General features: G+C 47.1%; 3 protein-coding genes across 5 annotated transcripts; 2 read left to right on the plus strand and 1 right to left on the minus strand.

The window, feature by feature from the left end:
- Positions 1 to 17,706: 17,706 nt before the first annotated feature.
- Kcnip3 (potassium voltage-gated channel interacting protein 3) lies at positions 17,707 to 55,314 on the plus strand. Its single transcript, XM_042695413.1, has 8 exons — positions 17,707 to 17,873; positions 47,088 to 47,212; positions 47,657 to 47,726; positions 47,962 to 48,032; positions 51,095 to 51,202; positions 51,831 to 51,935; positions 52,723 to 52,785; positions 53,424 to 55,314. Exons 1-8 carry the CDS (start codon positions 17,771 to 17,773, stop codon positions 53,469 to 53,471), a joined length of 693 nt encoding a protein of 230 aa, XP_042551347.1. The 5' UTR covers positions 17,707 to 17,770; the 3' UTR covers positions 53,472 to 55,314.
- Positions 55,315 to 70,645: 15,331 nt separating this feature from the next.
- Fahd2a (fumarylacetoacetate hydrolase domain containing 2A) lies at positions 70,646 to 78,968 on the plus strand. Of its 3 annotated transcripts, XM_042695479.1 has the most exons (9): positions 70,646 to 70,791; positions 71,031 to 71,155; positions 72,576 to 72,851; positions 73,882 to 74,098; positions 77,228 to 77,287; positions 77,572 to 77,734; positions 78,342 to 78,450; positions 78,534 to 78,621; positions 78,757 to 78,968. In XM_042695479.1, exons 3-9 carry the CDS (start codon positions 72,607 to 72,609, stop codon positions 78,817 to 78,819), a joined length of 945 nt encoding a protein of 314 aa, XP_042551413.1. In that variant the 5' UTR covers positions 70,646 to 70,791; positions 71,031 to 71,155; positions 72,576 to 72,606; the 3' UTR covers positions 78,820 to 78,968. The 3 variants fall into 3 exon arrangements, with proteins under 3 accessions (XP_042551413.1, XP_042551412.1, XP_042551411.1); XM_042695478.1 differs by lacking the exon at positions 71,031 to 71,155; XM_042695477.1 differs by lacking the exon at positions 71,031 to 71,155 and having other exon boundaries at positions 72,601 to 72,851.
- Positions 78,969 to 79,066: 98 nt separating this feature from the next.
- Positions 79,067 to 88,419, minus strand: Gpat2 (glycerol-3-phosphate acyltransferase 2, mitochondrial). The gene is made up of 21 exons (XM_042695471.1): positions 88,322 to 88,419; positions 88,071 to 88,184; positions 87,360 to 87,433; positions 86,865 to 86,969; positions 86,516 to 86,644; positions 84,487 to 84,586; positions 83,987 to 84,117; positions 83,601 to 83,700; positions 83,295 to 83,507; positions 82,778 to 82,900; positions 82,531 to 82,613; positions 82,128 to 82,246; positions 81,540 to 81,610; positions 81,182 to 81,440; positions 80,945 to 81,093; positions 80,746 to 80,823; positions 80,233 to 80,364; positions 80,029 to 80,149; positions 79,883 to 79,948; positions 79,612 to 79,667; positions 79,067 to 79,267 (listed from the first exon to the last, which is right to left on the minus strand). The coding sequence occupies exons 1-21, from the start codon at positions 88,382 to 88,384 to the stop codon at positions 79,151 to 79,153; spliced, it is 2,403 nt and encodes an 800-aa protein (XP_042551405.1). The 5' UTR covers positions 88,385 to 88,419; the 3' UTR covers positions 79,067 to 79,150.
- Positions 88,420 to 131,093: the final 42,674 nt, after the last annotated feature.

The following is a 131,093-nucleotide window of genomic DNA, read 5'->3' on the forward strand; positions in this document are numbered from 1 at the left end:
TGGTTCTATTCCAATACACTTGTTAGAATATTTATATTAGGCCTATCCTGATTCCTTTGGGTTCTCAAAGAAGGTTCTATTAGTATTTGTTTTCTTGTTTGTTCTCTCTCCCTGACAAGAATCTCAGATTGAATCTGTAATGTAGGGAAGCATGAAATCTATAGGCTGAGTTTATGTAATAGCTACTGGGTATGATTTGGGGGTTCATGAGGGTTTATTTGCTCCCATTTTGTCCTGAGTGTAGACATCCACAAGGCCCCTCATCTGGTATCATCTCTGTTAATAAGCAAACTAGACTGAAGACAACTTGGCACGCATGTCCAAATGGGCATCCCTGTTCAGCTCAGGTCAGCTCCCTGAGTATTTATCACACACCTACAGAGGCAGGGCAAGATGGAGGCTGAGCTCTTGTTCTTGACATGCATTGGGTAAAGGAGATGGCTCAAAGTGGGTTATGGTATTAGGATAGATCTGCTTCCTGCTCTCATGGGAAAGATGGAAAAGAAAACTAGAGAGAGATGAGGAATCAGACCAGAAGGCTAGTCAAAAGGCAAAATGCTGATGGGTCACACTGAAAGAGGAAATGGGAGAGCAACCCCTGCAGCACAAAGGTATGCAGAGAGGGCCACAGCCTTCAGACTTGAGTGGAGCAACAACAGAGGGAAATACAGAGATACAAAAGGGACCCACCTCTGTGGGTCCCCGATGGTAAGTTGTAGGCACCCCAAGGACTACCTACCTATGCCATCTCACACCCTCTGCAAGGACAGATCTACCTACATGGGGACACATGCCCCATAAGCCACCAACACCTCAGGAAAAGCCATATCAGGGAGCAGCTCAATGAAATGAAGAAATGACAAACAAATCAGCAGATACCAAGACAACGTATAAAATAGGGCAAGAATAATTAATACTTGCAGAGATACAAAAGGATGTGACATGCATACAGAAGTCAACAATCTTGAGATGAAATTTATTAATTGCTAAAATATAAAAAATATCATTGATGGATTAAATCACAGAATGGTTGCCCTGAAAGGTAAATTAATAAATTTGGTTGTTAGTTTGGAAATTCCATCAGAATCTGTACTAAAAGACAGAGGTGAGGGGCTGGGAAGGTGGCTTAGTGGTAAAGTGCTTGCTTTGCATGCATGAGGCCCTGGGTTCGATTCCTCAGCACCACATAAGCAGGAAAAGCTGGAAGTGGCTCTGTGGCTCAAGTGGTAGAGTGCTAACCTTGAGCTGAAGAGCTGAGGGACAGCACCCAGGCCCAGAGTTCAGGCCCCATGACCAACCAAAAAAAAAAAAAAGGTAGAGGTGAAAGCTGGGTGCTGGTGGCTCATGACTGTAAATGTAGCTACTCCTGAAGCTAAGATTTGAAGATCACAGTTGGAAGCCAGCCAGCTAGGAAAATCCATGAGAGTTTTATCTCCAATTAACCACTAAAAAAGGCCAGAAGTAAAATTGTGGCTCAGGTAGTAGAGCACTAGCCTTGAACTAAAAACCTCAGGGACCACACCCAGGCCCTGAGTTCAAGCCTGGGACTGGCATGTGTGCGCACGCGTGCGCGCATGCACACACACACATACACACACACACACACACACACACACACACACACACACGAGGTGGAAATATGAAAGGGAATTTGTGAGTCCCAGAGGAGGGAGATAAGAGAGGGAACTTTCAGAGAAAGCATGGGGGAGTGTTTCATTACTGTTCCCATAAGGGCACAAGTAAGAAAACCAAGTACAGATAGAAGCAGGATCTGCAGGGCCCACAGCTGAAGAAGCATCTGCTGAGGGCTGCCTAACTCTAGAGCCAGGGTTTTTCCATGAAGTCCTGAGATGTACTGTAAATCCCCTAAAAATGCACATAGTGGAAAGAGCTTTTCTACCTGTGGTCCTGGGTTATTATTGTATCATATGTATGAATAAGTTCTGTAGTCAAAAAAGCCGGAAGTGGCGCTGTGGCTCAAGTGGTAGAGCGCTAGCCTTGAGCTGAAGAGCTGAGGGACAGCGCCCAGGCCCAGAGTTCAGGCCCCACGACTAGACCCCCCCAAAAAAATTCTTCAAGTTCTGTAGTCAAACACATCTGCACAGTGCCAGGTAAATTCTCTTATTATGGGTCTTCTCAGAGCCTTTAATAGGCACTTGACAACATTGGTATGAAAAGCACTGGCTTTGGAATCAAGTATATTTGGGTTCTTGAGCATTCTTTGCTTCTTTTTGTCTTTGTGCCATTTGGGAAGATTTTTGGCCCTTGGGGATTCAATTTTCTCATCTGTGAAATGGAAATCATAACTATTTCTGGTTTTAAGGGTAAAGGAAGAAGACAGACTTGAGAATGGCTCATTCTCAAGCAAGAAAGTATATATATGAACTATTCTGGCTTGCATGCATTTGTCACTGAATCATCTGCTCATGGCTGCTTTGTGTTATGGTGGGCAGCTGTGGAGGCATGGACCTGCAGTGGGTAGCTTTTGGTGCATGATGTATAGTCTTTGGTGAATGCATGAGGCTGAGAAGAGATGGGGGGGGGGGGAGGTTGCCTCAGGAAAAACATGTCATTTAGATGTCAGAGTGGGGTGAGGTTGGAAGAAGGGGCTGGCCAAGCAGTGGAGAGCCCTAGGATCTCATCCCCGTAGTGCCACTGTGTGACTTCACAGCCCACATCATCTGCATACAGGAGGAAGGAGGAAGTCACTCAGCCTCTCGCACATTCCAGTGATTTCTACATGGCATCGATGGCTCACATTTGTATCCTATCATCTACACAGGAGGTTGAGATTTGAGGATCATGAGTTGAGGCCAGCCTGGGCAGAAAAGTCTGTGCGACTCTTGTGTCCAATTAACCTCCAGAAAGCAGAAGTGGAGGTGTGGTGCAAAAGCACCAACCTTGAGCAAAAAAGTTAGCAACAGGTTCTGAGTTCAAGTCTCAGTACTGGGACACACCCAACAACTAAAACAGAACATATGCTGTCCTACCCTAGAAAGAAAGCCTCCCCCACCCCAGACCTCTGAGTCCTGTCCTTCTCACTTCCTCCTCCTGTGACCAGCTGCACTGGCTTCCTACTGTCCTCAGCTCAACCTGCTCACACCATGCTCCCCCTGCTGTCCCATCCACCTGGACTCTTCACAGCCTTCCTGAACTCAGCCCTCAACATGCAAACCTCCCCTTGGGCCCCAGTGTGGGCGCATATGACTTTCTCCTGTTGCAATCTGGCTAGGCCCAGTTATGCCTGGTTAATCGCCTGTCTCCTCCTTGAGAACAGAAGCACAGTGAGGCCAGGGCTAGGTCTGCCACTGTCAATGTACGTGACATGCATGTGGCAGATACAGAGCAGGCACACAGTAAGCCCACAACGAGTATTTGTTGGTTGAATAGATGCATATGCATAGGCTGCTTCTGCCTCTGAAATCTTACAGCTCTCTAGATTGAGAAGTCTCTAAAACCACATCCCTTCTGTCTAGGTCTAGCTAACAGTCTCCTCTGAGCCTGACCCCTCCTCCATGATGAGACTAGGCCCTGTCCACAGCCAACTGTTGCTGAAGGAAGGTGGATGCTAAGTATTTCCAGAACACTCCCAGGCACTCAGAGCTAAGCCTCCATGCTTCTGCAGCCTGTTGGGACAAGTCTTACAGCCTCCATTAGACATGGTTGCAAACAGGACTGTGGTTTTCTTTTTAGAGGAGTCATGGGGATGAAATGATATTTTGTGTGTAAGGCCCAAGGACAGTGGCTTGGATATAGGCAGAACTGGGACAAATGAAGCTTCTGTTGCCCTCAATACCACCACCATCATAATAATATCACCACCACCACCACCACCACCACCACTCAATTCCTTCACTAAGCTCAGAGGGAATGGAAAGGTGGCTGAGGCATCTCAGCTTACTGGAGGAAGGATGAGACTCAGACCCAAGACTTGCCAACACCCAGAGCCCAGCTCTGGCCTTTCCCCTGCCTCATGGGGCATCAAGATACTCACCCATGTCCAGCTGACGCAGAGAAACTGTAATAAACACACCTCCCGAGCTGTCAGAGGATAGCCAAGACGAGCTGCTTGGCACCAAGCATCCCAGATGGAAATTCCCCAAGACACCCTTGGGCCCTGGGCTCAAATTCCAACAAAGAAATGCTTATGCCCACACATCTCCCCAGCTCAGCAGCAAGAATGTGACTTGAGAGCACTTTGCGTCAGTGTCATAAAGCAGGAGGATTGATGACCCCGTGTGACTGGGGTGCACGCCAGGGGGAAGGCGCAGACTCAGAGTTGGCCAGAGATGTTTCCTGTGTTCCTTCACAATTTCAGAGTGGGAGGCAAAACATCACTGCACCAGTCAGCAGGTGCCTGCAGCCCCTCAGGTCTACTGGGCACTGAGACAGATGAGGCTTTCATAACTCGCTCCCTGGCAATGTAAGGGGGTATGTGGGAGATAAGGGATGCTTCCCCAACTTTGGGCATGAGGAAACTGAGGCCCAAGGACATGAGGAGCAATATAGCTTGGGTTGTGTCACCTTGGGCCTCCCAATTGATCATTACTCTGTCCTCTTGCCCACAGAGGAGTAGAAAACCCAAATTCACCCAAGAAATAGAAACTCACAAACCAACAGGGTATATACTGTGCAAACTAAAGGGCAAAGTGAAATTGTTGAGAACTGCTATAACTGGCCCTATCTAGTTCTAAAGTGTTAGGGCTGTGTAGTTCCCTTGGGCTAGACCTGGGTAGAGATAAGAAAAGACACAAGAAGAGATTTGAAGTCCTCCAAGTAAAAGGTTCATGGAATTTCCATCCCATAGACCTGGGAGAAGATTAAGGGACTAGAGGACAAAGCTGCCCTCAAGTGTTCCTCCTCCCATCTCCTGTTCATCATTATTGGACTTCTGTTACACCTTGGGAGAATAGATATGGGGGATTGGATATGCTTTGTTGTGGAGTAGAGGCATAAGGAGAGATCTCCGACTGCCCAGAGACAAATAGGCCACTGGGCAATTATTGGATTTCCCTTAAGTCTTCAGAGAAAGACCCAGGACCACATTTTGGGATGTGCCTACATGGCCAAGTAGCTCAGTCCCTCTCCTGCCATCCAAGTCTTCCCTGATCATGAGAATCATGGGAAACAGAACCACTTATACCATTCATTTCAGAGACTACTGGCCCTGATTGTGGCTCAAGGTTCTCACACACTGTCATGATGGGCAAAGACATGACATTTGCAGTATGTAGTTCCCATGTAGAAAATTTCATCTCTTCTTGTAAAACACTGTCTACTGAGGATACATTCTCTCAGACTTGTTTAGCTCAGAATGGCTCAGTTTACCTTTCTTTTTTGCTTGTTTGAGACAGAGACTTGCTATATAACCCAGTGGGGAGTCAGCCTCAACTTCATGACCTTCCTGCTTCAGCTCGCTGGATGCGGGGATTACAGGTGCGCATCACCTGTCAGCCTCCTGGCTTGCCTTTCATTTTTTAGAAAAACATTTTGCTGAATATAAAATTCTGGTTTGACAATGCCTTTTTCTTTGAACACTTTGAAAAATATGAATCCATTATAGTCTGGCATCTGAGGTTTTTGTGGCAAAGTCTAACCTCATTTGTGTTATTATTCCTTGAATGTGTCTTTTTCTCCTCTAGGCAATATGGAAGTTATCTTATCCCTGATTTCAGCAATCTGATGGTGATATTTGTAGCTACGTTTTCTCTGTATAGTTCCTGACTGGAATCTGTGAAGCTTAATTGGATCTGTTTTGGAAAAAGATGTTAAATTCTATTATTATTTTTTCAAGTAATTTAAAGTAAGATCATAATTTCTTCAATTTCTAGTTCTGTCCTTTTCTTTTTATTCTTTTCTTCCAGGACTCAATTATACATTTGTTAGACTGTTTTATATTCTTCTCTGTTTAATTTCTTCCATGTGATTTTAGTCCATTAACATTTAATATAATTACTGATACTATATGTCTGCAATGTTGTTACTTGTACTGTATTTGTCTTGTGTTTTTAGTTCTCTTCTTCCTTTGTTTTTCTCTCTACTGTCATGTTTCCTGGCATGTCTTGTAATTGCTGAGTGCTAGATCAGGTACATATGTATCTCCTTACACAGGTGACATGTTTTCAGGGTCAGATTTGATGAAAAACTGTTAGTCTCAGGTTGGAGGCATAGCTCACTTGGTAGAGTGCTGGCCAATGAGCAAAAGCTTCAGGTACAGAGTTTGATAGGCTGTCTCAGACCTGAAAAAAAAAACCCTCTTAGTCAACTTCCATTACTGTAACAAAATACCTAAGATAAATTAATAAAGGAAACATTTTATTGATGTTACAGTTATAGAGATTTCAATCCATGGTCACTTCGTTTTGATATTTTGGGCCTTTGATAGCACCATCCATCAAGGCCAGAGCACTAGGCAGAAGAGGCATCATGGTAACCAGGAAGCAAAGAGAAATGAAGAAGAGGGGCCAGGATCCAAATATCCCCTTCGAAGAAATGCTCACAATGACCTAAAGTCCTTCCTCTAGGCCTGTACCTTCTAAAGCTTCCACCTCCTGATAGCACCATGGGCTATTGAACACATAAGCCTTTGAGAGACAGTTAGAATCCAAACCACACCAGAGACAGATATATGGATTTCAGTTTCTCTTTTTGAGCTCCAATTTCTTGTCATTTTCCCTCATTTCATTCCAGGCTTCTTCCCATCTTCCATTTCTTTTGACCTACAATATCTTCAAGCACAGATAGAGGCAATAATCTTTTCAGTAGACCTCTTTTCCCATGTCATAATTGTGTGGCAGTCTTATTATCATAATAAAACCTACATATCATATCATTCAGAGTGGTTCCATTCCCTCCATAAAGATCCCAGTTCTCTGTTAAAATGTAAGCTGCTTCTACCTCCCCCCACACACTCATATATTAATCATAATTACTGTGAGGTCCTTATCTGGATCATCTCTGGATTCTGTTGACATTACTAAAAGCAAATATTCATATCTAGCAATTTTCTCTTCAAGCTGGAAATTATGTTATAGAAGCTCAACTTGAATTTTTGAGCTTCTTCTTAAGCTTATTTACCATCTACAAAAAGAGTTGATTTTGACACTTAAATCATACTAATTTTTTTTTTTTTTGGTCCGGTTGTGGGGCCTGAACTCTGGGCCTGGGTGCTATCCCTCAGCTCTTCAGCTCAAGGCTAGCGCTCTACCACTTGAGCCACAGCGTCACTTCCGGCTTTTTTCTTTTTGCTTATGAGGAATCTAACCCAGGGCCTCAGGCATGCAAGGAAAGCACTCTACCACTGAGCCACCTTCCCAGCCCCTCATAATCTTGTAAAGGTTTTCTTTTGGCTTTTGGTGGGAAAGATCTATTTCCACTTTTTCCTTATTCATAGAGTTAAGGTATAGTGTTAAACCTGAAGCATAGCCTTTATGGGGGTCTCAGACCAGGGTGTCCACAATTTGGCTCCATTTGTTCTCTAGTCTGAGCCTGAACCTCAATCTTTTCTCATATCTATATAACCTTTGAAATATTTACAGCTGGAAACAGGCTCTTTCCTGTCCTCATCATGGGCTTTTCTGCCTCCAGATTTCTTGACTAGGCAGCAGCCAGAGAACGGGCAAGCAGTGTAGCTGGGCAGCATGAAGAGAACTGGAGCCAAGGAAGCAGGCCATTAGATACGCGATGACAGTCTGGAAGTCCCTCTGGAGAGGGACAGCTGATGGAGGACCTCTGAGGGGACTGACAGAAACTCCCAGCTCTGAAACTGACACCTGCAGTTATCAGACAAGGGCAGGAGATTACTGGGAGACAGGAATCCTGGTACACTCTCTCTCTAGGGTATAGCCCACAGAATGTATGCAGACCCCTTAATCTGTCCTGCTGTGCTCAGCTACTAGCACGCAGAGGACATATATGCCCATCTATTAGGCCTCAACTTCTTCTACCTTAGAATTCATTTAAGCTTTGTGAAAGAGAATACCTAAGTCATGGTGACTTAAAGCAGATGGGCTTTATTTAGTAAGAAATCCAGAAGTGAGTAGTTGTTGGATTTAGCATGGCAGAGCCGGGAATCCTGTGTCTTTCACCAGGGGTCCACTTTAGCAATCTGAACCCCATCCAGGAAAGGAGGAAGGAGAAAGGGTGAGAAGAGAGTGTGCTCCCTTGCTCTTTTGCATGTTTCTATCTCATTGTCCATCTCCATCCACGAAGGATGATGGGAAATGTAGTTTTATAGCAGAGCTCATGGTTATACTCTGGTCTCTCACCCATTCTGTTAGAGAGAAAAGAGGAAGAGGGAAGGAAAGGTAGCAAGGACTACAAGATGGGGATCTCTGTCAAAGGTGTGAAAGATGTTGCTTTCTGCATTGTTCAGCTAATAGCAGCAGGTAGTCATGAATTTGGGGAATCTTCCTAACGGCTCATCTATGTAATGTCTTTCACCCTTCACCATTTATTGGGTAAGGACTCCAATAATACTTGCTTTGCTGACTTGTCTAAGCCCCACCCAGGGAGAGACCCATGAAGGGAGGCTCAGAAGACATAGTTGTACCTCCTTGAGGAAGTTGAGTTTTAACTTACACAGTGGGTGGAGGAAATGGAACTTTGGGCCTTGTGTGCAGATACTATAAAGAGCAGGTGTTAGTGTAGACATGGCTGCTTGTCAACTTTTCTACCTCTTTCCTTCTTTCTCTTTAGAGAGCTTTGCCCATTTCAGGGGATCCATTTCCTCTTTCAGCCATGAGAGGAGCCAAGCGTGGTTGATTTGACCATTGTGCTGGGCCAAGTGCAAGAGCAATGAGACCTTAACTACCCAGTGCCCTAGGGACAAGATTTCATCCTCCTTTGTCCACCCTGAGGTGTGTGACCAGGCTGGTGACACAGGCTGGGTAACTATGCTCCACACAAGCATTCAGGGCCCAGGTGCTTTCTGCCTGTGGCTCTGCCAATTCCTACATCTGTATCACTGCTGTGCAAAGATGCTAAATGTGAGAGTGGGGAGAAGTCATGACCAATTCATCTAGAAGTAGCACATGTTGCCTCTACTACCTCTGCTGGAGAGAACTTAGTCACATTCTCAGTCCAGAACTCGAAATACGGTCCCAAGTTACATATATTTAGGATTGATTCTCTCTCATCAAAGAAGAAGGTGAAAAGAATTTGCATGATGACTGATGGTCCCTCCCATATTTCCTCCTCTGAGTTTTATGCAGATTGCTTCAAGGCTTTTATATGCACTGCCCCAGCTTTTTATTGGTTAAACAGGAACCCAGGGCATTATGGGAAGAGGAAGCAGCATTTGAGTAGGAACCCAGAGCATTATGGGAAGAAGCAGATCTATGACAGGCCACATGTTATCCATCACATTATGTCTGCCATTTTTTTTAATCCTTATCTACCTAACCTAGGAGGCCTAATTCTTTCTCATTTCCTGCATCCTGAGGTAGATAAGGTTAGAAATTCTTGTCAGGCAGTATTCAGTGTTGACTAACTGGGCAGAAATTGTGAAGACTAAATGCTTTTGCTATTAGAATTCTCCCTATACAAACCTAGGAACTGAAAGCAGATGCAGAGCAGTTCTTGAAACACCTGACCTTTGTGAACTCTCACAGCTTGGTAACGCAATTGCAGGAGTCCAGTAGCTTTGGATCATCCACTGTACTACTCCTGATTCAGACTCACTAAGCTAACCCTTGCCATCTGAAATCAGGAGACACCTGGATTAAATACTGAAGCTCTCAGCGTCCTTGGCCGTGGATCACGAAGACACAGTTGGCTGTCTCTGTTTTGCACTTTGGGAAACCCCATCTTTTATTTGCCCAACCCAGCCTTGCGTCTGAGATCCATCCTTGTTACCTGCTCCACCAATTGAAGTAGGTGTTAGGAAATGCATCCTAGTTTTACTAGCTAGTGTAGTAAGTTGGAAGGTCAAGAGTTATTTTAAGTTTTGATTGGCCACACACTATTTTATGCCAGGCTTCTGGTTTGTGCTGTAATAAAACTCCCTCAAATACTTTGGTCAGTTTCTGGTCTATTTGCTTCCAGTTTCCCTGTTCTGTAATCATTACTTTTCCTGGCTATGAAAGTTCTGCCCTATTTTTGTCCTCCTTGTCCTGTCCATCACTCTTTCACTCTAGTCTGCCTTTGTTTGCCTTAATGCTTGGCTGAAAAATCTTAAAAGCTGGCCTCAAATTCACTGTGTAGCCCAAGTTGGTCTCAAACTGGTGATCTTCCAACCTCTGATTCTCAAGTTCTGGGATTACAGCTGTGCATCATCATGCCCAGTGAATTTTTTTTTTTTTTTTTTTTTTTGCAGAAGCAGCAGCTTTATTTCTTCTAGTTCAAAAGCAACTTGCTTTTCCAACAGTAAGAATCTTTTTTTTTTTTAATTTAATTTTATTTTATTTGAGAACATACTGTACAGAGGGGTTACAATTACATGGGCAGGATAATGCATACATTTCTTACCAAGCATTGCAGCCTCCTCCTTTGTTTACCCTTCACCTCCCTTCCCACCCTCCCCCCTCCCCTCCACCCAATCAAACCCCCCCTCCCCCCCCACTCCGACATTGTAAAGCTGGTTTTGACATGACATTTTGTGCTTCTCATTGTTACAACAGGTCCACCTGAATCCTTAAACGACTTGTTTGTCCCCGTCTCCTCCACATGTTATACTGACATCAAATATAGTGAAAGCGGGGGTTACACTGTGGAGGAGGGACATACAAAGCAACAAAGAAATAATCTTATAAATTCGTTAGAAACACATGCATGAAAGAAACAAAAACATTAAAATACATATTTGAGGGTTCGTTTTCCTAACATCACATTATCTGACTTTTTCCGCTTGACTCATACCTATACTAGATATTGCAAATAAGGGAAACCATGGGACCAATGTTTCTTTGGGCCTGGCTTACTTCACTTAATATAATTTTTTCCAAGCCTTTCCATTTCCTAACAAATGGGGCAATGTCATTCTTTCTGATGGAGGCATAGAATTCCATTGTGTATATATACCACATTTTCTTGATCCATTCATCTACTGAGGGGCATCTGGACTGGTTCCATATCTTAGCTATGGTAAATAATGCTGCAATAAACATAGTTGTGCTGGTAGCTTTAGTGTGGTCTTTTTTGTAAACATTAGGGTAAATGCCCAAAAGTGGGATTGCTGGGTCATAGGGGAGTTCTATGTGAAGTCTTTTGAGGAACCTCCATACTGCTTTCCAAAGTGGTTGAACAAGTTAACAGTAAGAATCTTTACAGATCTAGTATTTCCAAATGTGTGCATGCATGTGCACATATTACCTCGCCCCCTCCCCACACACACTCCACATCAATTTTTAAAGTTTATTGCTTTCACTTGGCCTCATCTCTTAAAGCATTAAAAAGTTTGTCTTTCTCCCTTAATAGCTTAAATGAATGTCCCAGGTGGGTGGGAGGCTCTACTCTGTATAGCCATTTGGGACACAAGCCCCATTCTTCTGTGGCTTCATCTCACCCCACGCTGGGCTGGGTCACGATTGTCCTTCTGGAGGTTGTTCCTCAACCAGTCTAGAGTCCAGACAGCAAAAAAGAACAACAGGGAAAACTGGCCTGCACTCATTAGAAGAGAGTCTGGGAAATGTAATTCCCATCAGGCAGCCACAGTCCTAGCTAAGATGTTTTCACTGTAGAAGAATTGTAGGTTTAATGGAAAGCCATAGTGACAGCCTCATTGCCCTCTTGCTAGTGATAGATTTAGATGCAACACTTGAACCATTCTAGCCAGTCAAACAGGAGAAGCTTAATGGGAAGGTTCTCACAGAAGAGACACAGGAAGAGTTCATCTTTTGTGTCATATTAGGATGTAATATCTGGAACTGGGCATCCACATTGTGATCATGAGGGAAGATGCTGTGGACAAGGTGCTCTGAGGCTACGTGAAACTAGAACTCAGGTCCTTGGTGATACCACTGTCTCTGAGCTGAATACCTCTGAAGCCACATTCCTGGGGACTGCCAGTGCGTGGGTGGGTAGTCTATTTCCTTATGGAGTGTGTGTATGTGTGTGTGTGTGTGTGTGAGTACTGGGGCTTGAACTTAGAACCTGGGCACTGCCCTTTAGTTTTTTCACTCAAGGTTGATGCCCTACCACTTGAGCCATCCATCTACTTATGATTTTTTTGCTGGTTTATTAGAGATAAGGCTCTCATATATTTTCTTGCGCAGGCTGGTTTTGAACCATAATCCTCAGACCTCAGCTTCCTGAGTAGCTAGGATTACAGGTGTGAGCCACCAGTGCCCAGCTCTATTTGCTCATGGTGTAAGTCAAAGGAATGGAAGTTTCCTATTGTTGGTGATCACAAAACACAGCATTTCACTTGAAGTTGGGCCAGAACAGAGGTTGTGTGGCCCCCACGGGTCTGTTTCACTGAAAAGTTTGGGCAGCACTTTGTAACTAAGAAATGAAGACTTCCAACATGGTCCTGGCTCAGGGGACTCTCCAAGAACCAGGTTCCTTGAGAGGCAAAGCCCACTGGACAACAACAAGTAGATGTCATCCATTTTATAAGATGGGAAAGGAAGGCTGGGAGAGGTGTGTGGGTGGGACTGAGTCCTCAGGCAGGTTAAAGATGAGGGCTCAGCCCTAGACTCCCAGTCCTGTGCTCTTGCTGCAGAGCCAGGAGGAATAACAGAGGAAGACATTCTTTGGCATCCCATTCATTATAATATTTACAGAAGGCAGGCGATACCCATCATTCTGGAAGATTCTAGGAGCTTCCACAAGAAAATATCAGTGTCTGTGTTGTAGTAACTGGCAAGGGTAGGGTCATGGTAGAGATGAATAACAAATGGAAAAGTGGGGTCTGGGAAGGAACCTAACAGAAGGGGCAATGAAGCAGAGACCCAAAGGATGGGCAGGTGTGAAGGAAGAAAGAAGAGGAGGGGAGGGAAGAAGGAAGGAAGAAGGTAGAAGAAGGATAAAGACTAAGCTCAGGGCTAGGAATGTAGCTTAGTGGTAGACTGCTTGCCTAACATGCATGAAGCCCTTGGTTCGATTCCTCTGTACCACATAAACAGAAAAAGCCAGAAATGGCACTGTGGCTTAAGTGGTAGAGTGCTAGCCCTGAGCAAAAGAAGCTTAGGGACAGTGCCCAGGCCCTGAGTTCAAGCCTCAGGACTGACAAAAAAAAAAAAAAGACCCAGCTCCGGGAATACATGTGAGGGGGTCAGAGTTGTGCTCACTTGGGCTGCTGCAAAGGTATCTGGTGCACATGAGCAAGGCAGTGGAAGAGAGGGTGGAGTTCACAGGTCTAAAGGCACAGGGCCATGATGCCATGAAATCTCAGGCTCTGGAACTGGCTTGATTTGAGTTTCTATCAGCCACGTATACTTAAGCAAAGTGTAGATCACTGTGTGCTTCAACTTCATTCTCTTATACAGTCACATGAGTAGGAGCTTTGAGGAAGGAAGAAATGAGCTATGTTAAAATGCCTAGGATATATTAAAGTGTTCACATTTGAAGTCTTTGTTTTTGTTTTTCATTTTGACTTTCTTTTATGTGTAATGGGATAGGTATTCAGACCTTGGTCATGAGAGACAGAAACCCTCATTTGCACTGGCTTAAACAACAATGTGAGGATATGTTGGCTCATATAACAGACAGATGGAGGTTTAGATCTACCATCAGGCACAGCTGGATTCAGGCACGTAGCTTTGCCAACTGGACTTAACCTGAGATGATTATATTCTCAGGCTTGTTGCTCTCACCTAGGGGAAGGGTAATGACTTACTCCCTCGCATTCCTACTGGAGCCCTCCTAGAGGGCTCTCATTGGCCTGTCCCAACTGGTGCCCACCAATCTGATCATCTCTCGGGACTGCAGTGGAGGGAGGGATGGGATCTGATGCTTATCTGGCTGAACCCAGAAGATAGGAGGAGGCATTGGTGGCAGGCACCTAGGAGAGAGGGAAGGTGATGTAGCTGGGCTGGTGGTGATAGAGTGGAGGTAGACAGGGAGCACAGTGCCAGAGCATGGCAGTAGAAGGGACAGTAGTGTAACAGATGGATTCAAGAGGAAGAGCCAGAGACTGGGTGTAGCAGTCAAGCTCGGGACACTGGAGGCAGTTCAGGTTTGGGGGAAGGTGGTGAGACTGGCTTTGGGTGGTCTAGGTCTGAGGCACCTGGGAACACAAATGAGGAAGTCCTGTGGGTAACTCTGTGAGGTATGGGATTCCACTTCTGAGAATTCTTGTCTGGTTTCTTGAAATATGAGAAGGATAAATAATTTGAGCAATGCTTGTTTGCCTAATAGAACACACTGGAACTAAGGGAAGGCTTTCCCCCTGCCTGCTTCCAGGAAAGCTGCCACGTTCTGGCACTGGACTGGGCCAGCTGACCCTGTGTAAGGGTCCCTTACACAGCATGGGTCCAGGCCTGTCTTCCAGCAACTCAAATAGCACGGGACATCCAATCAGTGTCAGTCACACCCACAGAGTTCTGGCAATTAACAGCAAAGTTAGGGAGAAAGAGAAAAGATGAAAAGGATGATATGACGCCAGAGGAGATGGAGAGACAGTCAAACTGTTGGAGGATTAGCAGGGCCTGTGGTGTGGCTCACGCCACCTGAGGTGGCTCACACCACAGAATACTGGAGGCCAGGAAGCAGGCTGGTATAATCTGGGTTGGCTTCCTGGAAGTAGCACTAAGAGGCAGCTTCGATATTTCAGGCAAAAGGCACTAACAACCTGAAGTGTGAGCTGAAGGCCTAAGTCTGGGGTAACCCATACACACTTTCCCCCCCCCCCTCCCCCCACCTTTCTCTCTGACAACTTCCTAAACTAGACCAGGAGTCAGGGCACCTCTGAGCCACCAGACTTCCTGAGGTCTTCAAATGAGGGCTCAAGGCCACCCCCCCATCCAAGGCTCCTCCCTCATAATGTCCCCTGGTCTTGCTGCTGCTGAAGAAGCCCCAATACCTTGCCCTGTAGAGATTTGTTTGTGCCCCCAGCCCATCCCTTGCCCCAAGGCAATGAGTACCAACCAACTCCCAATACACATGTGGATTTGGGGGACACTGGGGAGGGGTGAATGAAGCCAGGGCAGGCAGTCCTCATGGGGACAAAGGCTACAGTGGAGGGCTTTGCCTGGTACCCCTGGGGCAGTGAGAAGAAGCTTGGGACAAGGGAGCATTTCTGCCAGCTTCCTTCGAGGTGGGACAACATCATCAGGCCGCCCAGCCACAGCCAGCCTGGGTTGGCCCCACAGCTGACAAGCTCCACACTAGGAGTGAGCAGGGGAGTCAGCTTCCATCCATTAGGCCCACAGCCCAGGCTGCTAATACCAAGCGGACACTCTGCTCTCAAGCCTGGTACCCACTTAGGCATCGTTAATATTTTACATCGCACAGCTAGGGGATCGATGGCTCGTTTATAGCTCAGTGTTTATGGATAGTCATTGAAGCTTTCACTGGGAACTGGGAAGATGCTCAGGAGCATAAGGGAAACTGAGCCAGGCTCAGGAAGACCCCTGAGACAGCTCCTTCCCCATTCTCTATGGACATCTAGCCCTAAGGGTATATCACCTACAGACATTAGAGGCCCTGCCAGCACTATCTGTTGGGAATGCCTGGGCAGGTTCACTATCACCCTATTTTTTAGATGAAGAAACTGAGGCTTCGAATAGTTATGTACTCATGGGCTCTCTAGGCCATAGATTTAGCGTTGGTGGTAACTAGCTAGAGCATCGACTAGGTTAGATTTTGTTCTGCACTTAACTGTGTGTAAAATAGATGACAAGACACCTTGACTTCTAAAATTATATCTCTGGTGTAAGTACTCCAACAGCTGTCTTTGGTGAGATCTTACCTTCCCTGCTTAGAATATTTGTCTTGGTCAGTGGAAACTCACTGCATCTCAACTGGAAATTAAAGCTATGCAGTCATAGTTCTTCAAAAATCTCACCCAAATTAGGCATTCGAAATAGTGAGATTGTATGTACTGCTGGGCCTTCTCTGGGGGTCAGTTTCCAGGCAAACAGCTTGGTGTCTGGAAAGCAACCATTCCAGAATTCCAGCAGGCCTGGGTTGTACCGTGAATCCTTGGGTAACTCGCCATCAAGTTTTGAGTTTTTCCATCTGAAAAATGAGAGGAAGAGGGTAGGGTTACAAGTAAATCCCAACCCTGGACCCAGATATGCGAGACATAGGAGGGAGTTCGGCAGGGAGCTCTGAGCCTGGGACCGCGTGCACGTTCAGTGTTTGCTGAATGGACGGGTGAGTGGGTAGCAGAGACCCGATCAACGGGAGCTGCAAATGTTCAGGCCTTGGATCCGAACAGGGTCCACACGCCTGCTGGAACCGCGCTAAATTTCTCCCTCCCTCTGCTAAGACAGCTGGAAGGATCTGGTGGTGACGGCAGCCCCTACAGAATCCTCCTGTGGACACCCGCGTTGCCACAGTAGCGCCCGCTGGAGGGCAGCAGAGTCCCCGCTCCTCGCCCCCTCCCGCCGGACCCCTCGGAGCCCCGCGGGCTCCGCCCTGCCACGCCCCGTCCCCTCCTCCGCCCGTGCTCTTTCACGGGCCCTGGGTGCTCGACGCACTGTCCCGAGCGCCACCCACTCACGAGTTAGCCCGGCCTTGGCGTTGCACTTCCTGACCGTCGGAAAGGCCACTAGACCCCTTAGGAAGGAAACGCAGGCTGCAAACCCGTGGCTGGCCCGAGGTCGCGCGGCGAGGCCGGACCTCGAACTCGGCCTCCCCCCGGGGCCTCATGCCGAAGCCCGCGCTCCGCCCAAAGCTCTGACATGCACGCGGCTTTCCAGAACTGGAGAACTCTCACTAACTTCTCCATATTCCAAGGGGCCAAGTCAGGGCCAAGTTCAGTCTCCGGCGGGGGGCTGAGGTTGGCGGGGATCATCCCAGCAGAGAGCGCTTCCCGGACCTTCCGCAGGCCGACTGACTCCCGGGGGGACGGGGAATCCGGGCCACGCACCCCTCCCGCCGGTTCTCCGCGGGGACCATCGCCTCGCGGGCAGCCGGCTCTCTCCTCCGCCCCCCCCCTCCCCGTCCCTCCCCTCCGCCCGCCGGTGGGCGAAGCCACAGACCGCGTGGCCTCCCGGGGGCCGGCAGGAGAGCGGGGGCAACCTGCCAGAGGCGTTCGGCGCGGGGCCGGGAGGGGCGGAGCCATCTCCTCCCCGCCCCCCTCCCCGATCCGTCCTCCTCCACCTCCCATCCCTCTCCGCCCCCTCCTCCCTCGGTGCCCTCTCGGCCCCCGCCCCCCTCCGCCCTCCCCGCCTCCCTCCGCCCTTGCCCTGCGGGGGAGGGGGGGCGCCGGGGCCGCCTCCCCAGTGGTCGCCGCGCCTAGGCCAATGAGCGCGCGGAGAGCCGCGATGGAACCTGGGGCGGCGGGGAACGCCGGGGACCCCCGCCGCGGTGGTGGCCCCGCGCCCTCGGGGCAGGACCGGGGCCGGCAGAGGCTTAGTGCCCGCGCAGGGCATGGAGGCGCCGCCGGCCCTCCTGGGTCCCCCGAGCGGCGCTCTGCGGCTCCGCACTTCGAAGTTTGCAGGTTGATTTGGAAAGTTGCGCCCGGGCCCGGCGGCCGGGCCGCCTGCAGCCTCCCGGCGGGTCCGACTCCCCGCTACAGCCGCCCTCCGCGGGGTCCCAGCTCCGCCAGCGTCTGTGGCCCCGCCTGCCGGGGGCATGTGAGCCGCCGCCGCCCCGAGAGGCCGGGCGGGCTCAGGCAGCGCGGGCGAGGGGTGCACCCCGGCCCCCGGCAGTCCCGGTCGCCATGGGCATCCAGGGCATGGAGCTCTGCGCCATGGCCGTGGTGGTGCTGCTGTTCATCGCTGTCCTCAAGCAGTTCGGCATCCTGGAACCCATGTCCATGGAAGGTAAAGCGTGTCCACCCACCCCACCAAGGCTCTCCACCGAGGGTCCGGGGTCCTTGGGGAGGGAGCTGCACCCATTCTCTCCGGTACGAGGGGCTGGCGAGGAGACTGCGCGCTGAGCTCTGCCACCCGGGCCGCCCGGGACCACCGCCCCCCTCCCTGCTCCGTGGGACTAGGCCAAGGATTAAGGGGACCGAGAAGGGCCCAGGCTCTCTGAAGCCCCAAAGGGACCAGAGCTGCGACACCTGAGTGGCTGTGAACGAGGTTCCCAGTGACACCTTGAGGGAGCATATCTGGCCATCCCAGGCCTGCCCCTGGCTGAGGCCCGCGGGGCCAGTGCCCAGAGATGACCGAAAGGACCCTCAGTGGCAGCACCTGTCATTGAGTGACTGGAGATCTAGGATCGTGATGAGGTTGCCTCCTTCTCCCCCCAGTCAGAGTTCAGTCCCCCTCCTCAGGCAAAGCTCAGGCCCTTGGGATGGTAAACAGATCTTCAGGCGCCACGTTTCTATCCCAATAAAATATTAACGGAGGAGACAGACCTTAAATTAGCGGCAGACCGCCTCCTTGGGACCCTCCTCCCTCCCTCCCCACACACACAGCTGCCCTTGGAACTGCTTTCCAATCCAGTGGCAAACTTCTACCACTTCCGGGCTGGTTAGGAGGAGGGGCCCTCCTGCACACACGTGGTTCTCAGAAGGGAGTTAAGGATGTAACTTCCCTTCCCCCTTTCCAAAGAGGCAGATGCAGCCCTCCACTTCTGCACTTCTGTAGAGAAGGGGTAGCCCTGTGTCATTCCTGGCACCTGTGCCCCTCTATTACCCTCCCATAGAGGATGAGTGTCTTGTCTACCTCAGCATTCTACTGACCTTCCTGAGTTCCAGCTCTTGGGATTGGAACCCAGAGGCCTCTGGTTGGGGATGCAGGGAATCTACAGTGCCTCTGAGCTTCCCAGCAGCCTCTTAGCCGCAAGGACTCATCACAACCCCTTGGGAAGTTTTGTTGAGAGCAGAAAAGGGCAAAGGGCCAGGAAGCAGGGCCCTTCTTCCATTCTGCTCCAGAGATCAGGGTGGCTGGCAGTTTGCCTCAAGTCAGTGGCCACAAGGAAAGCCATTTGGGCTCCCTCACACCTCTTCTCTAGGTGAGTTCATGGGGTCCAAGTTGGTTCACTTTGAGCTTCAGATTTTAGCTGGCTAGAAGTTGCCCAGGCCATGCCTTCACTGGCTGGAGGCTGACCTGGCAGGGATCTGGCTGTGAACTTGGTGGCAGTTGTGTGAGGTTAGGGCAGGGGTGGGGATTTATGAGCATTCCCCACTGCTGTGCCTGAGGATACAGGCCTTCTGCAGGGCTTCTCTGCTCCTCTCCCCACCTGAGATGTCTCCATCGGGATCCTGGGATGGGTTTGGGGGTGGCGTGTCAGCACCCTGGGAAGCCTCTCCATTACCAGCCTTGCCTTGCTCACTGCTTCAAAGCCTGACTCTGGAGCAGGGACTGTCTGGAACAGTATTAAGTTTGCCTGCTGATTTCTTTAGGAGGTGGATGCCAAAGAAAGCAGGCTCAAGCTGCCTCAAAGCCCACTTCAAGCTCAGAAGGGTTTCCTTGTTTTCAATACATGTGCCCAGTTGTGCCCCCAAGGAGTTCTGTAGTCTTGACACGGAGCAGAGCCTGAGTTAATGGAACCTGAGGTGTGATCCTAACATCTCCATTGGCTGGCTGTAAAATCCCTCAATGATGCTGAGCCTCAGTTGTGCATCTGTAAAGTGGGGCTAAGGATAACTACTGCCCACTGGTGAGGCTTTAAGCAGTAGGTGAGGCTTCAAGGCTCCCCCCCACCCCACACACCATCCTTGGTGGGTAACAAATGTATAAGCTGTGGACCAGCACTCCATACTTACTAATAACCCGTAAGGAGTGATTGCTAGGAAGAGTTGGTTCAGGATTGTAAACATTCTCTCACACAGCAGTCAGTCCTCTGCTTGGGTCAGAGCAAGGGAGTTGTAAGTTCTAGATGTTCTGTGATGAAAGGGAATGGAGCCAGCTTAGGACCTGAAGTGCCCAGGTGGTCAGCAGTGCCCGAGGGGCTGTCAGATGATCTGTGAGGAGGCCAGGACAGCCCATTCAGCTGGATGTGAGAACTAGGAGCTGTTGTCAGTGCTGATGAAGATGGAAAAGGGGGCTGGTGCTCCAGGTCCCTTCTAAGCATGCACAGGCGCAGTGAGCTGTGTCTTGTGCTCCCTGAGCCTCTGTGGTTTTTATCTATAAGAAGTTCTGACGCTCTGGGGATTGTTAGGAACAGAGGAACCTGGAGCTGATAGGACCACCCAGAGAGCCATCAAGGAAGGTCCCATCTGGGCTTTGAGACTTACTCTTTAGGGACAAGACTAAGAGCTGAGGCATGCCAACATGTATTGTCATATGTACTCACATGGGCCCAAGAGGCCTAGAAAGCCTCAAAGATTAAGACACCATTCCAAATTTGTGCCCCTTCCCCAGAGCTGTACTACAATTCCCCAGGAGTTCAATTTCCCAAGAGGAAGTCCCAAGCCTGCCTCTGAGTCTCTGGTCTGAAGGCTGCAGCCCTGTATCTGCCACTCTAAGATGCCAAAGGGTGCGTCTGCCTTACCCACACTTTCCCTGAAGGAGCCTTGACTCTTTTCATAAATTCCAGGTCCTCCATAGGGTACTGGCTGCTTTAAGGTCTAGCTCCATCAGAGACAAAATCATAAGGGGCAGAGATTTGTTCTGTCCACTATAATAACTGGAGCCTGGAACTGTGCCTAGCACCAGGCAGTAGCTCAATGAGGATTTGTTAAAATTGTGAGGGAATTGTGCCTCCTAGAACTAGAGCATTCTCCCAGCCACTGACAATGGGCCCAGGACTGGTCCTATGAGAGCTGCTTGCTGGTCAAATGGGCACTGAGGAGCCTCTGAGTGCCAGGAGTGTGAGGGAGGAAATGGGAGGGGGGTATCTGCTGTCATAAGTACACTAGCTGGGATAAGTGTGGCTGGAAAGGACTGAGCAAGGAGCTGCAGCAAGGTGGTGGGTAGTGGAGCTAGCTAGGTTGTATAGGGATATTGCTTGTGTATGTGCATAAGCACATGTGCGTGCGTGGATGCATGGTGCATGCATGCCAATAATGGAGCTTGAATTCAGGGCTTGTGCTCTTGTTTGGCTTTTTCACACAAAACTGGTATTCTTCCACTTGAACCACACCTCCATTTCTGGCTTTTGTTGGTTAATTGGAGATGAGAGTTTCACAAACTTTTCTGCCTGGGCTAGCTTTGAACTCAGCCTCCTGAGTAGCTATGATTAGAGATGTAAGCTACCAGTGCCTGGTGGGGGGTAGAGAGGGCACTCTGTTGGAGACTCTATGTCCCTGCCTGAAGATGTCTGAAGAGCTGTGTGCCTGTCAGATCTCACTTTTCAATTCCTGGGCATTTGTTCCCCAAACCTGATACTCTGTCCTAAAGGCACAGCCTCTTCAGGTGACTTGGAGCCTCAGATGTTTGGAGCCCAAAGCCACCTGCTCAGCAGGGGTCTGGCTGTGGTTAGAGTGATATGTCTTTCCTCCTCTGTCCATATTTCCTCCCCTGGTTTCTAGAATGTGGCTCTTCTATTTGACCTCCAGGGCTATTGTTTCTCCCTAACCTGTTAATGCCACCATGAATCCCTCCATCAGTCACCTAGGGCAGAGGACCATATATCCCAGATATGTGTTGGGAGTGGATAAGAACTTTCTAGCAGGCAGCATTGGTTTCTCTGCTAGGGCAGAGGATGTGTTCTGTGGGAAGCAGGCCCCATGCATATAATAAGTGCACTCTGGTCAAGATTTTGAGGGCCAAAGCTATATGCCTTGGGGAGGGGAACGGAGGGGAGGCATCCCTCATGCAAGAGTGGGGATGGAGGATTCTCCCAAAGACATAGCAGGGCCTTCCAGTGGGTGAAACCATGGGGCCTGGCTTGCCTCCCCACTGTGACAGTGGGGTCAGATATCAATTCAGAGGCCCAGAGATAAAGTGAGGATGGTGGAGTTGAAGTGCCACGAGCCAAGTATACTGCTGGCTATCACACCAGGCACCCTGCGCTTCTGGCCTAGTTTGGTTAAGTTTATTGTATGACTGGTTTAGTTAAACTCCTCAGGCTTAACTTTTCTCATCTGTAAAGTGGGGATCACGCATGCATTCTCCCTATCCAGCCCACAGGTAGCTGAGATGACAGTGGGTTTTTTTTTGTTTCTTACTGTTGTTTTTATTGTTGTTGTTTTTGTTGGTGTGGGGCTTGAACTTGGGGCCTGGGCACAGTCCCTGAGCTCTTTTACTGAAGGCTAGGCTGTAGCACTTTAAGCCACAGTACCACTTCTGGTTTGGGGTCATTAATTGGAGATAAGAGTCACATGGACTTTCCTGCGGGGGGCTGGCTTTGAACCTCGATCCTCAGATCTCAGCCTCTTGAATAGCTAGGATTACAGGCGTGAGCCACCAGCACCTGGCTGACAATGGTCTGAAAAAACAAGGGCTCAGATCTAGGGCACTGTGGTAGGCAGAGTAGAGTGATCTCTCTGGTAAGTATGAGCACTCATTGTGATGTTGACTCACAGTCCCAGACTGTGGATCATATGAGGCCCTTGGGTTGGCTTTGGTAGCTATGTCTCTTATCTAACCTTCCCAAGTTCTGAACTAGTGACTCTCAACTGACTTGAGGGACATGTGGCAATGTCCTTTGGTTGTGACAGTAGGGGAGTTGCACCTGGCATCCAGTGGACAGAGGCCAGGGATGCAGACAGATGTCTTGCTACTCTTAGGAAGTTAGTTCCAAAGGAGTGTTAGCTGAGCCCAGGAAGCCAGTGGCAGGTCATAATTCCCTGTCCCATCTGTGGTCATGAGGCATATTTCTGGAAATTTCCCTGACCCTTCCCCTGCTGGTCCCAGATTGTTTTAGATGACATTGCCCTCAGATTCTGTATGTTCCTGTCCCCATCCAACTATGGGCTCTCTCAGACCTGTGTCTTACCTACTGATGGCCTTTTGGGTGCATTCTCTGACACAGCAAACAGCAAGTGTTGGGTGGATTAGTTGTTGTTTGTTGACAATAGCCTGTTACCACAGACTGGAAGAATTACAAAGAAAGGCAGTTTAATGCCATGCACTGGTGTCTAATGCCTGTAATCCTAGCTATTTGGGAGACTGAGATCAAGTTCATAATTTCAGGCTAATGTGGGCAGAAGAAAATTCATGAGACTCCATCTCAGTGGAAGAAGTTGGGTGTGGTGCCATACACCTGTCATCCCAGCTATTGGAAAGATCACAATCCATGAATATGCCTGGGCAGGAACTGAGTCTGTATCTGAAAAATAACCAGTGGGTGACCCCTGTAATCCCAGCTACTCAGGAGGCTGAGATCAGGAGGGGTCAATATTCAAAGCCAGCTCAGGCAGGAAAGTCCACATGAATCTTATTTTCAATTAACCATCAAACAGCCAGAAGTAGAGCAGTGACTCAAATTAGTAGAGTTCTAGCCTGGAACAAAAAAGTTCAAGGACAGTTCCCAGGCCCTGAGTTCAAGCTCCAAGACTAGCACAAAATAAACAACTAATCAGTACACAAAAAGGCTGGAGGCATAGTTCAGTGGTAACATACCTGCCTAGCAAGTGGGAGGCCCAGAATTCAGACCCCAGTACTGCCAAAAAGAAAGAGAAGGAAGGAAGGCTGGCAGAGTCCAGAGGCAATAAAGGCACCACATAATAAGAGACAGGGAATACATGTACCTGTGTCTTTTCTGGTCTCTTTCTCACTTTATTTATTTATTTATTTGCCAGTCCTGGGGCTTAAATTCTGGGCCTGGGTGCTATCCCTGAGCTTCTTTTTGCTCAAGGCTAGCACTCCACTTGAGCCACAGCGCTACTTCCTGTTTTTTTTTTTTTCTGAGTAGCTTATTGGTGATAAGAGTCTCTCACACCCTTTCCTGCTTGGGCTGGATTTGAACCATGATCCTCAGATCTCAGCCTCCTGAGTAGCTAGGATTACAGGCATGAACCATTGGTGCCCAGCATCTCACTGTTCTTATAGAGCCACCAAGATTCTATCATGTGGGCTTCACCTTGATGACTTTATGTAATCCTGATCACCTCCCAAAGACCCCCCCCCAGCTTTAAATACTTGAGCCAGCTTAAGTTTCCACCTTCTTCATACCTCAAAATGAGCATTACAATCATCAGGAATATGGAACTGTAACCGCTTAAAGGAACAACTACATATATATATATATTTGTCGTGGGGCCTGAACTCTGGGCCTGGGCGCTGTCCCTCAGCTCTTAAGCTTAAGGCTGGTGCTCTACCACTTGAGCCACAGTGCCACTTCCACCCTTTTCTGCTAATGTGGTGCTAAGGAAGCGAACCCAGGGCCTCATGCATGCAAGGCAAGCACTCTACTACTAAGCCACCTTCCCAGCCCTTAATAATAAAATTTAAAAAATAGAAACTCAACAGGAAACCTTGGAGTACACATTGAAACCTCATCCAAAGGAACATTGAGTGGATGTAAGTTACATGCCTTGTCAATACACAGATTTGGAGCTCCTATGTATATGAGGCAGGATGAGAACATCAAGAAGTCAAGTAATTCAGGGTTGGGCCACTGAGAACGCGCCCTTTCAAGGGAGTATCCCTCTGGCTACAGTGGGGTTGGAAGACAGAGGGAGATGGGGACACAGCAGAGAAGTGAAGTGTGATGATAACACCTCCCAGAACTGAGATATACAGGGCCTGGTCCACCCCTACTCTTCCCTCCTGGGAGGTGCCCTCCAAGCCCTCTGTGGTTGCCCTGTGTACACTGCCACCCACAGCAGCTAGATCACAGATACAGTTACCTTTCTTGCTCTTGCTTTCCTCCTCTCCAACTGTGGGTAGACCAGTTGCTATGGTTTGGATATGGTTTGAGTATGTTACCTAAAAGCTTACTGTTTGGCAGAATAATCCTGAGTGTGATATTGAAGTGATAGGACTTTTTGCAACTGTGTGTGTGTGTGTGTGTGTGTGTGTGTGTGTGTGTGTGTGTGTGTGTGTGTACACTGGTCCACTGGTCCATGAGCTTGAACTCAGGGCCTGGTCACTATCCAGCTTATTTACTCAAGACTAGCACTCTACTGCTTGAGCCACAGCACTGCTTCCAGTTTTCTAGATAAGAGTCTCACAGTGACTTTTCTGCCCTGGCTGGTTTCCAATCATGATCCTCAGATCTCAGCCTCCCAAGTAGCTAGGATTATAGGCGTGAGCCACTGGCGTCCAGCTCCATGGGTGCCTTTTGAAAGACAGATCCAGGCACACCATCCCTGATGCCCTGCCTCTGTGGTAACTGGATTAGAAGTTAGCCAGTCTTACTGGCCCTGCCAGCTCCACCTGCCCATGGCTGCTACATAGACACAAGTGTCTCTAGGACACATAAGTGCCTTGCAGTGCATCAGAGGGACATTGCCTGGCAACACGATTTAGCAAAAAGCAGTGCTTGAGTGTACCAAAGGAGCCTGGAGCCAGTGAATGTGGAAACTCAGGAGTGTAGACTCCTCTTTATGATTCCTTTTTACATTTTGTTTTATTTCTTTGACTTCTCTGTATACATTTCTGAGAAAAATTTTCAAGAGTCTCAAAAATCCTGCTGAATTTTTTTGGCAGTGCCACAGATAGAAAGAAACCAAGGCCTTGGCATGCTAGACAGATACTTTACCACTGAGTGACAACCTCTGCTCAGGATTTAATTGAGTTTACTTCTACGTTACTTTAGGAAGAAATGAGATCTTTATAATAACTAAGATGGCATTTTTATTGAGTTATATTTCTATATAGAAGTCCTTTGAGTTTTGGCTAACATATCCTTTTTAGTTTTACAGTTAGTATGAGTGTTATTTTGTTATTTCCTTGGTGGCCATTATTGGTATAGAGAACTGCTAATGATTCTCATAAACAAAAATTTCCAAAAGGGTGAATACATGCAGCATTGGTACCAAGTAGACAGTATGTTGAGAATGAACTATACAACTTGTGGGTGGGGATGAGAGGGAAAAACTAAGAGAGAGCAAGGGAAGGGGTGACATTGTCCAAAAAGAAATGTACTCTTTACCTGACTTATGAAACTGCAACCTCTCTGTACATCGTCTTGATAATAACAATTTAAAAATTTTGCATATGTCAACCTTATTGAACTCTCAGACATATATATTGCTTTAGCTCATGAGAGCATATAATCTAAAATAATAGTATTATTATTCACATATTTCCACTATTTATTTCTTTCCCTTTCATTGATTATAGCCAATTCTGTCCCAAAACTCAAAGAGAATGTTTCTGAGCTTTTGCCATTAAGTCTGAAATTTTCCATAAATGTCTTTTGTTGTTGTTGTTTGTTTTGTGGGGGGGGGGGAGGATTGTGTGTGCTGGTATTGAGACGAACTCAGGGCTTTTTTTCCACTTAAGGTTAGTGCTGTACTACTTGAGCCACCCCTTATCATCATTTTTTTACTGGTTAATTGGAGATAAAGAATCTCATTGATGGGGCTGATAAGTTGGCTCAGTGGTAGAGTGCTTGCCTTGCATGCCTGAGGCCCTGGGTTCGATTCCTCAGAACCACATAAGCAAAAAGAAAAAACCCAGAATTGGCGTTGTGACTCAAGTGGTAGAGCTGAAGAGCTGAGGGACAGTGCCTAGGCCCAGAGTTCAGGCCCCACGACCGGACCCAAAAAAAAAAGAATCTCACTGACTTTTCTGCCCAAGGTGGCTTTGAATTTCTATCCTCAGAGTTCAGTCTCCTGAGTAGAAAGTATTACATCACCCAGCCACAAATGTTTTTTGTAAGGATATGATTTGTAGATATAAACTTAATCAAGTTACAGAAACTTTGACCTCTAGTTTGCTGAGAGTTCCTGTACATTTATTTTAATTATAAGCAAATGTGGTCACTTACCAGTTCTTTTTCTACATTAAAATTTTACCTTCTGACATTCTTCCAAGTATAACCTTCTTGATCATCATGTACATAAAAAATACAGTTGGGCTGAGTGTGGCTCAGCAATAGAGCACCTGCCCACAAAGTACAAGGACTCTGAGTTTAAATCCCTAGAATTGCCCCCCAAAACCCATACAGTTGGATTAAGTTAACTAATGTTTGATTTAGGGTACTCCATCCATCTTCAAAAGTTAGATGGGTTTCATACATACACTGCCCTGATATGATCTTGAAATTAGAATTACTATTTTGATCACCAGTTAACAATGGAGAGATCATTGATGATTTTCTGAGAGCAGTTTGCTGGGAGTGGAACTTCCTCCAAGGGAGGGCAGCAAGAAAAAATGTCTGGTGAAAACAGGGTCAAGGGAATTGTGTGTGTGTGTGTGTGTGTGTGTGTGTGTGTGTGTGTGTGTGTACTGATACTGTGCCAGTTCTGAGGCTTGAACTCAGAGCCTGGGTGCTGTTCCTTAGCTTTTTCACTCTTACCATTGAGCCACGCCTCACTTCTATGTTTTACTGGTTGATTTGAGAAACGAGTCTTGTAAGCTTTGCTGTTTGGTCTGGCTTCAAACCACAATCCTCAGATATCAGCCTCCTGAAATAGCTAGGATTATAGGTAATAGACACTGACAACTGGCATAGACGCTTTCTTGTCATTGTTTTAAATAGAAGAAATAGCAACAGGTTGAAAGTTTTGTCTTTGCTTTGGGGAGAGAGTTTAAAAAATTGTATAATCTTTAATTCATAGGGCATTGACCCTATGACTCAAAACATCTTTCTTTATTTCCTTTTCCCCTTTGGTTTCCCAGTCTTCTTCTCCTCTATATGGACATTTATTTTAATTCATATTATTTCTTTCCAGTGCAAAATTCACCTTGTGTGGTATTTAGTTTTATGAATTTTGATAAATGCTGTCAAGTAACCACCATCGCAGTCATGATTTAGGACTAGTCTGTTCCCACAGGGCACCCTTCAGGCTGGGCCTTTTATCCTCACAATGGCCCCACCTCCTGGCAGTCTGTGAATCCTTCAGATAAGGAATAAAGAATAAGAGACACTGATAGAAGGGATGAGATTGATGGGAGTATAATGTGTGGGAATGTCACAGGGAAACCCTCCTTGCACGACTAATGTATGCTAATTTAAAATCTGAACAAAATGTTTAATACAATTATAAAAGCATGATGAACTTGCAGATGAAAACTGGGCTAGTTGCTTGGAGAAGCAAATTTTTAAATCACCACTTTTCACCTCCATTTTCAAGTTACATGATCAGCTGTGCTATGGTACAAGGTAGAAGTGAGACGGGATTAAATAGACGGAAAAATAGAACTTTTCCATGCCTGTAACCACAGAATCAAAGAGTTAGCCTTGTTGACATCCTTATCTTTCCTTACAAATTTGTTTCTTTTAGCCTGGCCATGCCTCAAGCCTGTAATCTTAGCTACTCAGGAGGCTGAGCCTTGAGGATCATGACAGCCTAGGCAGGAAAATCTGAGAATCTTATCTCAAATCAGTCAACGAAAAACTAGAAGTGAAGCTGTGGCTTATGTTGTAGAGTGCCATCTTGGGCAAAGAAAGCTAAGGGACATCACCAAGGCTGTGAGTTCTAGCCCCAGTGTGTAAAAAAATTTCTTTTTCTATTTTGTACATACTCAAGTTTGCCTCCATCCAGGCTATCCACAGACTGACAGATCCTGTCATCTGCAGTGGTTTCATACCATTACTCTCTCTCCCTCTCCCTCTCTCTCCCTCTCCCTCCTTCTCCCTCCCTCTCCCTCTCCTTTTCCCTCTCTCTCCCTCTCTCCCTCTCTCTCCTTCTCTTTCCTTCTCTCTTCTCTCTCCTCTCTCCTTCTCTCTCTGTCTTTGTCTCTGTCTCTTTCTGTCTCTGTCTCTGTCTGTCTGTCTGTCTGTCTGTCTGTCTCTCTCTCTCTCTCTCTCTCTGTATATGTTCTGGTATATGCTCTGTTGCCTTCCTGACTGGCAATCACTATTGCATGGGCATATTTTTCACCTGCCAGGGCAAAATCCATACATAGAGCCTTCCTATTCATCAGTAATAGCTTGACTGTTCATCACCCTTCCAGTCTGCACAGAAAGCCTCCACTTCCTTGCCCTTTGCCCTCTTTAACTACAAAAACAGATGAGAGACAGGAATGAGGAGCTTCCATTTTATCACCACTACATATCAGAAGATCCTACTATCATCTGTCTGTCTCACTAAAATTCATGTTGAGATTTAATCTGTATTGTGAGATGTTAAGAGGAGAGACTAATACCGGGTGCTGGTGGCTCACGCCTGTAATCCTAGCTACTCAGGAGGCTGAGATCTGAGGATCACGGTCAGCCTGGGCAGGAAAGTCCATGAGACTTCTAACTCCAATAAACCACTAGAAAACCAGAAGTGGTGCTGTGGTTCGAGTGGTAGAGCACTTGCCTTGACCTGAAGAGCTGAGGGACAGCGCCTAAGCCCAGAGTTCAAGCCCCACAACCTACACACACACACACACACACACACACACACACACACACACACACACACACACACACACACACACACACACACACAAAAGAGGAGAGACTAACCTAGGACCATGAAGGGGTAGGGACTGGGCAATCGCAGGTATATCCTCATAAATGGACTCATCATGGATCAATGGACTTTTGTAAAAAATGCTTTGTCATAAGAGCAACTGTCTGGCTAGCTTCCCCTCCCTCACCATGGAGCATTCTACATCATTTTGGAACTCCTCAGACTCCTCAAGTCACCTTCAGATCCTCACCAGGAAAGCTCTTATTTGATATGTCCCCTCAGTCTTGTGCCTCCAAACCTCCAGGACTATGAGCTAAATAAACCATTTTTCTCTATAAAATTACTCACTCTGCAGTATTTCATCCACTATAGCAATAGAAAATGGACTAAGACAATTCCTTTGTCAAATTTTATTTGTGTGTGTGTGTGTGTGTGTGTGTGTGTATCTGTTCTTTAGAAATATGACTTTTTTCTATGGTGACTTGATCCTTGTGACCTTACTAAACTCACTTATTAGAGGGTTGGGGTGTTTGTGGGGGTTTTTGTTGTTGTTGTTGGGTGTAGACTATCTTATTAGACATCACCTGCAAATATTGCAGATGATGATTTGATTTTTGCTTTCTAATTTAACCTATACACTTTCCCTCCTTCCCTTCCTTTTTCCCCTCCCTTTCTGTTTCTTTTTCCTTCCTCCCTTCTAACCTCTCTTCCTTTCTTCTCTTCCTTTCCCTCCTTTTCTCCCTCCCCTGCCAGTTTCATCCAACAAGCACCATGACACAGATGAAGGATTGTCCATGAAATTATATTCACTACTTAATAATATTTAATAATACCATAGGAAGTGAGGAATGCATCTAATTGATAGACATAATTAAACTGCAGAATTTCCTCCACTTTTAAATGTTTTATATTATTTTTTAATTGTTACTATAAAGGTGATGTTCACAGGGGTTACAGTTTTATTTTTTTATTTTTTTTGGGGGGGTCCGGTCATGGGGCCTGAACTCTGGGCCTGGGTGCTGTCCCTCAGCTCTTCAGCTCAAGGCTAGCGCTCTACCACTTGAGCCACAGCGCCACTTCTGGCTTTTTTCTTTTTGCTTATGTGGTGCTGAGGAATCGAAACCAGGGCCTCAGGCCTGCAAAGCACTGAGCCACCTTCCCAGCCCCGGGTTACAGTTTTATACTTCAGGTAATGAATACATTTCTTTTTGGACAATGTCTCCTTTCCCTCACTCTCTCTCCTGGTTTTTCCCTCCCATCCCCATCACAACATACTGTCTAGTGAGTACCACTGCTGCATTTGTTCATCCTTTGTCTTTCCTTTTCTGTGCCCCCTTACCCTCCAAAGACAGATATACAAACAAGACCAAAAAAAGAAAGAAAACAGCCACAAAGCAAAAAAGCTCTTGTTTCCATTTCCTGGAGTTCATTTCATTAAATATTATTTTATATGATCAGAGGCTCAAAGACATTGTGCCTTTGTGTTCCTCCCTTAAGAGCATCCTCCTTTGGTCTCAATGTGTGAATGCCTAGAGTCCTATATAATTTACCATGTCCTGGTGCATCTTCCAGTTTCAAGGTGTCAGAGCACAGGTTTGTTTGGGGTGATTTTGGTTTCAGATCAAAGGGCACATTCCAAGGGGCAGTGAACAGGATATCAGGAAGCAGTAAGATAAGTACAAGATTACAGCAGAAAGACAAACACTCAAAATCCCATGTCTTTACTCAGACACAAGATAAACAATCACACAACCAGCAGTTTTCTGCTGGCATCAGGCATTCTGCATGCACACTGTCCACTTATACTTCCTGCATACTTCCTGCACCTGGTCATAGTTTCCACAGGACTTTAGGGTTCCCACAGCCCTCCTTCCCTGTATTCTTTCCTCCCTTTGTTCCTTTCTCCCTTCTTCCTTCTTGTTCTCCTCTCCTCTCACCCTTCATTCCTCCCTTCCTTTCTCCCTCTTTCATTTCTTCCTCCTTCTCTTCCTTTCTCTTTCATCTTCTTTTTGGAGGACAGGGGTCGGTCTGTTTATTGCATTTGGGCTGCTTAGCAACTATTAACTTGGGAACTTAAAAATAATTTGTATTAGGGATCTCTTTAGTCCATCCATTATGTCATGATTTCCAGTCTCAAATACATCTCTTTCTTCTACAAACCTGTGAAGAAATGAACACCTCCACCAACACCAGAATACTGTGCCTTGCCAGCCAAAAGTACCAGTCCATTTTTACTCAGCAGACTGAGGACTGTCTGGTGTAAAGAACTTATCTCTATAGTAAATAGTTCCAGAGGTGAGAATAAAAACCCTATTTCAGAGTTCCCCCCTGGCTAGAGAGCTTACAGACTTGCAAAACGCAGACCATTCCCCAGAAAAGAACTGTGCTGCTTTTGGTTTGCCACATCTTTTTCTTTACATCTTTTTTTTTTTTTTATTCCAAAGTGATTTGTTCTTTCTACTTATTGCACTGTCTGGGAATCTCCATATAGTATTGAATAGGAGAAAAGGGAGAGGACAGACATCTTCACCTCTTTCCTAATCTTGGAGGGAAAACATTCATTCTTTCACCATTAAGTTTGATAATGACTAGATTTTTTTCATAATTTGAAATTTGTTTTTTTTTTCAAGATAGATATTGAATTTTGTCAAATGCTTTTTTTGCATTAGTTGACATGATCATGACAATAGTTTTTTGAACTATTATTACGATGGATTGTGTTTGTTGATTTATTTTCAAACACTGAGTTAGCATTACATTCCTGACAAATCCTGCATAGTAGGTGCATCATCCAAGGAGTCATGTTACTAATATTTTGTTCAAGACATTTGCACTTTCACCTATATTCAATATTCCTCAAATATTGGCTGAGACTCTTCCAGTTATGTTTTTCATCTTTGATGAATGTGTGTAGTTTGCAACTTTTGAGGAACTAATCCATTTTTATCAAAGTTGTTGAATTAGTGTGCAATGGCTTTTGCATAACTTTCTTTCTTTTTCTTTTTTGGGCCAGTACTGGGCTTGAACTCAGAGCCTAAGCACTCTTCCTTAGCTTTTTTCTCAAGACTGGCACTCTACCACTTGAGCCATATCTCCACTTCTGGCACTTTGCTGAATAACTAGAGGTAAGGGTTTCACAGACTTTCTTGCCCCAGCTGGCTTCAAACTGTGATGCTCATATCTAAGCCTCATGAGTAGTTAGGATTACAGATGTGAGACACTGGCAACAGATTCCCACATACCTCTTCTTAAAACAATTTCAACAAGTTCTTGTGTTCCAGTTTCATACATGCAGATAAACTATGTTAGCCATATGCATCCTTATGTTCACCCTCTTTGTTAGTCCTTTCTTTTTCCATTGATGTTCCTCCCCCAAAAAAACATTTTACTTTCCCATTCTCATTTTTTGTACGTTTTTTATTGTAAAAATGCTATATAGAGGGGTTACAGTTACATGAGCACAGTAATGAGTACATTTCCTATTGAGCATTGTTGCCTCCTCCTTTGTTTTCCCCCTACCATCCCTTCCCTTCCACCTCCACAGCTACCCCCCCTTCTAATTTTTTAATGTGCATTTATTGCACCAAGAGGCTTCACTATGGTGTTTCAGACATGTATTATATTTGTCACAGAATAACTGTTGATCTCTCTTCTCTCTTAATCCCCTTATTGACAGTTTTAACTGAGGTTCCTTATGGTACTTTCATACATAGTTGCACTACATTTTGAAATTATTCACCCTCTATTATTTTTTTTCCCTCTCCCCAGTCCCTCATTCCCCTACAGTCTCATAGTTAGAATCATGTTTTGTATGGGTATAACTTTATATATATATATATATATATGTATAATTATGTATGAACATATCCGTGAATATGTATGAGAGAAACATAGGATATTTGGTTTTTTGAGGGTTTTTTTTTTCCTTAAAAGAAGGAGGAATCGGGCACAGTGGCTCATGACTGTAATCCTAGATACTCAGGAGGCTCAAATCTGAAGATCTCAGTTTGAGCCAGCCCAGGCAGCAAAGTCTTAACCAACAACAACAAAAAAAAGTAGAGGTGTGTCTCAACTGGTAGAGCACCACCTTGAGGAAAAAAGCTCGGGGACAGTGTCCAGGCCCTAATTTTAAGCTCCAGTATTGACACAAAAAGAAAAAAGAAAATAAAGAAGGGGAATGGAGAGAGAGGAAGAAAAGAATTTGAACAGAGAATAAGGAGGAGGAGAAAAGAGAATTAGTTCTATTTGGTTCTTTTATTTAAATAGATTTATTTTTCTCCTGAGAGTCACATCTTTCTTTCCTTTCAACATGTTGGTCATAGTTGTAAAACTCTTTAATAATTCTAAAAGCAATTTGAATAATAAGATCTAACAATTCTGATCACTTTTGCTTCTTTATCATGGTCATATTTTCATGCTTCTCATGTTTTTTAATTTTTTATTATACACTGGACATTTTAAATGATTTAAGGACTCTGGATTATATTGTCTTAGTATAAATGCTGTTGGATTTTAGTTTGTCAGACAGTAAATCACTGGCACGTTCACATGCTCTTCATAGACCCATTTCAGGCTTTGAGTTGATCTATGTTTACTTAGGCCTAGAGCAAACCCTCATTCAATGCAGGTTCTTTACAGCATGAGCGTTTGGAACTTTCAGGCAGTATCCATTCTGCCTGAGCTCAGGGCCAAATTTTTCCACCCCTATGTGAATTCTGATGTTCCCCTACCTCATTCCATCTCCCTACCTTCCCACAGCTGCTTTAAGGCCCTCAGACATTCTCCCTCTCCTCTCTCATCTTCTCACCTTTCTCTTCCTTTCTCCTCTCTTCTTTTCTCTCCTCTCTCATCCCCCTTCTTTCTTTTTTCTCTTCTCTTTCTTCTCTCTTTCTCCCTGGTGTGCCAGTCCTGGAGCTTCAACTCAGGACCTGGGAGTTGGTGCACAAAGCTAGTGCTCTACAAGTTGAACTACAACTCTCCTAATGGTCTTTGTGGTACTTAATTGAAGAGTCTCATAGATTTTGCTGCCCAGGCAGGCTTTGAACCATGATCTTCACATCTCAGCCTCCTGAGTAGGATTAAGGTGTAAGGCACTGGCATCTGGCCTTAGACATTTTCATTTTGAATGGATGTAGCTCAGTCCTAGGCCAAGGCCCCCAAAGAGACACTCCATACAGACTTCTGGATCACCCCTCTGTTTTCTCTTCAGAACCCAGCTCTGAAACTCCACTTGCCTCCGTAACCCCAAACTCAGATCTCTTCCTTGTCACTGAGCAAGACTACTGCTCCCTGGATTGAGTCTCACCTCCCTGGCAGTGATCTGGATAGTGTCTCCGGGGAGCAATCAAGGTGGAAGGTGGTACACACTTCAGTTTCCCTGCTCTTAAACATTGTAGCCCTGTGCAGCCTAGTCAAAACCCAAAGACACTTGCCTCATGTGCTGCTTTATAGTTTTAAAGTTGTTTGCAGAGTTTCGTGCTCACTGTCTCATCATGACTGAAAGCAGAAGTCTAATCAACACATTTCTTTCTGTTGACTGAGGCCTAATTTACATACCACAAAGTCCACAAGTGTTCAGTGTTCAGTGAGTTTTGACATTTGAATGCACCCTGGTAACCATCACTTGTTGCACTGTTTTCTGTCATGATGCCATTAGTAGTGTTGCCTGTGCCAGAACATTGTATAAATAAAATCGTACAATATAAACTCTTTCACATCTGGCCTTTTTGCTCAACATAACTTTTGAGATGTGCACCTGTTGTTACATTTATCAGTAGTTCTTTTTAAAATACAGACTAGCCATTATAATAAATGTGTCATATTTTCATTCATCTGTTGATAGTAGTTTAGTACTGTGTGTGTGTGTGTGTGTGCGCATGTGTGTGTGTGTGTGTGCACGCACACAGTGTAGTAGGACTTGAACTCAGGGGCCAGGCACTGTCCCTTAGCTTTTTCACTCAAGGCTAGTGCTCTGCCATTTGAGCCACACCTTCATTTCTAGCATTTTAGTAATTAATTGGAGATAAGAGTCTCACGAACTTTCCTGCTTAGGTTGGCTTTGAACCTCCATCATTGGATCTCGGTCTCTGGAGTAGCTAGGATTACAGGTATGATCCATCAGCACCTAGCTCAATTTGGGGCATTTTTTTTTTTTGCTTGTCCTGGGGTTTGAACTCTGGGCTTGGGTGCTGTTCCTGAGCTTCTTTTGCTCAAAGCTAGCATTCTACCACTTGAGCCACAGTGCCACTTCTGGCTTTATCTGAGTATTATTAGAGATAAGAACCTCATGGAGGGCTGGGAAGGTGGCTTAGTGGTAGAGCACTTGCCTTGCATGCATGAGGCCCTGGGTTCGATTCCTCAACACCACATAAGCAAAAAGAAAAAGCCGGAAGTGGCGCTGTGGCTCAAGTGGTAGAGCGCTAGCCTTGAGCTGAAGAGCTGAGGGACAGCGCCTAGGCCCAGAATTCAGGCCCCACGACCGGACCCCAAAAAAAAAAAGAAAAAAAGAACCTCATGGACTTTCATGCCCAGGGTGGCTTTGAACCATGATCCTCAAATCTCAGCCTACCGAATAGCTAGGATTACAGGCATGAGCCACTAGCACCTGGAGTTCAGTGTGCTATTATTAAGAATAGAGCTATACAGCATGCAGCTCCCCCAAGAGATTGACAATAACAAATAAATGAGCAAGCAGAGACTCACAAAAACTGAAAAAAAGACATAATTTGCACATACAAGGATAGAATATTGTGAAGACCTCTCCCCCATCGTGCACCAGCAGTGTGGCTAATCCGCAAAAGTGGCCCACGGCTGCCTGGGACTCCAGGATCACCAGAGGACTGCATAATCCAGACACAGAAAACTCCCACAGTGCCAGACCCAGACACATAGAGACAGAGACCAGAGGTGAGGTACCCCGACACCCAGATCCTGATAGCTCCCACAGCCCCACTGCACCAACCACAACCAACACAGCAGAGTGTGACACCAGACTTGGCAAACTACAGTGCACAGAGAGAGAGATCTGCCACAGCACCGCTGGTCAGCCCACAGCCAGTTCCAGGATCAGTGAGGACTGTGCCAGGGACACCCCCCCAGTCCCCCTCCCAAACACACAGGAGACCAGTGCTGGTGGTGACCCACAGAGCTTGGCCCCAACCCCTCTCCCTCCCACCCAAGAAAGAACACCACACTTGAAGAGGACAAAGAGGCCAGAGCTCTTTCTCACTCCCCACACCCCACCTGTTGGCTTCCAGTGGGAGGCTATAGGGACTTATACTTGAGTGTGTCCCCCACAGCCCTGGCTATCGGGAGAGTGAGCGGGATGGTCTGAGTACTAAAATCTACTCACCTATGGGAACCTACCCCTTCATTCCAGAATGAGTCCCCCTCCCAGCCTTCTGTAACAGACAGGTCTGAGCAAGCATTGGCTGGTGGAGGGCTCTCCCATTGGGAACCACAACTGGGTGTGTACGCCAGCCACTGGCGGAGTGTTCCCTCATCAAGAGCCGCTAAGGGAGGGCGTGCACCAGCCCCAGGCAGGAGTCACGAATTACCTGCACACCGGGCCCTGTCAAGAAGAACAGACCCCTGAATTGCTTGCACATCGGCCCATCAGCAGCCACAAACTGCAAACTACAGGTACACACCGGCCATTAACAGAACACACTTCTGTTGGAAGCTGTGAAATACTTGCATGTGCCAGCCGTCAGGAGCAGCCCATCAGAAGCACACCACTGTTGGGAGCCATGAAACTCATGCTCACGCACATAAGACGCGCCACTTGGGGGGGGGGGGGGAGAGAGCCCACCCAGGGCCAAGGCACAAACAAAATCCTGTGCACCCATGGGAAGCCCAACCGTTTTGAAGCCAATACCTATCCCGGAAGCCCAAATCTAACCTTCCCAGCCCCTGCTGCAGAGTGGACAGCGTTCCTTTCAGCCAAGGCTGAGCGCATACACAGACACTAGCTGGCCTGGGGTCTCAGCGTAGGTTAGCCTACCTAGCCTGAACTAGTTCGGGCCAAATGAAGGCTGCCACCTGTCAAGCACTAAGAGGCCAAGCTCAGGCCATGGCCCTGATAATCCCTAAACCCAAAGGCATAAAGCACAACAAAAGATTGCAAAATTCATGGGCAATCAAGACAACAAACCAAATCCAAGAGCCAACAGCAATCCAGGAAAGAACTCCAATGAGAGTGAAGAAGAAATGGAAGACAATAGAACCATTGAAGAAATGATGACAGAATTGACCAATGAAATAAAAGGAGAGATGCAAAAGCAATTTCAAGAGCACAAAGAAGAAATGGCAAAGGAATTCTAAGACTCTAAAAAAGAGATGCAGACAAAAACAGACACAGTATACACCTCATTAAAAGATGAAATTAACACTTTGAGAACTGATACCAGAAGCACAGATGGTTCAGTTTCCACAATGCAAACCACAGTGGAAGCCATAGATAACAGAATAGGTGAGATGGAAAATAAAATATCAGGGAGTTAAGGATAAAACAGAGGATCTGGAACAGAAAGTCAAAGATATAGAAAAAAAACATTCATAAATTACCAAAGGGAAATCCAAGAATTGGCAGACTCAGCCAAGAAATCAAATCTACCTGTAATTGGGATTGATGGGGGGGGGGGGGGCGGGGAGAATTTCATAGTGGATGCATGGAAAACCTGTTTAGTAAGATAATTTCAGAAAACTTCCCCCATCTTAAGAGAGAAAAATCTTACCCACACAACAGAAGCATACAGAACACCTAGTAGACAGGATCCTAGAAGAAACACTTCTAGACACATCATAGTAAAAACATTAGACTTGAGTAGCAAGGAATTGATTTTAAATGCTGAAAAATCAAAGAAGAAACGATATTACAATATAAAGAAAATCAGAACCACTTTGGACCTCTCCACATAAACCCTCAATGCAAGGAAAGCCTGGAATGGTATTATCCAAGCCCTGAAGATCAACAATTGCCAACCCAAATTAGTGTACCCAGCAAAGCTATAATTTACATTTGATGGTGAAACTAAAACCTTTCATGATACATTACTCAAATATATGGAAGTTGAACAGTACACTACTGAATAACACCTGGGTAACAGAAGAATTTAAGGAAGAAGTTAGAAAGTTGTTACACCTCAATGAAAATGAAAACACATCATAACAGAACTTCTGGGATACAGCAAAAGTGTTGCTGAGGGGACATAGTCCTAAGCAAACATATAAAGAAAAAAGAAACAGCTCAAGTAAATAACCTCATGATGCAATTAAAACTGCTAGGAAAGCAAGGGAAAAAAAAATAAATCTAAAGTTACTAGATAGAGATACCAAAAGTTAGGATAGAGATCAATGAGATAGAAATTTAAAAAACTAGCCAGGCACCAGTGGCTCATGCCTGTAATCCTAGCTACTCAGGAGGCTGAGACCTGAGGATCACGGTTCAAAGCCATCCGGGGCAGAAAAGTCCATGAAACTCTTATCTCCAATTAACCACCAGAAAACAGGAAGTGGTGCTGTGGCTCAAGTGCTAGAGCACTCACCTTGAGCTGAAGAGCTGAGGGACAGCAGCCAGGCCCAGGGTTCAAGCCCCATGACTAACAAAAAAGAAAGAAAGAAAATTTTTTAAAACTTTACATAAAATCAATGAAACAAAAAGCTAGTTTTTTTTAATTAATGAAATTGGGAGACCACTCGTGAGATTTCTGAAAAAAAAAAAAGGAGAGGATTCAAATCAATAAGATCAGAGATGCCACAGGAAACATGACAACAAACATCCAAGAAATCCAAATGATTATGAACTACCTTCAAAATCTATACTCAAGAAGGAAAACCTAGCAGAAATGGATGGATTTCTAGAAGCATAAAAACTGCCTAAGCGGAACCAAGAAGATATAAAACAACTAAATAAACCAATAATATACAAAGAGATAGAGGAAGTAATCAGAAGACTTCCAACAAGGAAAAGCCCAGGCCCAGATGGTTTCACCACAGAATTCTATAAGACTTTTAATTGAGGAGCATTGACTCCTCAAACGTTACCATGAAATAGAAGCAGATGGGAGCAATCCCAAACTCATTCTAAGAAGCTAATATCACTCATCCCCAAACCAGGTTAGGATCCAACAAAAAAAGAGCACTACAGACTAACTTCTCTGATGAACACAGAAGCAAAGTTCTTCAATAAAACATTAGCCAACAGAATCCAGAAACAAATTTTAAAAATCATGAATTATCACCAAGTAAGCTTCATCCCACGATTGCAAGGATGGCTTAACATACACAAAATGTAACTAACCACATCAACAAGGTCAAGGCCAAGAACCACATCATCATCTCAACAGATGCAGAAAAAGCCTTGATAAAATACAACATCCATTCATGTTAAAAGCTCTAGAGAAACTAGGAATAGAAGGAACATTCCTTAAAACAATACAAGCCACATACAACAGACCAATAGCCAATATTATACTAAATGGGGAAAAACTAAAACTGTTTCCCCTAAAGTCAGAAACAAGGCAAGGATCCCTACCTTCTCCACTCCTCTTCAATATAGTTCTGGAATCCTAAGCCAGAACAATAAGGCAAAAAAGACACTTAGGGATCACATAGGGAAAGCAATAATTAAACCATCCCTGTTTTAGCAGATGATATAATCCTGAAGGACAAAAAAAAAAAAAAAAACTCCACTCCTAAACTCCAACAGTTATTTGACCACTTTGGCAAAGTAGCAGGATACAAAATTAACCCACAAAAATCAGTACACTTTCTGTATGGCAGCAGTGTACAAGCAGAAAGGGAAATCAGGAAAACCGCCCCATATGCAAAAGCCTCAAAATAATAAAATATTTAGGAATTAACCTAACTGAAGATGTAAAAGATCTATTTAGTGAAAACTATAAAAATCTAAAGAAAGAAATCAAAGAGGACACCAGGAAATGGAAAGACCTTCCATGTTCATGGATAGGTAGAATCAATATTGTGAAAATGGCCATTCTGCCATAATGATAGACAAATTCAATACAATTCCTCTCAAAGTCCCAATGATGTTCTTTACTGAAGTAGAGAAAACAATCCAAAATTCATACAGAACAACAAAAAAACCTAGAAGAGTCAAAGAAATTCTAGGCTTAAGAAGCAATGCAGGCGGTATCACAATACCAGATTTCAAGCTCTACTACAGAGCCATAATAACAGAAACAGCTTAGTATTGGCACAAAAATAGACCCAAAGATCAGTGGAACAGATTAGAAGACCCAAAAATAAAATCTCGTAATTGGGGCTGGGAAGGTGGCTCAGTGGTAGAGTGCTTGCCTTGCATGCATGAGGCCCTGAGTTTGATTCCTCAGCACCACATAAGCAGAAAAAAGCTGGAAATGGCACTGTGGCTCAAGAGGTAGAGCACTAGCCTTGAGCTGAAGAGCTGAGGGACAGTGCCCAGCCAGGCCCAGAGTTCAGGCCCCACAAACGACCAAAAACAAAAAAAAACACCTCATAATTAAACCATCTGATATTCAACAAGGAGCCAAAGACATATAGTAGAAAAAACAGCCTCTTCAACTATTGGTGTTGGGAAAAATGGGCAGCCACGTGCAGAAAACTTAAAGTGGATCCCTATGTTTCCAGGCAATAACATCAACCCAAAATGGATTAAAGACCTCACTATCAGACCTGAAACTCTGAAACTACTGCAAGACGGAATAGGAGAAGCACTAGACCTTATGGGCACAGGCAGGAACTTCCTGAATAGAGTCCCAGTGTCACAACAGATAGAGACTTAACAAATAGGACTACATTAAAATAAAAAGTTTCTGCACAGCTAAAGACATAGCTAATAAACTAGAAAGACAGCCAACCAATAGGGAAAAGATCTTTACCAGCAACACATCAGACAAAGGCCCAATGTCCCATATACAGGGAACTCAAGAAACTAACCCCTCCCAAACCTAATAAAATCTATCACTCAATGGGAAAGGGAGCTAAGGAGAGACTTCTCACAAGACGAGGTAAGAATAGCGAAGAAACTCATGATGAAATGCTCATCATCCCTGACTGTAAAGGAAATGCAAATTAAAACAACCCTGAGATACCACCTTACCCCAGTTAGACTAGCCACTATTTTGAATTCTGACAACAAATGCTGGTGGGGATGTAGAGAAAAAGGAATTATACTGCACTGCTAGTGGGAATGTAAACTAATGCCACCACTCTGGAAAGCAATCTGGACATTTCCCAAAAAACTAAACATAGACATTCCCTACAACCCAGCCATATCACTCTGAGGCATCTACCCTGAACATCATGAGCCAGCATATGATAAGGACATCTGAACATCGATGCTCACTGCTGCACTATTCATAATAGCCAAGATATGGAAATGACTCAGATGCCCCATTATAGATGAATGGATCAAAAAAGTGTGGTACCTATATATAATGGGATTTTACACAGCTGTTAGCAAGGATAAAATAATGTCAGTTGCAGGGAAATGGATGGAACTAGAACAAATCATGTTGAGCCAGGTAAGCCAAGATCAGAGACAAATGGCACATGTTCTCCCTGATATGCAGAAGTTAGATTTAAAACTCAACAGGAAATGACAAATTATACAGGATTCTAGATACCCATACAGTGAGACCAAAAGAGGGTAATCTTAAGAGAAAATCACCAAGTTGTAATACCCAAATGCCTCTTCATATGTATATAAAATAATCTGCACACTGAAATGAACTCCAAAGATAAGGAAACAAAAGACCATTTCTTAATTAGTCTCTTCATTTTCAGATGACTATATTCTTCATATACTGTGCATACGTGTGCACATCTGAGGGAAGGTGGGGGAGGGCACAGAATCAGTGGGAAACGGGTGAAAAAGCGCAGCTATAGAGCTCACTGGCTGCACTGGACATTGATTAAAGTGAACCAAGAAACACGTGGGTGGAGATGGAAGGGAGGGAATGGGAGAGAAGAAGGGAACAGACGATAGTATGCAAAAGGAAGGAAATGTACTAATTACCTGATATATGTAAAGGTAATCCCACTGTATATCACCTCTGAAACAACAATAAAGTAATTGTTTTAAAAGAATAGAGCTGTAGTGGGGCCAGATACCAGTAGTTCACACCTAGAACTCTAACCACCCAGGAGGCATCTGGAGTATCAAGGCAAACCTGAGCAGAACAGTCTGTGAAACTCTATCTCCAGTTAGCCAGCAAAAAGCTGGGCTGGAGATATGGCTCGAGTAGTAGAGCACTAGCTAAGCAAGTAAACTAAGCAGAAGCATGAGGCCCTGAGTTCATGGGCTGGTCACAGAATTAAAAAATACAACTACTGTGAAACATCTTGCAGAGTTGGGAATTAGTCTTAGGGTCTTGTACTTGCTAGGCAAGTGCTTTACCACTTGAGCCATACTCCCAAGCCTTTTATGTTTAGCTTGTTTTTCAAATAGGATCTCCTGCTAACTTACAAAGGCTGACTTCAAACCATGATCTTCCTACTTCTGCCTTCTGAGTAGCCAGGATTATAGATGTAAGCCACTGCACCTGGCTTAAGCTACTATGAATAGCCTTGTACAAGACTTGTGGACATGTATCTTTGCTTATCCTTAGTTACTGGTCTTCCTCTTGGTTTGTAGAAGTTCTTTACATATTCTAAGATGAGTCATTTGTCAGATACATGTGCTGACATATGCTTTCTGAGTCTATAGCTTATCTACTTAATTTCTTAATGACTTCATCGATTTTTCTGTTTTCTTTTTCATTGAACTGTATTATTCTTTTGACTATTTCTTGTACTCCTGATTGTTTTGCTTTTTGGTAGTCATAGCCTCATGCTTTCTAGGCAGGGGCTCTACCACTGAGCGATGCCTCAAGCCCTTTTATGTACTAGTTATTTTTTAGTTAGGGTCTCACTTCCTGCCCAAGCAAGAACCTGGACACACTCCAGGCTTTGTGTTATCACTGAGATTATAGAAATGGGCCACAATGGACACAGACTATCATGAACTTTTGTGCCCAAGGTGGCCTAGAACCTCTTTACTCCCAGATTTCCACATAACTGAGATGACAGGCCCTCACCATCCTCAGTGTACTCAGCTGTTGATTGAGAATGGGGTCTTGCATATACCTAGGCTAGCCTCAAACCTCCATTCTCCCAAATGACCAGATTATAGGCATAGACTACCACACCTAGCTTCTTCTATTTACTTTGAATTTAGCTTGCTTTTTTTCTAGATTCTAAAAAGGTTATCTAAAGTTTATATAATTGGTTTTACATCTGTTTTCTTTTTTAAAATTTTTATTTATTTAATTTCTTACATAGTAGCAAGGAATCAAACCTAGGCAAGCACTCTACCACTATGCCATATTCCCAAACCATTTATTTTCTTTCCTTTTTTGCCAGTCCACTTCTGGCTTTTTCGGTTTATATGATACTGAGGAATCAAATCCAGTGCTTCATGCATGCTAGACAAGCTCTCTAACACTAAGCCACATGCCCAGCCCTCTATTTTTTTTCTAATAAAGGGATTTAAAGCTATATCGTTTCTGTAAACACAACTTTGCCTTCGCCCAGGAAATTAAGATAAGCTGCATTTTCACTGTCAATTCAAATTCACTTAATCAATTTTTCTCCCCTGACATATAGATTATTAGAAGTATATTGTTTAGTTTCCAGATACTTGGGATTTTTCTAACTATTCAAATTCTTGTTTTGAATTTAACTTCTTATCCTTATGGTCAGAGTCTCCAGCATCTGATAAATCTTGGTAACCACAGAATGTGCTTTTGGGGGAAAAAAAAGTGTATTCTACAGTTGTTTTATAATGTTCTATAAATATTAATTAGATCAAATTGGTTTATAGTGGTTTCTAAATCTTTTATATCTTTTCTTGTGTCATTGAAAAAGAGCACTGAACTCTCCAGTCGTTGTCGTGATTTCTCAGATTCTCCATTTAGTTCTAAATTTTTTTGCTTTGGGTGTAGTATGTGTGTGTGTGTGTGCATGTACACGCACGCTTTGCCATGTGCAAAGCACTTGTGCCAGTATTGGAGCTTGAACTCAGGACCTCTTGTTCTCACTTGGCTTTTTCACTCATAGTTAGCTCTCTACCACCTGAGCCACGGCTCCACTTCCAGGTTTTTGTGGTTAATTGGAGGTAAGAATCTTACAGACTTTCTTGCCTAGGCTGGCTTCTACCATGATCCTCAGATATCAGCCTCCTGAGTAGCTAGGATGACAAACGTGAACCATTGGCACTGGATAAGGATATCTTCTGTGTAAATAGCACATAACTTAATTTTGTTTATTCATGCATCTGAAACGTCTGCCTTTGGGTTGCACATCTAACCCACTGTGTGGTTCTCTGCAGTGGACTTCCTTTGTATTTTTCCTACCTACTGTGAGTTGCCTCCAGCTCTCTATCCCTAAAATACTGCTGCTGTGAGCATACTTGTACAGATTCCCTTAGCTGGAGAATCCCTGCAGAAATTACCCAGAGTAGAATTGCTGGCCATGGGGCTTGCCCATATTTTTATTTGACTAAGGGATTGCTAGATTTAACAGTACATCTATGCAATGATGGGACTGGGCCACAGAAGAGGGAAAGGATGTGATGAGAAAAATGGGACAGATTGCTAGAGCCATGTGCTTGAGTAGGTGAGAGCATGCCTGGGTGGAGAGATTTGCTCTCCACAGGGCAGAGATAGTTCACAGAGAAGGAGAAAAGCTAATGTCTACATCATGTGCAGTTAGCTGGGCAGGTGTACCTCCCCTCCCCTCTCCTCTCCTCTCTTCTTTTTCTCTTCCTCCCCCCCCTCTCTCTTCCTCCCCCCTCTCTCTGTGTTTGGTTTTGCCAGTCTTGGGGCAACTTGGTGCCTCCAGCTCTCTTTCTTGCTCACGACTGGAGTTCTACCACTTCAGTCATGTCCCAGCTAGGCTTTTTGCTGGTCACTTAGAGATGGAGTCCAATAAACTTTGCTGCCTGGCATTCACACATAGGGTGACCAAAGGAGAATATTCTTAGGAGAGGAACACAAAGGTGCAATGCCATTAGGATCCCCATCCCTGCAGAAGGAGAGGCAGGAGAGGGCATAGATATGAATCTATGCATATCTATGCATCTCTATATGCGTAGAGATGCATATCTATGCATCTCACTATTCTGATGGTCCAGGAGGAGGCTGGTGGCACTATACTGTTTGTGCATCCTGTGTCAGTAGGAGCAACGGTCTCCAATAGAAGCATGCTGCCCAGTGCCGGTGGCTCACACCTGTAATCCTAGCTACTTAGGAGGCTGAGATCTAATGATTGAAGTTTGAAGCCAGCTCAGGCAGACAAATCTAATAGACTTTTTTTTTTTAATAGCTGTTTTATTTTTGGGGGGGAGGGTGGATCCAGTTGTGGGGCCTGAACTCTGGGCCTGGGCACTGCCCCTCAGCTCTTCAGCTCAAGGCTAGCGCTCTACCACTTGAGCCACAGTGCCACTTCCGGCTTTTTTCTTTCTGCTTATGTGGTACTGAGGAATCGAACCCAGGGCCTCATGCATGTAAGGCAAGCATTCTACCACTGAGCCACCTTCCCAGCCCCAATCTAATAGACTTTTATCTCTAACTAGCAAAAAAACTGGAAATGGGTCTGTGGTTCAAGTAGTAGAGCACCATCTTTGAGTGATAAAGCTAAAGGACAGTGCCCAGGCCCTGAGTTCAAGCCCCAGTACTGGAATATAAAGAAGAGAAAGAGAAAGAATTCTGCTTCCACCAAAGAGTAGGCACTGAATGCTCCCTTCTCTACAGCTTTATTTTGCCCTGTAAACATGATAACGTGCCATACCAAAGAAAGTCAAAGATATTTTTTTTTTTTAATTTCCAAAGTAGGAAAAATCACCTGAAGTCCTACCTTGCTCCAAAGATAGCCATAGCTCAGGTTTTTGTGTGTTGTTCTTAGAAAGGTCTGGACCCACGGGGCTGGGAAGGTGGCTCAGTGGTAGAGCGCTTGCCTTGCATGCCTGAGGCCCTGGGTTCGATTCCTCAGCACCACATAAGCAAAAAGAAAAAAGCCGGAAGTGGCGCTGTGGCTCAAGTGGTGGAGCGCTAGCCTTGAGCTGAAGAGCTGAGGGACAGTGCTCAGGCCCAGAGTTCAGGCCCCACGACCGGACCCCCCCACCCCCAAAAAAAAGGTCTGGACCCTGCCCTATGGGCTCTGAAAATCCGACCTACCCAAATGGAATATATTCCTGCAGCAGATGTGGCTGTGCAGCTGTGCGGGAGGTTGAAACAAGACAAGAAGGGTCCCCTTCCTATTCTGGGTGAAGTCAGGGAGGGCTGCGTGGATGAGGTGGATGAAGCTTTAGGGTCACTTGGGCCTGTTGTGTTGTCTTTTTCCTCCTGCCTTTCCTTACTCAGTGACTCTGTAGAACAAGACTAGCCCCTACTCCCAACTGATGGGGTGAGCACGCCCTGACAGAAGCGAGTGGGGAAGACCTAATCTGTCTGGGAGGAGGGAAGCAGAATAGCCAGGAGCAATGACTCGTGAGCATACCGGTCAGTCATGGCCCCTTATTTGTGCAGTGCACATCATGTGAGGCTATCAATGGAGGTCATCCAAGAGTTCTCCCACCCCCACCTTCAGTCCACGTCCTGGCATCTGTCCATTAATCACTCCCTTCTGGGTCTGTGTCTCCCTCCAGACAGCAGTGACAGCGAGCTGGAACTGTCCACAGTGCGCCATCAGCCAGAAGGCCTAGACCAGCTGCAGGCACAAACCAAGTTCACCAAGAAGGAGCTTCAGTCTCTCTACCGAGGCTTCAAGAATGTGAGTGTTTCCTGTGTCTCCAGGAGAGGCCCTGGAGATCCAGCCCTACCTGACTCCAAACAGGAAGGATCATGCGCCAGGGAGTCTTCTAGAAACTTCTCCAGAGCACAGTGAGGACCCTAGAGGCCTTTATAGGACTCTTGTTTTCTGCAAAAGCTGTTTGGGGTGGGGATGGGGATGGGAAAGGCCCATGTGAAGGTCACCCCTTCCTGTCTCTGTAGAATGTGCGCGACGTGGCCAGCCACCACCTTCTTGTCCACCCCCTGTCTCTCCCGGACCCCCACCCGGGCTTCCTGATCAGTGGTTCCCAGAGGTACCGCAGGCAGTGGGTGTCCTGCAGAAAGGGCAGAGGAGAAGCCAGGCTGTAGAGTCAGGGGCGGAGCTGGGGGCGGGGAGGAACATATGGTGACTGAGGTCACTGAGTAAGGTGGCTTCCCGCTGCAGGAGTGTCCCACAGGCCTGGTGGATGAAGACACCTTCAAACTCATTTACTCACAGTTCTTCCCTCAGGGAGGTGAGTCCAAGGCCAGGCTTCCCTACCGTACCCCCTTCATTTGAGCAGACCCTACTGCCACTCTGTTCCCTTCCTGCCCCTCACTTCTGGAAGCCCACTACTGCCTCTGTCTCATTAGAATAGAGCCTGTTACCCAGGGTGAAGCTGGAGCCCCCGGTGGGGGGGCTGCCTGAGGCGGGGGATGGCCTCCCACGAGGCAGCACCCCCAACCCCAGCCTCACCTTGCTGCCCTCAGATGCCACCACCTACGCACACTTCCTCTTCAATGCCTTTGATGCTGATGGGAACGGGGCCATCCACTTCGAGGTAGGTCCCACATGCCTGCCCCTGTGGCCTGCAAAATGATCTCCTTCCCTGCTGCCACCCCCTCAGTGCTGCTGAGATGGGGGAATGATCTAACCTCTCAGTGGGAAAGGGTGGGCTGCTAAGCTAGCTGCTTGGCTGGGTCAGGATTTTGTGTCCACTGTATTCTCAGCCTTCTTTTCTATTCCAGAAGTTTGAGTCCAGCTCTATCATCCAAGGGAACTATGAATGCATACTAATGTGATCCAACATGAATTTGTATTTTATTATATATAAAGAGAAGGCGGGTGGGAGAGTGCTGACACTCTCACACTCTTGCTCAGCTTACTGGCTCAAGGCTGGCACTCCACCACTTGAGCCAATCCCCAACTTTTAGGTTGGTTGTTTTTTTGTTTTTTGTTTGTTTGTTTGCTGGTTAATTGGAGATAAGAGTCTTCCAGACTTGACTGAGTAGGCTGGCTTCGAATCAAGATCCTTAAATATCAGCCTCCTGAGCAGTGAGGATTACAGACATGAGCCATCGGTGCCAGGCTATAAATTTACATTTTTTAATTTGCAATTTTAAAGGGGTCAGAGTTTATTCCAGAGATCTGGATTGCTCATAGCGGGACTTCAAGTCACAATGTACTTTTAGTGAATGAATGAATGAATGGGCCAGAAACATCCAGAAAGCAACTTGAACAATTGGGACAGTCATCCCAGCTGGATTCAGAGTGAAGCCACTTCCTTCTCAAGGTTGGGAAGGAGACCAGAGCCCTTTCCCACCACACCAGACAGCTTTCCCCAGGAAGGCCTTGCCTACGCTCCTCCCAGGCCTGGCCACATGGGATCATTTCAGAGCGGCTCCATCTGTGGAGCCCAGGCCCCTAAAAATAGCTGCAGGCAAAAAGCTGAAACCTCTTCAGAGAGGAAAACCTCACTGAGAGCCCGGTCTGATCGATCAGTGCCCAGATCAGCTTCCAGGGCCAAGGGCAGTGGACAGGAAAGCAGCCGAGCAGGCAACTGGCTCAGAAGGGCCCTGGCTGCACCAGCCGGGTGTAATAATAACTCATCAATAACATAGCCAGGTTTATTTTTACACTGTGCTTGCCACACACTGACATACTGGATGGACGCAGGCAGCCGGCGGTCCCGGCCCTGCTCTGTGACCACAGCCCCCTCCCTCTGGACTGGAAGGACCATTGCTTAGTGAGCACAGTGTTAGGCTTTTTATTACATCTGTAATACCAATGTCCTAGCATGTGGAAAATACCAGTGAGCACAAAAAAGAAGGGGAAAGATGATCAGAGAGAATTGGCAGGTTTGTACAGCCAGCGGTCTGCAACGTCATGGTCATCCTTCCCTCCCTCCTATGCTCATCACTTCTGCAGAGGGAGGAGTCTAGTGGTCATTCAAAGTGTAGGTCTTTGAAGGAGCAGGCTCTGTCAGAAGCTGAGATGAGGGTGTTAGTGCTGAAGCCTTCTGGCTGAAGGAATACCTTCCTGAGCCCTCCACACTTTCCAAACGAGCCTTTGATGTTGATGCCTTCTCAGTACCCAATATGTCCGGGTTAGAAGTGGCATTGGCTGAGCTGCTCATTTGAAAATTGAGGACAGTGAGTGTCTGGTGAGTGTAGCCACTTCTCTGTACCATCCCCAACCCCCACCCACAGTGAGCTGCTTCTCCTATTATTGGTCCAGCAGGATATACCTGGCTACCAATGAGTGCTGTCCTCCAAGGGCATGTCTCATCCCCTTCCAAGGCAGTCACTTTCCATGCCTGCTTGCATGCTGAGTTACCTTCTCAGGTCTCTGCTGAGCACCCCATGTACACCCTGGCCTGGTGTGGTAGGGGGGCTCTTAACCTTTTGTTCTAGGAAATCCTGGTTTCTCTGACGTGTTTTCCTGCCTTTTCTCTGGTTCTGGAACTCATGTCTCATGTTGGCCCTTCTGGAATGTACTTCTCAGTGTCCCCTTTCCTACTTAACAGTTCTTTAGCTTCTTATTCTACTTTGTGAGAGACCCACCTGCTTTTTTTAGTGGTACTGGATGGTATTGAACTCAGGGCCTCGTGCTTATTAGGTAGGAGCTCTACCACTTGAGCTACACCTCCAGGCCCTGTTCCTCTTTTTTAATAGCCTCCTGTTCTTGTTTGAAGGTATTTCTAAACTCTGAATTTAATAGTTTCTGTTAAGTTTTCTTTTTCTCTCCTAGAATAACGTTTTATTCTTCCAAATTGCTTTTCTGTTTCCCTTGGTCATTTTCTCTCATGACGCAGGCTTTCTCATATCTAGAAAAATCTAATAGTTCAATAGGTACTGAGTCCTTTGTGGCTTGGCCCTGTCCCTCTACAGATGGCTACCCCTTGCTTTCAAAGTAGCCCAAGAACCTAATGGGGAAGGGAAGGCCTAACTATCAAACCTTCCGGAAGGTGTGAGAAAAACTTACTTCCTACCAATTACTATAACAAAAATTTTGTACATGGAGATCACTTGAATAGGCATAACCTATCACCTAGGTAATATATCATCTGCCACATCCCATAGGTGAGGTCAGCCCACAGATAACACTCAGGAGTTGAACACCTTTAGTTTACCTTATTAAGCTGGAAGTTTTTAAGCACCTTCAACATGCAGATGCTGGGGAACCGAGAGTAAAGTACACTATTTTAAAAGCTCTCCAAAGTATGGGGTGTGGTTGTACACACTTGTAATCCCAGTTGCTCTGGAGGTGGAGTTAGAAGGATTACTGACCAAGACCAGCCTTAGCAAAAGCACAAGACGCTATCTGAAAAACTAAAGCCAAAGGGCTGGGGCATGGCTCATGAGAGAGAGTGCCTGCCTAGCAAGCACAAGGCCCTGAATTCAAGAGCACCCCAGTTCTTCTCTGTCCACAGCAATGTAGACAATCACTCCAAGACTTCAAACACGGAAGTGCTTTACTTGAGCTCAGTCTCAGTTCCTACATGGTTCCTGCGCTCAGATATGTGGGTGCACCTGTGTGCACCCAGTGCTCACTGATACCACATCAGTGGAAATGGAACCTGGGCATTGGCTTGTCACTCTTCACCATCCCTTTCCACTGTAGGACTTCGTGGTTGGGCTCTCCATCCTGCTTCGAGGAACAGTCCATGAGAAACTCAAGTGGGCCTTCAACCTCTATGACATTAACAAGGATGGCTACATTACCAAAGAGGTACCAGGGTGGTGGGTCACTGGCTTGCCTGCCACTCCATGCCCTACCTCGTTTCCCCCTCTCTACTGTATCCCTGCCATGGCAGCTACCTGCTTAACCTTGGGGCACAGAAACCTGTGAGGACTCCTCCCCTCTAGGACTTGGGGTCCTGAACACCTGGGCAAAGGGTGGGGCCTTGGGTGCGGCCACCACCACACATCTTGGTCCAGTTCCAAAAGTTCTTGCCTATAGAGACAGCAGAAAAGCTAGGGGGTCCAGGTTTGGCCCCTCCCATGAGAAACGATAGTGTGGCCCCCTAAGGCAGGAGGTGCAACAGACCCTCACTACAGAGACCCACAGATGGGTTTTGTTTGTTTGGCCCAAAGATTTTTTTTAATCTGAAATCCTTGCTGTGGTTATAAATTTAGGAAGTTGGTAAATAACAATCTATCTCCAACTTCTCAAGGAGAGTCAGAGGATGGTGCTGGTGACACCAGAGGAGCCAGCTTGTCTCTCCTCAGATGCCATGACCCCCCCTTTGCCCTGGAATTGGCTCCTGGACCTGTGAGGCAGCCCCCTCCAATGGGCCCTCAAAGCCCAGTGTTCTGCTCAGGCTGCCCTCCTTTTCCTGTTCTGCCTTCCCGCCCAGGAGATGCTGGCCATCATGAAGTCCATCTACGACATGATGGGTCGCCACACATACCCCATCCTACGAGAAGATGCCCCTCTGGAGCACGTGGAGAGGTTTTTCCAGGTGAGTGAGCCGCATCAGTGTTGGATGAGGGGACCCCAGCAGAGGAAGGAGCACTTGCTTTGGGGGCCACCTACTCTCTTCCCATAAGGAGGGGCAACTTGGTGCCTTACCCTAGTTAGTGTTCAGAATCTGAGGAGTGACTTAAAACCCAGACCCTGTCCCACTGACCTCAAGACAGGTGGAGCTTTCCAGGCTTGTCATTTCCAGGCAGGTGATGCCCTCTTCTAGACAAGACTTTCCCACTTCCTACTGGAAACAGGTCTAGGGGATGAGTGGTATTTGGATTGCCTTTCATTGTGTCCTTGCAAGCCTGAAAGACTGGGAGCCTGAAGACTCTGGCTCTCACTTAATGGGGGCTCTAGATCTGCAGCCATTCTGTGTCTTGGTGATCATTCCATCTGCCCTGGCTACTTCTCCATGAAATGAGTGGGTCAAGCAAGCATAGAGATGAATCCTGGGAGTACAAGTCCCGATAGACCATCAGGAAAGCACTGAATGGGGCAGACTTGGAGGTCAGCTGTAGGGCAGGAGGTGGCTTTGGTAGGGAGTGGGGAGTGGAACTTTGCTTATCCAAAGTTAGTTGGACTGGAAGAAGTCCACCACCCACTCACCACAGCATCCTGAGGAAGAGGTCAGAGACCTCCCCTGGAGGTTCACCACTGGAGGTTCCAGCCCTACAGAGTCCAACCTCCGTGGGTCCACCACTAGAAGATGGTTGGTTTAACCCTGGAGGGTATACCCCTGTGAGTCCACAACGCATTTAGCTTGGGTATGGCTTGGGTTACAGAAAATGGACCGGAACCAGGATGGGGTTGTGACCATTGATGAGTTTCTGGAGACCTGTCAGAAGGTAGGTGACATCAGGAGGCTGGATGTGGAGCCCTCATAGACACCCATCTGGTCCTGCCCCTAGGAGTAAGCCAGTAGCTGTCCTAGGCTCCTCTCTATCTCCTGGGCAGGTGGGTCAGAAGAATTTCTAAGCTCTGTGTTCACTTTCCTGCAGGTTCATCTCCTCTTATTTCTTACCCACATACCCTCTGCCCATTCCTACCAGCCCATCTCTCTCACCCTCCCCTGCACAGGCATCTCCTATCCAAGAGTGAGCAGCCCCATGACCTTCCAAGGGCCATGCTGGGGCCACGGCACCCAGAACTTCCCTAGCATTGCTGCAGGCCCTTCTCCCAGATCTACCCCCTCCCTATCCTTCCTCCCTTCCCCTGCCTCACTCCCAGGTGGCCTTTCAGTTGCCCCTGGCCTAACTGGGCATGCCACTAAGAAGGTCTGGGCTTTGGGTCAGTCCTCAGGCTTAAAGACAGGCTGTGCCTTGTCAGCATGGTGACTGGGGACCAATGCTTCCACCGTCACCTCATTCCTCCAGCAAGACCCAGTCCCATACAGGAATCTGCTCAAGTAGAATGAAATTTGGGGACCAGCCTTCCCTGGCCACCAAGTATTCTAACCAGGCCTCTCCTCCCTCTCTCCACACAGGATGAAAATATCATGAGCTCCATGCAGCTGTTTGAAAATGTCATCTAGGACATGTGGGAGAGGGACACTGGGTGATGGCCAATTGCCACTCCAGCCCCAAGAAACCTCAGCCTCCATAGAAACATTTTTCTAATATATTTGCAAAAAATGAGCAGTTCGCTCCCAACACACACACACACACACACACACACACACACACACTTCCTCTGGGCTGGCAGAGGGGTGGTGGAAGACAGGAGGGCAGAGCTGCCCCCAGGCCAGTCAGACAAAGCTGCCTCTGGGGGGAAGCCCATCTGTCAGTTGCTGGATGTGACCTAGAATGATGTGGCTCAAGAGCCCAGGAGGCATGGCTTCCACTGCACAGGCCCCTCTTGTAGGAGAGTCCCTTCTCCTTTCCCCCAACACAGGGAACCAGTCCACTCCCTGCCCTCCAACCTATGCCCTCAGAAAAGCTCAATAGGGGCTCTAATTAGGAGGAAGAGATGGAGGCAGAGCCTCCTGCCCCCTGGAAGACCTGAGACCCAGTTGTTCCATAAACCTAGAGTTTAAACCTAGAGTTAAACTGGGGACTGTGCCAGGCCCCACACTATGGCAAGCATGGGGGATGAAGAGTTACCAGTCCATCCTCACTCCATCCCAGGACAAGGGTTGAGTGTCCTGGAGAATCTGTGGGAAATTGAAGTGATAGTTTGCCAGCTCCAGTCCTGGCTGCATGGAGGGCAGGGGTGGAGCTGCCCCCCTCTGCCAGCACCAGGCTATCCTCCCTAGGTCTTGGGAGGAAGTCTTGTGGCTTAGGGACTGGCAGCCAGGAGGCCATGCTGGGAGGGGCTTAAAAAGGGGCTTCCCTCTCCTCTTCGTTGCCACCTGTGTCCCTTAGCACAGTGACTTGGCCAAGCTCCCACCCTGAAGTTCTGTGAGCATCCTCACTCCAACCTGTATAAAAAGCACAAGCGCCCCAGAAGCTCAGGCCATGCCCAGAAGGGGAACCAAGAATTCGGCTTTACCAGAGCAAGACACTTCTGGCTGAGGCTTGGGTCCCGGCAGCCCTAATACGGTGGCCTTGAGGAGGAAGCTTAGGGGACCTGTACCTCAGGGCAGTGGGGTCTTGAAGGCCATTCCAGCCCAGTTCACCAACCTTCAAAAGCACAAACCAAGGCATTCTACTGGGCTAGGGTCTGCCCATGTCCACTCAGAACCAACAGTGAGGGCTGGGGGCCTGGAGCTGGGTGGCAGGTCAAGAGAACTCTGCAGAGGAGAGAGCTCCTACTCCCACCTGTCCTGGCCTTCCTGAGAAGGAGCCCTGTCCAGGCCCAGGCAGCACAGGCCTCCCCAGGAACATTCCCACATGATACATTCCATCACACAGCCCAGTCTCCACTTAGGCCTGGTTCCAGGAGTCCTAGGGCATCCACACAAGGCTGGCCCAACGAGAGCAGGATCTTCAGAGGAAAGGCAGAATGGCCAGGGCTGTGGGAGCTTTGTGACCCCCATACAGGTGGGCCTCCCTACTCAGACTTGCACTGACACCCCATCTTCAGTCTGACTAGGGGATCCTTCTCCCCAGCTGTGGAGTGCCCCAGTTTTCTATGCTTCAGGGTCTGAGGGAGAGTCTCAGGACCCCGCTCCCTCTCACCATCCTCAGCTCAGACCTTACAGCAGGGGTTGCTGTGCTTGCAAAGGGCCAAGGCCATGGGAGAAGACCACCACTTTTCCCCTGTCCCCCGCCCCCTTTGGTCTTGTGGCTACACATTCAACAGGAGGGGGTCTGTCCCCCATGCTGGGACACAGGCCAGCCGCATGTCTGCATGGCAGAAGTGTCTCCCATGGACATGGCCTGGGAGGGTGGTTCTTGTCTCAGTGCCCACCAAGTCTTCAGTCCTATATATTTTAATAAAATAAACTTGACAAAGGAGAAGGGGCTCTGGTTGGCTTTGTCTCATCTCTGAAGTGCTGCTGCTACTGGCCATAGCTCCTGCCTGGCCAGGGATGTGCTGGTGAACATGGATGCTAGCTCCCGGGGAGGAAACGCCCTGAAACCATGAAGTGCCAGCATGATGTCACTGAGCCTGAGGAGTCAGGAAGAAACAGATGTACTCAACAAGCCCTGGGGACCACTTCACAAGAAGCTTCAGCGCTGGAGTCCAAATGCAAAGCTGGTGGGCAGAGTAATTTCTTGAGGTGCCATTTGTATTTCATCCTCAGACCATTTTTCTCTCCCACTTCCAGGAAGTCAGTTCTGAGCATCCCTTGGCAGGAGAATGCAAATCATGGGCAGAAAGAAGCATAATGTAACCGAAGGCGTCATGCTTCCTGGTATTTATTTTCAAGAGTGTAAATCTAACTCAGTGCTGAGGGCTCATACAGGTAATCCTAACTACTAAAGAGACTAGGGCTCAAAGCTAGGATTGAGGTTCAAAGCTAGCCTGGACAGAATTGTGTCCGTGAGACTCTTACCTCCTCTAATAAATCAGCAGAAAGCTGGAAGTTGAGTTGTGGCTCAAGTGGAAAAGCTAAGGGACAGCACCTAGGTCTTGAGAGTTCAAGCCACAATACCAGCACATACAGAGAGTGGGGGGCGGGGGGGGGGGGGGAATCTGAGGTTTGGAGAGAAACGGCTGAGCAGTGCCACACCTGAAGATTGCTGAGCAGATCAGTGCATTGCTATATTGCTGTGGTTTGAAAACACTACACGTTGAGGTCTGATTTTCTTTTTTTGAATTTTTAATAGTATATATTAATTGCATGGAGGAGTTTCTTTGTGTGCATAAATTTTATAGTCACCCCTCGATTACACTGTCGTATCCTATTTTACATTATGCTGGTACCACGGCTTGAACTAAGAGCCTTGTGCTCTTATAGCTGCGGTAGTCTACCACTTGAGTCTTACCTTCACTTCTGGCTTGTTATTGGTTAATGGAGTCTCAGATTTTTCTGCCTGGGTTGGCTTCAAACCACAATCCTCAAATCTCAGATCTCTGAGTAGCTAGGATGATAGACATGAGCCACCAATACCCAGCCTGGAGGTGGTGTAAATAGATGGGGGTAGGGGTAGATAAGGGTGAAGCAGACAACTGAAAGAAGTGAAGAAAAAAAGAACTAATGCCACCTTTAAACAGAGCACAGACGAGAAAGGACTCAATTCTGCCTGAGGAATGGACACTTGAAGATGGTGGGTAGGTGGCTGGTTATGGCTGAGAATTCTACTTGAGCAGAGACATGGGGCTGGAAAGATAGTAGGTGTGCATAACATCTTGCAAGCAAGAGGAGAACAGAAGAGAGATGCAACAATCCTAGGAGGGCCCTGGGCTGGCCTCAAGTACGCAGGCACATTTACTCCTGCAACAGTCATTGAGTGGAAGGGCTCAGTCTGCAGGAATTCAAACTTAAGCTCACCACGCACCAGTTGCATGACCCTGCCCATGTCTCACAATTACTGTGTTTCCTCACTTGCACGACAGCAGAGAAAGCCTGCACAATTAAGCCAGGCTTAAATAAGCACAAGGATGTTTCCATGTTTGTCCATGTTTTCATGGGACCAAGAAACCATCTTGTGTCCTGGTATAGGGGAGTGGCCATTCCTTCAAGTGCTATTTCCCTGAAACTTGGCTGCTTTGTGTCTCTGCCTCTCTGTAGTATGCTGGGTCTTCCTGCCACACAGGTTCCTTTTTTTGTCTCTTAAAGTCACACCCCCAAGAAGATTTGATTGGTCTGAAGACTGTCCTTCCTGCTGAGTGTGGCTCTCTCCCTACCACACTCTTGCCAGCCCATGGACTGGCTGCCCTCAGGTCAAGGGTCAAGGCTAGTCCAATCATCTGAGTGCTGAGATGATGCTCCGCTCCATCCATTTACTAACATAGAGTATGCTGTCTCAGAGTGAGAGCTGCCCAGAATGGGTGGGGCCATTGAAAGAGACCTCCTCCTTCACTCCATCCTGCCTTGGGGATAGAGAAGAAACTATGTCCCCTAATGCAAATTTCTGGTATCTCCTTAACACAAGTCATGCTTCTGAAAGCCCTGTGACTTGTAGGACATAGAAGTTCATTCCATTCTTGAACTTTCTGTGTCATTTCAAGCATGTCACTGAGCCTCTGTAGATAATAATCAGGGGAGGGGGAATCTTCTGATAGAACTGCATTCCACATACATATTTACTAGTTTCTTAATAGATGTCACTATCCTTTCCTGTCTACTGGAGTGTTCATGTTTATTTTTCTTTTTGTGGAAAAGTAATACAAACTAATCATGAGCCATCAGAGAAAGGACAGACATCTATGGTGGTAACTCCAAGGCCCATATGAGGACCAGCCAGCTAAGAGGGGGGCACCTATTTTAGTCAAGCCTCTGAAGCTGATTTACCATCGCACCCTCATGCATGGCCAGCCAGCCACAGACAGGAAAGAGGGTGCAGTCTAAGTGCTAAGCATTTCTCCTTCACCCTACAACTGAGATAGCTGAGACACCTGGGAGGCACTCAAAATGGGCATATAACAATTAGATGATGGGATGGCCCCCCACAACGATCATACTTGCTTTGTGCTTTTACAACAAAGCCGAACCAGGACATCAATGGAGACCAAGAACTCATATGCAGCCCCAGAGTTAAAAATACAACAGCTTCAAACACAACCCTCTAACAGATGAAACCTGTCTGTCTCCTGAAAACTTGCCTTATCCTAGTAGCCAAAGCTGACCAGGGGGTTGCCTACATATACCTAAGCTCAGATACTGACTAGCCATGCCTTGCAAATCTGAATTCTTTATGTGCATGTAAGGCCTGGATGGAAACCCTTATGGGAACACTTCCTATGTTAGCTGTTCTTTTTTCATCGATTCAGAGGGCCATTGGTGTAACTTGACTTGTTTGGAACTTTGGTCTTGCTCAAGCAAATATCTCAATAAAAGCCTTGCCTGTATTCCTCAGGTCTTATACTTGTGGTTTCCAGATACAAGAACTTGGCTCCAGTAACAAAAATGGCCTCCTAAGGAGGTGTCTTGTTACCGTGGTAGCACAGAAAAGTGAGGTCCCATTCCTTCCCCCGGGGTGCAGCTTCCCAGAGAAATGGACAGTTTGCCATTTAGAGGATCCCCGGCTGGATTTAACTAGAATTGCCATTTGCCTGTGGTTCCAGATGCAGTGCCCTTACCACCAGGGGACGCCTGCTTCATACTCCAGCCTCCTCTCCTTTTCTGCCTTGGGGGGGTCCCAAGGGATACTGCATGGAAAAGAAGCTATTTGTTCATTTCCTTCATAATCCCAAAGATACTTTCATATTCTGTCTCATTCACCACATGATTTTTTTAAATAAAAAAGCACTAGAGTAACAGTTGCACTAGTGTATCCAGAGTACATAAATCAAGCTGAGTGCCCAGAGAGAGACACAATGTCTGTGTCCCCTCATTTTAGGATACACATAACTCCTCAAACACGAGCACCTTAATCTTGATGAAAACTCCACTTATATCCTGCATAAGAAACCCTCCATTGGCTCCAGACAGCAGGAAGGAGACAGTGATCTGTTGGGACCTGGGGGAAGGAAGTATCCTGGCGTGGGCTTCTAAGAGCTGAGGGGGTGGTTCTCACACCTTTCCCCATGGAGATCTCTATGCAATCTCAAGGCTGCCCTGTCTGGTCTTTGCTCATGGACCTGAAGCCCTCAGGAACATCAGCCCATCCACAGCTGTGGGACCTTGGAAACTCTAACTCCAGAGCTATCTGCTCTTCCTGAGTACCTAACCCTTCATGTCTGCTCCAAATGGGTTTTTGCCTCCTTCACTCCAGCCACACACACTACTGTAATCCTTTTTTTGCACTTTCAGATTTCAGGTCCCAGGAATAAACTAAGGCTAGTACCATCTTGCATTTATCAGACTCCCTCTGTGTATCAAGCCCAGTGTACATCATGAGACCACTGTCAGTAAGCCACAATCTCTGTAGAAAGGAAACTCAAGTCTTGGAGTCATAAGAAGGCAGTGAGAGAGGTCCAAGGCAATGATTCAGACCATGAGAGACATTACCTAGGGCACATCAAACTTGTAGGGATGGTGTCAGAGAACTCTGACTTCCTATAGAACTGTGAATAAAGCAAGAGTAAATCAAATGGAAGTCAGGGACTGTGGCATCTCTCAATGTAGGAGTTACTCAAGATGTTTGTTTAACACATACCCAGGGAGCATCTTCTTGATTGTTTTGCTTCCCATAGAGGATATATTGCACACAGGGGCAGGGCTACAGAGTCAATATAGCTTTGTGACCACTGCTGAGCACCTCCATGGTCCAAGTGTTAACATTTTAGATGGGCTTCTTGGTCTTTACTTGGTCTGAATCAATCTCCTCTGTCTCAGACAAGTCCCTATGACCTTGGATACTGTTACCAACCCAAAGCAGGTACAGAGCCCTCTTCCCCAGCTCTAATCCACTGGCCTGAACTAAACCTCTTCAGATTAGGGGAGCACCAAAGTCCAACTATCTTTAACAAGAAAGCCACTGGGTAAACAGGCACCCACTTCACCTGAACTTTGTCCCAAGTGACAGGGCTGTAAAGGGAACTTTGCTTGCCTTCAAAGGGAGTGCCACATGGTTCAGAGATTGGAAAGGACAGTAGGACTAGGGGGTGCGTGGCACCTAGGCAACACAGGGAAGGGTGACAGTAAGCTCAGCAGATCCAGTGTGGCCAGGAGTAACTCAGTGCCTGAGTAGGCCCAAAGAAGGAGGCAGCTCCCCTATCTTACCCCACCCTGCCCAGAGACAAACTGTACTGGGCAAAGGGGAAGGTTCAAGCCTACCTAGTCCTTGGTCAGCACTGAGAGATCCCAGAGAAGAGGCAGTGTGCTAAGAGTGAGTCTGACAGGAAGATCCTCAATTGGCCCTGGAAAGGAGTCACTCTCTGGGCAGCTCCTAAGTGCAGCCCTCTCTTGGGTAGTTGATAGCACTGATACACAAACCCTTTTGAGTAACCCACTGACCTGCCAGTGGGTGTGAGGGCTTAGAAACAGGCACCTGAGCAAGTGCTAGGCAGCTTTATGGGCATCTACTCCAGTGAGAACCCAGCTTCCCTGTCATCTACAACTGCCTCTGCTTCCACATTTTGATCTGTGTCCAGGCCCACTCTGTTCAGCCCTCTTGACCAACTTTGAACATTACAGAACTTTCCTGTGATGCAGATTCCCTCTGGAGAAAGTCCTTAGGAGCTTCTCTTTCACCTATGTTCTCTGAGCACAATGAGGAAGGTCAACTAATTGAACACCAATCCTCTGCCTCCACAGTATCCTCCTCTTCCTGACAGTAACCCCACCCCCAACCCCAACATGTCCAAGAATTTCCATCTGCTTTCCACATATAAAGTCTATGAATCTGCCCTAACCACCAAGGGAGAGGAGCAAGGCCAGGGCTAAGCTAATTGGTACATTATCTTTCTTGGATGATCATGATTGGTTAAGAGATGGCACATGTCTTCCTGGGCCAATGAGGCTCAAGAAGCCCTTAGCTGAGAATCTGAGAAGACAAACTCTCTCTAAAGCTAATCCTAGAGTTGCTGCTGTTATTTGGATACTCCAAGGAGCCCTGGGATGGGAGTCAGAGTAGAAGATGTCCTCGGTTGGGGGATGAAGAGTGACAAAGCAAGAAGGGGTGGGACATGGATCCTTGAGGTAAAAAGCAAACCATACCTTAAGGGATTCCATTTTAGTCTCTGGACTTTTCACTTGTAAGAACTCCCCTAATTAAGTCATCCCCCATTTAAGCCAGTTAGAACTGGATGTTCAGCACTTTTTAGCTGGAAATGTCTCAACTGCTATTGTCAAGGTCAGTATGTTTTCCAGGCTGCAGAGGACCCTAGGGAAGGGGGCAGAGCAACATGCTCAGTGTTGTCATCCTGCTAGGCTATGAACATCTTGCAATCAGGAGGCATGGTCTTCACACTGAGATCCTCAGGACTGTCCTCAGCCGCTGTGTGGCTGGCATACATGGAGGAGGGGAGAGGCAGATAAATACTGACCTGAAGGTTAGAGGAAGGAAAGCCACTGCAGAGTCCAAGGTTAAGCAGGGTTCCCAAGGCAAAGCTAGGCCACAGAGCCCTGAATCTGCCAGGCCATAGGACCAGCTCTCGGGCTGCCCTGGGCAAAGTCTCTTTAAAACATCTCCAGTTGACTGCTGCATCACAGGGTGTTTCAGCCTGAGCAGCTATTCCAACACACACACTCCCACCCCCAGCCCAGCCCAGCCCTCCTCCCTCCAAGTCCCTCTCCAAATTCTTTTTTTTTTTTTGGGGGGGGTCCGGTCGTGGGGCCTGAACTCTGAGCCTGGGCACTGTCCCTCAGCAATTCAGCTCAAGGCTAGCACTCTACCACTTGAGACACAGCGCCACTTCCGGCTTTTTTCTTTTTTCTTATGTGGTGCTGAGGAATCGAACCCAGGGCCTCATGCATGCAAGGCAAGCGCTCTACCACTGAGCCACCTTCCCAGCCCCATTCCCTCTCCAAATTCTTTTGCCTGCTTCCCAACTCAGAAGCACAGTACTCAAAGCCAGACAGCACTTTTTCCTAGTTTTGAAAAGTCACCAAATACAGTAAAACATTGAGAAACTAAAAATAAAGCTCCAAATGGCAGGCCATCACTTGTTCCTGACAGCCAACAGATTGTTGAAATCCTTGGGTTCCTTGCCTTGTTGACAAACTTTCCCAGCCCCAGGAGAAGTTTCTGCTGCACAGAGCAAATGGGGCCCACAAGGAGCGGTGTTGGTCTGGGGTTTGTTCCCTTGCTCATCCTCTTGCTCCTGTGTATGTGGGAAAAGCGACAAGACACTGCTGTGAGAGGGCAGGAGCTCCCATCATCTCAAGCTTTGCCTGTGCCCATTGCTTCATTTATTCACTCAATCATTCATTCATTTGACAAAAAGCACCATGCCAGGAAATGGGACTAAAACAGAATAGTTACACTTTTCTTCTTTGGTGGAATCTATCATTTCTTGGAAATATTAATCAAGAATCCATTAATCAAGTACACTTACACCCAACATAATGACCATAATGGTGAAGTCCGTGGTTCCATGGGAGCTGCAGACAGTGTTGGGCAACATTTATTCCAAGCAGAATGAGCCAGGTAAAGTGTTGCAAGGGAAGGACACTGCCCAGGGCCTGGGGCTGTTCAAGTGGGGTCCAAATGCCAATGAAATGGGAGCTATTAGCAGGATAGAACAGCATATGGAGGAAAGACTCTCAGAGATTTTGGCCTAAGTCTGAAAGTAGAAGGAAGATTGTGACAAGTTCCCTTTGTTTATTTCCTGTTGTTGTAACAGGATATTTGAGACTGGAAGTTCATTTATGCTCATGGTTTCAGAGGCTGTTAAGTCCAAGATTGGGCAGCCCTGTTTTATGATGGTCTGGTGCCTCTTCATAACATGGCAGAAGCCAGAAGAACAAGCAGACATGTGAGGAAGAGAGACAAACAAAAGGGGCACAGCTCACTCTGTGGAAACTAATCAAGCCCTGTGAAGCCTACATCAATCTTTCCTAATGACCTAGTCACTTATTAAACATACTACCTCTCAAGAGTGCCACAACAGCAATAACGTTTCAACGTAAAATTCAGAGGAGGCAAATAGCATTTCAACCATCAACACAAGTGCTATATCCAAATGATGTTTAGAAAAATCTCCCTTTGACCAAAAAAATGGACTGGAGTTGACCAAAATGGATTCAAGGAAGCTGTTTAACCCCAACCTTTACCCAACTCTAACCAGGGTTAAATGTTATTACATCATTACAGTGTTAGAGGTCAACTATGCTCACCTAGATAGTTCTTACTCAAGGCCTCCCATAAGGTTGCAATGAAACAATTACAGATCATAGTACTTATGGCCAATAGGCATGCAGTATGGAACCTCTGTACAGCACCAAGAGGAAATCGTCATAGTCCAGACTTCTAGGATTTGGAAGCCAGTCATTCTCTCTTTCCTGTAGAAAGTTGTTCTTTTTGGAGAAATAGTGACCTGTTCTTGGGCTTTGGTAGAAACAGAACCTCTAATCATGGGATCTTAATTGACTCCCTAAACAATCTGAGGTGTTGTCAGATCTGCCTCATTATGAAGTTGGATGTAAGTAGCAGTGATCTATCACCAAATTAAAGTGATAGATAAGACATAAATCTCCAGCAGGGGTAGAAGGTACAGCCACATTGCAGGAGCAAATATCTTGGATTCCTCTGAAACCAAATCCAGTTATACTGCTTTTTCTCCCTCAACCCATGCCTATTGCTTCATGCTGTGCTCTTTAGGGTAAGTTTACTGAGGAGGGAAAAACTAGTGCCATTTACAGGTGGATCTGTGTGATACACTGATACCACCCAAAAGTTGTCAGCTGCAGTGTGATGCCTGCAGTACAATGACCCCAGAGGTCAGTAGGCAGAATTCCCAGGAGATAGAACTCTGAGAGTGTATTTGGCTTTCTGGAGTGAGAAATAGTCAAAAGTTGGAATCTACATTAATTTGTGCACAGTTACTATTGGTTCTTCTGGATGGATAAAGAGTGGAAGGTAACAGGAATGGGTGATTGGTTACAAAAAAAATCTGGAGAGGCTGGAAAGGTGGCTCAGTGGTAGAGCGCTTGCCTTGCATGCATGAGGCCTTGGGTTCGATTCCCCAGCACCACATAAGCAAAAAGAAAAAAAGCCGGAAGTGGCGCTGTGGCTCAAGTGGTAGAGCGCTAGCCTTGAGCTAAAGAGCTGAGGGACAGTGCCCAGGCCCAAAGTTCAGGCCCCACAACCAGACCCCCCCAAAAAAAAATCTGGAGAAGAGATATATGAGTGGTCCTTTCAGAATGGGCAGATTGTAAATAGATACAGCTAGACACCACTGGCTCATGCCTATAATCCTAATTATGCAGGAGGCTGAGATATGAGGATCATGGTTCAAAGGCATCCCAAGCAGAAAAGTCCATGAGTCTCTTATCTCCAATTAACCATCAAAAAGCTGGAAGTAGAGGTATGATTCAAGTTTCTTTTTCTTTTTGTTTTTTCGGTTGTGGGGCCTGAACTCTGGGCCTGGGCACTGTCCCTCAGCTCTTCAGCTTAAGGCTAGCACTCTACCACTTGAGCCACAGCACCACTTCCAGCTTTTTCTGCTTATTTGGTGCTGAGGAATCCAACCCAGGGCTTCATGCTTGCAAGGCAAGCACTCTACCACTGAGCCACCTTACCAGCCCAGGATTCAAAGATTAAAGCACTAGCCTTGAGCAAAAAAAGCTAAGAAATAATGTCCAGGCCCTGAGTTCAAGCCCAAATATCAGCACAAAAAGAAGAGAGAGAAAGAGTATATGTAAATGTCTGTCAACATTCATCCACTGTAAAGGAGACACTGGGTATCAAGTGGGTAAAATGTCATACTGTCTAGATTCCAGTCATCCCTTCAGCCCTGCTGGTGCTTGCTCAAGGTCCACGACCAACTGCCTCTAGTTTCAGGAATGGGGGCTTTGCATGGTCTCAACAATGTGAACTTCCCTTTCCCAATGATGACACTACTACCAAGTCCCTAATGCCAAGTCTCTAACGCAGCACCATCATGGGGACTAACCAGCCACCTGGAGGCAGGTTAGAAGTGCTGGACCTCCTCCATCATGGAGGGGGCTGATACTACCCTTCTAGGACACATATTATAGATATGGATATGCATTTCCCACCAACATCATCTATAGTTTCATTAACCAGCTAGGCTTTACTGCACAGAGGATGCTTGTCTTACCACCTGTCCCATCATCTGGAGATATCTGACCAACTAAACGTTGAAATACATCATTGAAGATTTAGTTATGATAGTAGCCTCAAGACCAACATTATTGAGTGCCAGCTTCCTCACAGTTAGAATACATGCATCCAGGGATGAAGAGGTGAAATTGGAGTATCTTTCCTATTGCCTCTAATGACTCACACATACAATTCTTACTTCCTGTCCTGATCACTCTGGTTTGGAGATATTTCTACTCAAAGACAGCATGTTTCTACTAGGGGACAGTCATGGTACCACTGAGTTGGAAGTCATATTGCCTCCTGGCCACTTAGGGCTTCTGATGCCACTGAACCAATAGGTAAAAATAGAAGTTCGTCTACTGGTTGAAATGATTGGCCCTAGTTGCCATGGATAATTTGGTTCCTGAGGGAAACATGGTTGCTATAATAGAAGCAAGGATGATGGTGTCTGAACTAGTTCAGCTACTTGAGAGGGAGAGTTAGGAAGATCCTACATTAACCAAGACCCTATCTCAACAACAACAAAAAAAAGCTGGAATGGTGATTCACATCTGTTGTTTCAGCTATATCAGGAAAATACTTAGGAGGGTTATGGGGTAGACTGGCTCTAAGCAAAAAGTGAGACCCTATCCCAAAATAGCCAGAGCAAAAAGAGATAGAATAATGGCTCAAACGGTACACACCTGCCTAGCAAGCACAAGGTCCTGTGTTCAAACCCCATTTATTTTTTAAAGAAGAATGATGGGCTGGGAAGGTGGCTCAGTGGTAGAGTGCTTGCCTTGCATGCCTGAGGCCCTGGGTTCGATTCCTCAGCACCACATAAGAAAAAAGCCGGAAGTGTCACTGTGGCTCAAGTGATAGAGTGCTAGCCTGCGCCCAGGCCCAGAGTTCAGGCTCCATGACCGGACCAAAAAAATAAATAAATAAAATAAATAAAAAAGAATGATGTCTGGAACTTAAGACCTTCCATTCTTTGGTACCTAAGGAGGTGCCCAATAGTAATAGTAAAGGCTAATGAAAAGCTACAGCTACCCAAAAAAAGGCAAGATGATTGACCACTTAACCTATGAGAAACGAAAGTTTTTGTCACTCCTTTAGGTAAGAATTCCAAGCAGTTGGTGTTCTCCTAGATGACAGGGGAAATATAAAATGTATAAGGAAGTCATTAGCATCAATGATAGACTCATGTTTAATTATAGAAATGAGGGCCGCTGTAACTGCACATTTTCAATTTGATTGTTTCACATGCATGTTTATTTAGCTATGTTTCTTCCTTCGCTTTTCCATTCTCATTTTATGTGCAAGTTGTTAAGAGTTAACTTTGTATTTTAGGCAACAGAATATTCAGGATGACTGAGGATATCATGGAAGAAGCAACTCTTGACTTCGTTTCTCCAATGACATGCTCTTAACACAGATTACTTCTGACATCAGATGTGTGGGGGTATCTTCCCACATCAAACAAGCAAACAATTCTGCAGCAGAGGACAGCAATAGGGCGTGACATTTCAGTTCTGACACTATCAGCCTGAAGATAGCATCAAAACCCACAGATGAGGGCTCAGTCCCCAAGGTAGTAGTCCTAACTTCTGACTCTAATCACAAGCCCCAGATGATTTTTACTCATGCTTGTGACTAATCAACTAAACATGGAGATTCCCATACCTCCTACATCTCCTCGGGTTGCATTAGTTTTACTTGTGGCTCACAGAATTCAGAGAAACACTTACTATTTTATGGCTTATTATAAAAATTATTTCAGAGGATACCGATAAAGATGTGCACAAGGAAAAGGAGCTTCCCTTATTAGGACTGTGCTGGCACAGACTGAAGCCGAGCCAGAGCCAAAGGAGGAGGCCTGGAGGAATGAGAATCTGAACCAAGATTTAGCAGACAGCTTGTCCTGATGGTTCCATGGGAAATAAGCAAGTCTACAATTACTTATGAAGCACAGGATGGAAATTTCCTTAGGCCTTGTCTTGGGTAACTAAGGGAACAGGGGTAAATTTATACAAGTCTTATGGCCCTCAGAAAGAGGGGGTTCTTTCTTAGAAGTGTTTCCTGAAGCATGACCAATGGAGGATTTATTAACCTTCACTCTTTCTAGAAGCAGAGTTAAAGTAAACTTCAATATTGCCAATAACCAGGAAAGCTATGATTAAATCATATTGTAGATGTACGTTTAACCTTGCTCATTTTTACTTTATTTTGCCAGTCCTGGGGCTTGAACTCAGGGGGTAGGCACTGTCCATGAGCCTCTTTATGCTCAAGGCTAGTGCTCTACCACTTGAGCCACAGTGCCATTTCCAGCTTTTCTGGGTAGTTTATTGGAGATAAGAGTCTCATAGGGTGTTTCTGCCCAGGCTTGCTTTGAACCATGATCCTCAAATCTCAACCTCCTCAGTAGCTAGGATTACAGGCGTGAGCCACCAGCACCTGGCTACTTTTACTTTTTATTATTTATTTGGGTGACACTGAGGTTTGAACTCAGGGCCTTGAATTCACTAGGTAAGGGCTCTAACACTTGATCTATAGTTATATCTCTTTCTGTTTTAGCTATTTTTCAGATAGGGATTTGTACTTTTTTGCTCATACTTCCATGTAGCTGGACTTCTTTACAGACATGATTTACTACTATATTTGGCTTGTTTGTTGAGATGTGCTCTTGCTACTTTTTTTTGTCCAGGCTGGCTTTGAACCGAGATCCTCTTGATCTCCACCTCTTAAATAGCTTAGATTGCAGGTGAATCACTGTGCCCAGCTCAATTTAACATTTAAAAAAACAACAACTAGCCGGGCACTGGTAGCTCACACCTGTAATCCTAGCTACTCAGGAGGCTATGATCTGAGGACCAGGACCAGCAAAAAAAGAAAGAAAGAAGAAAAGTAAAGAAAAACAAACCTAGCCATTGCTGTGATAGCACATGATTGAAGTCTAACACACAGGAGGTAGAGGCAAGAAGAGCCCAAGTTGAGAATCTACATAATAAGATTCTGTCTCAAAAAAAAAACAACAACAAGGCCTGGAGAATGGTTTTAATTTTTTTATATTAGCTTTAAGGAGTTGTACAAAGGGATTTCAATTCAATAAGACAGATTTTTTGGGGGGGGCTCCAGTAGTGGGGTCTGAACTCCAGTAGTGGGGCCTGAACTCAGGGCCTGGGTGCTGTCCCTCAGCTCTTCAGCTCAAGTCTAGCGCTCTACAACTTGAGCCACAGAGCCACTTCCAGCTTTTTTCTTTTTGTTACATGGTGCTGGGGAATCGAACCCAGGGCCTCATGCATGCAAGGGAAGCGCTTTACCACTGAGCCACCTTCCCAGCCCTCAACAAGACAGATTATGAGTACAGTGCATCTTGATCAATGGCACTCCTTCCATTATTCCCCCCCCCCATTCCCAATCCTATCTATACCCTCAAACTAATGGTTTTAAAAGTGATTGTACTATTTTATAAACACATTAGCAATTTATGAGACTGACAGTCCCTCTGCATCCTTGCCAACACTTGACAAAATCAGTCACTTTTGGCCATTCTAGTAGGTGTTCAGTAATGTCACACTATGGTTTTAATTTTCATTTCCATGACAATGTTGTTGACCATATTTTCTGTGTCTTATTTGGTAAAGTAGCTGTTCAAATCTTTTGTCCAACAATCTATTCACTTGGATGGATTGATTTTATCTATTGGCTTCCAAGAGTTCTTTATGTATTCTGGATTCAAGTCTTTTATCCAATATATGCTTGGCAAATCATTTCTTTCCAGGCTGAAGTTTGTATTTTCACAACACCTTTAGGACCTATGACTTGGTAAAAGGTTTGAGATTCTCTCTCACAAGTGGTCTAAGCCAACCTCCTAAGTTCCATTTAGATCTCTATGCTGACTTCTTGAAGTCAGATTGGAATCTCAAGCTCCTGACCCCTGACTCTATCAACCACCTGCCAGTGCCCTTTGTGTCCCAAAGGCTCATTTCGTGCAGTCTATCCAACTCTGAGTTCACCACCCTCTCCACAGGCCTGCTGCCCCTCCTGAATGGCACAGATATCCTCTAGCTAGTATAGGAATTGACCTTGTGCCTCCTTCTCTCTCACTTTCACCAATCATCAATTCTTCCTCTTAAACATCACTGGACCCAGGGGCTGGGAAGGTGGCTCAGTGGTAGAGCGCTTGCCTTGCATGCATGAGGCCCTGGGTTTGATTCCTCAGCACCATATAAGCAGAAAAAAAAAGCCGGAAGTGGCATTGTGGCTCAAGTGGTAGAGCACTAGCCTTGAGCTGAAGAACTAAGAGACAGCACCCAGGCCCAGAGTTCAGGCCCACGACCGGACCCCCAAAAAACATCACTGGACCCACACCAAATCCCTATTGCTCTCATCCACCCCACTCTTCCGCAGACCCTTTTCCTGGGGGGAATTGCGACAGTCCAAGTTCTCAAATGCAAGCCTAGCTTTGCTCCTCTGGTGAGGACCTTCCAGTGTCTCCCATGCATTTAGATAAGGCCCAGACTTCCATATGGGACAAGTAATGCCTCTGGTGATCTATCTGGTCCTTGATTAATTTTGGGGGGGGGGGGGGAGGAGGGGGGGGCCTTGTCTAGGGCTCCATATGTCTTCATATGCCAGAAGCCTGCAAAGTTGGGATTTAAGGTGTTTGGTTTTTGTTTGTTGTTGTCATCAGTCATGCAGGGCGTTAACGCAGGACCAGGGCTTTGTCCCTTCTACCACTTTGAGCCACAGCCACAGTGCCCCTACCTGTTTTCTGGTGGTTATTTGGAGACTTTCCTGCCTGGCCTGGGCTGGCTTTGAACCACTATCTTCAGATCTCAGCCTCCTGATCAGGTAGGTGTATTACAAGTGTGATCCACCAGCACCCAGCTTTGGATTTAAGTTTTAGATGAAATTACAGCTCCACTAGAATGCCGATAGTGCAGAGGCACTGGAGGTTATTCCTCATTTCCCCATTACCCACCCTGAACAACAAAGCAGGGTATGTGAAACCAGGGCTGCTGCTATGGTTGGACTTGAGGATCAAGTATCCTAATGCTATTGTCACCTGGGGCAAAACACTTCTGGCCTCAAGCTTCCCATGAGCAAAAGTACTACAACCAACCCTCTTCTCCGTGTGTCAGCGCGAGAAAACCAAAATATCTGTCTTTATCCACCAGTGCGCTAGGACTTGGTCACTACCACTTTTGATCCAATTCTCAGACGCGGCGCCACGCAGCCCCGCAGCAGGACCTGGAAGGGGTGTCCGCCTAGGATGTCCCGGGGTGTGACTGTTTCTGAATGCGCTCCACAACACGCATGACCCAGTGGCAGGTTGGAAGGCAACAAAGACAAAGTCAGCCTATGTCAGTCTACAAGAGCCCGCGCGTGCGCGATTGGACTTCGGTGTCGGGGGCGGAGAACCAGGAGCCCCTCTATTGGCTGTGGTCTGGTGACGCCATCGCGACGCGCCCACTCGCCGTGCCCCTCGTAGAGAAGCTGGAACTGAATCCCGCGCTGGCTGAGGTGTCCCGGGCCGGTGGCGCTGGTTATCTCCAGTGCTCTGGCCTCCGCCACCTTTGACCGGCAGCTCCGCGGGTCCTAACCCTTCTCCGCAGAGTGCCAGGCAGGTTCGGCCGTCACAGCCAGGTAGGTTGGGTCTGGGCCAGCCTGGGATCGGGGCTTCTGCAGGGGGCGTCGCTTGACCCTGGTGACGCGGGGCGGACCCTGGAGAGAGGCCACTGGCTCAGGGGCGGCTGGAAACCGAGGCACGCACGCAGCTTCTAGGAGAGTGGACGCCGAGACTGGGCGGCGGCACGGGCCAACCCGCGCGCGTCTCAGGTGCGGGGCTGGTGCGGTTTTCACTGCCGGTCGTGACCCTTTTGCAGAGTTGGCGTGACCCTGGATTAGGTGGCCCGGTAGTTATTGTGGAAGCTGTGGTCTGGTGGCGTCATCGTGACGCGCACACTCGCCGCGCGCCTCTTCGAGAAGCTGGAACTGAAGCCCGCAGCAGGTGACTTCGCCCTGTGGATGAATCTTCAGTGCTTCTCTCTGTGTATTGGGGCACCCTACCTGACGAGACTGTTGTGGCATGAATCTGCATGTGCCTGTCACGGGGGTCTGGGGTTATCTAAGAGAGCAGATGTTCAGCCCTATCTCTGAGGCTCCCACAAGCACAACCAGTCAGGGTCTCTGGAGGATTTCTCCTACCTGTGTAACCTCAGTTATGGAGTCAGACATTATGTGTAGAACACTTAACATGATACCTAGCTTTCAGTAGGAGCAGTTACTTACCTGAGTGTATGCACACGTTGGAGCAGATTTTTTTTTTTCCTTTTTTTTTTTATGCTGCCATATGGCTTGAACACAAAGCTAGTATCTGGGGCTTACAGAGCTTTTGCCACATTTTTGTTAGTTTTGGGGTTTGTTGGTGGTGGTGGTTGTTTTTTTTTTTTCATAGGGCTATTTGTAAAAGCAAGGCACTCTGCAGGGAAGGACTGTGTGGGAAGGAGTGAAGACTAGACTTCAAGAACAAAATGAGAAGCTAGGCAGAGATGTAGCTTAGTGCTAGAGTGATTGCCTAGCTTGCACAAAGCCTTGAGTTTAATCCTCAGCACCACAAAACAAACAAAAACATCAGGATGGGGTTTGTTTTTTTTAAGTGGAGTCAGAATCTCAAAACATAGCCTAAATTCTGTTACTTTCTCAATAATCTGTGGAAGGAAGACCAGTCATTTGCCCCAAAGTTTGACAATCACCAAGCTCTCCCATGAAAAAAAAAAAAAGATTCAAACTCTTGCTTCTCTCATTTGTTCATTGAGAGCCCTGTGTGCCATAGCCATAGTGCCAGTGCTATAGATCCTCTAGAAGTACAGGGAAGTCTGATAGAGGTTCTGGCTTGAGCATGTGAGTAATGGAAAACATTTAAGTTAGGGTGCAGATAGTAGGATCAAGTTAGCATTTTAAAAACTGCATGAAGCCAGTTTCAACAGAGGACATTTGCCCAACATGTGGCTAATTCTTCATCCTGCTCATTTTCATCTGGCTCAGCCCAGAGTACTTTCTCGGGGAGCTAGACAGAGGAAGAACCATGATTCACAGCAGTAGTGGCAGGGGCTGAATCACCTGTCAGTTTTCTGTCTCCTGCATGCAAGATGGCAAAACTGAATTTGGCCTACACTGTTTCTCCAGCACCTACAGCAGTGCCGGACACTTAAAAACTTTCAGAAAATTCTGACTAAAGAAAAGCTGGAATCCCTGGGCCTAGCTTAGTGCCTGGCATAAAGTAGTCATAAAGTGTAAAAGGGTGAAATGCCCCATATAAACCACTTCCTTTGTGGTTTGCTAGGAATAGTTGGTGAAGCAAAGGGACACTGACTGAAGCCCAAAGGACTTCAGGGATCCTGATGATGGTTCTGATCTTCTGTCCCCAGGTCCTGCTTTTTTGTTCATCCCTAGGCCCTGATGCTGGCCTCAGGTAGAAAGAAGTTGCTCACTGCTCTGTTGCAGGCTCAGAAGGGGCCCTTTCAACCCTCCAGAGATATGAGACTGGTGCAATTTCTGGCACCCCACCTGACAGGACCTCACGTGGGCCTAGAGTCAGAGAATGGTGAGGGAGTCATAAACCTCAATGCCTTTGACCCCACGCTCCCCAAGACAATGATGCACTTCTTGGAGCAGGGAGAGCCTGCCCTGTCAGTGGCAAGAAGGTAAGTCAGCAGGCAGCAACCCCTGCAGCTACTGCCCTGGTCTCCTTTTCTGTCCTCCCATACCTACCTTCTCCTGGGAATTAGAACCAGCAGGTAGCTCTTTTTACAGGAGCTGCAGAACCTTTCCTTCCTTCTTAGAATGTAGCAACATCTTAAATTTACAAAAAAGGAAACTGAGGCCCTGGGAAGCTAATTAACTGTCCCAAGGCCACACTTTACCTGGTAGAGCCAAGACTTTGTCACACTCTCTGGAGATTAAGTTCCTGTCTGCCTGAGAGGTCTGGGACCATTGGTCCTAAGAAAGAATCTTGGGAAGATTAAAGAGTGATTTAGACTCCTGGCTCAAAGAGGAGGAGGTAGGCTACAAAATTTTCTCCAAGATGATTGGTTTCAGAGTTTGGGCTAAATTAAGTCTACTTAATCTAGGATTTCTGAAGCCTGGTGTAAAAAGTTGAATAGTAAATTAAAACCACTTTAAGAAGTTTATTTTAACTGGGAAAAGCAAAGGAAGGGGTGATCTTGTCCAAAACAAAATGTACTCACTACCTGACTTATAAAACAGTAACTCATCTACACAACACCTTAATAATAGTAATTTTTTGAAAGTTGATTCTAGATTGGCAAAAATAGAAATGTTTAACAGCACCATGTTCCTCTACTATTATACTTTTGAAAGGCTAGAAACAACTTCCATGCTCCTCATTGGGTAACTGAATTTAACTATACAATGTAGTAATATCCAGCCATGAGAAGAATAAAAAATTCTTTATTGTTATGGAGAGATCATCAAAATGCTATTTTTTGGCTTTTTGCATACAGAAAGGTGGGGAAAGAAGCATGTTTCAGAGCAGCCTTTAAGAGATATTCAGTAAAGCTTTGATTGACATCAGAGACAGTAGCTAGGCTTATTTTTTGCACTGACTGATGGTTGAAAAAAAAAACAACTCGTAGCTGCTGTAGGTTCTCCCTAGCCTGCCTCCAGGTTGCTCACCTGTTCCTAACCAGCCTCTCTCCCTCTTGGTTTCTGCAGTGCCCTGACTGCCCAGTTGCCAGTCCTCCCAAGGTCAGAGGTGACCCTCCTGGCTCCAATCACGAGGCCAGACAAGGTGGTGTGTGTGGGCTTGAATTATGCAGACCACTGCAAAGAACAGAATGTGTCTGTGCCCAAAGAGCCCATCATTTTCAGCAAGTTTGGGAGCTCCATCGTGGGACCCTACGATGAGATTGTCCTCCCGCCAGAGAGTAAGGTCTGTACTCCTACCAACCTTTCTACCTCACCCTCCACCAAGAACATTTCTTCATACCATGAAATACTCTTCCTGACACATTTTAGGTTGCCCCATGGCTTTCTGTTGTACCATGATCATAATCTCCTCACTAGTTCCCAACAACTATACTTATTCCAGCTTTGTGCTTTTATAGTGCTGCTGAGAATATCTTTACATAGAAAAGACTGTGTGGCCAGCAATACATAGTTATTGCTTTTTTAAAAAAAAAATTATTTAAGTAGTTGTACAAAACAATTGTCATTCAACAAAGCAGTTTATGGATACAGTGCATCTGGATCAATGTCCCCCCTTTCAACATTCTCATCCACCCTCCCTACCCACCCCTTCCCTCACTTTTACTAATTTTTAAGTTATGTATTGAATTCTTTTCATTTAACAAAGCATCCTGTATGTATACAATGCATCTTGATTTGTGTCATCCCTTTAACATCCTATTTGACCCACCTCTTCCCTTTACTTGTCTCAATTCTGTGCTTTATACAATGAATTCTTGCCTGCATTCTCGCCATTGCCTTTTAATGAATTCTTACTAGAATGTCTACGTAAAACCATAGGCAATGTTCAAAACTTTTGAGCAATTCTGCCAAATTGATCGCCGAAAGAATTATAAAAGCATCTTACACATCTACCAACCCTCTCTGTACTCTTATTAAAACTGTTTAGATTTAGCTAGGTGCCAGTGTCTCGCATCTTAACCCAAGCTACTCAGCAGTCTGAGATCTGAGGATTGCAGTTCAAAGCCAGCCCAGGCAGGAAAAGCTGGAGCTGCAGCTCAAGTGGTAGAGCACTAGCCTTGAGCAAAAGAAACTCAGGGACAATGCCCAGGTCCTGAGTTTGAGCCCCAAGACTGCACACACACACACACACACACACACACACACACACAGAAATCTTGATTCATTTTTCCTTTGAATCTTTAATTTAGAAATGTTCTATAAAGTTGAAAAAGACAATAAACACTCATATACTTCTTCACTTGGCTTCATTGTTGACACTGCATTTTTGCTTTCTTTTCCCACATGACCACAATTTTTGTGGGGAGGACCTTTGAAAGTAAGTTGCACACAATTCACTCATAAAAATTTAAGCATGCATATCCTAAGAATAATGACAATGGCCTTTGTGATGATAATACCATTATTACAGCTAAGAAAATTAACATGAGGGGCTGGGAAGGTGGCTCAGTGGTAGAGCGCTTACCTTGCATGACTGAGGCCCTGGGTTCGATTCCCCAGCACCACATAAGCAAAAAGAAAAAAGCCGGAAGTGGCGCTATGGCTCAAGTGGTAGAGTGCTAGCCTTGAGCTGAAGAGCTGAGGGACAGCGCCCAGGCCCAGAGTTCAGGCCCCACGACCTGACCGCCCCCCCCAAAAAAATTAACATGAATAGTACTTAATACATAGACCAATTGTCCCAGTCAGAAATATACCCAGTTACCCCAAAGATAAGTTTAATTTGGTTTCTGTTTGTTGATTCAGATTCTGTCAAACCACACATGGTATCTCTTTTTTTGGAATCTCTCTTTAGTCATTTTTTCTTTTTCTTTTTTTTTTTTTTTAGTGCCACTTCCTGCTTTTTTCTTTCTTTTTTTTTTTTTTTTTTGCTTATGTGGTGCTGAGGAATCGAACCCAGGGCCTCATGCATTGCAAGGCAAGCGCTCTACCACTGAGCCACCTTCCCAGCCCCTAGTCATTTTTTCTTAAAGGGACAGTATTAGACTTGAGATGTCATATGGTCTCCATATGACAAATAGCTGCTATTTGTATGAAAGCTTCCAATGATGATACTTAAATGAGTGACCATGGGGTTTCAGTAAAACTTACTGACAAAAACAGGCCACATATGGTGGCGATAGTTCTTTCATGACTCTTTGAAGAATCCAATCAAGTTTTCTCATGCTACATCCTTCATTCTAGTTTTGTCTTGTTTCCTCATGATGAAAACAGAGTAAGCATTTTGCTAGGAGTTCTACCCAGAAAGTATTGCTTATGTCTCACTGCATCCCATTGGGCAGCTCATGTTAAATGGCCCTAAAATGCAACCACCTGTTTTGCTTAGTGGTCAGATCTCTCAACTGGAAAATGTGTTTTCCTTGTAATTAAGTGGTGTTCTGTGGGTGATAGTTTGAGATTGGTTACCATCTTGCTTTTTATCTAGGGATGCTATGGTCATTAGAATTCAAGTCATCTTAATAGTCATGCCTGAATCCATTATTGCTTTAGGGTTGTCAACTGCCATCTTCTAAAGAAACATTGCCCATATCCTTAATATCCTTTTGACTTCTTATTTCTATTCACTTGGTTCTAATCCGTAATTTTTTGATCACTTGTTTGGCCACTGGGGCCTCCTGCTGGAGGTTCTTAGCCCCCTTTGTCAATGCTTCCTTGCTTTTTCTCCTTATTGCAGACTCTTCTGTGCTGCCTTGAACCTGAAATCGGCCATTTTCCCAAGTCCTTTTAATGAGACTTGGTACTAGAGGTGGGCACCCAGATGTCAGGTATACTTAAACCAGCTGTAGTCCATTCCAGTATAACAGCAGCTAGTTAGAAAGGCTAACCTGTATCTATTTTTTATACATTTTGCTGATCTGGGGAAAAACTAAACATTTGTTCATGTTTCATAACCATGTCTGTTTCCTGTTTTTTGTGAACTGCTTATTTCCCTCTTCTTTTGTGAATTGCTTAAGCCCTTTTCATAAGAATTCTGTATTGCAGATCTTATCATTAGAATTAATATATTATAGCATACTAATTGTGCCTGGCACACATTAAGGTTACATTTTGCTAGCTGTGGTTACTTGACATTGAGGGCATCAAGAGGGACTTTAAACTCAATTTCCTAGGCAGGAGTTGTTCTTCTTCTAGTCACAATGGGGAGGTGTATCTGCATCCAGTATTGCTATCTGCTACTGCCCAGAGCTTATGGGTCTATAAATCACAAAAGTCAATCTTCTGTGATTCACTTGGTTCCTGTTCAGACAACTGAGGCCCACTGTTGGAAGATAGGCCCTGACAACGATGTGCATCCTTGCTGCTCAGGACATGTTCCCGGACCACTGAAGCTTACTATTTCTCTTCCACTTTACAGGAGGTGGACTGGGAGGTTGAGTTGGCTGTGGTCATTGGAAATAAAGGCAAGCACATCAAGGTGAGGTGAAATGGGGTAGCCAGGTTAGAGAGTGGAACAGAGTGTTAGAGAGCCAGGAACAGAGTGTGGTCAACACCAGCTCCTGCCTCTGCTGATGTTCAGACCTCCCCAACAGTGACACTGGGACATAGTCAGCACCCACCTACCCCACTGCTGCCCTGCCTCTTACCCACCTTTGGCTAGCTCTGGCAACTAATGTGGGATAATGGCTTCAAGATCCTTTGTTCTAGGGGTTGATGCCACCTGTGATGTAACCTCTCTGGCCAAATCTCCTGCCCCCATAGGCCACAGACGCCATGGCTCACGTGGCTGGCTTCACTGTGGCTCATGATGTGAGTGCCCGGGACTGGCAAATGCGACGCAATGGGAAGCAGTGGCTGCTGGGAAAAACTTTTGATACATTCTGCCCCCTGGGCCCAGCCTTAGTTACCAGGGACAGTGTAGCAGGTAGGTCCTTTGCCATTTCTTCCTCTTAGACAATACCTCAGTATTAAGAAAAAGTGCTGCTCCAAGGAGTAGGAATGCTGGTATAGCTACAGGTAGACACCTTCCCCTCCCCAGCTGCTCTGTCACTGTGGGTCCAGGCTCAGGCTTGAATCCCCCTGTGGGATGCTTCTCCAAACCCTAAAGGGAACACAGCTGCAGTGGTTTTGAAACTGCCTTCATAAAGTGAATTATTACAAAGAACAGCACTCACAATCCTCACTGTCTTAGCATCCCAGCTAGAATTATAGGCATAAGCCACCATGTCCAGCTAGGTCTATATTTTCAAGGCAAAACCTGCCTTATTTTTCTCTCCCTCACTTCAGAGTCTGAAATGTCCATCACTCACCTGGGTGGCTACTATCTGGTACTCTAGGGATAGTGGGGATTCTGGGAGCCGATTTCTATAATAGGAAGTCCCAAAGCAAAGTGTCAAGCCCATGAGGGCACAGAGCTTCTTCATCTGGCATATCATGAAGTACACCCCCCACACAACTGCAGTTTCATCTTTCTAGATGTGGGAGAGGGGTTTATGGCAGAAAAGGGATAACCCATAATATTTGCATTCCAGATCCACACAATTTAAAGATCTGCTGCCGAGTGAATGGGGAAGTGGTCCAGAGCAGCAACACCAACCAGATGGTATTCAAGATTGAAGAGCTGATAGCCTGGATCTCCCAGTTAGTGGCCCACCCCATACATACACCTGGAGGCTGAGCAAGATATACACTCATCATCTCACCAGCCCCTTATTTTGCTTTAGGTTTGTCACTCTTTACCCAGGTGACATCATCCTGACTGGAACCCCCCCAGGTGTTGGTGTGTTTCGGAAGCCACCTGTCTTTCTCCAGGTAGGTTAGCTAATGGAGGAAAGAGAGGCAGTATAAGGACCAAGAAGGCCTGAAAAGCTTGTTTGTAGCATGTATGTGTGTAGGTATATGTGCCAGAGCCAAGGCCTGAGACCCTTATGACCTGCTCTTTTACAGAAGGGTGATGAAGTTCAGTGTGAGATTGAAGAACTGGGTGTCATCATCAACAAGGTGGTGTGATGGTTTTGCAAGATGGAGCATCCACACTCACCCAGCCTACTGCCAACCTTGTCTCCCAGTGGCCACTGTTTTCAGTAGTAGGAAAGAATGTAGAGCTTCCAATAAATTTGCAAAGCCAAAGCAGCAGTTTGGCTTCTGCTCCTATCTTCTTTTAGGGCATGCTTCAGGGAGTGAGAGGGGACATGGAACATTTTCATAGGGGTGGGGAAGGAGGGAGCAGATACGTAGACATACATACACCAAGAAACCACTGCAGAGCTTGGAGAAAGAGAACTCTTTATCACCTGAAGGATGGAGAAAGCAAGACTCTTAAGTCCAGCTGATTCTGGACCTAGCTGCAGATGAACTGTCGGATGAATTGTTCCAGCTTGCCCTGATTATCCTGGCTGGCAAATGTAGGCGACAGGTAGAGCTGGGGGCCTTCAGGGCTGGGCATCTGCTGCAGCACCTGGGTCATGAAATGAACTGTGAGCCCCTCACCCTGGGGACTTTTGCCACAGGACCAAACTTGTCCCCTAGATCTCTAATCCCTCGGGGCTCTAAGTCTTAAGTACAATGCTGGTACATATCTCTGGAATCCTAGTATCCCACCAGGATAAAGCAAGCAAGTGGTTTAGAAACTTAGAGGGGTAGAAAAACCATCCAGTTTACCACATCTATGCCTGGATATTTCCCAGGGTCTTATGAGCCCTCCTAAAGGCCAGCACCATGGGGCTGGGGGAAAGCAGCTCTACCAGCTGATGGACCTGGGGCGAGAGTAGGGGAACACAGAGGATGGGGATCTCATCTCACCCCTAGGTCTCTGAAGGTCCAGATAGCACTGATGGCCAAGTTTGGGTCGGCACACTCTGGAGGGAAGAAAAGTAAAGGCTCTAGGGAGAGAGGCCTGAGAGCAATAGGTACAGCTTTTCTCTTCCTTGTTTAAAGAACTCCTAGGAACAGGATTCTTTCAGATAGGACCAGAGGCCAGCTGTACTTTGAGCTTTCCTCTCTAGAGTAAGGCAGCCACTGCCAGCAGAGGGCAGCAATGGGCAGCAAACCCTCCTACCTCCAGGAGCCTCACCAAAGATCCCTTCTTCCTGGGCCGAGTTCTGTAAGAATTGCAATAGCTGCTCCATGTAGCCAGACTCTGCAAAAGAGGAAGACCTAGACCCAGTCGCACAAGGTAGAGCCCTTCCCTGAGCACGGCAAGGGGGAAGGAAGCCTCACCTGTATCAGGTAGCTTTCCCAGATGGAGGAAGGTAGCAGCCTGAGCAAAGACCTTAAGCAGTGGGTTGAGGAGGCGGCAGAGGAAGAGGAAGAAGTCAGGGCAGCGAGACTGCTGTCTGAGCTGGAGAGGGGCAGGCCAGTGTGAGAGCAGCTCATCACTACCTTCCTATCACCTTCCTCCCACAGTGGCTTCTCCCAACACACCCTGAAGTACCGGCCCTCAGCCTCCTTGAAGTCATCACTGTCACTGTCAGTAAAGTCCCCACTTGGTTTCCACAACAGCTTTGCACTCAAACGTCGTCTCCCTGTGTCACAGGCTGGCCGGGAACCTGGGGTCTGGAGACCATGAGAGCCATTGGTCCCTGACAGGCTGGGCAGGGATCAGCCCTCCAGTCCCCAGACCTGATCCATGCAGGTGAAATCAGTAAAAAGTAGATCTAGGAAGCTCAAAAGGAGGCCTGGAGCAGTGGCAGGCACTTAGGGTTGAGAGGAAACATCCTAAAAAGCCACAGCACTGTGGATAAGAAATGCAGAGGTGGGGTAGAGTAGGAAGACATACATAAGCCCAGGGAAGATGTGGAGTCAGGCTTCTATGGGCCAGTGGCAACCCACCTACAGCACATACCCAGTACAGGGACCTGGGCAACTCGCTCAGGGTGGGAGACTGAAGGAGGCCAGGACCCAGGCAAGAGGTTTTTCTCCAACTGTCCTGCCTACCTCCTCAGCAACCAGGAGCCCACACTGGATGAGGCGGTCCAGCACCTCCTGACAGTAGCAGTAGGAAGACTGGCAGGGCTATAGGGAATGAAGAGCATATATGGCCTTAGGAGAGCCAGGCCCAGGGTTAGTAGCTTGGGCAAAGGCAGGGCAAGGCCAGGCCCAGCACCACAGGTTAGAGGGCGAGGAGAGGCCTGACCTGCAGCAGCAGCAGGTCCTGTGGCAGCAGATGCAGCAGGAGCAGGATCTGGTGGTACAGTTCGTTCTGGCTCAGCAGCTCTATTCCCTGCAGCTCCCAGGGACCCTCAGGTGGCACTCTGCCTGCCAGCAGCCCCCACACTGCACAGGCTAGTAGGGGAGGGGTAGGGCATGAGGAAGAGGGCATTCACCTCTCTCCTGCACACACATCCCATAACCCTAAACCCTTGGGTCTCACCACCCACAGCCTCGCTCAGGAAGGCAGGGAGCAGCTCGGCACTCAGGCGTGCCAAGTGTGTGAGGCCTGGGCCTGGCCGTGGCACAACTACCAAGTCCCCCTGATGGACATGCAGCAGAACCACATGCTCCCTCAGTAGGCCCAATGTGTGCTGTGCCAGGCACCGCAGCTGCCCAGAGAAGCCGACATCAAAGCCACGTAGAAGTGTCTCTTCAGTCAGCCAGGAGAATTCCCCTAGAAGCTGTGACAGGAGCACACCCTGGAGGTAAAACAAGCCTGTGCATGAGGACACGGACACTCACACGCATGCACACGCACACGCACACGCACACTACAGCCCCACCACATTGAGCCCTACCTTTGAGTGCTTGAAGAGTAGCAGTGTTGCCATAATGGCTGTACTCATCACGGCAGAGCTTGCCACGCTGGCTGGGGGAAGGATGCTGTTAGGAGTTGGGGCCCAGAGGTCTGATCCCTCCTTTTTATCTGTTAAGTGTTCCTAGCCCCAACTCTACCCCTCAGCATTTACCACATATGCTGAGTGCCACAGCCCTTCTGGCCCAACCAAATAATCTGCCTCACAGGGCACATTAATAAGCTGGATGGGAGCCTGCTCGGTGCTCATGTCAAGCTTCTTACATGCATTTTTTCCAGTCAGCACTTACTCCCATTTACAGCTAAGGACAGCCCAAGGTAGAGCTGAGTAGAACCTGGGGTGAGTGGCTACCACTGGGCCTGTGCCCTCTGTACCATTCATCCTAGGCTCACTAAGCTGCTCCACTCAGATGGCAGGGGGAGAGGGTTCCACTATTCGTGTGTTGCCAGTGTGCCAACAAGGAAGCAGGAATAAGGTGTGCACACTCAAGAAGCCTTGACTACTAGCCAACCCAGAGAGAAGGGACAGCTCTAGATCTGTCCCAAAGAGGCAAATCTTGTTCCCCCTTACCATTCAGTACGTGGCGACTCAGTCTCCTCACCAAGAGCTGGTCCTCTTCTTTGAGGGCCAAAAGAAGCCCAGTTGTTGGAGTCCATTCTTGCTCTTTCTCAGTGTCTGGGACAACAGTACTGGAGTAGACACAGATCAAATCATGAAAGGACAAAACCTAAAAGTAGTCATGGGAAAGTCTAAAACCTACACCAAGGTACAGCTGTTTCCCCAGCCCCAGGCCAGGGGACCTCTCATGCCCTCTTTCCTGGGATTGTGCCCTTATCTCACATGCAGACTACAGGCAAGCAGGTATTCCTGCCACTTTAAATGACCCAAGATTGTTCACGTGCGGAGGCCAGGAGAACACTACACAGCTGAAGGGCTGCCCACCTGCCCAAGACCCTCACGCCCCTGCCCCTACCATTGGCCCAACACGATGGGCTGTAGCAAGTGCTCCAGGGTCTGCCTGCCAACCCAGCAACTTCTGGCATTGATGATGTATTCCTGCCCAGAACAAAGAGTTTTGTGGTGGCCTGCTTTGCCCACCCCCAACATACAGCCTATCTCAGCAAAGCAAGACTATCCCTACAATGGCCTGAGGACCAGGCTGCCATAATCCCCGCTTCAAATCCCCAGGCTCTCCCAACCTTACCCAGGTGGCTCCATACCTGCAGAGAGAATGGCTGGGCAAGATGCACCCGGACACAGACCTTATGGTTGCAGCCCCAGCAGCTGCGCAGTTTCCGAAGGACAGCCAGAGCTCCTGTCCACAGCCCTAGGGAGGTGGAAGCCTGTAGGGAGAGGCTGAGTGTGCTAGGGATGCTACTCTTGGGCAAGCCTTGGAAGCTGTCATCCCATACTTCATGCAGCACCACTGCTCCTCTCACCGTTTCAACTTTTATCTAAGGCTTGACTTCATGCCCTCTCCAGCCCTTATTTTCTCATCCATAGATCAAGAGAAATACCTCTTTAGCAGGGATGAAATGATGGCAAAGGCCATGGGGGGGGGGGGCGCGCTAAGGAGAACTGACTAGGGAAAATTGCTTTACACACACATTCCTCCCAATCCCTACTCCTCCCCACTCAGTCCTAAGGGGGACTCAATCACAGGATTCTATAGTATGCCTCTACTTCCTGTCTGGAACTGGTATCTACTTGAGGTCCCCAGGGGCAGGAGGGTCTCACATGATGCCTGTCATATGGTGCGTCTGGAACCAGGTCATAGGTGATGGCCACTGGTACCAATGTGACATCTGGGACAATGCCTGACTGGATTGCATGCACCACCAGTCCTAGCCAGGCCTGACCTTGGGCTGAGAGCCTGGCTCGTGGGGCCCCAGGAGGCTCTTCCAGGAAGATTAATAGGGGCTGCTCACTAACCAGCAACTGCTCCATGACCTGGAATGGAGAAGTAGGGGGCATCAAGTCTAGAGCAGGCACAGGCCCCTGGACCTCCGGCCTGGCCTACATATAGCCACAGAGAACACTTACCGCATGGACCACAGTCCTTGCAAGGATTCCCTCAGAGCTGTCCAAGGGCAATTCAGCCTCTGGGGGCAGGAAAAGCCCCCCAAGATGCCTCAGCAGAGCTCTGTGGGTACAGGGCAGAGCCTGATGAGAAAAGGGCTCCAGAAGTGGGACTGAGCCAGAGGTTGAGAGCCTTGCCTTATCCAAGCCAGACTGTCCTGCTTGAACATCTGAAGCAGCCCTGGGACCCATGGCTGACTCTCCATCTGCCTACTCTCCATCTGGCCATACAGCTGGAAACAGTGGCCTAGGAGAGGGCTTGTAAGGGAGCTGCCGCCAGCACATACGCATACACAACTGCCTCAGCCTGGGACTCCTCAAATGTGTGTCTAGGAACCCAAAGCTCTTACCTGAGAGCAGGGGAGCAGGTGCAGGGGTCCCAAGCTACACGGAGCACACCCAGGCCCTGGGAGAGGAGCACAAAGGGCAGGAGGATTCCATCCAATAGGGACTTATGAGTAGACAGAAGGACGAGTGGTCCCTAATACAAAGAAAGCCAGAAGGAACTGCCCAACTGCCCCTACCCTACAGACACAGGGAGTCAAACTCCAGCATCTGCAGTCAATGCAGATCTGAGGGTGGGAGGGTCCAGCTGAAGAGTTCCTCCTTTGTGCATGTCTCCCAGAAGTAGAATAACCTAACAACTTTTAAGGTAATGCACTAATGTAATATTGAGCCCATGATGGAAAGACATTAGAGGAAGCCCCATGGGAACAGGACCGTGAGACAGAGGGAAAGCCACCCAAAAGCAGAACATTTTTCCCACCAGCTGATTGGGGGATGGGACTGGCCTGGATTTAGGGACCGGCCTCCTATCTGTTCCCATCTTCCCATCCCTGAGCCAGCTTACCGCCTGGGCAGCCTTGTGGACCATCTTCATCTGGCCCTTGTGGAGCTGCACGTTCAGGAAGAGGTGGTTCAGGAACCTCAGCAGCGCCCAGCTGAACAGCCTGGGAAGTGAAACCAGCCTGAGGTACAGCAGGGCTACTCCCCACAAGGCTTGATCCCATGGCACCTGGGAGGCTGACCAGTGCTCCTTTGAGGCAGACACTATTCCTGCCCCATTTGACAGAAGAGGAACATGAGGCTCAGAGGGACTATACTCTGCTTAATAGAGTGGAGTACCAGCTGGAAGGGGGCCTGAGACTCTCAAGATCATATGATATAGCTGGCTCCACTTGTCCCACCTGAGACTAAAGGACTTAGACTCACTCCAGGCAGAACCCAGCTTCTGCAAAGTACTAGCAAAGGTGGAACAAAAGGAAGGAAGTAATGACACAAGGATAAGGGATCTTGGGAAAGGTCCTGGTGGGGAGCAGGGCTTTACCCAGAGGCCCAATGGGACTGCTTTAACTGATGACAGAAGTGTAGATGCAAGAAGCAGCTAAATGAGCACAGCAGCAAATTTCCATCTGATGCCTTCTATTTCTCCGAAGAGTTTAAGGTAAGGCATCCGAAGCCAGAAGTGAAGTGTAGCTCAAGTGGTAGAATGCTAGCCTTGAGCAAAAAAACTCAGAGGCCACACCCAAGACCTAAGTTCAAGCCCAGGAAATGTACACATGCACAGATCTGAAGCAATCCTGAATGAAAAGCACTGGACAATGCCATACGACCCTATCAGGCCCACCCAAAGTGTTTCTCTGGAACCATTTGACTGCTTTAAGTGCACAGAGGCCAGTGGCTGGGGCTGTACTACTTCCTAAGGGCATGAGCATCATGAGTACAGCTCTAAGCCAGACTACAAGAGAGAGAAAGACTAGAAGGGCTGGTGATTAGAGTATAGGTGGACAATGAAAGGACTGGAAGTCTCAACAAAATCAAACTACCACAGTAGAAGGCTAGTCAAGAGCCAATAACCTCTACCTTCTAGCCTTGTTCAGTCAGTCACTCAGGACTTAAAGACAGTGGCATAGATCCATGTGCATAACCCTGAGCCCTCTCCCTCAGTGACTTACTTATTCTGTTGTTAAACATCAACTGCATGCTAAAGCTCTGAAAATGTATGTATGCCCCCAGGCTTACTCCTGAGTTTCAGACTTGGGTGTATGTGACCAAGTTCTCAGTCAGAAACCAAATTTCTTACACCCAAAACATGTTTCTTGGACCAAACTCCCTCCTCCCATCTGTCTCCCTATGTTCATATCCCCAGGTACTAGACCAGAAGCATCCACACGCTTTTCCACTATCACAAGCCCTACCACCTAACCCATCAATGAGTCCTTGAGCCCTGGCTCCACATGGCCCAAGGCTTCCAGGTGATTTTCTGGTCTCTACTCTCGACTTCCAAACTCATGATGTTATCACTCCTCACTTAAAATCTTTCAACCACTTTCACTGCCATTACAGATCCAGCCAGTAGCCCTGCATGAGGTGGTCCCTTCCACCTCTCAAATTCAGGTCCAGCATCTTGTCCTCTCATTTGCCAGCTTCCAACCATGCAAGCTTCTTGGGAAAACCAGGCCTTTTTCTGCTCTGGGCCATAGCTCATATGTTTCCTCTATCAAAACCATTCCCTCCACTAACACTCCTTGATCCCCAAGGCTAGCTACTTTTTCAACTTCTGGCCCTCATATGCAAATCTGAGCCTCTCCTAACAGGCCTTTTCAGTCTCCCATTTGTTCCTTCCTTCTAGCCACCCTGTGCATTGTTCACCCTAATGGTTCCTCTGAACAGTGCCTGCATCTAACATGTATGCAGATCTGTACTAGATAAACATAGGTTGGGGAGTTGGGCTCCCTGCAACCTACATTAGTAAACATCGAGTTTCCCACATAGGGAGTGTAGCCCTTCCCTAAGCCCAGCCAAAACCCATTCTCAAAAAAAAAAAAAAAACAGCAGAAGTTCCAGCTTAGGGGATGTGCCCCTAAGCACAGAATTACCTAAGCAAGAAGGGGCGAGGCGGAGCCTGAATGTGGCCCAGGATGCGCTGCACCTCTTTCTTCACAAAGTCAGGTGTTTGGCCTTCCCCAGATCCTCCTGGGACCCTTCCTGAGAGAAGGTTCTGCACCCTGTGGGGTGTCAAGGTAGTGGTGTTGGACTGGGGCAGACCAAGGATCTATCAGGACACCTTCCCAGGGCACAGCTGGCAGCCTTCACCCTTCTTTGAGAAGAGCCTAGGCAATGCTAGCATTCCAGGAGCCTTCCTCAGCCAGGTCTCTCAACCACATAGGCCTGAAGCCTTTGCTACCATCCCGGTAGTGCCATCCAGACCCCGATCTGCCTCCTCACCCAGGGCTTTCCATGATCTTCTGCGGAGTATCCTGGCAGGGGGTTATGTGCTGCTCCAGGGACCACAGAAAATAGCAAAGCCTGCGAACCAGCCAGCCTCGAAACCTGGGCATAGCCCCCAGAGCAAGGAGATGATAGTTCAGACAGGGCCTTCCAGGGCCCACAGAGGGCTCTTCAACAGCAAGGGATCACACCCCAGTCCTGTAACCACAGGACTTAAGTTTGGGTTAACATAAAACAGAGATGGTAACTGCTTACCCATCTGTGTTCCCCTTCCACCCCACTCCCCACTGAGGGGTACAGGTTCAGAGCCTGACACCTTCAATGTGATCCATACATGTGCACAGAAGGCACTGCAGGAGAACATCAAGCCTCTCTCCATTGGATATGGAGCAGAGAACAGGCACCCTTCTTTCCACCACTGGCAAAACAATGACACCACAAAGCAGGGTCGTAGCAGCCCAGCACCCTGGCCCACCCCCCAGCTCTCACTACCTGGTATTTTCCTCCTTTACCAGGATCACGTTGCAAAAGCCCAGATCTGTAATGCTTCTGTGGAAGAGGGACTCCTGCCCATGGAGAATAGGGATAACATGTCCTGGAGGTTTTTCCGCTGACCAGAAGACCGTGCCCTACCCCCTCCAGCCTCTGTCTGTTAGTCCTTTAGTCCTATCCAAGGAAAAAACACCATACCTCCCAAAAGACATTTGGCCCCAGATCCTGATGCTGGATCAGGAAATGCTGTACCCAAAAATGGAAGCACTGCATCCTGTACATCATTACCCTCTTGGTCAGCACCTCAACAAAGTTACTCTGTTGACGGCAGAGAACCTGATCTCAACTAGAACTCTAGGCTGCTTCAGCACATGTCATGGACATGCAAGAGTTCTTCACACATGTGCTAAATACTTGGAAGTCTGAGAAATGTCCCCAAATTGAGCAGGACTCCTTAGACACCAGCATTCCAGGCCCAATCTATCTCCCTCCAAGAGCTCCTGCTGTGCCTCCCACCCAACTTTCCCAAGCCTAGAGCCAACCACAGCCCAAAACAAACCCAATGGCCATTATTCTATCTTTCTGAAAGACAAAAGCAAGGGGAAGGGTCACCCTTAGAAAGATATAGGAAGTAGCTTCCCAGGTATATGGCTCCCAGAATCAAAGTAGCTCAAGTGTTACAGGATGGGGCCCATTCCTATCATCACTTACCCAGCTCTTGGGCGTACAGGTCTGACAACAGAGACCCACAAAAGGACGATACTTCCCTAAGAATGGGGTAACAGCCTCCAATTTCATCCCAAAACCTGAGGACCACAGGCTGGTCTGGAAAAGAGCCACAGGATTAAATGAGAGAACTCAGGGAAGGTCCTCGGAGAGAAAGAGGGCAGGTCCCAGGAAGTGAGAGGCACAGAGAAATGGGAGAGCAGGGGGTGCTCTGAAAATGGGAGAGTTCATGTTACCTCTTGGCCATTGTGGCTGCTCCTCTGCTGGGATTGGGGCTGGGATTCCAACACGGTGTCCATGAGGTATCTATAAGGTCTGAGAGCCAAGCACTTCTGCCTCTGCTTCTCTCTCTCTCTCTCTCCCCACAGAAACCTGACCTAAGGAAAGGTGGAGAAAGCTGAAGTCACATGAACTCTAAGCCACAACCTAGAGGCTCCTGGGGTGAGCCCAATGCCCCATCCTCATGAAAGACCAACAATACTCAAGCCAATGAAAGCAGTCCAATCTCTATCCCATATCCAAGGAGTCTCTCACAAAATTATGTCAAATAAGTCAGGATCAGAGAGACCAATGGAACATGGCACAGATTAGAGCTGTAATGGAGATTTGGGAAAGAGCAAGTGCTGCACTGGTAAGAGGAATGAGACTGCCATGGAGAACTAGATCATCACCAAGAAGCCACCAAGTCCTCTCAGCTGCTCTTCTCCTCTCCACCAGAAGACAGCTCTTTGCTTATTTAGTTATTCCAGAATATGGGCCAACTACTCAACGAGAGACAACTGGTGGGAGTAGAAATTACAGAAAGCCCACACAGATCTATTCACAAAGAAATGCTCATTCAGGTGAGGCCAACACAGATTTTCCCAGTCTCCTCTCATGTAGCATCCTCCAAAGATGACTTGATATCTCAGCCCCATTCTTACCATCAACTAGCAAATATCTGCTTTCCAAAGAACAGCATTAAATCTCTCCTAACCCATAAACTAGGTCCTAAACTCCCCCTTACCTTGATCTCTCACCATGTCCCTAACAAGCAGGATGACCTCCACCTGTCAGTCCCTTGTCCCTTCCTGCCACCACCAAATCCTGACCATGACTCCACATTATGCCTCATGATTCCTCCTCTGCTACCTTGGTTACCTTGCCCATGCTTGCTAGGCAAGAAGTCTTGAGAAGCCCTCATCCAGGGCTCTGGGGCTCATGCACTAAATCATCTCAAAGTGTTTAGGGCAAGAGCTGCAGCTGATTCATCTTTAGCCAAGCCATTTACACTGCATGGAGGAGAGTGGAACTTCCACTCCAGGAATTCCTCAGCTTGCTCCTCCTCTCTCCAGGTAGCACAATCTAAAACTAGGATGATGAACAGTAACAAGATCATGATTGGAGCATGCACAGACTCTAGAGGAAACATGACACACACTCTATTGTAAATAATGTTTACACAACCCATTCATGGACCATTGGCACAAGGAGGCTCCAAGCCAATGCTGTAATTTAAGGAGTTCTGCCTCCTCTACAAGAAGATGTCTGCTCCTTTGCCTCAGACTCCCCTCAGTCCCAAAATCTAACCTCATTAAACCCATGCTAACCCAAAAGGGACAGAGTAAAAGACAGGCCAATGGATAATTTCCATTTGCCAACTCGGTCAATTACTCAGCTCCTACAATCCAGGTCAGTTCTGGGCCATATCTTCTAGCACCCAAATTCCCCAAATGGGGACCTCTTTTTACTTGTATCTCCGGCCTGGATGCCCCTCCCCCCAGAGTCATCTACAGGTTGCAAATCGGCATCCTAAGGATCAAGCAAGTCACCTATGTATTGTTACTGGCCACACGTGCTAAAATAGTATGAATTAAGATCATTTAAAAGAAGAGAACTTGTTATATAAAAATCAGGTTTTCCAGCTGCTGTAAAAAATGATCTCTGAAAATATATGTCAAAGGGGCTTCACCTGGGAGACCACTGTATCTTTCACTGGCACTGTGAGCCCTAGCAGTAGCACCACATGGTGGTGTGTGTGCAATCCTTAATCAATGGATAAACAATAAACCTGTTCCCAGGTAAGCAAGGTCCGTGTCTTACTAAGAGCCACCAAAAAACGCATGCTTTAAGGTTCAGCTCCAACAAGTAGGCCATCATCACCCCCAAACCCACGCTAGGGAGACCGTGGCAGGCGATCTGAAGCTGCTGGGAGCTGCTCTGAGACGTACAAGGGAGGGACACCGAGCCACACATCCATTCTGGACCCCACCCTCCCACCCCGACCTGTCTCGGGTGACACGGGCTGAGGGCGGGGCAAAGCGGTTCCCTCCAGTGCTTCTCCCCCCCGCCCCCCCAGCACCACCAAGATGGCTTCCTAAGGGACTAGTCGGTGGGAGAGGCCCCAGCCCGCAGGCCACCCTGCCGGTTCCCCACCAGCATCTGAAAGGCCAGGCCTGCCTAGGTCCAAAAGCCGGAAAGTGATAGGCCCCGGCTCTGCCCGGGAGCAGCTCTTTCCCGTCTCACCTCGCACTGCGGCCAAGTCCCACCAGAGCAGCAAGCAGGAGAGATGGCAATGGCGCCCTCTGTGCGCAAGGCTTAAGAGCAGCCCTGAGAGCCAATTGGGACACGCGCTGGGCCCTAAGCCCCGCCCTGAGGCGCATGGCCCACCTCACGCTGTGTGGCCACGTGACCCTCTGCAGGCCAGGTGGGTGCCCGCAGGAGCTTCGGTTTGCCCTCCCACGTGGGTCCCCTAAGAGGCGCATGGCGACCTGTGGAAATGCCTGCCAGACGAGGGGTACTGAAAGTTGGGCTAGGACTCAAGGATACGGATTCTAGGGGGAAAAGTCCTCAAGCCTGGTGCTGGTAATCATATCTACTCAAGAGGCTGAGATCTGGGGATGGTGGTTCAAAGCCAGCACAGGCAGGAAAGTCTGAGATGCTAATTTTCACCTAACCACCAGAAAGACGTAAGTGGTACCGTGGCTCGGCTCAAAGTGGTAGAGCACTAGCCTAGAGCAAAAGAGCTCAAAAACAACACCCAGGCCTCAAGTTCAAGTCCCACAACCAACCAACAAACAAACAAAAAAAGAGTTCTCAGACTCTACCTACCATCAACCTGAAAATCAGCTCTAAATCCTGAGTTGTAGGCACTTAGAAAAGAGAGATCGCACTGGTGTTGGTGATTTCCACCTATAATCCTAGCTGAGATCTGGGAATAATGGCTGGAAGCCAGCTGAGGCACACAAATCCTCCAATCAAACAGCTAATATCTGGTGGTAGAACCCCACCTGTGAGCAGGAAAAGCCAAGTGAGTGTCAGGCTTCAAATTCAAGCCTCCAAGTGCAAGGGGGAGGTTGGGCACAGGAGTAAGGAAAGGAAAAGTACAATCACCAAGAATGGGTTTGAAAAACAAATCACACCTCTTCAGGGTTCTTACCTTTGATAACTAGTTCTTACCTTTGATAACTAGAAGTCTGGACTAAAAGACCTGCTTCTGTCACCAGGGGCCTAGATTTCTGCTGCCCTATGACCACTATGCTCATCATGAAATTTAGGTGATGAATACCCAACTCATGTCAGCCCTAAGCAACCTGTGCATGGAGACTTTATGGGTTCAGTCACTGTCTTTTGTTAGTTGCTTAATTATTCCAGTGCCAAGGCTTGAACTCAAAGCTTCCTCCTTTCCCCCAGCCAGTCCCCTCCCTCGCATTTTTTGCTCACAGCTGGTGCTATACTTGAGCCATGTGTCCAGTTGGCATTTTTTTCTGGCTAGTGGCAGATGGGGGTCTTGAAAACTTTTCTGTCTAGGCTGGCTTTAAACTATGATCCTGAGCTCTCAGTCTTCTTAGTAGCTAGAATTACAGGCATAAACCATGGGCACCCAGCCTTCACATAGGTTTTGACTGCTCCCCAAACCCAGCAGAAGACCAGCAACCTTTGCAAGGCATGAAATACAGACTAAACAAAATGAATGTGTTTTGCTTCTATTCCTCCTTACCACAATCCTACCCAATACACATAGACATGCCTGATGTGCCAGAGTATTCCACTTCCAGAACATCATGACACTTCAGGACAACCCACATTGAGTCTGGCTGGGCCTAGAAAGCAGAAGACCCACTCTCCCTTCATTGTACCATTTTATTTCTTTCTACCTGGTCCTCATTTCTATGTCCACTTACTTCGATTCAAATTTAGGATGTCCTGCTACCCCTTGCAGAGTCCATTTTGTGCCACATCTTACCTTTTGGGTTTTGCGGGGAAGTTTAAACTGAGTTTAAACTCAGGGCCCTGTACTTGCCAAGGAGACATGACCCCAGCCCTTTTTATTTATTTTTCCAATTGGATTTTGTATTTATGATTGAGTATACCTGGACCATGATCCTCCTATTTATGTTTCCTGGGTAGTTGGGATGACAAGCACTTGCCATCACACTTAAGCTTGTTGCCCAGGCTGGCCTCAAATCACAATTCTCCTATTATCTGCCTCCTGAATAGATAGGATTACAGGTATGAGCCACTATGCCAGGCCCATCTTACCTTTCTTTTGTATTATTTGTGCAGGCTACTAGAGCCTGAGATTTTGAAAAACAAAGCCAGGACAAATGCTTCCAACTAGAAATTGCATGGATTGTGATGGCACATGGCTGTCATCTAGCAGAGTTCTGTCCTCAGATATGTTGCTTCTTCAGAAGTAATGTGTTTTGTTATGATGATGGTGGTACTGGTGGTAGTTTGCTGAAATCTGACATAAAAAAGCAGCATTAGCCGGGCACCGGTGGCTCACACCTATAATCCTAGTTACTCAGAAGGCTGAGCTCTGAGGATCACAGTTCAGAGCCAGCCCAGGCAGAAAAGTCTGTGAGACCCTGATCTCCAATAAACCACTAGAAAACCAGATATGGCGCTGTGTCTCAAGAGGTAGAGTACTGGCCTTGAGCTGAAGAGCTGAGGGACAGTGCCTAGGCCCAGAGTTCAAGCCTACGACCACCACCACCACCACCACCAACAACAACAAAAAGCAGCATTAGTGCTGGGTGCCAGTGACTCCTGCTGTAATCCTAGGTACTCAGAAGACTGAGATCTGAGGATTAAGATTCAGTGCTAACCCAGGCAGGAAAATCCATGAGACTCTTACTTCCAATTAAGCACCAAAAAGACAGAAGTGGATCTGTGATTCAAATGGTAGAGTGGCAGCCTTGAATGAAAAAGCTAAGGAACAGAGCCCAGTCCATTAGTTCAAGCCCCAGTACTGGTATTAAAAACAAACTTAATAGAGTGAACAAATGCAGCAGTGGTATGCATTAGACACCATGCTGAAAATGAACCATACAACTTGTGGGTGGGGGACGGGAGATAAAAACCAGGAGAGAGTGAGAGAAGGGGTGACATTGTCCAAAAAAGAAATGTACTCATTACCTGGCTTATATAACTGTGACCTCTCTGTACATCACCTCTATAATAACAGTAAAAATGGAAAGAAACCAAGCAAACAGGCAGCATTAGCAAGGTACAGGGCTCACACTTATAAACCTAGCTATGAAGGAGCTGAGATCAGAGGAATTGTGGTTCAAGGCCAGCCTGGGCAGAAAAGTCTGTGAGACTTTTATTTCTAGTTAACCACCAAAAAGCTGTAAGTAGAGTTGTGGCTCGAGCAGTAGAGTACACTAGCCTTGAGCAAAAAGCTCAAGGACAGCACCCAAGCCCTGAGTTCTAGCCCTAGAACTGGTGTGTGCATGTGCACACACACACACACACACACACACACACACACACACACACACCAGCAGCATTAGTTGTAGGGCTAGGTCTGAGCTGAGGACCCCTCTTCTTCAAGGAGCTTGCAGAACATACAAATGCAATGTAACAGGACCTGCAGAGCAGTGGCCATATAGACTAAACCAATTGTAACCCATACGACCTTGGGAGAAAGAGAAACTACTTTGGGCTTGGTCCAACCCAAACTGGACTGGACTTAGAAGTCTCAGATTCGACATAGGCTAAAATGACTACCCAAAAGTTCATGATGCATGTAAGTGACCTCCTGGGGTCCAGAGAGGTTAAGTCCCTCCCTGTGGTAATGATAATAATATCCTTGAATGGGCCAGGCACTGGTGGCTCGCGCCTGTAATTCTAGCTACTCAGGAGGCTGAGATCGGAGGATTGCAGTTCAAAAGCCAGCACCAGGCAGGAAAGTCTCTGAGACTCTTATCTCCAATAAACCACCAGAAAACTGGAAGTGGTGCTGTAGCTCAAAGTGGTAGAGCACTATCCTTGAGCAAAAGAGCTCAGGGACAGCACCCAGGCCCCGAGTTCAAGCCCAAGGCAAAAATAAAAAGAACAGCTGAACTTATAGCTCTGAAGAAAAGAACTTGGCATTTGACTGGGGAAAGAGGTTCTTTTTCCCCTCCCCCTGGGGATCACCAGGGGAGGTGGGAGAAGGAGAGATGGTTAATCTAGTGTTGTTTGGACTGTATTAAATGATACCTGGAAGCCGGGCGCTGGTGGCTCACGCCTGTAATCCTAGCTACTCAGGAGGCTGAGATCTGAGGATCATGGTTCAAAGCCAGCCCGGGCAGGAGAGACTGTGAGACTCCTATCTCCAATAAACCACCAGAAAACCGGAAGTGGCGCTGTAGCTCAAGTGGTAGAGCGCTCGCCTTGAGCTGAAGAGCTGAAGGACAGCGCCCAGGCCCAGAGTTCAAGCCTCACGACCAACAAAAAAAAATAAAAAAAAAAAATAAAAAAAAAAAAAAAATAAATGATACCTGGAGAGTTGAAATCTTCTGAGTATCTGTGTGAATGTGTCTTAGAAAGATTGCCATTTGACTCAGGGGATTAAGGGAAAGTCCCCCTCATCCAATTTGATCTGGCACTATCCAAGCCGCTGAGAACCTGGATAGAAGAGTAGAACTGTTTCTGGAAGCTACTAGTACCACCCAAATGCTCACCACACAAGCTGCTTGCTCCTGTCTAAAGAGAAAATTAAAGTCCCTAATCAGTTGACTTTAAATTACTCAAAAGGGAGATTACCCCTAGGTGGCTCCAACCTAATTAAGTGAGCCTATTAAAGAAGAACATAAAGGGGCTGGGCGCTGGAGGCTCTTGCCTGTAATCCTAGCTACTCAGGAGGCTGAGATCTGAGGATCACGGTTCAAAGCCAGCCCAGGCAGGAAAATCCATGAGACTCTTTTTTTTTTTTAACTGATAAAACTTTTTATTTCACTTTTGAATTTTTATCCATGAGACTCTTATCTCCAATAAATGACCAGAAAACTGGAAGTGGCGCTGTGGGTCAGGTGGTAGAGCACCAGCCTTGAGCTGAAGAGCTGAGGGACAGCACCCAGGCCCAGAGTTCAAGCCCTATGGCCAAAAAAAAAAAAAAAAAAAAAAAAGCACATAAAGAATGCCTTCCGGATGCTGGCGTCTCATGTCTATGTAGCTACTTCGGAAGCTGAGATCTGAGAATCTTGATTCAAGCCAGCCCAGACAAACCAATCTGAGAGGTTTTTACCACCAATTAACCAGCAAGAAGCAGGAAGTAGAGTTGTGGCTCAAGTGGTAGTATGCCAGCTTTGAGCAAAAAGCTAAGCAAAAGCAAGAGGCCCTGAGTTCAAGTCCAGTACCAGCACACAGCACAGGCACACAAGAGAGAGAGGAGAGAGGAAGGAGGGGGGTAGGAGGAGGGGGAAGGAGGGAGGGAGAGAGAGCGCTCCTTTTGCAAGAAAATGTAAGGAGGCAATAAAGGAACATGTTGCCTATGTGGAGATAGGGTATAGGAGAATTAACAAGAGAGGTGTTCTGGGTGTTTGGGGGATGAAAGCTGATAGCATAAAAAAGTGTAGAGCTCAACTTGGGAGTATAATTAACTGCACCTGGGTCCAGTGGCCACTAAAGGGTCCATACATCCACTGCAGGGAGAGAAGAAATAGAGAACCCTAGAGAGGAGCCAAGAATATGATCTAGGGTGGCAGGGAGGCACTCCATAGGAGCTGGGCCTTCCTATTGCTGGGCAAGCCACACCCTAGCTAATTGTTGACTCAAGTGACTGAAAAGATGAAGGTTGGTTTCAGGCAACAGTTACTCCACAGCTGTCACCAGAAAGCTGCTTGGTGACCTTCCCCATCTACTTTCCTCTGGGAATTCAGTTCCCGGCTTCCAGCCTTGCATGGCCAGTGGCAGGTGAATGCTTCACTAACAGACCAGAGCTATAGCTATCTCTTTTCACCAGGGGTCCATAAAGCCCTCTTTGGTCCAGAAAGGCCCACATGCTTGGTGGCCATGTCTGCGCCACATGACCACATAAGAGACCCCTGCATAGACAGGCTCAGCCAAGGCTCTAAGACACAGAGGCGGACAGTGAAACAGTCCTTGTCTGCCTTTTTGGCATGACAAGCCTGAACAGAGTGGGCAATAGGGTCTCTGGGCAGTCTGCAGTTTGCCACTTGGCACCAGTAGCAGGTGCCCTGGGGGGTGAGGCAGGAGGACATATTCGGTCCCCTGAACATTTCCTTCTGGAAAGGAAACACCTAAGAAGACTCCTAAGTTTTTCTCCTGACAACCATCCTTTCCTGAGAAGTAACATGGCCCAACGGCTCTGAGTGGTGGGTGGGTTGATTTAATTGGTTCACTTTGTGTGTACGTGTGTGTATGTGTGTGTGTGTGTGTGTGTGTGTGTGTGTTCGATTTTTGTGCTTGAGAGCAGAACATTTGGAATATAAATGGCTGTGAGGAGGGCCTCGTGGGGTCCTAGGTCACTGAAAGAGTTCATGTGGAGACAAATGTCTATAATCAATTGTTAGCAATGTCCCCAAGCACCAATTTCCCACAGCAGGTGAGCCAAGTGGAGGGAGAACAGCCCATTCCCTCCTGCGAGCCCCTCTGGCAGCCCCAGACTGATGCTCCTCCAGCACTAAACAGCCACCCTCTGCCCCCACCCCCCACCCGGCCCACAGGCAGCTGGTGGGTGGTTGCCACCATTGTCAGGAATGCCCATGACAGTGCTGAGCTGGGCAGAGACTCAGTGGGAGTGCTGGATGGCTCTGAAGGGTGGCAAAGGCCTTTCTTTTTGCAGCCCACACAAGGCCTCCCCCAAACCACTTCTCCTCCACTCCCTGGTTTCTACACACCACTCTCAGCCTCTTCATAGCTGTGGCAGGCAGTGTGGTTATGTAATGAACAGTCAGCCACTCGAGGCTGAGCTCCAACCCGGTGAGCAAAGGACATGTCTTGTTGCTTTTCCCCCAAGTGGGGCCGTGGCTTGGTATTCATCTCATCAGCACGTTACTGGAACAGGAAATGGAACAGAGCAAAAATGGGGCAACTGGCTAGAATGCTTTCAGCACAAGAAAGCTGAATTCAAGGGGGTTTGAACAGTAAAACAGATGTGTCTCCTGTGTCGAGGAGCCCAGAATGGACTCTGGTTGAATGGCTCTGGTCAGGGCTGGTTAGTGACATTCAGTGCTACAGTGAGATTAATAGGGACCCAGGCTTCTTTCCATGTTGACCTCCTTATGGGGCCAGCTCTGTTCTCAGGCTAATTTCCTTCACAATCACAAAATGGCTACCACAGTTGCAGGAATCACATCCAGACATAGCACCTGGCAGACTTTCTCTTCATGGATTCTTATTTTAAAGTGTGAGAGAACTTTTCCTCTCTTCCCATCTAGCAGCTTCTCTGCCATGTCTGGTTTAAGCCAGAACTTCAATATACACCTATTCTTGACCAGTGTCCACATGTCTGGCTTAGAGGGCAAAGACCAGACCACTCCAGTAGCACAGGATTCTAATACTCTAGTAGATGCCCCAGAGGGTCTGTGCATCAGAACACAGAGGTTCTTCCCACCCAGATATCAGCGGAGATAGGACTGGGCTCCGGGTCCTTCTTTCTCCACTATTCACTTGTTCTGCATGAGATATGTCCCCTGTCAGTCACCTTTCTTGGCAATCATTCTCTCTTTGCTGTTTGCCAACACAGCCCCAATTTGACTTGGTGGTCATGTGCCCAGCCAGGGGATGGATCGGACTGCACAAGGGGTAACCATGTGGCCAGTTTCCCAGCAATGAGAAAGTAGAACTCCACTAAGATCTGTATGAGAAAGATTTTCCTCTATGTGGAAAGCCCTTTCCCTCCTTCTCCCTCTGTCTCTTTCCAGTCCATCATTAAGTAAGGATGTAATGCTTAGTACTATGACATCCATTTTGCGACAATCAGGAAACTATCAAGTAAACCTCACACTTGCCAAGCCTGTGATTTGACTTTATTGGGCTGTGAGGCAATTCTGGAACCACATAAGTTTGTTGTATAAAGAAAGTGTTTTACTGGGTTTTGTTGTTGTTTTTGTTGATTGTGGGGCATGAACTCAGGGCCTAGGAGCTGTCCCTGAGCTTTTCTGCTCAAGGCCACCACATTGAGCCACAGCTCCACTTCCAATTTTTTGGTGGTTAATTGGAGATAAGAGTCTCAGGGACTTTCCTTCCCAAACTGGTTTTGAACCACAGATCTTGACTTCCTGAGTATCTAGGATTACAGACATAAGCCACTAGTGCCGAGCCCGTTGTTGTTGTTGTTTGGGGGGGCAGGGGCATTTGTGTGTGTGTGTGTGTGTGTGTGAGCGCACATGTGTACATGCACGTGCACCTATATTGGGATTGAAACTCAGAGCCTGGGTACTGTCACGTAGCTTTTTTTACTCAGTTCTAGCACTCTACTTCTTGAGCTACATTCCCACTTCTGGCCTTTTGCTGGTTCATTGGAGATAAGAATCTCATAGCCTTTCTAATTCTCAGATCACAATCTCTTGAGTAGCTGAAATTACAGGCCTGAGCCACTGACCCCTGGCTAGTAAATGAAAGCACCCATCCCAGAAGCCCACATAGACACAGTCATGTACAGCAAAGGGGTTTATTGTCAGCCAGAGCTGACAAGACTACCTCCCTCACTGGAGAGGGAGAAATGGTTCAGGGACATTGTTATACAGTCAAGAGACTAGAAGCAGGAAGTATTCTGTGGGCACAGCTGGTCATTGAAGATAGCACATAGGTAGGGCAGACTTTACATCTAGGCAGAGTGGGAATATGGCAGGAGCCCCAGGAAGAGTTCCCTTTACTTTGTGAAGGGCAGGGTAGTGTTCAGGTCTGGGTGGAGCTCATTCCACTGATGCAGTTGAGAGGATAGAGATACATGCTGAGGGCCTAGGATGGAGACTGTAAAGCCTCAAATTCAAGAGGACATACTAACATTCCCGCCTTTGTTATTTAATAGGTACAAGTACCAGGCTAGGGGATGTGGGCAGGGATGTTTTTTGTGGAGCTACTTCTTGCTGAGAAGGGGCAAAGTAGTCAATAGGGGTCCCTAAATTGTTGCTCAACCAGGTATTATCCAAGAAGTATTTGATTGACAGTTTGCTTGGTACATTTCCTCATCCTTTCCGTGAGAATATTTTGTAGGTACCTCAAATGCAAGGCACAATTAGTAAAAGACAAAAAATTGTTGTCAACAGACCCAAGAGAGGCATAAGCCAGGGAGTGATTGATTCCCAGGAGGAGCTATAAAAGACTTGAGATTCCTGATAGCTCCTTAGGCTTGTGGATATTTTGTATATTTTTTATGCTTTGTACTACTCTGCCAGTCATGTTAATATAGTAACAATACTCTCTCCCAAGAAAAGGCATTAAAAAAATCTAGGGCTACATCTGCAAAGAGTTTATCTGAGCCTGCAGCAGGTTAAGGGCCACCATAGTCTCCTTGGCATTAGCCTGTACTATTACATATACCGGGTTGTTGGAAGTAATTGAGTGATATAGACCTCCTGAGGCTATTCCTATCATAGTTACTAGGCTTATCATAGTTACTAGCCTTATTCCTACCAAAAGAGGAAGGAGGAGGGCTGCTTCTGTCCACTTGAAATTCAAAGGAGTTCTTTATCAGCCAACACCTAAAATTCAGTGAAAGTATACAGTGTGTACTGGGGAACTGAGGTTACAATGCAAGGGGAGGAGGTATTAGGCCCCATACAGAATAATAAAGAGGATTTACACCAAAACATCATTACACTGGGGGCCATGATAACTGATTTAACCAAAACGTTGGTGGTGCACAGGGAAGAAATGGAGGATGCCTTCTCTTGAAGATATAGCATGGCACCTGACTCCCCATATCCTGAAGGGGAAAGTTAGACTTATTCAGCTTTATCTTTCAGCTTTATCTTAGGATCACCGGGCATTGTAGTCTTTTCTGGCTACTTCTTGTTGACATGGGGGTTTCAAGGAGTCACTGGGGCTGAGGTCTTCAGGGTCCAGGTCTGATCTGGGCCGGGCAGTATAAGTGAAGCCTCTAGTTGCCTGTAGTAATAGGATGGCCTTGACTTGTTTCCCAGGTGGTGTCCTGAGTGAAGGCTATTAAGAAAAACTTTTGAAAAGGTGATATCAGACAAAAGGCTGACAAGGTGGTGGGACCAGTTAGCATGAATGACACAGGAGAACACACCCTGGTCACAAGCCAGAAAAGTTCCATTTGGAGCATAAGCTCAGTTCTGACCCATTACAGGGAACAGGAATTTCCATATAACTGGAGTAGGGACAGGAAGAGAGTGTCTAGGGTTTCTGGCAACTGGGTAGGAGAAAACATGAATAACCAGTCAGAGACTAGGGCTGGATTGGAGTAAGAGGGGTTGGTAGATGTCCGGATTATAGAAGTAGAAGGCACCCAGGAAGGTTCCAAGGCAAACTGTCCTGAGTCTAAGACTTACTATAAACACAAATAGCAGATAACAAAGACAAGAATGTAAGTTTCTATCCAATTAGAAGGTCGACAGGTATGGATATTAGATGGGCAAGCTTGTTAACTATTTCTCTTGATCTCCCGGCTCTGGTTAATTTTGAAAGGGAAGGCACAAAGTGGCTCCATTTAGGATGTGACCTCATCATCTCTTACTCCTCTCTATGGTTCCTTGTCACCAGGACTGGTTTTGTCCCAGAGGTCTGCTCATTGCTGGAATGGCTTGTCCCAGTTGACATCTCTTTTTGTCAGTCATCGGGTTTGAATTCAAGGCCTGGGCACTGACCCTGAGTGCTTCTGCTCAAGTTAGTGCTCTACCACTTTGAGCCACAGTGCCACTTCCAGCATTTGGCTGGAAGATAAGAGTCTTTTGAGCCAAGCTTCCAGTCTGGCTCTTTGCTGGTTAATTGAAAGATGGAGTCTCAGAGGGATTTTTCTGCCCAGGATGGCTTTGAAGTGCAATCCTCGGATCAAAAGAGTCACTGCCACAAAAAAACTCACACAACTTTTTATTTCCAATTAAAGCAACAAGGAGACCAATAGAAATAATAAGCAAAGCTTACCTGTAACTTGTTAAGAATTGACCAACAAAAACTTGTCAGAGTTCTGTGAGTCTGGCTAAATACTGCAGAGGGTAAAATGTGCAATAACAAATCAGTGGACATGATGAGAGTTCTAAAATAGAACTGCTTCACTGAATATAGTATTTTAGGATACTACTGAAAATTGAAATAAACCATTGTCAGCTCTGTATGTAAGGTGGCTTACATACTTGGAAAACACACATTAAAAACTTGACAAACTTAATAGCATACATGAACATAAAGAATGAGATGCTGGTTTTACATCAGTGTATTAATTTTGACCTTATTTAAATCACAGTCAAATACATACCAATTTTACTCACAAGCTCTATCTTTTAAGATATACTCATACTATCTGCTACATATTCAAACCTACTGGAGTTTATAACACAATTTTTACTTGCCAAATCCTTTCTTATATATTTTTTTTCAATTTCCCTTTTTAAGGCTTTTTTTTTTTCTAAATATCGTCTTTCTTTACATTACTCCTTACTGATGGCTTTTCTTTTTTTTTTTTTTTTGGCCAGTTGTGGGGCTTGAACTTTGAGCCTGAGCACTTTCCCTCTTCAGCTCAAGGCTAGCACTCTACCATACTTCCAGCTTTCTGGTAGTTTATTGGAGATAAGAGCCTCATGGACTTTCCTGCCCAGGCTGGCTTTGAACCGTGATCCTCAGATCTCAGCCTCCTGAGTAGCTAGGATTACAGGTGTGAGCCATCAGTGCCCAGCTCCTTACTGGTTTTCTTTATCACAGCTGGATAGGAGCAGGGCTTTGTCTCATTTCTTTTACTACTTCCATTGTTAGAGATTTTTCCTTTTAACAAGCAGCACTTTTAATAATTCCTTTAATACAGGGTTATACATTAGTTATAATTGTAGTCATAAAGCAAATAATTTTTACAGGATAATGACAGTTTTTTATGTATTACAATGAGATTACTTTGAACATGTTTACACACACACTTTTGCAATGAGATTACTTTGAACATGTTTACACACATACACTGTGCACAAAAGTTTTAAGGCACACTTAGGTTTTTTTGAAAGAAAAAAAAAAGAAAAAGATGGGGCTGGGAAGGTGGCTCAGTGGTAGAGCGCTTGCCTTGCATGCCTGAGGCCCTGGGTTCAATTCCTCAGCACCACATAAGCAAAAAGAAAAAAGCTGGAGGTGGCGCTGTGGCTCAAGTGGTAGAGCACTAGCCTTGAGCTGAAGAGCTGAGGGACAGTGCCCAGGCCCAGAGTTCAGGCCCCACAACCAGTCCCCCCCCCCCAAAAAAAAAGAAAAGAAAAGAAAAAAAGAAAAAGAAAGGAAAATCAGCCATGCACCTTTGTCTGGAATTCCAATGTTAAATGAGAGGGGGAGCCCATACATAGACAACTTTTTCCATTTGTCTGAGTGCTCACAGAAATTATGTATGTCCCATAAAATATTGGGGGTCCAGTGTCTCATGCAGGGGCCACATGGAGTTATTATCCAGTGAATACTGGGGACAAATTTATTTCATAAGTGTATACATTTATGAGGTTAAGAGAGGGCTCAAAATTGAGCAGTTTTAGGTTGTGTCCTGAGGTAGACTGTGTCCCTCCCATGATTAGTGACCAACAGAGCTGACACTAGAGCCCCAGAGGTATTCTGGTTAGCTAACATGGAGGGAAGAGGCAGAAAGAGGGATTGTCACCCACAATTACTGAGTCCCTTGGCCTATCTGGCCAGGTGGCCTAAGCCTGGGGACAGGGCTCAGAAGTTGGTGCCAAGATTTTTGGACTCCAAGCCTCAGCTGGGGAAAATAGTCACTCACCTGGAAAGGAGGGCAAATCAATCACTGGTAGATGTACAAAGAGCACTGGGTTGGGAGAAAGTTACCTCAGAGGTCCTCTGGGTAGGCCTGAGACTAGCACAAGGTCCTCAGAGCCACTCAAATTCACAGTTGGGAGAGCAAAATCATGGGGACAGCCTTGATCTGAGACATGGCACCATCAAAAGCACCCATCCCAGAAGACCACACAGACACAGTAATAATGTACAGCAAAGGGGTTTATTGTCAGCTGGGGCTGACAAGGCCACCTCCTTCATGGGAGAGGGAGAAATGGCACCTGTCTTTGTTCAGGGGCATCTTTATGCAGTCATGGTACTAGAGGTGTGAGGTATTTCACATGGGCAGCTGGTCACTGAAGATAATGCATAGCAGGGAAGAGTTTAGGTCTGGGCAGAGAGCAGGAATGCAGACCAAGGCAAAGCCAGAGGGGAGCCCCAGGGAGAGTTCTCTTTTCTTTGCAAAGGACAGGGTTAAGCTGAGTCTGGGTGGAGGGCATTTCACTGATGCAACTGTAAGATAGAGATACATGCTGAGGGCAAGGGCATAGGATAGAGACAGTAAAGCCCCAAATGGAAGAGTACATACTAATAGTAAACTATTCAAAGAAGCCCAAATTCTTTATTTCTATTTGTAGTCAAACCTTCCTTTTAGGTGCCATCCTTCTCTGGGCTCTCATCCACTCTGATAGAGGAAAGCTCCTAAAATCACCCACCAGGGTACTAAGAAAGACCAGGTTCCTCTGGATCCCCATCTGTTCTTGCAGGCCTGAGAAGAAACTGGAGCCTAGGCACTAAGGGGAGATTCAAAAGACTTTCACATTCTCTACAGAAAACGCTACCCATGGGCAGTCACAGAGGACACAGATAAGGGTCAGTTACAATTACAAACAACAAAAAAACACAGACACCTTAACAGTATTTTAACTAGTCTTTTTTCCCTTGAGTTGTGAGAAGTCATAAACCAAAAGGCCAAAAATGATGAAACTGCCAGGGTTGAGGTGAGGCTGTCAGAAAACAGACAGTATCCTTTCCGCTCCCTACTCTGCAAACTTGGCTTTCATGCTCATGATTGCAAGGTGGCTACCATCTACAGAGCTTCATGCCTCAGGGTAGAACAAGAGAAAGGGGAGGTGCCACTGGGTTCAACAGGAAAGCAGTAGCCACCCCAGACCCTCAATCAGAGGACCCCTTATTGGCTTAAGGATTGTGTGCCAGCCTTGGCTTTGAAGGAGCGAAAAGCTGGTAATAGCTAGGCCACCATGTTTGGAATCAACACATCTGGGACTCAACCCAGCACTGCTTCCTTCCTGCTGCCTTTCATAGTTCTGAGAAGCTCCGTTCTGCCTCCAGCCTTGGCTTCCCCATCTCTTGACCTAAAGAGAGGCAGCCTGGAACATGGGTCAGGGGCCCAAAGGTCAGGTGGCCAATAACTCTTGTATCGGTCAGTGCCCCATTTCTATAACAGTACCTGAGCTCCTCATCTTGATAGAGGTTTCTTTGGCTCACAGATTTGGATGGTCCAGGGTCAAGAAGACTCTGCTTTTAATCTTCCATTGTGGGGAAAGCATGATGGTAATGCACATGGTATGCAGTACAGCACAGCAGCTCACCTCACAGCCCGAACAAGACAAAGTGAAAAGAAAGAGCCAGAGTTCTACAATCCTCTCCAAGGACACACCCTCAAATGACCCAAAGCCCTCCCACATTTCCCCACCTCTTAAAGGTTCCTTTACCTGCAGTAGTGCCATCCAGGGATGCAAGGTCTTGGGGAAACAGTTGAGGACCACACTGGAGTACCCTCAGATATGTATGGGATGAGGCAGAGAAGAACAGCTGGTTCCAGCCTTGTTGACTACAGAGGGAAGGAGGCCATTCCATTCTCTATAGGAAAACAAGAGAAGAGTGGAGAGTCATTCAGATTCTGTAGGTAGAACGTGACCCCACGAGGGAAAGTACTGGATATGGGAACCAAGAGAAGCTACTCTTCTTGTTCCCTGCTCTGCTGTCCTTCCCAGCCTTCCCTGTCTACCTATTCTTTTTTTTTTTTTTTGGAGGGGGGGGTCCGGTCGTGGGGCCTGAACTCTGGGCCTGGGCACTGTCCCTCAGCTCTTCAGCTCAAGGGTAGCGTTCTACCACTTGAGCCACAGCACCACTTCCAGTTTTTTTCTTTTTGCTTATGTGGTGTTGAGGAACCGAACCCAGGGCCTCAGGCATGCAAGGCAAGTGCTCTACCACTGAGCCAACTTCCCAGCCCTGTCTACCTATTCTTACTCTCTGGTTCAGCCCTGAAGTTCCAATATTCCTTGGGTAACCAGTTTCTAGCATCTCAGGATTCTTGATTCAATGTTCTGGGAGATGTCATGCAGTGCCCAGCAAATCCTGATGTCTAGTTCTTGACCTGGCCAAAGGTATTCAATCTGGCCATAGGTATTCTTCTGTGTCCTGATGAAATATTACTGTCACCTCATTCCAAGTTATCTCAAATCTTTACAAATAGACAATCCAATTGAAATAGCTTGGTCAATACAAGAAATGTGTGAATTCATCCAACAGAAAAGTCAGAGCCAGAGAGCAACATGGCCATTGGCTGAGCCACAAGTTTGATATGGAACTATTTCCTTGCAATGTTTTCTCTGTAAGTAGTTTTTTATTTCTATTTCTCTGCAAATCATTCATTGCAATTTCTCTGCAAGAAAATTGCATTTCAGGCTCACTTTCCTTCTACAACAAAAATGGCTACAGCTGTTTCCAAAGCTTCTGTCTGGGCTTTGCCTCAACCCTAGAGGGAGCTCTCTTATTTCAGGATTTCAGGCAAGTCTTGAGGCTTGCTCTGATTGGCTGGTTTTAGTCACCTGGTTTCTTCTGACCAAATTAATCTTGTGTGCTGTGTAGGGAGTGAAGGAGGGCAATCTGATTGGCTCTATCCAGTGTCATGCTATTTTCTCCAGATTCCCTTCTGGTGTAGTCACCTTCCTTGGGATCACATGATCCTCACACAGGTATCAGGGGCTGTAAAGGAATGGAGGGGAAAAGCGGCAGTGACTAGTTTAAACAGGACAACAAACAGATAAGCAGGGTACTGGCATGCAACAGGGAGCAAATAATGGTCCCAAAGATCGCCCATCCTACTCCTTGAACCTGTGACTATAGCAGGTTAGTTAGCAAGAGAAAATTAAAGTTGCTAGAATGGCTGGGCACAGGTGGTTCAGACCTGTAATCCTAATGACGGGAGGCTGAGATCTGAGGATCTAGTTCAAAGACAGCCCTAGCAGGAAAGTCTGAGAGACTCTTATCTCCAATTAACCAGCAAAAAAAAGCCAGAAAAGTAGAGCTGTGGTTCAATTGGTAGAGGGTCAGCCTTTTGTGAAAAAATTAAGGGACAGTACCCAGGCCCTGATTCAAGCCCCAGCACTGGCACACACATACACACAAAAAATTGCTGCGTTATGCTTAATTACCCAGATGGGGCCTGAGGGAACCCTGAGAGTCCTTTTAAGAGGAAGAGGAAGGCAGGGGAGGGAGGGAGAGGGTTTAGCTTATGGTGGGAGCCAGACTTACTGTCATTGCTAGTTTGGAGTTGGAAGGGGTCATGTACCAAGGGATTCAGTAAACTCAGAGAAGCTGGAAAGTAACAGATTTTTTTTCTACAATTCGACAAAGAAAGAGCCCTGGTGACACTCAAGTCAGGCTTCTGACTTCCAGGGCTATAAGATAATAAATGTAGGACATCTTAAGCCACTGACTTGGTGAGTTGTTATAGCAGCAATAGGAAAGTAATACCCAGCAGAAGGAATGAGGGACCTAGAGCAACTTAGGGCAACAGGACACTCCTTTGTGCTCTGCATTTATAACCTTGAATTTCTTCTATATACATTTTTTTATCATCCTAACTTAGGTAAAATTCATTTCAGTCACATATAACCCAATATATTCAGAATGCTATCATTTCAACATGGAGTCAGGACTGAAATATTGTGTGTGTGTGTGTGTGTGTGTGTGTATGCTAGTCCTGGGGCTTGAACTCAGGGCCTGGGGGCTATCCCTGAGCTTTTGTGCTCAAGGCTAGCACTCTCTCACTTGAGCCACAGCTCTACTTCCAGATTTTTGTTGTTGTTGATCATGGGGCTTGAACTCTGGGTCTGGGCACTGTCCCTCAGTTCTTCAGTTCAAGGCTAGCACTCTACCACTTGAGCCACAGCGCCACTCTGGTTTTCTGGTGATTTATTGGAGATAAGAGTCTTACAGACTTGCCTGCCCGGGCTGGCTTTGAACTGTGATCCTCAGATCTCAGCCTCCTGAGTAGCTAGGATTACAGACTTGAGCCACCAGTACCTGGCAAGATTCTTATCTCTTTAACCATCAAAAATCTGGAAGTAAAGGTGGGTGCCAGTAGCTCACACACAGCTGATGGCCAACCCTCTGGTTGTGGCAACAGCAAGTGTGATGTTTGTGACAGGGTCGAGGGCAAGCTCCATCCCTGCTGATCTCTGAGAACTGAGTTCTTTCCTAATGAGGCATGCTTCAGGATTTGTGAGTCCAGCCGTGGTGGGAAGAAAGGGCCTGAAGAAGAGGTGGTGGGCTGACAGATTTGTAGGGGACATGATATTTTATTTGGCTAGGGGGGTGGAGAGAGCTCCTGAATATGCGCAGGCTATGAAAGAAATTTAAGCAGCGGTACCTGGATCATTCTGCCTCAAAAAGCAGGTGAGCTCAGAGCAGGGAGCCAAGTACAAAAAGAGTGAAAAGGCTTCATATTTGAAAAGTGAACAGGAAATGGCTGCTCCGGCTTTGGGTGCACAGCATCAGAAACATCAGGAGGAATGAGATCAGCTGGGGAAAAAAATTGGGTTTGATCCTGTAGACCAAACAGAAGCAGCAGGGAAGAGGCCAACAAAGGAAGGCAGGAGGAGAGACAGCCACATCTACAGCTGTGTCCCTGTTCTTCTTCTCGTGGAGACAGCAATACTGGCTTAGGAAGCAAGCTGATAGTTTAGACAGAAGCAGTGGATGAGGGGGTAGCTGAGAGAGGAGGCTGTGCTATGGTACAAATCTTACCACTCAAGACAGGTAGGTACCAATGGGTCACACCTGTAATCCTAGCTACTAAGGAAGCTAAAATCTGACAATCGCAGTTTTAAGCCAGCCTGGGCAGGAAGGTCCATGAGACTCTTGTTTCCAATTAGCCACCAAAAAGCTAGAAGTAGAGCTGTGGCTCATGTGTTAGAATGTTAGCCTTGAGCACACACACAAACACAAGCACACACACACACACAAATTATCACTCAAACTCAGGTTAAAATATAAGCCCCCTTGGGAGGTACTACGAGTGGGAATATAATCCAACTGTGAGATTTGTGTTGCCAGCTAGCTAAATAGGCTCCTTCTGCCCTGCTGGGATAGGAATCCCTCGATGATGCTCTTCCAATAATCCTGAGCCTTTGACTAGTTTTGTCTTTTTGTTGTGCCCTTTCTGGGTCTTGAACTCGGGGCCTGGGTGCAGTCCCTGAAGTTTTATGCTTAAGGTTAGCACTCTATCACTTGAGCCACAGCTCCACTTCTGGCTTTTTATTGCTGGGGGAGGGGGAGAGTGTTTGTGGAAGATAAGAGTCTCGAAGACTTTCCTGCCCAGGCTGGCATTGAACCATGATCCTCAGATCTCAGCCCTCTCAGTAGCACAGCATCTTGGAAGTTGTAAACTGCAGCCAAGTAGTGGCAGCAGATGACCAAGAACAGCAGCAGTAGGTAGTGCCCCCTAGAGTTACAGCTTGTGTAACAGACTCTAGGTGCTGCTCTTTTAGCCCCACAGTAGCAAGTGTTGCAACTCCCACTGCTCCCATGTCTGGATCCAGGGTACTTGAAAGCAGGGGTAAAGGTTACAGCTCCCTTCCAGTGACTAGGGCCCTTAATCTCTCTTCTTTCTGGTTCCCCATCACTTTTACCCTTGGCTACTTACTACCAGAACAGTAGTTCTATCTCACTATCAGTGTCCTGCTTGCTCCAATCAGCTCTGCGCCAACTTTAAAGCTGCTCCTCCCACCACCAACAGCATTATGGTGGGTTTTGGTATTGACTCCACCATTGTTCCCATTGCTGCCGCTCTCTGATTAGCTGTCAGTGTCACCCCCATGCGATTCCTGCTGTAACTGCTTCTCTTCTCTTTTCAATTTGTGTTATCAGCTCAGCCAATCTACTAATGATGAAAATCAAAAAGTAGGCAAGAAAAGACCACGAAACAGACGCCTTTATTGGAACTAATGTTGCAGCATCAGGAAGCAGCACAAGAGGGTGTTTCTGGCTGACTCTTAAAGTAAACAGAACAACTTTCCAGAAAGGTGGTGAAGTAAGGATTTCTGCACCAATCATGCCACAGCCCCTTATGAATATGTAAGACTAGGTTAGCAACAACCATGATACAGTCCTTCATGCCACCAGACATAGGAGTTCCCTTGTGGAAATGAAATGTGCTTGTACCAGTCACAGGTCCAATAGGCCACCAGAGGAAGGAAGTGCTTCTTCTCTGGCCTATGTGGAAATGTCTGGAGGGTCATCTGCAATTCACTGAGTTTTGTAATGACAAATATTCCACATCAAAGTCTGGTCAAAGTGGCTCATGCTTGTAACCCTAGCTTCTTGGGATCTGGAGGGTCGAAGTTCAAGGCCAGCCCAGGCAAAAAGTTAACAAAACCTCATTTAAAAAACTAAGCCAGATGTGATGGCTCTCACTTGTAATCCCAACTACTCAGCATAAGTAGGAAAATTTCAGTCCAATGCTGGTCCTAAGCACAAGGGAGAAACTATGTTAAAAAAATAAACTAAAGCACAAAAGGGTTGAAAGTATGGCTCAAATGATTGAGTGCTTGCTAAGCAAGGCCCTAAGTTGCACTAGTGAAAGAGAGAGACAGAGAAACAGAGAGAGAGAGAGAGACAGAAACAGAGAACATGAAAGAAAGACAGAGGAAGACCCTCATCTCAGCACATTTAAAGGGAAAAATAATAATAATTCAAAGATGCATTTACAATAAAAGCTTATCACTAACAGTGCTGTAACAATGCATGATCTGGCCTCAGGGAGCGATGAATTTCTTCCCCAGTTAATTTGGAGATGAAACCATTAGGGCCAATTAACACTAAATGAGGCCATAAGCTGAGATCCTAACCCAATGAGACTCTGGCTTTTTAAGAGGAGAGACCTGAACCAGGACTGCTTTCTCTCCCCTGTACCACATTAGAACTCTGCAGTAACCAAGAGACTTCAGAGCCATGACCTAAGTAAACCTTTATTCTGTATAAATTAGTCCATCTGTGGCAACCTGTTATAGTAACAGAAAACAAGCTAAGACAGGTTGCTATAAGAGGCAGAAGGGAAGTTTGTAACTACTGACAGAACCTTGAGAATCACTTCTGACCTGGGGCCTCTAAGAGGCAGAAGAAGGCCTTTGGAACCCAGCAAAGCTAGGAGAAATGATTGCAGGTCCAGCAGCTTTGCCCCAGGGAAGGGCAAAGGTAGTTGCCCCAGGGAAGGGCAAAGGTAGCAGCCCCCACCTTTACTCCCTACATTGTGGACAGAAGAGACCTGGAGAAGCCAAAGAAAGGAATTAGCCAAGCCCCAGCCCCTAGTACCCAGTGGACCTTGCTCATCCTCACATGGCCTTAACCCTGAAACCTCTACTCAGCATTGTAAGAGTTCTGCCAGCTTGTGCTGACCAATCAGATGTTCTATTACTGGCCTTTAACTGTGGCCTAGGGCAACATTCTTGGCTTTTTGGGGGGGTATGGGGAAGGTGTAGAGCCCAGGAGCTGAGAATATCTTTCAGCCAACTTATACATCATCTCTTTTAATCTCACAGTGATCATTTAAGGCAGAGGTCATTTGACCCTCTTTATGGATGAGGAACAAGGCCTGGAGAGATGAAGCCTCCTATAGAACAATAGGCTGGGTTATGCAACTGTAACAAACAGCTCACAACTTACAAAAACAAAATTCTCTTCTCATACCCAATAGATATCCCTACTCCCAACACGGGAATCTGCTCCACAGTTATTTAGGGCTCCTGGCAGATGTGGTTTCTGGAACAATGGCTTTCCTATCTCCCCAGCAGGGAAAGACACAGGTAGAAGTTACACACTGGCCCCAGAAAGCTTTTGTGGGACCCACACTTGACTAGAAAGTTGCTAGGAAGACTGGGAGAGCCCTATCCCAAGAGCAAGATGTTAACTTTACTCTCTCCCCCCAGTACCAGCTTCCCACAAACAACTGAAAACCTGTGGGGAATTACTTTGGTAATGATCAGATTCTGGGGCTATCAGCACCTTGACTCTAGGAACTGCCTTTTTAGCCCATCCCATCTGCAATCAGATAGACCTCTGTCAATCAAAGGCAGTCAGGTCACACTGCCCCAGCTCTGCCAGCCCCAGGGGTGCTGTGTCCCTGCTGACTCCCAACACCTCCAACTGCCCTCAAGTTCCCTCTGCTCCAAGATTCCATTTCATTCCAGTGGAATCTAGAGTCCATTCTCCCACACCCCCTGCCACCCCATCCTAGCTGGCAACAGCCCAGCTAACAGCCCTGTTTATCCGTTAATTATCTGCTTCTAGCACTGGAGTCTGTTAATTGAAAACTCAACCCCCTCCTTTAATTGTCGGCTGGCTCAGCCTCCCTGAGCCCCTTTCTCTGACTTTATTCACTGAATTCCCCCCCACTCTACCTCCAGCTATCTGCAGAGCTGGTTGTAGGGAATCATGAGAATTAGGGTGTTATACCCCATCCCTACCCCTGCCCACAGTGGAGCCCCACTCCTGCCTGTTAGCTATGAGAGCAGAAAGACATTTAGAACACTCTTCCCCAGGAATTAACACAGAGGTGTCAGGCCAGTGGGAGGAAGCCACAGGGGAACATATTTCTGCTGAACCAAAAGGCTCCATTCACATGTTCACCTGGTTTCCAACCCCTAAAGATGAAACTGCTGCCTGAACAGGCTGCTAGGAACCTTGGAAGGGGTTGCACCAGAGGCCTGGAAAGTTCTGCCCTGAGTCCTTGAAGCTAAGCACTGCGTGCAAGACCTTACGTGACTTCAGCCCTCAGGGTTTGGAGACACAGGGCTCTAAATGGTCCCTGCTCTCCTGCGCTAATTCTCTCCCCGGTATATTACCTGGTTGGCAGGTACAGATAAAACTGGGCGGTGTCAACAATCTGAATTTCATGAAAATGAGTATAACATGGTCCCATTTTTCTAATAAAACTCTGTGAGTGATGTATTTATGTGCACATATATTTATAAATATTTTTGAGGTACTGGGGATAAAACCCAGGGCCTAATGCATGCTAAGCAAGTGCCCTCCCACTAAGCAACACCCATAGCCCCTGGCCCCACCTCTTAACACCCCCACTTGGAGGCGGGGGGGGGGGGGGCTCCATTGTATCATATGAATACTGAGGGACCCAAACATTCCAACCATAGCATCTACCCACTGATAAGAGATGCTACTTTTGTAGAGTACAGTTGGAACAGGAAAAAGGAAGACTTACATTTTATCTCTAATGTTTGGAGTTTTTTTTTGTTTTGTTTTGTTTTTGTTTTTGTTTTGTCTGTTGCAGGGTGTGAATTCAGGACCTAAGCGCTGTCCCTGAGCCTGTTTGTGCTCAAAGTTAGTGCTCTGCCACTTGAGCTACAGCACTACTTCCAGTTTTTGAGTGGTTTATTGGAGATAAGAGTCTCAGGGGAACCTTTCTGCCTGGGCTGGCTTTGAACTGCAATCCTCAGAGTTCAGCCTCCTGAGTAGTAGGATTACAGGTGTAAGCCACCGGTAACCGGCTGTTTGAATTATTTTATCTGGAAAGAGAAGATGTGAACATTTCTCTTTGAAGGCCCAGAGACCTCAACGACAAGCAAAGGGAGCCATGGTGAGCCACACATGCCCTCATCCACCTTCTGCCTAAAGTAACATTCCATCTCAGTTCCCAGTGTGTTTTATAATGATGGTATGTGCCATGCCTGAGTTGAAGTAGATAGAGAAGTTGGCTCTTACCATGGGTCTAAGATAAACCTAAGTATTTATGAACAGCTCCAGTGACTACCATTTCTAGTGTTGTTAACTGGCTCCTTTCCTTCCTGCCTGCCTTCCTGCCTTCCTTCCTTACTGCCTGCCTGCCTGCCTTTCTTTCTTTCTATCTTTCTTTTTTGGCCAGTATTGGGGCTTGAACTCAGGATGTGGGCAGGAAGCCCACTGCAATGTGAAGGTCCTCTATATGCTTGCCAGTGTCATCTATAAAAGAACACTGACAGCTACCGCCACTGCCAGTCCTCCTAAGAATCCAGAGGGACCCATAAGCAGGCAGACAGTGCAATTAACAAGTCAATAGATGAGAAAACTGAGGCTGTGAGGGTGTCCACTGACCTGGTCCAGATTATGGAGCCAGACAGTGAGAAAGTCAGAGTTTGAACCCAGTCCTGTGCACCCTAAATAGCCCACCTCTTCCTAATAGCTAAATGCCTATGAGGAGTTTGTGCTTCTGAAGGCAAAGCCAAACAAGGGCCACCAAAGCAACAGTGGCTGCAATTTGGGTTTGTGATCTGGGCACAGTTGTGGCAGTAGAGTCCCAGCTCCCCTGTCTAGGCTTTTCCTTCAAGCAGAGGAGGGGAAAGGGTTGGATTAGAGAGAAGGTGGCCCTATTGGAAAATAGGTCCAATTAGCATCACCAACAAAAAAGCAAAAAGTGGAGTGGAGCTGTGGCTCAAGTGGGAGAGAGCTAGCCTTCAGCAAAAAACAAGCTAAGGCAAGCCTGCCTGCCAGGCTCCTGCTGCTGCAATGGCCCACACTGCTCCTGGTCTCCTGTCTCTGTAGGCAGGAAGCAGCCATTCTGCCAGTTCTGGAGAAGTACTCATCTCTGAGATTTTAGACAGAATAATTTCCTCTCCCTGTCATGTCTGCCTGTCCAGAAAAAAATCACACAACCCACACAGTCTTGCCTCCGCCATGTGCTCCCCCATGCTCACAGCCATTGTTTCCTTCATCAGCCAGCATGACAGCGGAGTGAGTCTGAGGAGCAGGTGGAGGAGAGGAAGAAGGTGAGGAAGACACCCTCAACCCCCAAAGATCCTAGCATCAGGCCAAGGGCAGACATCTGCTCTGGGAGGCAGGATCCGGGCTCTTTCTGGATGTCCCAGCCACCCAGGCTCTAGATGGGGAGCTGGCTCAGCAGTCAGGCCTCTGTCTAGGAGGCCACATTCAGCCCACCCTGCTGAGGCCTGAGTAACCCAGAACATGTTGCCATGGGAGGCCTAGAAGGCAGGAGGGCCAGGAAGGAGGTAGAGAGAGCCTGCTCTAGCTAGGATCTGGAAGCCCAGCTCTGACCACACCCAAACTGCCTCTGCTCAGCTGTCTGCTGCAACAGCAAACAGTCCCCTCCCCCAGAGCATTGCCTTTCCAGTGCACCCCAAACCATGAGAAGACCTTCAACATGGGGGAGGGAGGGTGCTCACCTGGGAGGGTCAGCTTAGCCTCCAATAGGAGCTCCATTGGCTCCACACAATAGCCCTACACACACACACACACACACACACTATGGACATGTAGACCCCTCTTCTCTGCTCTAGACAAGCAAGTCTTGGGGCTGATAATAGGGAAGGGGGCCCAGGAGCCTGAGGAAGTGAAGGGAAGACAGCCAGGACCCCTGTTTGCAGTGATAAAGCCCTTTGCTCAGCCACTAGTTTCCAGAGTTGCTTCTCCCCAGATAGAGCCCTCCCCACCATGGGCCTAGAGGAAAGAAGTGGGGGACAGGCTGAAACCTGGGGTCTCCTCCTGTAAGGTTCAGCTGAAAGGAGACCACCACATGGTCCAGGCAGAAAAGAGTTTATTGAGGGGGGAATATACTGCCTGCCTACACGAAATAGAGGCATGCAGCAGGTGCAAATGATGCAGGGGAAGGGAGAGGGAAAGAAAAGAGGGGAAAGGGACAAGGGACAGGCTACAAGGGGTGCCAAAGCCAAAACAAGGGATGGAACTAATGATGGAGATTGATATATAGGGAGAAGGTGGGAAGGAAGTGTGGCGGCAGTGAAGATCAGAGCCCAGGGGACCTCCCACTGCCCCCCCCCCCCATGCACCAGTTACCTAGGTTACGAATGCTGGGCAGAGGCTTCTAAGGAAGGGGCCATGTGTGCACCAAGGAAGGACAATGAGGAAGGGGCCATTTTTCCTGGGAGGGAGGGGGAGGACCTAACACCTCCCTTTTATTTTTTTTTACATCTTTATTGTAAAGGTGATAAAGGGGAGGTACAGTTACATAAGTAAGGTAATGAGTACATTTCTTGTCAAACATGGTTACCCCTTCCCTTGTTTCTCCCACTTTCCCTCTCCCCCACACCTCTCCCGCACCAAATTGTATAGTTCATTTCCCACTTAGTGTCTAGTGAGTATCATTGTTACATTATATCATCATTTGTCTTGCAGATTCTGTGATTCCCTTTTCCTTCTGCAGATAGGATATACTTATATACAAGACAAAGAGTATGGAAAACTAAAACAGAAAAAAAACTGCATACAGGACATAGTAAGAACCTCTTATTTCCAATTCTTGGAGTTCATGTTGATATGCTTCATTATATATGATCGTATGCACTTAGCAACTGGACTATTGAGATCTCTAACACCTTCCTTTTAAACACAGCTGAAAACTCACTTTGAGACTAGAGCAAGAGCTCTTTCCACTGTTCCAGAGCCTGGGGGAGCTCCCTGCAATGGGGGATTCCAGACAGGGAATTGAAGGGGCCTCAAAGAAGGAGGGTCTGCAATGCTTATGGGCCTTGCAGAGAGCTGAGAGGCCCCTCTGCCAGAGAGTCCCTGTCCCTGGAAGCTAAGAGACTCCCAGCTCTAGGCTGTGGGAGGCATCAGGCAAACAGGAGTCAGCAAGCTAAACATGTTATTAGCAGAGATGGAGAAGTGCCCATCTGGAGGTGGGTCTGGAGGTGGGACTCCAGACCCAGAGACCCTTGTAGGGGTACAGGAACCGGAGGGGAAGTGATCTGAGCACATAATAGGGTTCCTAGCCCTACTCCCCTCCCCATTTCCACAGTTTCCTCCATTCCCTGCCCTTGTGCCTGCCTGGCAGCCCACAGCCCAGCAGGAGCCAGAGAGCATTCTGGGCAGCTGAGACCCTGGTCTCAGGCACCAAAGTTAAAGGACTTCAGTGGACATTCACCCTTAGATAGACCTTGGGGATCACAGGCCTGGCCTGGGAGCTGAGAATTGGAAAGCCCTATCTTATCCCAGACCATAAATATACTATGCTGTTTGACCCAGTGACCCCGTTGTTTGGAATTCCTCCCGGAGACATAATTGCAAAGGGTGAAAAATTGCTATACATGTTGACTGTTTGTAGCAACATTGTTTATAATAGTTTTTTAAAAAATTTAAAAAGCAGAACTGGCCAAAATATTTCACAAGTGGAGGGAGGGGAGCACATGTCAATAAAGCAGTATATTTGGTCAGTGGTAAACTTGGATGATTTGTTGTTGTTGTTGTTATTGTTGTTTGGGGGAGGAAGGTGTTGGTGCTGGTCCTAGAGCTTGAACTCAAGGCTATCTCTCTACCACTTGAGCCACAGCTCTACTTCCAGCTTTTTGGTGATTAACTGGACATAAAAGAGTCCTAGACTTTCCTGCCTAGGCTGATTTAGAGCCACGATTTTCAGATCTCAGCCTCTTTGCTAGGATTACAGGTTTGAGCCACAGTACCTGGCTGGATGCTTCCTTATGTAATAATGAGAAGAACGGTGAGAGGATTAACCTGAACACACTTCTTCAGGAAGCAGGTAGTGACCACACCCACCTCTTGGGTCTTGAAGCTGCTCTAGAGCCAAGAAAAGCCACCATGAACAGGACCAAGTCCCACCCTCCTGGAAGGAACATTCCAGAAGTAGATCCAGCAAGGACTTTCCCGAAGGCATGATGGACAGACAGACAAGTGCTCTGTGCTCTCAACTACCTCTGTGGTATAATTCTGCTCATAGTTGCCACTGTGGGGTTCACTTCCCCTGGGCTGGTGGTCACCAGCAAAAAGCCACAGGCTCATGAGGAAGAAACTGAGCCCTGGAGTAATGCCTAGGGCCCAAGAAGATAGTGAGACACCTGGACAAGGTCAGTGGCCCTACTAAATAGGGGGTCTTCTGTCCACATGTGGGAAATATGTCTTCAGGAAGCCCACCATCACCTGGGGTTTGTGGATGGACCAGGGAAAGAACAGCCCCCAAGAATGGGAACTGTGTTTTCTACTAACCAGACAGGGTCTCAGGAGTGATTGCTGGGTGGAGGAGAGGAGGGTGTACACTGCCTGGCACATCCAGATCACAGGTAGAAGGTTCCTATGATGGCCTGGATAGAGAGGTGGGAACAAGTCTAAAGATGAATTGGCCTCTATCCTGCCAGCTACTTGAGGCCCAGCCTGCAAGAGACCCCACCTAAGCCTTCCCCAGCTCATCATGGTAACAGATGCTCAACATGCTCTTTCCACTGTTCCAGAGCCTGGGGGAGCTCCCTGCAATGGGGGATTCCAGACAGGGAATTGAGGGGCCTCAAAGAAGGAGGGTCTGCAATGCTTATGGGCATTGCAGAGAGCTGAGAGGTCCCTCTGCCAGAGAGTCCCTGTCCCTGGAAGCTAAGAGACTCCCAGCTCTAGGCTGTGGGAGGCATCAGGCAAACAGGAGTCAGCAAGCTAAACATGTTATTAGCAGAGATGGAGAAGTGCCCATTATCTTCACAGCTGTCAGGAGCATCCCCTGCTCCCTCCTTCGCACTAGCACCTGGGAAGGAACCAGGCTCATTTGCCTTCTGAGGATGCTGGAGGTTTTGCTCCAGCTTTAGCACTGAGGACCAAGCCTTCCATCGACTGACAGACATGGAGGTGAGGCCTGCCTCTGTACTACCTTCCTCTGGTGGCAGAGGGTGAAAGTCACACCAGCTTGTAGGGTTGTTGAGAGGGTCCCAGGAGATACTGTCTGAAAACACCTTGCAAATGATAAGGGGCTATGGTGTATTGTTCTTAGGATTCTTCTCTAAAAACTCCAGTCTTATGCCAGGCGCTGGTGGCTCATGCCTGTAATCCTAGCTTCTCAGGAGGCTGAGATCTAAGGATGCCAGTTCAAAGCCAGCTCAGACAGGAAAGTCCATGCGACTCTTTCTTCTCTCCAATTAACCACCAGAAAACCAGAAGTGGAACCATGGCTCAAAATGGTAGAGTGCTGGTCTTGAGCAGAAAAACTCAATAGCACCCAGGCTCTGAGTTCAAGACCTATGACCGAAAAAAAAATTCCAGTCTTGAGGCTGAGGATGTAGCTCAGTGGTAGAGCAATAGCTAACATGTGCAAGGCCCTGGGTTCCAACCCAGCACCAAGTTTGGAGGGTGGGGTGGCAGTGAGGAGTGAGAACAGCCTGTCTTTGCGATTGTTATGTGTTTCATTCACAATATGAAATTGAGTCTTAAGTAGGCTTCACAGTTGCGCAAAGACTGCAAGAAAAGCAGGTGTTAGTGTTGTTTTGAAGCCAGGAAGAAGCTCATAGAACATCCAACTCTCATGCTCTAGGCAGGGATGGAAGCCCAGGAAGGGGATGTGAGTTACCTGTGGCTACAGAGCCACAGGCTTTACAACCTGTTGCTCAGAGTCTCTTACCTGCCTGGAGCAGCATGGCTATGGCCAAGGGGTCTCTCTGATCCTGCAAGGTTCAGGGCTTTAAGACAGACAACACGAAAGCTAGCCCTGCCAGATCTGTGGGACACCCCATACTGCTGAGCAGCCTGATAGTTGAACTGATGCCAAGCAATGATAATCCCCCAGCAGTCCCCCAAACTCTTCATCCCAAAGTGGCTTCTCAGAGACCCAATGCTGGAGTTTCTGATATTTCCAGCACCTCTGGAATTATCTAGCTAAATAGTGTCTGAGCCAAGAGGGGAGGGATAGGGGCCTTCCCAGATGTGTGCAGGCTGTACCTTCTGATACTTCATACTCCTCTGGAGTCCAGAGTCTCCCATGGTGCTTTGAACTCGGTCTTCTCTGAGCCTGTAGGTGCCTCGTGCTTCCTCTTGGTCAGTGTCCCTACCCTTCACCCTGGATAAGAAGATCTGGGAGCTGGTCCTGTCTATCCTAGCAAGCTCCCAGCCCCTGTGTGCCTCGCACATCACCATTGCAATGTTCTTCATGCTGTGTGGGAGGGACAAGCAGAGGGAGGTAACTCACAGGACAAGGGAATTGTAAGTGGAATGGAAAATGCTGGTGACTTGGGGACAATAGAGGAGGGGTGCATAGGGAGAGAGATTGTCCGTTGAAACCACTAATGTCTGCAGCTAGCTCTGTGCCAGCCAAGTGATTGTCACATGCCTTGTTTTTGTTGCTCTTGGCTCCTTAACCTAGAACTCCAACCCTGCCTACTACTGCTGGCTGTGGAGAACTTTTGTGGGCCACCATGGTCCCCTGAGCATCATTTGCAATTTGTAGATGGGTCCATGACCCTGACTCATAGAGCTGACTGCTACTTCATAGCTGTGAATGACCCAGCTCCCAGCAGGGTCCTACTTGGAGAATCACTGAGAGAACTGGAGGGCTGCTGCACCAACCTGCTGTGCATGATCTCTGAGATGGCTCCAAAACCAGGAAGTAACCCCCCCATCCATCCATTCATCTGTCTCCCTAACCATCTTTTCAACTATCTCCTCAGCTATCCATCTCCCCACAAACCCATCCATTCATTCATCTTTTCATATCTCCACCTCTCCATCCACCCATCACTACATTCATCTCTCCAGTCACCCATTTACCGTCCATTTCCTACCTACTAATCAATTTATCCACACCAATCCATCTCCCCATCCACCCATCCATTCATCTCCTCATTCATCCATCTACCCACCCATCCATCTACCCAACCTAAAGAATCTCAGACTGTTCTCAGAATATTTTATAGGGTCATCTCTAACCTTGCTCTGCCTCTGGCTGGTTGGGTCAACTCCCCAAGTCTGTCAGGCTAGCTCTGCTCTTTAGAATCACCTAGGATTGCTAAACGTGCCTGCTCTTAAGCCTGTCACTAGATATTAAGGTCTATTATGACTATGGGAATCTCAGAAACAAGCAGTTTACAAATACCCACTCACTGATCAACCATTTGGGGACATGGAATGAATGACTGCAAATTACCTGGAGCTTGGAAAACAATCACACTGCATCACACTGCCCTTCTTCCTTTTGGCCCATGAGGACTCCCAGGCCCTAACAGAAGAGGGGCATCAAGGTCCCCAATCTTCCCAGGCTGAGCAGAGAGAGCTTCAGATCCTAGCAGGGGGGAGAGGGCACAAAACTGGGCCTGTCCCAGAACCAGCATGACAGTTGCTGTGACTACACAGGAGGCAAAGCTGACAGCACTGGGCGCAGAACAATGCCAACTGCCAGCCACTGAGGGGCAGAGGTATGGAAGGGGAGCTTGAGCTGGGACAACCCATCCCCCACAACAGGCACCTTTAGCCCATGTCCCTAGGCCTGAAGAACAGGTATTCTATGGGTGAAAGGGACAGAACAGGAGATGTCCAGCCTCATCTTGGGCAAAGGTGTTGACCTTCAGACTGATGGCTCAGGGAACATGGGGGCTCTTTGGGGATCCCAATAAGAAAAGAGACTTGGAGGATGATGGTGTAGATGGTGAGAGTGGGAGGCAGAGATGGATGTGAGGGGACCATCCATTTGGGGGATCTGGGCTGAACAACTAGGCTCCAGCCCACTCCTCTCACCACTCAATCATCTGCAGGATTGAGTGGGTGCCATACTTCTGGGCCCCAGGAAGCCCCATTGGGGCTAGATCTGAATGCCTGTTGTTCTGGCATGGCTCATGACCCCTCACACCTTGAAGGACCCCAGCAGAGACACCTCTAATCCCTGTCCAGGGACAGACTTCCAAAGATGAGCCTTCAGGACCGTGCAGAAGGGCAGCCCAGTGCTGCAGCCAGACTTGAGGCTCTTTTTAACTAGGTTTGAAAGGATTTTTTTTTTTTTCAGATTGCTTAAGAACATGTCTTTAAAAGAAAATTTCTTTTTAAAAAAGCATATCAATATTCCAGACAATGCTAATGTGTCTCTTTACTACCCTCCCTTTCCCAAAGTAAATTCCTGTCCCCTATGTCCCCTAAGATAATTACTTCAGCTAGTATTTTAACACCACACACACACACACACACACACACACACATGTGCACATACACAATATTGTATTGTACTGAGATTCAATGTTTCTTTCCTCCACTTCATCACAAACATTCTTCTGAATCTTTGGGAACAATGTACAGGTAGACACCTATGGTTTATTTATTTTTTGGGGGGGAGGAGGGTCCAGTCATGGGACCTGAACTCTGGACCTGGATGCTATCCCTCAGCTCTTCAGCTCAAGGCTAGCGCTCTACCACTTGAGCCACAGCACCACTTCTGGCTTTTTTCTTTTTGCTTATGTGGTGCTGAGGAATCGAACCCAGGGCCTCAGGCATGCAAGGCAAGTGCTCTACCACTGAGCCACCTTCCCAGCCCGACACCTGTGGTTTATGCACACTTGTTCTTCTACACAGACGGGGTCATCTTCTACAGCTATCCTGCCCTCTGGGGTTCTTGCCAATGCCTCCAACATTTCCCCTTGCTGGCATCCTTACCCCAAATGATGTATTTGCACTGGGCCAAACCCTCCAGCTCCCACCTTACACTCCCAACAAGGCCCCTCATTTGACTCTTCCATTCACTCCAATGCCACTGGGGTCCCCTGCAATGTCAGAGTGGCAGAAAAGGTGGCCTGGATGAAGAAGCTCCAGCCAGCTTGGCAGTTCCAACTCCCCCTTTCCTGCTGCTGTTGCTGCTTCAAAAACTAGAACACACACCCTCTGCACCAGAAAATAAAAAATAAGAAAACACAATAAAAATTTAATATTTCTAGGCTGTAAGTCTTCCCAAAGAGGAGGCAACAGCTGTTGGCGCAGAGTTTGGCAGAGGCAGGTGGACCTCTGTTCTCATTAGTACTTTCGTGTTCTTTCCCCCAGATGCCTCCAGTTGAAATGTATTCCTGGGGCTGGGGCTGGGGTTCAGTGACAGTGCTTCATTGTCCTGCCTTGCCCATGCAAATTCTGGCTTCCATCCCTAGCATTGCGAAAATAAACAAACAAAAAGTACATCCTGGCTTTGCTGTGATTATAGTGGGCGTCTGCTCATGTTTCCTTTATCCCCAGTGTGTGTGAGACAGAGGGGGTAGGGGGAAGAGAGGGAAAGAGAGAGGGAGGGAGGGAAGACAGGAGGGAGGGAGGGAGAGGTTTCTGAGTGGCAGGATGTTTTACGATCCAGAGGGAGGACTTGTCCACAAGGTCAGCAGAGTGGCCAGCCAGACAGAGGCTGATCCTCCCTGAGCCCAGATCTGTTCCTCCAAATCTTGAATTCCTAATCACTCATCATTCAGGAGGGACAATATTCATAGAACTTCCCTCCTGTGCCAGTGTGAGCTCCAAAGTCACCTCCTCTATTGGGTGAGCTAAGAAGGAGGGACACCAGGCCCAACTATAAGCCCCGCCCATCTCTAGCATGGCCCTGCCCCTTGGCCACTACCCCCTTCTCCCTTCCATACTTGCTTTAACTTATGTCAGATCAAGGGATGTTCACACTCTTGACCTGCCTTCAACTCCACATCAACGGGAGCACCTTCTACTCAAGAGATCAGAAGGTGACAACCCCTCACACGTTTGTTTCTGTTTTTTAATACTGGTACTGGGGCTTGAACTCAGGGCCTCAAGCTCTCGCTGAACATTAAAATGGTTCATTGCTGATGCTCTGTCACTTGAGCCACATCTACAGCCTGACAATCTGCCAAGTTAATTGAAGGTGGGATCTTGAGGACTTTTCTGCCTGGGCTAGCTTCAAACCAAGATCCTCAGAGCTTAGCCTCCTGAGTAGCTAGCATTTATAGGCATGAGCCACAGCACTCAGCTCCTTCGAACTTTTGAGGTCAGATCCAGTAGGAACCACACACCTGGAAAGAAAAGAAAAAAGCAGCCTGCTCTCAGGCTTTCCCAGAACAGAAGCTCACAGTCAGGTCAACAAGGCTATGAGTTCAGTGGATTTAGAGACCCAACCACCCAATGCCTGTCAGTCCTGGTCCACCAGTCACTACTTCCTCCACACAGATGGGTGAGCTGCACCCCCAGGGTGTGAAGGCATCAGGAGCTGGCTGGATCTCAGGGTGACACCTATCCCGAAAAGGAGACTGGACTTCCAGGAAGACAAAAGCATACAACCTCTCTCACAAAACACTCTGGAAGGCTGGATGAATAATTGCATTGTCTCTAGGCTCCATAGGTGCAAATGTGGCATGGCACCTAAGTGGCCTCTCAAGTGTCTTAGTATGTGTTCCTTGCACACAGCAAACATTCAGTCACAGTCCACCCGAGGCCAGGCAAGGGTTACTCCAGAAGAAACTGCAGCCCAGGGAAAGGGGGAGAGAGCTGTCCCTCCCGTGCTGTCCCCTGAGGTCCCCTCCCCACTGCCTGGCCCCTCGGTGAACAGCACAGAGAGTCCCCCATGATTCTGACTGCCAGCTACTTCTCAGAGCTGAGCCACCTCCTAATGAGAACCCATTAAGCCTCCTTTTATAACCAGGTAATTGCTGCTATTCAGGCCTTTGTTCTCTGTATTTGGGAAATAAAACAGTCTGAAATCCCCCAAGGAGAGAGGACCACCTGACTGAGCTGTCACTAGGGAAGGATCCCAGACAGAATGAAGATGCCACTGAATTTGGGTTCCTCTATTCCCTTGGCAAATGCAGTCCAGAGCACAGTAACCAGCAAACCAACTCCGGGCCATAGCATGAGCTGCATGCAACTGGCTGCCATGGGTTCCCACTAGTAATCTTTGATTCTCCTGGCCCTGCAGCCTTTGCCCAACTACCTGTAATCCCAGGGGAGCTTGCAATGCTAGGCTTTTGTTCTTCTTTTTGCTTGTGTTTATGCTGGGAACCAAAGCCAGAACCTCAAGCACAGCAGGAAAGTTCTTTATCACTGAGGCCCAACCCAGCATTATCCTTTTCTTTTCTTTTTTGTGTTGATACTAGGGCTTGAACTCAGGACCTTGTGCTCTCACTTGGCTTTTTTGCTCAACGCTAGTGTCTTACCACTTAAGCCACACCATCACTTCCAGCTTTTTGCTGGTTAACTGGAGATAAGCATACCTTGGATTTGTCTGCCCAGGCTGGCTTTGAACCTCGATTCTCAGATCTCAGCCTCTCATTCCTCTTGACAGTGAGAAAGCAAAAGCTGTATAGTTGCTTGGCCAGGGTCACCCAGGTACAATAGAACTAAGAACCAGAGTTGTCATTCACTGAGCACATCTACATCCCAGGCTCATCTACATTACACACACACACACACACACACACACACACACACACACACACACACACCTCTTGTTCCCTATAGCATACTGCAAAGGAGGTCAAATCTCTCTTTGTAGGACTCAGTGGTGTTGGGAAGGATGCTCTGGTTCACCACCCGTGTGACTACTATGGCTTGAAATCCAGGTTTCTCAGCCTGAAGACTGTGTACCAGATGACTGATGGGGCAGTTCATACTTGTAATCCCATTTACTCAGGAGGTAGAAGTAGGAGGATCATGGGACCATATCTGAAAAGCAAACTAAAAGTCAAAGGACAGATGGTATAGTTCAACTAGCAGAGTGCTTGCCTAGCAAGCTTGAATCCCTGTATTCAATCCCCAGGACTGCCCCCACATCTTCTCCCAATTGCCCCCCCCATAAAAAAGATTGTGTACTACAAGGGTATACATTGCAGAGCAGAAGGACCTCTGGGCTACTATAGCATCCAGTATCCAGGAGGAGAGAGGCCAAAATGTACTCAAGATGAGCCTGTGAGTTAGAGCAAAGGCAGAGCCCTGCCTTCTCTCTTGTCCCGTGCTCCCTCCAGACTGGCAACCCTCCTCTCACATTCCCCTGCCTCCTCCCCCAAGTATTTCTTTTCATCCTGCTGGGCTGAATAAAACTGCACTCTTTTAGGCATGATTTATATATCAGCCACTAATACCTCAGTATGAATTATTTTTATCAGCCACCTTCTCCAGTGCTAACAAGGCCAAGGGCATTGATGGGATGAGAGTTATTCAGAAATGGGAAAGCAGAAGAATAGCTGTGAATTCTCTAGCTTTGTTTGAATATAACAAACTTAAGTGTGAGAGAGGCCCAAGGCAGCTACTGTAACACAAAGACCCTGATTTCAAGTCTAGCTTTGAGAATTTGTTCTAGAATTCCCTGCTCTGGAAGAATAAAAAAATCCCTTCCAATCAGGTGCTGGTGGCTCCTGCCTGTAATCCTACTAATCAGGAGGCTGAGATCTGAGGATCATGATTTGAAGCCAGCCTAGGCAGGAAAACCTGTGAGACTCTTATTTCCAATTAAGCACCAAAAGAGCTGGAAGTGGAACTGTGGCTCCACTTTTGCTCAAGCTAGAATGCTAGCTTGAGCAAAAAAGCTGAGAGACAATGCCTAGGCCCTGAGTTCAAACTCCAGGATTGACAAAACAAAACAAAACAAAAAATAAATAAATAAACAAAGTCCCTTCCATTCTGACGTTCTGGTTTTCCCTCTGCAAGGACAGGCACCCAAGCAGAAAGCAGGCAGCCTGCCAGCTATGCTCCTACTGTCTGATTGGAGGAGCAGTAAGAGGGTTGGAACTGCTCAACCCACTACCTTCAGTTCCTACCAACCTCTGCCTGGCTCTGCAGCACACAAGTTAAGCAGAACTACTGGAGTCCTGCATAGCTGCTGTGCTGTGTGTCCTTTATCTTATGAACAGAGTTTAACCACTGCAAACACAATATAAATAACCCACAGTGAAGTGTGCATGCCTTTAGTGATGAATCTTTGCAAATGTCCACACCCTGTGCCATGCTCAGATGTGTCCCCAAAAGCTTACTGATGATTTTAATGCCCCCTATGAGATACAAAGAAGGTGGGAACTTAGACCAGCTCTGGTGTTTAGAAGTAGAGTCTTTGTGATCAGGAAAGGTCATCAGGATGAAGCTCCATAATTGAATTCTAGTGGCTCTATAAGCAGAAGGGGAGACCAGAAGATATATATGCTTCTGTGTGTTCCCTGTCCCTTGTCAAGCAATTTCCTGTGTCACCTCCAGACTCTCCCTGCTAAAAGCCATTACCAGTTGTGGGTAGGGCTTGACTTTGTAGCTTTAGATCCATGAGTCAATAATCCAATAGATCAGGCCATTGGCAACAGATACTGAGCTGATCTGCCCCATAGCTGTCTCTCCCATGAAGATAAGAAGACTCTTCCTTGGGCTTGAAGAATTTTCTTCAGTATTTTGTTTTTATTTTTTTGGGGGCGGGGGGGTCTGGTCATGGGGTCTGAACTCTGGGCCTGGGCGCTGTCCCTCAGCTCTTCAGCTCAAGGCTAGCGCTCTACCACTTGAGCCACAGCGCCACTTCCGGCTTTTTTCTTTTTGCTTATGTGGTGCTGAGGAATCGAACCCAGGGCCTCAGGCATGCAAGGCAAGCACTCTACCACTGAGCCACCTTCCTAGCCGCCGTTCATATTCTTTTAAGAAAAGACCCACTGTCAAACAGGCATTGGCAAATGAATGTGTACCTACCATGATAGGTTAAGTTTTACTGCAGTAACAAAAGATCTCCAAATATCAACAGCTTCTCTCTCCTGCTTCCCATCCATGGTATGTTAGCTAAACCTTCCATCCTTGTTGTATTTGCTCTGGAATCAAGGTGAGAGAGTAATTCTTATCTGGAATATCCTATCTAGAAGTGACATCAGAGTAAGTAAGTTAGGAAACCTGATGGCTGACAATGATGGCTTGGATATAGATATGAAATGACGTATGACATGCAGTAAGAGTTTGATAATACATCAGCCATGGAAATGACTACCTCAATCTGACTGTCCAAGGCCATAAATTCCCTTACCTGACATACAGGCAGAGTTGACAATGTGTATTATAAAGCTTGATATAGACGTTAATAACACATTAACCTAGTTCTCCGGACTGAACACCTCCATGTCTACATATCCCAACCAAAGCCTTATGTCTCAGGACCCTCCAGCTAGGGCTCCTTCTTGAGCCTGCCCTCTTCCACTGTTTTTGATCTGCTTTTGCTTTGCTTACTGATGTAAGCCTTTGAATTCTCTCTTCAAAAAACGTATGTGACTTGCTGTAGGTGACATCTTAGACCAGAATAAAATAAGGCAGGTCCCAGGTTCTGGCTCCCCAAGGGCACCCTTCAGCCAGTCATCTGGGACAGATGCTGAGCTTCCTCTTACCAACAGATGCCCCTCTCTGAGTTGCCAGCAGGACTGAGACCCAACCTGAGTTCCCAACTAGCCTGTCTTCCAGGAGGGCCTACAAAAGTAGCTGTCCAAAGCAGGTACCAGTGACTCACACCTGGAATCCTAGTTATTCAAATAGCTAAAATCTGAAGCTATGGTTTAAAGGCAGCCCAGGCAGCAAAGTCTGAGTCTCTAATCTCCAATTAACCAGCAAAAAAAAAGAGAGAGAGAAATGGAGCTGCGGCTCAAGTAGTATAGTGCCAGCCTTGAATTAAAAAACTAAGGGACAGTGCCCAGGCCCTGAGTTCAAAAAGCCTTGGTCCTAGTACAAGGAAGGAAAGAAAGGAATGGGAAAAAGAAAAAGAAAAGGAGAGGAAGAGACAGAAAGAAAGAAAGAAAGAAAGAAAGAAAGAAAGAAAGAAAGAAAGAAAGAAAGAAAGAAAGAAAGAAAGAAAGAAAGAAGGAAAGAAAGAAAGACATGGAACAAAAAAGAGAGCTGTTCGAGGCTCTTAGGTCTTGAACCTGTGGCCAGGACTATCATTGGCCATCCCTGTAACCTTGGGACAGGGGTGTCAGTACAGGTGAAGGGGTGCTATCCTGGGTCTCCCAGTTGCTCAAAGCAAGGGCTTTGTGTAATAGCCCTTACTGTGAGAAAGTATCCCAGTGATGACATGCACACTATGAGTATTGTTGGAAGACAGCCTGGAGGCCCACCCCTTGCAGCTCATCTCCCAGAGTTCTCAGATCATAACCACCCTAACACCAAAGTGACAGAGCCTTTGCAGCCTTGCAGCTTATACCCTGGCCAGAGTGGGGGGCCCATGTCAGAGCCAGATTCAACTGGATGCTATTCTGAAAGGGCATGATCAAAAGGAAGGGTCCAGCCTGAGACGCAGACACCTGCCTGTCCCATGGGATCTCTCTGCCTGTCCCTTCTAGATTATCTGTTCATTTGGCCTTTCGCTAAAGGCCAGATGTCTCCTCCACCTATCACTCAAAAGCACTATGTAGTTCACAAAGGAAGTTCCTACACCTCCAAGGAAGGCACCTGATTCCAGACCGACTTAGAGGGGATGGATGTAACTGGCCTGAAGGCCACACTGGAGTTGGGGAAGGCAGAGATGGGAACCCGCATCTTCATTATTGTTATCTTTAACTATAAGGGATTTCAATTCAACAAGTCAATTTATGAGTACAGTGCATCTTGATCAATGTCACCCCTTCCTTCCTTCTCTCCCATCTTTCCCAACTGAACCCATCTCTTTCTCTCACAGTCCAGTGTACCTCAGACTGCTCTCGGGCTGCCTGTTGATGAGTAAGAGTCCACTTGCTTCTTCCCATGCCCTCACAAGGCCAGTACATCCTTGGGTCAACACCCAATCTACTTGGCAGGCACTGTTCCTTGTCACTTTAATTAGGAGGCATTCACAGTGCTCTCTCCCTTCTGCCCCAGGAGTCTTTCCCTCCCCCCATCCCTATACAGAGCCTGGTTGGCCATTGGCCTCCAGTAGGGATAAGAGGATGTCAGGCCTGGCATCGGGCCTGGCCAGGCAGAGGCCAGAGACCACAGAGCTGCTCACGTCCACACATTTCTGAGCATCCATAAGCCTTGACCAGTTTCCAGGGGCCACGGCCCCCACCCCTCCACTGGGGACAACCGCCTTCAGCACTCAGCCAGAGGTGACCCAAGCATTCTGGCTGGTCTAGCCTTGTGCCAAAGCTCAGCAGAAAGGCATGCCAAAGGCTACATCTTCCAAGCCCTTCCAGGCCCTTCCCTGCTCCAGGCAAACACAGTCAGGGGACACGCATGCTTGAATCTTGACCCCTTGAAGCAGACTGCCATGCCTTGGGCTCCTTGCCCCTCCCACTCCCTGCAGGCCTGAGCCAAATGATTGTGCTCTACTTCCTGCCTTTGCCTTTCTCAGTGCCTCAGCTCAGCAGCCAGACACAAGAGACACCAATATATCATATGATGTATTGTAGTTTTCCCTTCATCCCCTTACCCCCTGCTCCTCCTCATCCCCCCGTTCAATATGCATGCATCCTTAAAACAGCCAGGATGAGCAGACTCTGCCTTAAAATCAGGGTTGGAAGCCAGGCACTGGTGACTCACACCTGTAATCCTAGCCACTCAGGGTCTGAGGTGAGGATCATGGTTTGAAGCCAGTCCAGGCAAGAAAAATCTATGAGACTCTAATCTCCAATAAACTACTCAGAAAAAAAGCCAAAAGTGGCACTGTGGCTCAACTGGTAGAGCACTAGCCTTGAACAAAAGAAGCTTAGGCCCAGCACCCAGGCCCTGAGTTCAAGCTCAGGACCAGCAAAAACAACAACAACTAGGTTTGGAAGTCAAGCACTGGTGTCTCAAGCCTATAATCTTAGCTACTAAAGAAATTAAAATCTGAAGATCTGGTTCAAAGTCAGCCCAGAAAGTCTATAACTCCTTTTTTTTCCAGTCCTGGTGATTGAACTCAGGTCTGGGCATTGCCCTTGAGCTTTAGTGCTCAAAGCTAGCACTTTAGCACTTTGAGCTACAGCTCCACTTCCAGCTTTTTGTGGTTAATTGGAGATAAGAGTGTCAGGAACTCATCTGCCCAGGCTGGCTTTGATCTGCAAACCTCAGATTTCAGCCTTCTGAATAGCTAGGATTATACTGGCACCCTGCACATGAGACTCAGTTCCAATAAACCACCAAAAAGCCAGAAGTGGAAGTGTGGCTCAAGTGGTAAAGAGCCAGCCTTGAGCTTAAAAGCTAAAGGACAGCACCTAGGCCCTGAGTTCAAGCCCTCCCCCCTCCAAAATAGCTAATATATGCATTTGTATATACATGAGCAGAAGATGGTATCACTTCTGTCAGCACTTTGGGACTTTTTTTTTTCTTTTTTGTCTATCAGTCATGGGGCTTAAACTCAGGGCCTGTGTGCTGTCCCTAAGCTTTTTCATTCAATGGTAGTGTTCTACCACTTTGCGCCATAGCACCACTTCCAGTTTTTTGGTGGTTAATTAGGGATATGAGTCTCATGGACATTCCTGCTTGGGCTGGCTTTGAACCGCAATCCTCATATCTCAGCCTCCTGAATAACTAGGATAACAGGCATGGGCCACCAGCACCCAGCCCACTTTCGGATCTTCAGGTGTGTTTGTGGCATCTGATGTATGTGTAGCTCACGCTTATAAATTCCGAAGTCACATCACTGATTTAACCCAAACTCTTCATTACTATAAATAACAATGCAAGAGAAATCCTCAAGAATGATCTTCAGAGAGTTTCTATGACAGGAACACCCAGTAGTATGATGGTGGTCACAGGGTCCTGCACACTTAATGTGACAGAGCCTGTAGACTGCTCCCAAAGGGACCAGTGGACACTCCCAGCAGTCTTCTAACTGCTGCATCTCTGCCCATTCTTGCCAATGCCTGCTTTCTCCCACCTTCTTATCTATCCTGTTTCAGTAGGTATAAAGTGGTATTTCATAGATGTGCCTCATAG

Source organism: Dipodomys spectabilis, unplaced genomic scaffold, assembly GCF_019054845.1.
Source record: "Dipodomys spectabilis isolate Male_0828 unplaced genomic scaffold, ASM1905484v1 ptg000187l, whole genome shotgun sequence".
In the NCBI taxonomy this organism is placed as follows: domain Eukaryota; kingdom Metazoa; phylum Chordata; class Mammalia; order Rodentia; family Heteromyidae; genus Dipodomys; species Dipodomys spectabilis.

Excerpts from the sequence above, each read along its gene's own strand:
- Kcnip3 (XM_042695413.1), top strand. The coding sequence starts at position 17,771 with ATGGGCATCCAGGGCATGGAGCTCTGCGCCATGGCCGTGGTGGTGCTG. Across the intron at positions 17,874-47,087 it reads GGAACCCATGTCCATGGAAG|ACAGCAGTGACAGCGAGCTG; the intron begins GTAAAGCGTGTC and ends GTCTCCCTCCAG. Across the intron at positions 51,936-52,722 it reads ACGTGGAGAGGTTTTTCCAG|AAAATGGACCGGAACCAGGA; the intron begins GTGAGTGAGCCG and ends CTTGGGTTACAG.
- Fahd2a (XM_042695479.1), top strand. The coding sequence starts at position 72,607 with ATGCTGGCCTCAGGTAGAAAGAAGTTGCTCACTGCTCTGTTGCAGGCT. Across the intron at positions 72,852-73,881 it reads GCCCTGTCAGTGGCAAGAAG|TGCCCTGACTGCCCAGTTGC; the intron begins GTAAGTCAGCAG and ends TGGTTTCTGCAG. Across the intron at positions 77,735-78,341 it reads TACCAGGGACAGTGTAGCAG|ATCCACACAATTTAAAGATC; the intron begins GTAGGTCCTTTG and ends TTTGCATTCCAG.
- Gpat2 (XM_042695471.1), bottom strand. The coding sequence starts at position 88,384 with ATGGACACCGTGTTGGAATCCCAGCCCCAATCCCAGCAGAGGAGCAGC. Across the intron at positions 84,587-86,515 it reads CCTCGCCCCTTCTTGCTTAG|GCTGTTCAGCTGGGCGCTGC; the intron begins GTAATTCTGTGC and ends TTCACTTCCCAG. Across the intron at positions 81,094-81,181 it reads CCTGAGCGAGGCTGTGGGTG|CCTGTGCAGTGTGGGGGCTG; the intron begins GTGAGACCCAAG and ends CTCCCCTACTAG.